The sequence below is a fragment of the Rhinoraja longicauda genome, chromosome 16 (genome assembly GCF_053455715.1).
Source record: "Rhinoraja longicauda isolate Sanriku21f chromosome 16, sRhiLon1.1, whole genome shotgun sequence".
Lineage (NCBI taxonomy): Eukaryota > Metazoa > Chordata > Chondrichthyes > Rajiformes > Arhynchobatidae > Rhinoraja > Rhinoraja longicauda.
Genome location: NC_135968.1, coordinates 45,421,538 through 45,565,716, shown reverse-complemented (window position 1 = coordinate 45,565,716; position 144,179 = coordinate 45,421,538). Strand labels below are relative to the sequence as shown.

The 144,179-nt window shown below is 46.8% G+C and overlaps 4 protein-coding genes across 4 annotated transcripts; all 4 read right to left on the bottom strand.

The window, feature by feature from the left end:
- Positions 1-38,843: 38,843 nt before the first annotated feature.
- Positions 38,844-43,258, bottom strand: LOC144600842 (solute carrier family 35 member G1-like). Its single transcript, XM_078412730.1, has 2 exons — positions 43,233-43,258; positions 38,844-40,283 (listed from the first exon to the last, which is right to left on the bottom strand). Exons 1-2 carry the CDS (start codon positions 43,256-43,258, stop codon positions 39,524-39,526), a joined length of 786 nt encoding a protein of 261 aa, XP_078268856.1. The 3' UTR covers positions 38,844-39,523.
- Positions 43,259-49,379: 6,121 nt separating this feature from the next.
- Positions 49,380-50,289, bottom strand: LOC144600841 (solute carrier family 35 member G1-like). The gene has a single exon (XM_078412729.1). It carries the CDS (start codon positions 50,287-50,289, stop codon positions 49,513-49,515), a length of 777 nt encoding a protein of 258 aa, XP_078268855.1. The 3' UTR covers positions 49,380-49,512.
- A 7,459-nt stretch (positions 50,290-57,748) lies between these two features.
- LOC144601512 (solute carrier family 35 member G1-like) lies at positions 57,749-92,107 on the bottom strand. Its single transcript, XM_078413730.1, has 3 exons — positions 91,816-92,107; positions 69,240-69,420; positions 57,749-61,601 (listed from the first exon to the last, which is right to left on the bottom strand). Exons 1-3 carry the CDS (start codon positions 92,081-92,083, stop codon positions 60,842-60,844), a joined length of 1,209 nt encoding a protein of 402 aa, XP_078269856.1. The 5' UTR covers positions 92,084-92,107; the 3' UTR covers positions 57,749-60,841.
- Positions 92,108-97,036: 4,929 nt separating this feature from the next.
- On the bottom strand, positions 97,037-132,848 carry lgi1b (leucine-rich, glioma inactivated 1b). Its single transcript, XM_078413728.1, has 8 exons — positions 132,414-132,848; positions 131,964-132,035; positions 115,136-115,207; positions 114,961-115,032; positions 111,016-111,087; positions 101,741-101,910; positions 99,244-99,408; positions 97,037-99,155 (listed from the first exon to the last, which is right to left on the bottom strand). The coding sequence occupies exons 1-8, from the start codon at positions 132,605-132,607 to the stop codon at positions 98,335-98,337; spliced, it is 1,638 nt and encodes a 545-aa protein (XP_078269854.1). The 5' UTR covers positions 132,608-132,848; the 3' UTR covers positions 97,037-98,334.
- Between the last annotated feature and the right edge of the window lie 11,331 nt (positions 132,849-144,179).

Here is a 144,179-nt window from a genome sequence, read left to right as displayed (position 1 = left end):
TAGTTTTCTCATAAAAGAGATCTCGTCTGTTCGTCCTTTCCCGACGTGTGAATCCTCTTATTTCTGCTTTAGTTGGACTAGTTCTTCTGAGAACCCATTCCTGCTCTTTGCATTTTGCCAAAGGTGTATGACATTGCCTCTTGTTGGCAAGGTTACCCTGTACACAAAGTTTAACTGATGGCACCAGAACCTCAGCAGAGGTGTTTAGTTTAGTTTAGAGATACAGCGCAGAAACAGGCCATTCGGCCCACTGTGTCCACACCGACCAGCGATCCCCGCACACTAGCGCTATCCTACACCCACTAGGGACAATGCACATTTATACCAAGCCAATTAACCTACAAACCTGTACATCTTTGGAGTGTGGGAGGAAACCGAAGATCCCGGAGAAAACCCACGCAGGTCATGGTGAGAACGTACAAATTCCGTACAGACAAGCACCCATAGTCAGGATGGAACCCGGGTCTCCGACGCTGTAGGGCAGTAGCTTACAGAACTGAAATGAGGAAAAACTTTTTCAGTCAGAGAGTTGTGAGTCTGTGGAATTCTCTGCCTCAGAAGGCAGTGGAGGCCAATTCTCTGAATGCATTCAAGAGAGAGCTTGATAGTGCTCTTAAGGATAGCGGAGTCAGGGGGTATGGGGAGAAGGCAGGAACGAGGTACTGATTGAGAATGATCAGCCATGATCACATTGAATGGCGGTGCTGGCTCAAAGGGCCGAATGGCCTCCTCCTGCACCTATTGTCTATTGTCTATAGTAGCTCTAACACTGCGCCACCATGCCACCCTCCTGGTGAGCGTTAAAGAGCCAACGGCTACATGGGTCAGTGTGGCCACCTCCTTTACAGTTTAGCACTGACCCAACATTCCAGTGGTCGTTAGTTTGACTAATCAGTGTGACCAAGCTGAGGCCAGTCGTGCGGGTATCGTAAAATGATCAAACCTGAGTCACAATGGTTTGATATAGGAAGCACCTGGAAAACATGTTTTGTTAAGCTTTCTGCTATACATCGGAGTAAACTTGGCTCACATTTCAGAAACTATAACCCAGACTTTCCATTCCAGATACTGAAATGTCTTCAAGTGCTGCTCTGTCAGTCCCTATTTTCCCTTGCTACCCCTGGCATCTTCCATTAGAAATGATGCCAACCATTAAATTTTGCCTAGGTATGTGTGGGTTTATTATAACTGCATGTAAGCGATGGAAATTTGGCATCTGACATATTTCTTGCTTTATTGAATCTGGGTGCAAGGCACACCCAAGTTGGAAAGGCAAATTTAAAACATCATGTGATATTTAGAAAATCAGGGTACAATATAGTCTTTTTTTCTACACGTTGAAATTTATAAGCAGAGATCCAGTAGTTGCAAGGAAACACCGTGGAATGAAGCCTGAAGTATTTTACAAATCAAAATGTAAGTCCTAAACCAGGGAACTATACATGGATTGGCACAGGTCAGGTTTATTAGCTGCAAATTACAGGAACTATCATGGTGGTCAATTGTTTTTTGGATTGGTACCACTATTTCCTGTTACATTACTGGTAGAAACAATATCCCATTGGTCTCTGCAAGCAGGTTAAGACTTATTAGATAGAAACATAGAAACATAGAAACAAAGAAACATAGAAACATAGAAACAAAGAAACATAGAAACATAGAAACAAAGAAACATAGAAACATAGAAACAAAGAAAATAGGTGCAGGAGGAGGCCATTTGGCCCTTCGAGCCAGCACCTCCATTCATTGTGATCATGGTTGATCATCCACAATCAGTAACCCGTGCCTGCCTTCTCCCCATACCCCTTGATTCCACTAGTCCCTAGAGCTCTATCTAACTCTCTTTTAAATTTATCCAGTGAATTGGCCTCTACTGTCTTCTGTGGCAGAGAATTCCACAAATTCGCAACTCTCTGGGTGAAAAAGTTTTTTTCTCACCTCAGTTTTAAATGGCCTCCCCTTTATTCTTAGACTTTGTGGCCCTTGGTTCTGGACTCCCCCAACATTAGGAACATTTTTCCTGCATCTAGCTTGTCCAGTCCTTTCATAATTTTATACGTCTCTATAAGATTCCCCTCTCATCCTTCTAAACTCCAGTGAATACGAGGCAGGTCTTTCCAATCTTTCCTCATATGACACATTCACAGATAAATTGAGGTCATCTTAAAGTAGTTCATTAGTATAAAAAACGTCCTTCCACATTTTATTGGCACACAACGAACTGCAGATGCTGAAATCTTGAGCAAGGCACAATGTGCTGGATGAACTCAGTGGACCAGGCAGCATCTGTGGAGGAAATGGACGGACGACATTTTGGGCCAGGACCTTACTTCAAACCTTTCTCCGGTCTGAAGAAAAGTCCGAATCTAAAACGTTGTCTACACATTCCCCTCCACAGGTGTTGCCTGACCCAGTGAGTTCCTCCAGCACCTTGTGTTTTGTTCCACATTTTGTTATTTGATGAGACTGTTTGAAGAACGTGACTATAGACAATAGACAATAGACAATAGACAATAGACAATAGGTGCAGGAGTAGGCCATTCAGCCCTTCGAGCCAGCACCGCCATTCAATGCGATCATGGCTGATCACTCTCAATCAGTACCCCGTTCCTGCCTTCTCCCCATACCCCCTCACTCCGCTATCCTTAAGAGCTCTATCCAGCTCTCTCTTGAAAGCATCCAACGAACTGGCCTCCACTGCCTTCTGAGGCAGATAATTCCACACCTTCACCACTCTCTGACTGAAAAAGTTCTTCCTCATCTCCGTTCTAATCTGACTGAAAAAGTTCTTTCTGACTGAAAAAGTTCTTCAAGTTTCATTCAAGTTTCTTGTTAAAATCCTTCTTCATTCTCTAAGGTTGATGTAAACCTACCCACACCATCGTGGTATCACATTGCCTTGTACCCTTCTGCTATTTCCTCCTAAACTACAGGTCTCACCTTGTTCCAGCCCCTTGCCTCCTTCAAATTCCCTCACTCAGGTATAATAGGGCTAAACACTAAGATGTTTGTCCATCCTTTACTTTCCCACCAAGCAGCTAGTTGTTCTTAATGATTTCATCTTCTCAATTTAACCTGCTGTGTCCATCCTCTGAGATCACTGCTTCACATCTTCCTTGATTTGTCCATTCAAGTTAACTCCCAATCCATATCCATGGTCACATTCCAGGATATATTGACCTTAGATTTAGTGGGTATTTATTCACAAAATGCTGGAGTAACTTAGCAGGCCAGGCAGCATCTTGGGAGAGAAGGAATGGGTGATGTTTCGGGTCCGAAACGTCACCCATTCCTTCTCTCCCGAGATGCTGCCTGACCTGCTGAGTTACTCCAGCATTTTGTGAATAAATACCTTCGATTTGTACCAGCATCTGCAGTTATTTTCTTACATTAGGTTTAGTGGGAAAGCTTTCCCTATAGCAGTGATGTCTAAAACCAGGGGGTATAGATATATGGTAAGCAGCATACGGTTTAGAGGAGATATAAGGAAGATTTTATCTCATTTAGTTTCGTTATTGTCATGTGTAATGAGGTACAGTGAAAAGGTTTTGTTGCGTGCTACCCAGTCAGCGAAAAGACAATATATGATTACAATCGAGCCGTTCACAGTGTACAGACACATGAGAAGGGAATAATGTTTAGTGCGAGGTAAAGCCAGCAAAGTCCGAATAAGGACAGTCCAATCATCACCAACAAGGTAGATAGTAGTTCAGCACTGCTCTCTGGTTGTGGTAGGATGATTCGGTTGCCTGATAACAGCTGGGAAGAAACTGTCCCTGAATCTGGAGGTGTGCGTTTTCACACTTCTATACCTTTTGCCCGAAGAGAGAGGGGAGAAGAGGGAGTGGCCAGGGTGAGACTGGTCCTTGATTATGCTGCTGGCCTTGCCGAGACAGCGTGAGGTGTAGATGGAGTCAATGGGAGGGAGGTTGGTTTGTGTGATGGTCTGGGCTGCGTCCACAATTGGCTGCGATTTCTTGCGGTCTTGGATGGAGCTGTTCCCAAACTGTGCCGGTGTTGGAATCTGGAACGCACTGCTTGTCGGGATGGTGAAGGCAGGTACTCAGATTACAGTCACGTGGAGAACGTACAGGCAGCACCCGTAGTCAGGGTCTAGCCCAGGTCTGTAGTGAGGTAAGGCAGCAACTCTGCCGCTGCACCACAGTGCCACCCGCCCCTTACAGGTGAAGTCATTCCCTCAGCATTCAAAGGTTGGTAGATTTCAAGATTTTCACGTTGTGAGATGAAGGAATGGTGAAATATTTCTGTTTGAGTATTGTGTGTGACTTGGAGGGAAACTTGAAAGCAGCTTAAGGGCCTGACCCAGTTACACGATATTTAAAGCGACTGTCAAAGTCGTAGCAGATCGCCAAAATGTTCTTTTACCCTACGCCAATGACCATGACAATGACCACGACAGTAACCACAATGACCACGACAGTGACCACAATGACCACGACAGTCAAGTCAAGTCAAGTCAATTTTAGTTGTATAGCACATTTAAAAACAACCCACGTTGACCAAAGTGCTGTACATTTGATTAGGTTCCAATAGAAAAAAAATGAAAACATACAGTAGCACGCAAACAGTTCACAGCGCCTCCTCAATGAGCCTCAAACGCTAGGGAGTAGAAATATGTTTTGAGCCTGGACTTAAAGGAGTCGATGGAGGGGGCAGTTCTGATCGGGAGAGGGATGCTGTTCCACAGTCTAGGAGCTGCAACCGCAAAAGCGCGGTCACCCCCGAGTTTAAGCCTAGACCGCGGGATAGTGAATAGCCCCAAGTCGGCCGATCTGAGGGACCTGGAGTTAGAGAGGGGGGTTAGAAGATTTTTGATGTAGGGGGGGGAGTGTCCATTTAGGGCTTTATACGTGAATAGGAGGAGCTTGAAGTTGATTCTGTACCGTACAGGGAGCCAGTGGAGAGAGGCCAGAATCGGGGTGATGTGGTCCCTTTTACGGGTACCCGTCAGGAGTCTCGCTGCGGCGTTTTGGACCAGTTGCAGGCGGGACAGGGAAGATTGGCTGATCCCAGTGTATAGGGAGTTGCAGTAGTCTAGGCGGGAGGAAATGAAAGCGTGAATGATTTTTTCTGTGTCGTCGAATTTGAGGAAAGGTTTGATTTTAGCTATGGTTCGAAGTTGGAAGAAGCTGGCTTTTACCACAGCGTTGACTTGCTTATCAAATTTTAATGCAGAGTCAAATATCATGCCGAGGTTTTTGACATGCGGTTTGACTAGGCAGGATAGGCTTCCAAGACTGCCTGTTATCAATTTGATGGAGTCGGGGGGGCCGAATAGGATGACCTCAGACTTGCTCTCATTTAATTGGAGGAAGTTCTGTGCCATCCAACATTTTATGTCCTCAAGGCAGTGTGAGAGGCTGTTTAAATTTGACTGGTTGTTGGGTTTCAGGGGGAGGTAAAGCTGAGTGTCATCGGCATAGCAGTGGAAAGAAATGCCGTGCCTTTGAATGATTTGGCCAAGGGGGAGCATGTATAGAGAGAAGAGAATGGGGCCTAGGATGGAGCCTTGTGGAACTCCGCAGGAGAGGCTAGCTGGAGCAGAGGAATAACTGCCTATGTTGATGGCGAAACTCCTATCTTTGAGGTACGAAGCGAACCAGCTCAGGGCAGTGCCATCAATGCCAACCGCGTACCGGAGACGGTCAATAAGGATGGCGTTGGTCATGGTCGTACCGGAGATGGTCAATAAGGACAGTGACCACAATGACCACGACAGTGACCACAATGACCACGACAATGACCATGACAATGACCACGACAGTGACCACAATGACCACGACAATGACCACGACAATGACCATGACAATGACCACAACAATGACCACGACAGTGACAATGACCACGACAATGACCACGACAATGACCATGACAGTGACCACAATGACCACGACAATGACCAGAATGACCATGACAGTGACCACAATGACCACGACAATGACCACGACAATGACCACGACAATGACCACGACAATGACCACGACAATGACCACGACAATGACCACGACAATGACCATGATAGTGACCACAATGACCACAACAGTGACCACAATGACCACGACAGTGACCACAATGACCACGACAGTGACCACAATGACCACGACAGTGACCACAATGACCACGACAATGACCACGACAATGACCATGACAATGACCACGACAATGACCACGACAATGACCACGACAATGACCATGACAATGACCACGACAATGACCACGACAATGACCACGACAATGCCGAGTCAGGTCGACACAAGTTACTTTTTTTGGTGAAACCAGCACCTGGCTGAGAGATTACACCGTCTTCGAAAACATCACCAAATTCCCACGCTCACCTGACCGTCAAACTGTCACCTCCAATCTACCCGTCAAATGTCCTGACGGTAAATAAATTGGTTAAACAAAACTATCTTCTGGTATCTTCAAATGCCTTTTCTTAATTTAATATTACGTGCTTCTAAATGCATCTGCGACAACCTAGCAAACCTGGGGACAGCGTGCGACAGACAGCGCCCGCAATAAGCTACGATACCTGGCCACAAGCCAGCTGGCGCACAGACATTTCTAGCAGGTAAATGTTTCCGCGACGCGCCGAGATCCGCTACGATTCATTGAAGACTCCTCACGGTCACGCCCGCGACACCCCGACAAACGTTCAGCGACAGCCTAGTCACCGACAGTCACCTTAAAATCACCTCAGTGGGACAGGCCCTTTATGCATTTAACTGCAGTGCTTGCCCCTTGTGATGGTTGAGTTTGCCAGTCTGGGAAATGCTTGCAAAGAAAGATAAACCCAAAAAGCTGGAGTAACTCAGCGGGTAAGGCACTACCTCTAGAGAAAAGAAATAGGTGGCATTTCAGGTCGAGACCCTTCCTTAGACTCTGAAGTCACCTATCCCTTTTCTCCATAGATGCTGCCCGCCCTGCTGAGTTACTCCAGTGTTTTGTGTCTATCTTCGGTGGAAACCAGCATCTGCAGTTCCTTCTTACACGTGCTTTCAAAGAAATCATGCTGAGCCCCCAGCAATGCATCTTGACGATGGTAATTACCCCAGCCGTAGTGCAGCAGTAGTGGAGGGTGTGAGTGTCATGTGCTGGAAGGAATGCCAGTCGAGCAGAATCGTTTGGTGCTGGGTTTTTGAACGTTGTTGTCAATGTACAAATCCAGGCAAATGGACAATGCAGCCCCCTGGGTGGGGGCCGACATCGGGAGGTCCGGCAGCGGCAGCGTCTTCGCCCGCTCCGAATCGCAGGGCTTGGGTCGGCCCACCGCGGACTTTTCACCATCCGGCGCGGCCTGGAATAGGCCGCGGGATTTTATCTGCCCGGCGGGGGCTTCAATGTCGGAAGCCCCGACTGCCCCGACGTGCAGCGGCAGCGTCTTCGCCCGCCCTTGGGATGGCCCGCTGCGGGGCTTGGGATGGCCCGCTGCAGACCTTTCACCGTCCGGCACGGCCTGGAATGTGGCAACTACAACAGCTTGACCGCGGGAGAAGACGGCACGCAAGAGAAAAGACATTCTGGCCTTCCATCACAGTGAGGAGGTGACTGGAGGAGACTCACTGTGATGGATGTTTCTTTTTGTTTGGTGTTGGTTTATGATTGTGTGTGTTATGCTTATTTTTATTGCTCTTTTGTCCCTTTTATTGTTCTTGTTGTTGGACTGTGGGTAATATTTCATTTCACTGCACATTTATGTGTGTGTGACAAATAAACTTGACTTGACTTGTTTCATCGTTGTAGATAAGGCATAGACAGACAGGAGGTGAATCACTTGCCCCAGATTAACAGGCCTGATCACGGGTTATTTATACAACTAGTCCAGTTACATCTCTGGTTGCTAGCTGATGACACGTAGGAAGTTGTTGGTATTAGATTGAGGAGGAAGGGAAGTACTCCAGGGTAAGATTAGTAAGTTTGCAGATGATACAAAAGTGGGTGGTTTTGCAGAAAGCGAAGATGGTCGTGAACGATTGCAGCAGGATCTGGATCGATTGGCAAGGGGGGCGGAGGAATGGTTGATGGAATTTAATAGGGAGAAATGTGAGGTGTTTCATTGTGGGATGTCTAACATGGGCAGGACCTACACAGTGGATGGAAGGTATCTGGGGAGTGTTGTGGAGCAGAGGGATCTAGGAGTGCAGGTGCATGGTTCCTTGAAGGTCGAGTCGCAGGTAGATAAGGTGGTCAAAAAGGCTTTTGGCACATTGGCCTTCATCAGTCAGAGTATTGAGTATAGAAGTTGGGAGGTCATGTTGCAGTTGTATAAGATATTGGTGAGGCCGCATTTAGTGTATTGTGTTCAGTTCTGGGCACCATATTACAGGAAAGATGTTATCAAGCTGGAAAGGGTACAGAAAAGAATTACAAGGATGTTGCCAGGACTAGAGGGTGTGAGCTACAGGGAGAGGTTGAGTAGGCTGGGTCTCTATTCCTTGGAGCGCAGGAGGATGAGGGTAGATCTTATAGAGGTGTACAAAATCATGAGAGGAATAGATCGGGTAGATGCTCAGATTCTCTTGGCCAGAGTAGGGGAATCGAGGACCAGAGGACATATGTTTAAGGTGAAGGGGAAAAGATTTAATAGGAATCTGAGGGGTAACTTTTTCACACAAAGGGGGGCGGGTGTATGGAACAAGCTGCCAGAGGAGGTAGTTGAGGCTGGTACTATCCCAACATTTAAGAAATAGTCAGACAAATACATGGATGGGACAGTTTTGAAGGGATATGAAGCAAATGCGGGCAGGTGGGTGGAGTGTAGCTGGGCCGGTGTTGGCCGGTGTGGGCAAGTTGGGCCGAAGGGCCTGTTTCCACACTGTATCACTGTGACTCTACTCCCATTGCTGCATGCAGGGCAAAGACTGCGTGTCTGAGGGGTTGTAAACGGATAGACACAAAAGCTTGGCCAACGTGATCTCCCGGTTGCCCCTTCCCATTCCTACACCGACCTTCGTGTCCTGCACCACCTCCATTGTCAGTGAGGACAAATGCAAATTGGAGGAACATATTTTGCTTGGGCAGCTTACAATGTGATTATTGATTTCCCTACTTCATAACCTTTGCATCCCCTTACTCTCCGTCCCTCCACCTCCCTAGTCATCGTACTAGTTTCACTGTCGTCGTGGTGAGTCTCATTGTCTGTAACTCGTTTTCACCTCGCCCACAGCTATCGATGGACCTTTTCCTTGAAAAATGGCGGCGCTCACCTGCAGTCCGTTTGTCTTTTGTGTTTTTTGTTGTTTTTTGTCTTAATTGTAGTGTGTAGATGTGATGTAGTGTTTTTTGTGGTTGTGTGTTATATGTGGGGGGGGGGGAGACTGTAAAATTGTCTCTTCCGTACGGAGACCGACCTTTGTTTCTGGGTGGTGTCTCCGTTCCCGCTGCGGCCTACCATCGGCCAAACACCTGGAGCTGGCGGCCTCCAGCTGGGACCACCTGGGGCTCTGGTTCGCAGAGCCCGCGGACCGGACTCACCACCTGCGGAGCTGGCTGCCTTCGGAGGCTGTGGTGGCGCCGCGGTAGCGGCTGCGACTCGCCAGAGGCTTCTTCGGCCACGGGCCGAGTGGATATCGGAAGCTCGCAGCCCCGGCCCTGGGTGGGGGCCGACTTCAGGAGCTCCGGCAGCGGCAGCGTCTTTGCCCGCCCCGAATCGCGGGGCTTGGGTCGGCCCACTGCGGACCTTTCACTGTCCGGCATGGCCTGGAACGTGGCAACTTCAACAGCCTGACTGCGGGAGAAGACGGCAGGGGAAGAGAAAAGACATTCTGGCCTTCCATCACAGTGAGGAGGAGACTGGAGGAGACTCACTGTGATGGATGGTTCTTTTTTTTGTTTTGTGTTGGTTTGTGATTGTGGGTGTTATTGCTTATTTTTATTGCTCTTATTGTTGGACTGGGTAACGAAATCTCATCCAAAAGACTTGTTTTTTTGGAAGACAATAAAGGTTATTCTGATTCTGATTCTGATTCTGATCATCATTACTTTTTTTGCATATCTTTCATTAATTTGTTCCATATCTCTCTATATTATTGTCTATATCTCTCGTTTCCCTTTCCCCTGTCTCTCAGTCTGAAGAAGGGTCTCCATCCGAAACGTCGCCTACTCTTTTTCTCCAGAGATGTTGTTTGACCCGTTGAGGTACTCCAGCACTTTGTGTCTATTGTGATATCATGAGAGGTAGAGTCATAGAGGGGAGATACATTTCCTCCCGGTGGATGCAACAAGGACTACAAACCATCATGGCTGCCAGCAAAAGACTACAAAACCCATAGTCAGCAGGGCTGCCTGCCCTGCTGACACTGATTGCTGCTGACACTGATTGCTGCTGACACTGATTGCTGCTTACACTGATTGCTGCTGACACTGATTGCTGCTGACACTGATTGCTGCTGACACTGATTGCTGCTGACACTGATTGCTGCTGACACTGATTGCTGCTGACACTGATTGCTGCCCAGCTGAACCAGATGAGCTGATTGCCTCGGTGAGGGAGCTAAAAGGGAAGGGAAGCAGTATATTTAAAGAGAGAGACAACGACTGGAGCAGACAGACAGGGAGAGAAGCAGTGTTTGAGTTATATTTTGTAAGAAGGCAACAAGCTACAGTTTTGATTTAACTACCTGTTTTGGTTTTGTGTACCTGTCTGCAAACAATTAAGTTTACCTGTTTTTGGAAAAGACTAAATATATGGAATTTAAGTTTGAAAACAAGAACGTTTCTGTCTTCATTTCCGGCACCCACACCTCCCAACCTTCAAGAGAAAAGCTCCCGACCTCTCAGGACATCACACTATCTTTGGTTTTTAAACCAGCATCTGCTTGTTATAAATGGAGTTGAACACTGGAAGATTATCATCAGTGAACAGATCCCACTTTTAGACTTGCGTTGAACCATAGGTGAATAGGTTAAATATTGGAGTCATAGCGCTACACAGCATGTAGACAGGCCCTTTGGTCAACTCATCTATGCCAACAAAGTTACCTCATCAAGCTAATCCACTTTGCCTGACCTCTATCCCTCCAAATCTTTCCTATCTGTGTACTTGTCAAATTGATCAATTGTCACCACCATTCTGAAGTGGGTGGGAAATGCTGCCACTGATCTCATCTTCTACTTTAAGATTACTTCACTGAACCTAAACTACTGAAGCAAATTGCAATGGTGCAGGTGGTTGCCCAGTTATGAGTTGCTAAGCATATTGAGTCGTTCCTTTTTAACTTCAGGGTGGTGTGGTGGCGCAGCGGTAGAGCTACTGCCTTACAGCGCCAGATACCCGGGTTCGATCCTGACTGCAGGTGTTGTCTGTACGGAGTTTGTACGTTCTCCCCGTGACCTGCATGGGTTTTCTCTGAGATCTTCTGTTTCCTCCCACACTCCAAAGACGTAAAGGTTTGTAGATTAATTGGCTTGGTGTAGGAGTAAAATTGTCCCTAGTGTGTGTAGAATAGTGTTAATGTGCGGGCAATACTGGTCGGTACAGACTCGGTGGGCTGAAGGGCCTGTTTCCGTGCTGCATCTCTAAACTAAACTAAACTAAACTAAACTATGTATCTGCAATATTAGGATGCGTAGATGGAACTTCATCTCCACACAGATGGTACCGTAGTCATTCCTACTGCCACTGACATGGACAGATGCATCTGCAATAGCTAGTTAGTGAAGACATTGTCAAATAGATCTTGTATTGGTGTTGGGGTGCCAACTTTCTCACTCCCAAATAAGGGACAAGGTGACGTCACCACCCCGAGCCCCACATGACCTCCCCCAGCCAGTGGCCACGTGCTCCCGCTCCACCAATGGTGGCCGCCCGGGCCGGGAGGCGGGTTGCTACACAACCTCGGTTAGGAGGCGCCCAGGCCTCCAGACCTAGACTGTCCAGACCTACAGCGGCCCCCGGCCTACAGCGGCCCCTGGGCCTACACTGTCCGGACCTACACTGTCCGGACCTACAGCGTCCGGACCTACAGTGTCCGGACCTACAGTGTCCGGGCCTACAGCGCCCGGGCCTACAGCGTCCGGGCCTAGAGCGTTCGGGCCTACAGCACCCCCAGCCCTAATACGGGACAAGGGCGGTCCCATATGGGACAAACCAATTTAGCCCAATATACGGGATGTCCTGGCTAATACGGGACAGTTGGCAACCCTAGCTACAGCCCACAATTTGTGTGCTGAACGTGATGCCAAGTTAGACTAGTCTCCTCTGCCTGCACACAGTCCATATCCCCCATTCCCTGCATCTCCTTGTGTTTATCTAAAAGACTATTAAATGCCAGCCTCCACCACCACTGGTCCCAGACACCCGGATTTTCATTTTATTTAAGCTTGCCCCACATGTCTTATAAACTTTGTCACCTTAAAGCTGTGCCTTCTTGTCTTTTATATTTCCACCCTTGGATAAAGGTTCTGACTGCCTACCCTATCTACGCCTCGCGTAATATTGTATACTTCCTTCTGTTCTCCCTTCAAACACTGGCCTTCACTGCCTTCCGTGGCAATGAATTCCACAGATTCACCACCCTCTGACCAGGGCAATGTGTGAAAAGTCTCAATGATGGAATCAACATATCAGCCTTTTGCTTGATATTGGGTACAGCCCTCCCAACTCATTGCAGTTCCCAGGGCATGCACAGGAGATTCCTTTTATTGTAGCTGCAGTTTAGTACCAGGAAACTGGCAGTTTCTGGGGGTAGTTAAAAGTTACCTACATTATTTTCAACATTATAGACAATAGACAATAGGTGCAGGAGAAGGCCATTCGGCCCTTCGCGCCAGCACCGCCATTCACTGTGATCATGGCTGATCATCCACAATCAGTACCCCGTTCCTGCCTTCTCCCCATACCCCCTGACTCCGCTATCCTTAAGAGCTCTATCTAACTCTCACTTGAAAGCATCCAGAGAATTGGCCTCCACTGCCTTCTGAGGCAGCGAATTCCACAGACTCACAACTCTCTGGGTGAAAAAGTTCCTCCTCATCTCCGTTCTAAACGGCCTAGGCCTTATTCTTAAACCGTGGCCCCTGGTTCTGCAGTAACTGAAAGATCAGAAATGCTAGGTTCAGCAGGTTTCTTTCACGAAAGGAGTTACAATCTGTCCCATATGTCCACACATTTTCACTCCTCATTCCTAACTATGAGAAAACAGGAAATTACATTTGAGGGGAAGTAACATGCAAGTAAAGCCAAGGTCGCCCGTAGACAGGAAATAAACAGATTATGTGAAGTGCTTTGCTGTGTGGAAAGGGATTTTCTGAGTAGGAAGGTACTGCTGGTTCCTTCGAAGATAGAGGCAAAAAGCTGGAGTAACTCAGCGGGACAGGCAGCATCTCTGGAGAGAAGGAATAGGTGACGTTTCCGGTTGAGACCCTTCTTCAGACTGAGAGTCAGGGGAAGAGGGAACGAGAAATGTAGACGGTGATACAGAGAGATATAGAACAAATGAATGAAAGATATGCAAAAAAGTAACGGTGATAAAGGAAACGGTCCATTGTTCGCTGTGTGTTAGGTGAGAATGAGTTACAGACAATGAGACCCATCAAGACAATAGACAATAGACAATAGGTGCAGGAGGAGGCCATTCGGCCCTTCGAGCCAGCACCGCCATTCAATGTGATCATGGCTGATCATTCTCAATCAGTACCCCGTTCCTGCCTTCTCCCCATACCCCCTGACTCCGCTATCCTTAAGAGCTCTATCTAACTCTCTTGAATTCATTCAGAGAATTGGCCTCCACTGCCTTCTGAGGCAGTGAATTCCACAGATTTACAACTCTCTGGGTGAATTTTTTTTTCCTCATCTCCGTTTTAAATGGCCTACCATCTTAGACTGTGGCCCCTGGTTCTGGACTTCCCCAACATTGGGAACATGTTTCCTGCCTCTAACGTGTCCAGCCCCTTAATAATCTTATACGTTTCGATAAGACGACTTTGGAACAGGTACGACTTGGGTGGGGAAGGATGGAGTGAGGGGATGCAAGGGTTATTTGAAGTTAGAGATCTTCTATTTCTTATACTTGGCATTGTTGTGGTATTCAACTGACAGACTGACAATGACACACAGCAAAAGATCTCATACAGTGGGTGTCAGGGTTCGAGCTGCTGAAGTCATTTGTAAAATCTGGTTTTGCCTTGGCCACATTAAATCATGTAAAATAAAGGCTGACATTTACATAGTGTGATTTAAAGGTCCTAGACATTGGACGTTATTGTCTAGGGAGGAAGTGACCATCTTATGCTGTGGCACTATGCTGAGTATTCCATGAATTTCATTGAATTGAATATCTATTGTTGAGTCGTACAATGAGCCCTATTTAACAAATCTATAAACAGCAGCTGCATAAACTCATTAATTTTTTTCCTACTTAGAAGGTGGAAGGAAGTTGTTGTAGATTATTGAAATTGTGGAAGTGGCACTGAGAGTGCTGTTGTGTGTTATGTTCTGTCAATGGCCACTTCTATGTCATTATTGCATGGTTCTTACCCACCAGCCAAACACTCAGGGTTTATTGGCTAAGAGATCCCTTTTTTTTAAAACTAGCATGTTATCTGTGTTTCCAGGGCCAATATCTTTGGATAACAACAGTATGATCATATCCGTAATGCTAAAACATCATCACTTACTGTAAGTACATGGTGAATCTCTGTGCAATAGAAAAAAAACAACGTTTATTCGAGAGCGTGGGAGATAGATGGGCATATTTACGTGTTTCATAATATTGATTTCACTTTTCTGCGATTTTGTAAATGTTATTGTGAAAATCTAAATCCACTGTAACGGCAATTTTCCGACTTTTCCAATGGATTATTTTCCAATTGCCATTACTACACAAGGGAGTAGGAGTGATCTTACGCAGACCCAACAGAACAGATCTTCCAGGCGTTATTTCCAGTTTAATTGGTTGTTTATTGAAGTAGTTGTACAAACAAGGAGATGAACATACCAGGCTTTACATATTCCGCATGCAAGTTGTAGCTGGCTGCTCAGTCCCAGGTCTGGTCCCAGGTCTCAGGTCTGTCCAGTCGTTGGTCTGTCCAGGTCTGGTGAGAAATGTATACTCTCCCTCTCTGTGTTGGGCACTCTCAGTCCCTTATGCCCATATATATACACCACCCTGTACATCTAATGACCGCCCCCTAGTGTCCAAAATAATACGGCAAGATATATCTAGACAAAATAATGTAATATGCCAACAGTAACTAGCCTAAACATAAATGGTTCCAATCAATTTTGTTCATTCCACAATGGATCCTTACTTTCTAATTACCACATTTTTATTTGTTAGCTCACAACAAGATATATCATGTGCCACGCAAGAGAACATGGAACCTTCTCCTGGCAATCCATTGTCAGTACTGCGAAATATGCATCTCGTGACTTATAATTCTGTTGATATTTTTGAGCCTTTGTCGGCACTGGGCCTGTACTCGCTGGTGTTTAGAAGGATGAGGGGGGAAATCTCATTGAAACTTACCAAATAGTGAAAGGCTTGGATAGAGTGGATGTGGAGAGGATGTTTCCACTAGTGGGAGAGTCTAGGACCAGAGGTCACAGCCACAGAATTAAAGGACGTTCTTTTTGGAAGATGAGGGGGAATTTCTTTAGACAGTGGGTAGTGAATCTGTGGAAATCATTGCCACAGAAGGCTGTGGATGTCGTCGATGGATATGTTTAAGGCAGAGCTAGAAAGATTCTCGATTAGTATGGGTGTCAGGTAGCTGGGTTTGGTCTGTTTGGTCCTTCTGGCCTGAAGAGTGCTTCAGTATGATGTGAGGTGGACATCCACTTCAGGACTCTGTCCTTACCCCTTTCCCTACCCCTTGACCCTCCATGACCCTTGACAAGTTTATCAATCTATTTATCACAAAGATGATACAACGTATATTGTCCATTTTGTCATGTACAATCAGTGGCAGTATTACATAGATACATAGATACATACAAAATAGGTGCAGGAGGAGGCCATTTGGCCCTTCGAGCCAGCACCACCATTCCTTGTGATCATGGCTGATCATCCACAATCAGTAACCCGTGCCTGCCTTCTCCCCATATCCGTTGATTCCACTAGCCCCTAGAGCTCTATCTAACTCTCTTTTAAATTCATCCAGTGAATTGGCCTCCACTGCCTGCTGTGGCAGAGAATTCCACAAATTCACAACTCTATTGGTGAAAAAGTTTTTTCTCACCTCAGTTTTCAATGGCCTCCCCTTTATTCTAAGACTGTGGCCCCTGGTTCTGGACTCCCCCAACATTGGGAACATTTTTCCTCCATTTAGCGTGTCCAGTCCTTTTATAAATTTTATACGTTTCTATAAGTTTCCCTCTCATCCTTCTAAATTCCAGTGAATTACCAGCTATTGTGATCCAAAGCATCACAGCTATTGTCCCACAAAGTAGGGATAATGTGAAGGACGGACTGTATAAAAGCCATGCAATAATGCCACCGATCAGCCAAAACATTATGACCACTGACAGGTGAAGTGAATAACATTGATTATCTTGTTACAATGGCACCTGTCAAGGGGTGGGATATATTAGGCAGCAAGTGAACAGTCAGTTTTTGAAGTTGATGTGTTGGATGCAGGAGAAATGGGCAGGAGTAAAGACCTGAGCGACTTTGACAAGGGCCAAATTGTTATGGCCAGACAACTGGATCAGAGCATCTCTGAAACGGCAAGCCTTGTGGGGTGCTCCCGGTCAGCAGTGGTGAGTACCTACCGACAGTGGTCCGAGGAGGGACAAACCACAAACCGGCGACAGGGTGTTGGGCGCCCAAGGCTCATCGATGCGCGAGGGCAACGAAGGCTATCCCGTCTGGTCTGAACCGACAGAAGGTCGACTGTGGCACAAGTCACAGAAAATGTTAATGGTGGTCACGGGAGGAATGTGTCACAATACACAGTGCATCGCACCCTGCTGTGTATGGGGCTGCACACGGAGGACCAACAGCATATTAGGCAGGTGGTCATAATATTTTGGCTCGTCAGGTCATCATGTTTAGACTGATTGGTGTAAGTAACCATTGACAGAATATAATACATAACTGCAAGAGCAACTCATTCTAAGCTCCACCTCCAGAATTTTAATAATCTACAACGACTTCCTTCCACCTACTAATTAGGATAATTCATGATCAGCTGCAACAAGAGAGAATCTAATAGGTTATCCATGACATTCAAATGCATTACCATTGCCGAGCCCACCACATTCATATTGTGGGGGTCACCGTTGTCCTGAAACTAAATGGAGCAGCTACGTAAAGATATAACAACATACAAAACACTCAGCACCACTCAGGACAAAGCAATCCATTTGTTTGGTTCCCTGACCAGCACTCTAAACATTTATTTACTCCACCGCCAGGCGATAGCAGCAGTGCACCATCTGTGTGCAGGAAGGAACTGCAGACGCTGGTTTAAACCAAAGGTAGACACAAAATGCTGGAGTAACTCAGCGGGACAGGGAGCATCTCTGGAGAGAAGGAATGGGTGACGTTTCGGGTCGTGACTCTTCTTCAGATTTAGGGTCTCGATTCGAAACAAAGATAATAGAGCAGAGCAAGATAGACCACTCGACCCTAAAAACCGTAGTACGTCATGGCGCCATTTTAGTAGGCATAAACTTGCAGAAACATTTAAAAAGAAAAGTAACAAAAATCTGTGAGTTGATAGATGAGATATATTCTGCATTTTAATGGTATCATCACACATACTGTTCCCCCACAACACTGATTACACTGCGAGAGGCATAGCGAATGGCGGGTTTTGCCTACTAAATTGGCGGACGTTACGCTCCTTTGCGTACTACACTTCAGTATCCACGATTTCGACGGAGTGGTTCATCTTGCTCCTCTAGTATCTTTGATCTGAAACGTCACCCATTCCTTCTCCTCAGAGATGCTGCTGAGTTACTCCAGCATTGTGCGTACCATCAACTCCAGGTCACTCTGACGGCACCTTCAAATCCTGTAACCTCCACCATCAAGAAAGACAGGTGCCTCAGATGCACAGGAACATCACGGTCAGCTCTCCTGCAATGTCACACAGGTGTCATGTCCTTGCTTCATTGTCACCAGGTTCCAACCTTGCAACACCCGACCCACTCAGGATGTAGGGATACCTTCCTGGTTCTGCTGCCTTTTTACAATCGTTTACATTCAGGATCCTGTCAAATTGAGCATTCACTGTGCTATTTAACGAGCCCAATATGCATCCTATGGAGTTGTAACCTGGTGTCACAACAAGGCTGCAGTAGGTAAAGACGGCAGAATCTTCTTGCTGGAAAGCTCTGCTGTTTTTAAAGTAAGCTTCTGCTTTAATGCCACGAGTCTCCTTGCTTTTCATACACCTGATAACACAATACATTTCATAACCAGTATATTTGCCAAAGTTTAGGATTCCTCACCTCTTTAGGCCGGCACGGTGATGCAGCGGTAGAGTACAGCACCAGAGACCCGGTTCGATCCCGACTACGGGTGCTGTCTGCAGGGAGTTTGTACGTTCTCCTCGTGACCTGCGTGGGTTTTCTCCGAGATCTTCGCTTTCCTCCCACACTGCAGGTTTGTAGGTTAATTGGCTTGGTGTAAATGTAAACCATGTCTCTAGTGTGTGTGTAGGATAGTGTTAATGTGTGGCGATCGCTGGTCGGTCTGGAGGTGGTGGGCCAAAGGGCCTGTTTCCGCGCTGCATCTCTAAAACTAAACCAAAATAATAACCTCCTGCCGCTACTGTAAACCCGTATCCAGCAATCTGTCCAACTTCTCTCTGCACCCAGGTTAATTTGCATTGATTTTTTGAGACGTGTATATATTTAGTTTATAAACCACACTGAGCAAAGGGGTTGGGGAACCATGGGTTGATCTTAATCTTAGTTTAAATTCCCTTTATTAATCTCAAACTCCTTCATTTCCGTCACAAATAGAGGAACATCAGGTGCTCAGGAAACTAACTAATTCTGAATGCAAAATCACAATCAAAATCAAAATCACAATCACAATCACAATCACAATCACAATCACAATCACAATCACAATCACAATCACAATCACAATCAAAATCAAAATCAAAATCAAAATCAAAATCAAAATCAAAATCAAAATCAAAATCAAAATCAAAATCAAAATCAAAATCAAAATCAAAATCATACTTTATTAGCCAAGTATGTTTTGCAACATACGAGGAACTTCATTTGCCGTACAGTCATAACAATAAAAAGCAACAGGACACACAAAATACACTTTAACATGAACATCCACCACAGTGACTCTTCCACATTCCTCACTGTGATGGAAGGCGAAAAAAAGTTCAATCTCTCCCTTCTTTGTCCTCCCGCGGTCGGGGGCCTCTAACCTTCCGTTGACGGGACGATCTTGACTCCCGTAGCTGGCAGAGGGCCTTCCTCGTCGGGGCGATCAAGCTCCTGCATCGGGGGGGGGATCTCAGCTCCCCCATGCCGGGCAATCCACCCCGGGTCAGGGCTAGTGGAACCTCGTGTGGCTTGGAGCTCCCGATTGGCCTCAACCCGACTTTATCAGAATTTAGGTAGACACAAGTTGCTGGAGTAACTCAGCGGGTCAGGCAACATCTCTGGAGAAAAGGAATGGGTGATGTTTCGGGTCGAGACCCTTCTTCAGACTGAATTTATCTGCATTAACTGCAATACGCTTTATCCTGGATCTGTACACAATGGACCGCTTGATTTCTTTGACTGGATAGCATGCAACGCAAAGCTTTTCACTGTACCTCAGTAAACTTGACAATAATAATAAACTCAACTAATCCAGCAGGTCTTAACAAACCGCAAACAAGTTCTAGGCATAGATTAGGTGAACATTTTGATGAACACCTATTACCTAACCCGAAACGTCACATATCCATGCTCTCCAGAGATACTGCCTGACCTGCTGAGTTACACCTGCACTTTATGTCTTTCTTCGTAAAGCAGCATCTGCAGTTCCTCGTATCTAATTCTGAATACATTTAGGCATCGATATATTCCTCATCTATTAGGATGGTTAGTACTGGTGTTGTGAGTCTTTTTATCAGAGAAAGAACAAATGAATTTTCAAAAAATTGTAATCATATTTCAGAAACTACCCAAGGTAAATTCAAATTAGAATCAAATTGAAATTCATTTTTTAAATTCACTTGGACAGAAATTTTGAATTTCTCATTGGCGCAGCGGTAGAGTTGCTGCCTTCCAGCACCAGGGACCCAGGTTTGATCCCGACCATGGGTGCTGTCTGTACGGAGTTTGAACGTTCTCCTCGTGTGGGACCTGTGTGGGTTTTCTCCAGGTGCTCCAGTTTCCTCCCTCACTCCAAAGTCGTACAGGTTTGTATGTTAATTGGCTTCAGTAAAGATTGTGAATTGTCCCCGGTGTGCATAGGATAGTGCTAGTGTGCGGGGTTCGCTGTTCGCTGTTCGCTGTGGACCCGGTCTGTATCTTTAAACCAAACTAAACTAAACTAAACTAAACTAAACTGAAACACTCAAATATTTTTGCAAAGTTGGGATGTCCCAAAGTGTTTCATCAATAATTTAGAACTTAGTGAAGTGTGACCGTGTAAACACCTGGGATAAAGAATGTGGTTCTGTGGAAGGAACAGTGGCACAACTTGTAGAGCTGCTGTCTCACGGCACCAGAGACCCTGGTTCAATCCTGACCTTCGGTGCGATCTGAGTGGAGTTTGCTGTCTGTACTTTCTGCGCCCACGAGGGTTTCCTCCGGGTGCTCTGGTTCCACCCACATCTCAAAGATGTGCGTGTTGTTTTAGGTTAAGTGGCCTCTGTAAATTGCCGCGAATGTGGAGGGAGTGGATGAGAAAGTGGGATAGCGTAGAATTAGTGTGAACAAGAACCGGTGGTCAGTGTGGACTCAGGGCCTGTTTCCATGATGTATCTCCAAACTAAACTAAACTGCCTTAGTAACGTGACCAGTGCGCCACCTAGAGACATGTTGAGGCATAGGTGGAGAAAAACTGCTGATATTCCCATTAAATATTTCATACATTCAGCACTGTCCTTTTTGCAAGCAAACACAAATGAAGATTCATGCACGCTTGAACTTTGCCCGCTTGATCTTTGCTGCCGCCTACCTTTCTGCTTGCTCTTTAAGTGTTTAAATTTACCTTTTTGATTTTCCTAACACTACTACATCTTCACTTTGCCACCCCAATTCCCTTTTCACCTTTATTTTTGCCATCCCTATACTTCAGTCTGTTGATCTCTTGATGTCTGATATAACGATTTGACACAATGCCACAGCAGTTTTTTTTAATCGAGGGCGGGCACGGTGGCGCAGCGGTAGAGTTGCTGCCTTACAGCGAATACAGCGCCGGAGACTCAGGTTCGATCCTGACTACGGGTGCTGTCTGTACAGAGTTTGTACGTTCTCCCCATGACCTGCGTGGGTTTTCTCCGAGATCTTCGGTTTCCTCCCACACTCCAAAGACGTACAGGTTTGTAGCTTAATTGGCTGGGCAAATGTAAAAAAATTATCCCTAGTGGGTGTAGGATAGTGTTAATGTGCGGGGATCGCTGGTCGGCACGGACCCAGTGGGCCGAAGGGCCTGTTTCTGCGCTGTATCTCTAAAATCCTAGAGGGAAATTGTTCCACCACCAGTCAAAAGATACAGTCACAAGGCATTGGAAGTTTCAAGATTCAAGATTCAAGATTCAATTTATTGCCACATGTACCAATTAAGGTGCAGTGAAATTTGAGTTACCATACAGCCATACTAAGTGAAAAGCAACAAGACACACAGCCACATAAAGTAAAATTTAACATAAACATCCACCACAGCGGATTCCACATTCCTCACTGTGATGGAAGGTAATAAAGTTCCATCAACTTCCTCTTTGTTCACCCGCGGTCGGGGCTGTTGAACCGTCCACAGTCGCCGCTGCCGACTGTCCGAGGCCCTCGCGTCGGGATGATCGAAACTCCGGCGTCGGGACGGTTGAAACTCTCTCCGCGGCATGGAGCTCCCGAGTCGGCCTCTTCTTACCAGAGACCGCGGGCTTCACGGTGTTAAAGTCCACAGGCCCCGCGGTTGGAGCTCTCCACACTCGATCCTCGGCAAAGGATCGCAAGCACCACGATGCTAAAGTCCACGCCGCGCCCGCGACATGAAGTGCCGGGCCGGTCTCCAGGAAAGGCCGCACCACTCCACGATGTTAGGCCGCAGAGGGGAAGGAGATACGACACGGAGAAAAATCACATCTCCGTCGAGGTCATGTGCATTATAGACAATAGACAATAGAAAATAGGTGCAGGAAAAGGCCATTCGGCCCTTTGAGCCAGCACCGCCATTCATGTGATCATGGCTGATCATTCTCAATCAGTACCCCGTTCCTGCCTTCTCCCCATACCCCCTGACTCCGCTATCCTTAAGACTCTATCTAGCTCTCTCTTGAATGTATTCAGAGAATTGGCCTCCACTGCCCTCTGAGGCAGAGAATTCCACAGATTCACAACTCTCTGACTAAAAAAGTTTTTCCTCATCTCTGTTCTAAATGGCCTACCCCTTATTCTTAAACTGTGGCCCCTGGTTCTGGACTCCCCCAACATTGGGAACATGTTTCCTGCCTCTAACGTGTCCAACCCCTTAATAATTTTATACGTTTCGATAAGATCCCCTCTCATCCTTCTAAATTCCAGTGTATACAAACCTAGTCGCTCCAGTCTTTCAACATATGACAGTCCCGCCATTCCGGGAATTAACCTAGTAAACCTACGCTGCACGCCCTCAATAGCAAGAATATCCTTCCTCAAATTTGGGGACCAAAACTGCACACAGAACTCCAGGTGCGGTCTCACTAGGGCCCTGTACAACTGCAGAAGGACCTCTTTGCTCCTATACTCAACTCCTCTTGTTATGAAGGCCAACATTCCATTGGCTTTCTTCACTGCCTGCTGCACCTGCATGCTTCCTTTCAGTGACTGATGCACTAAGACACTATATAATACATTATATGACATTATAATAATAACATTTAAGTGACCAGTTATTACACAGCACATATGTAATACTGCACATGAAATTAACTTATCAAGTGGAAAAGTACAGGATGAAGGATGTGCAAAGATGGGGGGGGGGTGAATCTACCCCATGACAGCAGGGGGAGGAGTTGTGCTGTTTGATAGCCACAGGGAAGAAGGATCTCCTGTGGCGTTCTGTGCTGCATCTTGGTGGGACCAGTCTGTTACTGAAGGTGCTCCTCAGGTTGACCAGTGTGTCATGGAGGGGGTGAGCTGGATTGTCCAGGATGCTCCACAGTTTGAGGAGCATCCTCCCCTCCAAGACCACCTCCCATGAATCCAACTCCGCCCCTCCAGCCTTCCTGATGAGCTTGCTGATCCTGTTGGCATCCACGACCTTCGCCCTGCTGCCCCAGCACAGGGCAGCATAGCATAAGGTTCACCTTTTGCCATAAGTGATCTTATATGTTTCTTGACATCCACATGATTTTTATACTCAGGAGTTTTATGTGAAAATGTTTGATCAGTCCTATCTTTACACCCTCAGATAGTGAAAGCCTACCACTATCTTGCCGCTGATTTACTGCCAACAGTGTCAGAGGTTATGGGGAGAAGGCAGGAGAATGGGGTTAGGAGGGAGAGGTGGCTCAGCCATGATTGAATGGCGGAGTAGACTTGATGGGCCGAATGGCCTAATTCTGCTCCTATCACTAATGACCTTATAACCTTATGACCAATAGCTTTTAACTATTCACTCTTGCTAAATGTCATATGACAATTGAGAAATATTATTCTTTCTTGAGAAGAAAACTTTAACTCCAGGTCTATCTATATATTTCCCTGTTATTATATTAAATCTAACTTTAAAATAATCACTACCATAAAATTGAACTGCCAGGTTTCAGTCTGCAATGCTTCCAGCCAGGACATTATTTTGTATGGTTTAACATAGAAAATAGGTGCAGGAGGAGGCCATTTGGCCCTTTGAGCCAGCACTGCCATTCATTGTGATCATGGCTGATCATCCACAATCAGTAACCTGTGCCTGCCTTCTCCCCATATCCCTTGATTCCGCTAGCCCCTAGAGCTCTATCTCTCTCTTTTAAATTCATCCAGTGAATTGGCCTCCACTGCCTTCTGAGGCAGAAAATTCCACAAATTGCACTCTTTTAAATTCATCCAGTTTGCTATAAATTAGTGGAAAAAATAATTTTCATGAAAGCATTTAAAGAGTTCTGTGCCCTGTAATTTCTTTTCTATTCTAATTAATATGAAGATATTGAAATCCCCACTGTTACTGTCCTAAGCATTCTTGTTTCCCCCCCCCCTCCCCGCCTCAATGTTATTATGTCTTATGTTGTGTGTAAGATTGTGTGTACATTGAAAAGTAAACTTCAAATATAAATCTAACCATCGTGTGAAATCAAAGTTACCAAATTTTTAAAAAGGTTTAAATACTGCTGGAGAAACCGTAAAATAACTGCAGTATGTGGATAGTATAAATAGGAAACTACGCAGCCAATATTCTCGTGACCTTTGCCAGAGATGTAACGTTTTGACTCCTGCATAAATAAGAACATCCTCAAATCTGCTCAACTCCACTCATACTTTCCAAACTCTGCCCTGTTACAGGAGTTTTATGGGGGAATTACACGGTGCAACACGAACTTGCAAGAGTTCCCCGACAATTACACTGAGGAGAGGCACAATACGCTGGAGTAACTCCATGGGTCACACAGCATTTCAGGAGAAAAGGAATAGGTGAAGTTTCGGCCCGAGACTCTTGGTGTGCTATTTCAAGAAATGGTGCTTCAAATCCTGAGACTGAGTTTCAGGGGAGAGGGAAACGAGAGATCTCGACGGTGATGCAGAGAGATATAGAGCAAATGAATGTAAGGTATGCAAACAAAGTAACGATGATAAAGGAAACAGGCCATTGTTAGCTGTGTGCTGGGTGAGAACGAATACTGAAGAAGGTTCTCGACCCGAAACGTCTCCTATTCCTTTCCTCCCGAGAAGCTGCCTAACCCGCTGAGTTACTCCAGCTTTTTGTGTCTATCCTCGGTTTAGACCAGCATCTGCAGTTCCTTCCTACATAATCACTCTGAGGTATCAGTTTAGTTTAGTTTAGATTAAAGATACAGCGCGGAAACAGGCCCTTTCGGCCCTCCGGGTCCGCGCCGCCCAGCGATCCCCGCACACTAACACTATCCCACACCCACTAGGGACAATTTTTACATTTACCAAGCCAATTAACCTACAAACCTGTACGTCTTTGGAGTGTAGGAGGAAACTGAAGATCTCGGAGAAAACCCACGCAGGTCACGGGGAGAACGTACAAACTCCGTACAGACAGCACCCGTAGTTGGGATGGAACCCGGGTCTCCGGCGCTGTATTCGCTGTCAGGCAGCAACTCTACCGCTGCACCACCGTGACTGCCCTGGTTCTTGAATCCATGCAAAACACAAAGTGCTGGAGGAACCCAATGGGTCAGGCAATGGACAGGCAACAAGGAGGGAATGGTACAGGTAACAGCAGGTGGGGCCTGACACTAGATTTACATGAGCACAGGTGTTTCATTGTTCTGAGGAAGAATAGTTAGAGTAAAGCATATTATATGTTAAATTGGTTGCATGTGCCATAAATTTAAAGATGCTTTTCACATTTTCTGATGATCATTTCTCTAAATTTCTTTTTCAAAATCAGTAAATTGACTTTAAATTGGTGATTTAATTTATAAATCTTTGAAGGAATAAGAAGAAATACTTTGGCAATGTGCAGGAATACGACAAGAAATTGCATGACATCAGTTAGTTTTCTTCATTGTAATGAGCTGTGTTGAAGAGCTTTGCTGTGGCTCCATTATGTTTTGCCTTCTCGTGGAAGGGGCTTATTCTGACTTGCCCCATGCTCTCTCTTTCACATTGCACGAGGGCCTGACAATGCTCATAGCAGGGTATTCTTCACCAGTGAGCTCCGCTCCAGAAAGGATCAGTCTAGTTTAGTTTAATTCAGTTGAGTTTATTGTCACGTGTACCGAGGTACAGTGAAAAGCTTTTGTTGCGTGCTATCCAGACAGTGGAATGACAACACATGAATACAATCGAGCCATTCACAGTGTACAGATACACGATAAGGGAATTACGTTCAGTGCAAGGTAAAGCCATCAAAGTACGATCAAAGATAGTCCAAGGGTCACCGATGAGGTAGATAGTAATTCAGCACTGCTCTCTGGTTGTGGTAGGATGGTTCAGTTGCCTGATAACAGCTGGGAAGAAACTGTCCCTGAATCTGGAGGTGTGCGTTTTCACACTTCTATACCTTTTGCCCGATGGGGGAGGGGAGATGAGGGAGTGGCCAGGGTGCGACTCGTCCTTGATTATGCTGCTGGCCTTGCCGAGGCAGCGTGAGGTATAAATGGAGTCAATGGAAGGGAGGTTGGTTTGTGTGATGGTCTGGGCTGCGTCCACAATTGGCTGCAATTTCTTACGGTCTTGGATGGAGCTGTTCCCAAACCAAGCTGTGATGGATCCCGGTAAAATCGGTTCTATGGCGCATCTGCAGATGTTGGTGAGAGTTGTAGGGGACATGCCGAACTTCCTAAGCCTTCTAAGGTGTGGTTCCTCAACAATTGCGTTGATGTGGGTGGTCCAGGAGAAGTTGTTGGTGATATTGACTCCTGGGAATTTGAAGTTTTCAACCATCTCTACTCGGCACCATCAATGCAGACTGGGGCATGTCCGCTTCACCTCCTGTAGTCCATCACTATCTCCTTTGTCTTGCTGACATTGAGGGAAAGAGTGTTGTGTGGACACCAGGACACGAGGTTCTCCATCTCCTTCCTGTATTCCGTCTCATCATTATTTGATATCCGGCCCACAGTGGTGGTGTCGTCTGCGAATTTGTAAATGGAATTAGATTTGTACATGTCTGCACAGTCGTGGGTGTACAAGGAGTATAGAAGGAAGAGAGAATATTATCTGAATGGTGTCAGATTCAGAAAAAATGGAAGGTGCAACAAGACATGGGGGTGCTTGTACATCGGTGACTGAAAGTAAGCATGCAGGTACAGCAGGCAGTGAAGAAAGAAAATGGCATGTTGGCCTTCTTAGCGAGAGGATTTGAGTATAGGAGCAAGGAGGTCCTACTGCAGTTGTACAGGGCCCTGGGTGAGACCGCACCTGGAGTATTGTGTGCAGTTTTGGTCTCCTGGTTTGAGGAAGGACATTCTTGCTATTGAGGGACATTCTTGCTATTGAGGGAGTGCAGTATAGGTTAACTAGGTTAATTTCCGGGATGGTGGGACTGACATATCCACTGGGCTTATATTCACTAGAATTGAGAAGGATGAGAGGGAATCTTATAGAAACATATAACATTATTAAGGGATTGGACAGGCTAGATGCAGGAATGTTCCCGATGTTGGGGGAGTTCAGAACCAGGGGTCTCTGTTTAAGAATAAGGGGTAGGCCATTTAGGACTGAGATGAGGAAAAAGTTTTCACCCAGAGAGTTGTGAATCTGTGGAATTCTCTGCCACAGAAGGCAGTGGAGGCCAATTCACTGAGTGTATTCAAGAGAGAGTTAGATAGAGCTCTTAGGGCTAACAGAATCAAGGGATGTGGGGAGAAAGCAGGAATGGGGTACTGATTGTGGATGATCAGTCATGATTATATTGAATGGTGGGGCTGGCTCGAAGGGCCGAATGGCGACTTTTGCACCTACGTTCTATGTTATTATGTTTCTTTGTTTTTCCCAGCATCTATACTCAACACTGATCGATGAAGGCCAATGTGCCAAAAGCCTTCTTGACCACCTTACCTACCTGTGACGCCACTTTCAAAGAACTATACCTGCACTCCTGGGTCCCTCTGCTCTACAACACCCCCCAGGGCCCTGCCATTCACTGTGTAGGTCCTGTCCATGTCACACTTCCCAAAATGCAACACCTCGCTCTTCTCTGCATTAAATTCCATTAACCATTCCCCAGCCCACCTGCCCGACCGATCAAGATCCTGCTGCAATTTAGGTCAGCCGTCCTCACTATCTACAATACCACCTACTTTATTATCACTTACTGTGCACTTTGAAATATGAGCTAAGGTGTGCTAATGTTATGGAGAAATATAATACTCAGCAACAGGCAAGTGAGGTGAATCCCTCTCCAATAACATCTGGGCCATGGCTTTATCTGCAAGAGTACCTCTCACAGTACCTGTGAGATGTTAAACAGCTTTGTGTCATTGAAAGATAATTTCACTCAGTCACATGATGAGTATAGGCACAAATGAATCACATCAATACAATAGGAGATCTTATCGAAACGTATAAGATTATTAAGGGGTTGGACACGTTGGAGGCAGGAAACATGTTCCCAATGTTGGGGGAAGTCCAGAACAAGGGGCCACAGTTTACGAATAAGGGGTAGGCCATTTAAAACTGAGATGAGGAAAAACGTTTTCAGTCAGAGAGTTGTGAATCTGTGGAATTCTCTGCCTCAGAGGGCAGTGGAGGCCAATTCTCTGAATGCAATCAAGAGAGAGCTGGATAGAGCTCTTAAGGATAGCGGAGTCAGGGGGTATGGGGAGAAGGCAGGAACGGGGTACTGATTGAGAATGATCAGCCATGATCACATTGAATGGCGGTGCGTACAGGCTCGAAGGGCCGAATGGCCTCCTCCTGCACCTATTGTCTATTGTCTATTGTCTAATACAATACAATACAATATATCTTTATTGTCATTGTACAGGGGTACAACGAGATTGAGAATGTGCCTCCCATACGATGCAATAAATGCATATGATGCAACAAAAAGATCTTTTATTGTCACGTGTACCGATTAAGGTACAGTCATATTCGTATTACCATACAGCCATACTAAAAAAAAAGCAACAAAACACACAACTATATAAAAGTTAACATAAACATCCACCACAGTGGATTCCCCACATTCCTCACTGTGATGGAAGGCAAAAAAGTCTAGTCTTCTTCCCTCATTTCATCCCGCAGTCGGGGGAGTTGAACCACCCGCAGTCAGGATGATCGCAGCCGGCGGTCGAAGCGTCCGCAATCGGGGCGGTCGAAAGTCCCCTGTCGAAGCTCCTGCGGCTTGGAGCTCCCAAAGTCGGTCCCGAACCAGGGCCCACGAGCTCCACGATGTTAAACTCCCGCAAGCTCCCGCGGTTGGAGCCCCCGAAGGCGGTCTCCAGCTGAGGCCACCAGCTCCACAATGTTAGGCTGCAGTGCGGACGGAGATACGATACAGAAAAAAAATACATCCTTCAACCCCCCCTTACAAAAAGCACACCAAGCTGATATCTTGTTTCTTGATCCTCCCATGTTCTGCTCAGTCGCCCGGTCCTGATCTCAAACACCTTGGATGAATGCTGACTGTCGCCCTGGTTGATGTTCCCACTACACTACCACCACATGTTATGGTGCAACACAACCAACACAGACAGCAAATGCATTTACATCACGAGGACTGGAATACAAAAACAGGGATGTAATGCTGAGGCTCTATAATGCGCTGGTAAGGTCGCAGATGGAGTATTGTCAGCAATTCTGGACACCATATCTGAGGAAGGATGTGCTGGCTCTGGAGGTTTACAAGAATGTTCCCAGGAATGATTGAGTTAAAAAAAATTAGCGTTTGATGGCACTGGGCCTGTGGATGTGGAGAGGATGTTTCCACTAGTGGGAGAGTCCAGGACTAGAGGTCATAGTCTCAGAATTAAAGGACGTCCTTTTAGGAAGATAAGGAGGAATTTCCTTAGTCAGAGTGTGGTGAATCTGTGGAATTCTTTGCCACAGAAGGCTGTGGAGACCAAGTCAGTGGATATATTAAAGGCACAGAGAGATAGATTTCTGATTAGTACGGGTGTCAGAGGTGATGGGGAGAAGGCAGGAGAATGTGGTTAGGAGGGAGAGAGAGATCAGCCATGATTAAATGACGAAGTAGACTTGATGGGCCGAATGGCTTAATTCTGCTCCTATCACCTACGACCTTATGAACAAGTTCTCTTCCTGGAACTCTCTGTACACTTTGTACAGACAATGCCGAGATGACCTCTTAAGAATACTGTAAATATTGCATCAGACTTACACGCCAAGCATTGCTGTGTTGCAACAAGAGCTTCACACATCCAGGGGAACAGTTCCAGGAGTGCCGCGGTACATGGAGAGTTCTTACACTAGTTGTTCAATCTATGAGCACTGAGCTATAAAAGCTTAAGTGTGATAGATACTGTCAATGTGTGCATTACGTTATCAAACATTATAATATCAAAGGTAGACACAAAATGCTGGAGTAACTCAACGGGTCAGGCAGCATCTCTGGAGAGAAGGAATGGGTGACGTTTCGGGTCGAGACCATTCTTAAGACAGGCACTTCGGCCCATCGAGTCTATGCTGACCAGCGATCCCCGCACATTAACACCATCCCACACACACATTAGGGACAATTTATCTTTATACCAAGACAATTAACCTACAAACCTGTATGTCTTAGGGACTATGTCTCTTAAGACTGAAGAAGGGTCTTGACCCTAAATTTCACCCATTCCTTCTCTCCAGAGATGCTGTCTGACAACGCTGAGTTATTCCAGCACTTTGTGTCTACCTTCAGTGTAAACCAGCATCTGCAGTTCCTTCCTACACAATATAATGAACACGCCGGCCACAGTTTTCAACAGGTGCGCACCATACACACTTGAGTGCATTCATAGTTTCCTCCCCAACCACACTGAAGCTCCCTCATCATATCCACAAAAATGGAACACTTATATTAGGAAGTTATCCAGAGAAATATCCAGCCCTTTATTGTCACAAATTAACATTTTTTTGTTTATACACCATTTTACTCATTTTACAACAAATAGGACTTGGCGGTGCACAGATTGCTAAACGAGGTTAATCCCCGGGATGGCGGGACTGTCGTATGAGGAAAGATTGGAAAGACTGGGCTTGTATTCACTGGAGTTTAGAAGGATGAGAGGGGGTCTTATAGAGACGTATAAAATTATAAAAGGACTGGATGCAGGAAAAATGTTCCCAGTGTTGGGGGAGTCCAGAACCAGGGGCCACAGTCTAAGAATAAAAGGAGAGGCCATTTGAAACTGAGGTGAAAAAAAACTTTTTCACCCAGAGAGTTGTGAATTTGTGGAATTCTCTGCCGCAGAAGGCAGTGGAGGGCAAATCACTGGATGAATTTAAAAGAGAGTTAGATAGAGCTCTAGGGGCTAGTGGAATCAAGGGATATGGGGAGAAGGCAGGCATGGGTTACTGATTGTGGATGATCTGCCATGATCAATTGAATGGCGGTGCTGGCTCGAAGGGCTAAATGGCCTCCTCCTGCACCTATTTTCTGTGTTCCATGTTCTATGTTCTAAATGGTAATGAGAAATTCATTACATCAGAGCAATTTGCCTCTTTTTCCCAGATAGAGCATCCCTTATATTTGGCAACGTTGGGACTGCCATTCCCATTTACAATCTATTGAGTTAATGAAAAAAACGTTATTCTCTATAAACACGTTAGCATATGGACTGAAAAAAACACTATTTATTCATGGGAAGACATCAAATATTTAAGAAATAAACATTGTGAAAAAATGTTGGTAAATATGTCTATCAGAAGATGCTTCACTAAGCAGTTGTACAGTCGCTGTACATGAGAGTTGGGCTCATCAGATGTACTGTACTTCATATTCATAATTATTATTCATAACTGGTAGGAGCAGAATTAGGCCATTTGGCCATCAAGTCTACTCTGCCATTCAATCATGGGAAATCTATCTATATATAATATAACAACTACAGCATGGAAACAGGCCTGTCCGGCCCTACCAGTCCACGCCGACCATTCTCCCTGACCTAGTCTCATCTACCTGCACTCAGACCATAACCCTCTAATCCCCTCTCATCCATATACCTATCCAATTTACTCTTAAATAATAAAATAATAAAATCGAGCCAGCCTCCACCACTTCCGCCCATTCCATACAGCCACAACCCTCTGAGTAAAGAAGTTCCCCCTCATGTTACCCCTAAACCTTTGTCCCTCAATTCTGAAGCTATGTCCCCTTGTTGGAATCTTCCCCACTCTCAAAGGGAAAAGCCTACCCACGTCAACTCTGTCCGTCCCTCTCAGAATTTTAAAAACCTCTATCAAGTCCCCCCTCAACCTTCTACGCTCCAAAGAATAAAGACCCAACCTGTTCAACCTCTCTCTGTAGCCTAAGTGCTGAAACCCAGGCAACATTCTAGTAAATCTCCTCTGTACCCTCTCCATTTTGTCGACATCCTTCCTATAATTTGGCGACCAGAACTGCACACCATACTCCAGATTCGGCCTCTAACCCCATTCGGTATCTAACCCCATTCTCCTGCCTTCTCCCCATAACCCCGACACATTATTTTACCCAGGGTGGTTTAGTTTAGTTTAGTTTAGTTTAGAGATACAGTGCGGAAACAGGCACTTCGGCCCACCGAGTCTACGCCGACCAGCGATCCCCGCACATTAACACCATCCCACACACACATTAGGGACAATTTATCTTTATACCAAGACAATTAACCCACAAACCTGTACGTCTTAGGGACTATGTCACCCCTCGCAAGGGACTGAATTTCATCCCTCACCTCCTCTGCTCACCTGCCTCTCCTTTCTACTGAAAGGGACGTAGAACCCTAAATATTCAGTTCCCAGTCCCGATCCTCCTGCAGCCATGTCTCTGTAATTCCCACAATGTCATATCTACCAATCTGTAACTGAGCCTCAAGCTCATCCACTTTACTTCTTATACTTCGTGCATTCATATATAATACTTTTAATCTATTTAATCCATCACTTCACCTTTCACATCAATTCCTATTTCACTTAGCCATACTCTCCTATCCCTTCATGAGCTTTCTGTCCTATTAATTCTGGGGTCTTTCTTAACTTTTCTAAAACTCTCTTGCCCTTTAACTCCATCCTTGTCTTTCCAATTTGTCTTCCCCCCCCCACCCACTATTCAGTTTAAACCCACCTGTGTAGCATAGCCTGCCAGAATGCTTGTCCCCCACCTGTTAAGGTGCAAACCGTCCCTTTTGTACAATCCACCGTTAGCCCAAAACAGATCCCAGTGGTCTAAGAAACTAAATCCCTGCCCCCTGCACCAGCCCATCAACCACACATTCAGATCCCGTATCTCCCTGTTCCTGCTCTCACCAGCACGAGGAACTGGAAGCAAACCGGAGATAACCACCCTGGAGGTCTTGCTTTTCAGCCTTCTTCCGAGCTCTCTAAAGTCACGTTGCAGAATCTCTTGCCTCTTTTTCCCAACATTGTTTGTGCCGACAATCACTACCACTTCTGGCTGCTCACCTTCACCCTTGAGGATGCTCTGCACTCGGTCCGTGACATCCTGGATCCTGGAGATGCAGAATCAGTATGGATAGAAATGAGGAATTGTAAGGGTAAAAAGAACCTAATGGGAGCTTGTATCTCCGGTCGCCTGCGGCCTAACATCGTGGAGCTGGCGGCCTTGCTTGAGAATGACTTTGAGCCCCACCGTGGGCCGTGGACTTACCATTGGAACCTGCGATCCCTTGCCTGGGATCGACGCTCCAACCGTGACCTGCGGATTTCACCACCGAGGAGCTCGCTGTCTCGGGTAGAGACCGATGTCGGGAAGCTCAAGTCACAGGAGGTTCGACCAGCGATGACCCGGGGTCGGCTCGCCCGGCGTGTGGGAGCTGAGATCCCCACAATGTGGGAGCTTGATCGCCCCGACGTGGAGGACTCGACCGCCAGCTACGGGAGCCAAGATCGTCCCGTCAACGGAAGGTTCGATGCCCACGACAGTGGGAGGACAAAGAAGGGAAGAGAATGAACTGTTTTTCACCTTCCATCACAGTGAGGAATGTGGAGGAGTCACTGTGGTGGATGTTCATGTTAAAATATATTTTGTGTGTCCAGTTGCTTTTTATTGGTATGACTGTACGGCAAATGAAATTCCTCGTATGTTGCAAAACATAGTTGGCTAATAAAGTATGATTATGAGTATGAGTGGGTAGAAGAAGTAGAATGATCGTTTAAACGGGGGGGAAGGGCATCAGGACCCAGTGGTGTCAGTGTTGAGGTCTCCTGTGGGAAGGGGGCAGCAGTAGGAGCCAGGAGAGTCAGTCCACGTGAACCATTGGGAGTGTGAAGGCCCCAAGCCTGGATCTCAGTTGAGTCGACAGCCGCCACCTGCTGGTGGGAGGGGTGAGGATCAGCGGAGTCAGAGGTCCAGCCAGCGGTCAGCCAGGTTAGGCAAGGACCTGCAGTCAGTGGCTCTGGTCTGAGGAAACTCTGAAGGTAGGCAGTGGCTAGAGTAGCCAGTGGCTATAGTAGCCAGTTATCCACATAGTGCCCTCCCCCAGGATGCCAATATCCATTTTCATAATACATAAGTGATAGGAGCAGAATTAGGCCATTCGGCCCATTAAGTCTACTCCGCCATTCAATCATGGCTGATCTATCTCTCCCTCCTAACCCCATTCTCCTGCCTTCTCCCCATAACCCCTGACACCCGTAATAATCAAGAATCTATCTACCTCTGCCTTAAAAATATCCATTGACTTGGCCTCCACAGCCTTCAGTGGCAATGAATTCCATCCTGCAATGATTCTAAAAGTACTGCTTTGGAACAGTTATCATCCTTGGTGCTAAATTTATGTCAGTTGCCTGACTGTGCAATGGTAGAGTCGCTGCCTTACAGCGCCGGAGACCCGGGTTCCATCCCGACTACGGGTGCTGTCTGTACGGAGTTTGTACGTTCTCCCTATGACCTGCGTGGGTTTTCTCCGAGACCTTCGGTTTCCTCCCAAACTCCAAAGACGTACAGGTTTGTGGGTGAATTGGCTTGGTATGAATGTAAAATTGTCCCTAGTGTGTGTAGGATAGTGTTAATGTGCGGGGATCGCTGGTCAGCAGGAACTCGGTGGGCCGAAGGGCCTGTTTCCGAGCTGTATCTCTAAACTAACTCACAGCAGGAAGTGCTGATGCTGCATCTCAACCCAATTAGTTCAAGTAGCTTATTTTATTTGCTCTGGTTTCCAACCTCTAAAGTGTTATTTGTCTCTACACCAGGAAGGGCATGGTCAACTATTTGATTACCTATAACTTGAAGCAAATGGGAATTAATTTTAAGTTCAGGTTTATTGTCACATGTATCGAGGTCGAGTAAAAATCTTTGTTTTGCTTCGTATCCAATCAAATCAGATTCTATATATAAATACAATCGAGTCAAACTCAAGTACAATAAAGTGTAAGATACAGAGTGCAGAGTAAAGTTCTCCATATTGTAGCGCATCAGTTTAGTTTAGTTTAGAGCTCCAGCGCGAAAATAGCCCCTTCGGCCCACCGGGTCCGCGCCAATCAGCGATCCCCGCACATTAACACTACCCTACACCCACTAGGGACAATTTTTACATTTTTACATTTGCCAAGCCAATTAACCTACAAACCTGTACGTCTTTGGAGGAAACCGAAGATCTCGGAGAAAACCCACGCAGGTCACGGGGAGAACGTATAAACTCCGTACAGACAGCACCCATAGTCGGGATTGAACCCGGGTCTCCGGCGCTGCATTCACTGTAAGGCAGCAACTCTACCACTGCGCCACCGTGCCGCACAACTCTGCAACTTCTTGCAGTCATTGTCAGAGCCGTTTCCTAACCAAGCTGTGATGCAACCCAACAGTATGCTTGCCAGTGTTTCACAGGATAGAGTTTCACAGAGCCAGGACACTGTGGGCCCGGTCAGTGGGGGCCCAGACAGTGCGGGCACGGGCAGTGTGGGCCAGGGCGGTGTGGGCCCGGACAGTGTGGGCCCGGACATTGTAGGTGTGGGGCGGACAGTGTGGGCCCGGGCAGTGTGGGCCCGGACAGTGTAGGCCCAGACAGTGTAGGCCCAGACAGTGTAGGCCCAGACAGTGTAGGCCCAGAGGCCCTGGCGCCGCCTAACGGAGGTTGCGTAGAAACCCACCTCACGACCTGGGCGGCTGCCATTGGTGGAGCGGGGATACGTGGCCGTTGGCTGGGTGAGGTCACGTGGGGCGCGGAGCGGTGACATCACCTTGTCCCTTATTTGGGAGTGAGATAGTTGGCAACCCCTAGGCATCATTGTAAGCAATGTTGTCACACAACGACTTAGCTAATAGACATCAGTTCCACTCAGTGCTTATTCAATCGAGACACTATTTGTTTATTTTGGAAGGACTATAACACAAACAAAAACAGTGGCAGAAGTAATTTAATGCAACATATACAGTTAGCGTGACAACAACTTTCTCACAACAAATTGGAAAAAGGCAAAAAAGACCACACAATACCAGTGTCTATAAACACTTTGAAACTTTGTACAGTTGCACTGAACAAAGAATTATCCTGTTCCGTACCATTTAAACTGCAGTTATTTTGCTATGGAGGGATTAAAGTAACCAGCAACATTACAATTTATTACAAAAAACCTTCCAGGATAGGCCAAACACTCTTTTACAATGTTAATCATACTTTAATAGGCAGGCCACAGCCCCTCTCTGATATTGCCCTTTCACCTCCTATTTGATAACAGATGATGAGTGTTTCTCGGCACTGGGCCTGTACTCGCTGGAGATTAGAATGAGGGGAGACCTCATTGAAACGTACAGAATAGTGAAAGGCTTGGATAGAGTGGATGTGGAGAGGATGTTTCCACTAGTGGGAGAGTCTAGGACTAGTGGTGAAAGCCTCAGAATTAAAGGACATTCTTTCAGGAAGGTGATGAGAAGGAATTTCTTCAGTCAGAGGGTGGTGAATCTGTGGAATTCTTTGCCACAGAAGGCTGTGGAGGCAAAGTCAGTGGATTTTTTTAAGGCGTAAATAGATTCTTGATTAGTACGGGTGACGGTGGTTTAGTTTAGAGATATAGCGCGGAAACAGGCTCTTCGGCCCACCGGGTCCGCCCCGATCAGTGAACCCCGCACACCAACATTATCCTACACCCACTAGGGACTATTTTTTTTTACATTTACCAAGTCAATTAACCTACAAACCTGTACGTCTTTGGAGTGTGGGAGGAAACCGAAGATCTCAGTGAAAACCCACGCAGGTCATGGGGAGAACGTACAAACTCCGTACAGACAGCACCCGTAGTTGGGATTGAACCCGGGTCTCCGGCGCTGCATTCGCTGTAAGGCAGCAACTCTACCGCCGTGCCACCTATGACTGCTCTGTGGTTACGGGGAGAAGGCAGGAGAATGGGGTTAGGAGGGAGAGATAGATCAATCAAGATTGAAGCGGACTTGATGGGCTGAATGGCCTAATTCTATTCCTATCACTTATGATCTATCTGATCTACCACAATGCCTGATGAAGTTTAGTACGCCATTCCTCGTAATCAATCATACACCCATTCTGGGCACTGATTGGAAACAGTGTGGAAGATCTCTGCATCTACACCATTGGTCATTGCTTTGGCAATTAGAATGTTGCCGGGTGATTATGCTTAACGAACAAGAAGGCCTCTATTGTGCCAACTAAATGTACATCAAATATATAACCATATTTTATCCTCAAGAAATCCAAAATCAAAATGTTACTTTCAAACGTTGAAATGAGAACATTCAAACATTTATCAAATATATTTTAATAAATACAATATAATTCATTGTTATTGCATAAATCACATACACGTCCCCTCTTGGTTGGGAGCACCAAGGTATGAACGACCTGCAACACACCAGTGTGCGTTTGGGAGAGGGCCGGGCTGGGTTTGCTGGTGGGCGTGGAGGTACTTCTGCTGGGTGAGAAGGGGGCGCGCCTGGGAGCGTCGACTGGACTCACCAAATTCTGTCAAAGAAGGAACTGCAGATGCTGGTTTGAACCGAAGATGGACACAAAAAAACTGGAATAACTCAGCGGGACAGACAGCATCTCTGGAGAGAAGGAATGGGTGACGTTTCGGGTCGAGCATTAGGATTAGGGTTAGGGTTGAAGAAGGGTCTCGACCTGAAACGTCACCCATTCCTTCTCTCCAGAGATGCTGCCTGGCCCACTGGGTTACTCCAGCTTTTAGTGACTGTCCTAAGTCATTGAGGTCAACTGGCGGCCCTCTCTCCAACGTCTCCTCCCACAACTGTCTCCGTGATCCTCTCTCCCACCCACTGCTTTTATTCATTTCCAACTTGCAAACCGTTCGAGTTGTGGACAGCTGACAGAATGTAACAGTGACGCAACCTGGGCAGGATCTGCTTCTGAACAGAAAAAGGCTCAAGTGCAGTTTGAGAAACCAAGTAAAGAGTCAGTCGTAAAGCTATCATGCGCAGTAAGCATGTGAGTGGCCATTTTCAGCAGGCCTCAACTGGATACAAGGCATGCCACCGCACATAAATGGAGCACTGTCATAACCTTGGGATACTCCAAAGTGCTTCATAGTAATTGTGTTACTTAAAGTCTAGTCTCTTACAGCAGAACGCCAAAAGGTCTGCAGTGCAGAAGTGAAAGGTAATTAATAAGGTCATTAATTTTTGATTTGTTGAGGAAAGGGTTGCCAACTGTCCTGTATTAGCCGGAAAATCCCGTATTTTGGGCTAAATTGGTTTGGACCTTATCCCATAATAGGCCCGGACGGCGCTGTAGGCCCGGACACTGTAGGCCCGGACACTGTATGCCTGAACACTGTAGGCCCGGACACTGTATGCCTGGACACTGTAGGCCAGGACACTGTAGGCCTGGACGCTGTAGGCCCGGACACAGTAGGCCCGGAAACTGTATGCCCGGACACTGTAGGCCCGGACACTGTATGCCTGGACACTGTAGGCCCGGACACTGTAGGCCCAGACATTGTAGGCCCGGACACTGTAGGCCCGGACACCGTTTGCCTGGACAATGTTGGCCCAGACACTGTACCCCGGGGGCCCCTGTAGTTCCGGACAGTGTAGGCCCGGGCACCGCCTAACGGAGGTTGCGTAGCAACCCGCATCCCAGCCCGGGAATTCGCCATTGGTGGAGCGGGAGCACGTGGCCGCCGGCTGGGTGACGTCACCTTGTCCCTTATTTGGGAGTAAGGAAGTTGGCAACCCGAGATGAAGAACAAATGTTGACCTGCACACAATGAGAATTTAACTGGATATCTTTGGAGTCCTATAAAACCTTTTGGGGTATTTTTATGTACCTGAGAGGTCAGTCAGGGTTCAGTTCATCGTCTCATTCACAAGGCACTCTCTCAATGCAAATAATTTTCTAAACATAGTATGTAGTGCAAAAATCTCACACACACTTATACAACTTTATGGCAAATAGATTTCACATGTAAGAAGTCCAAATTATAACAACATTCAAATATGCACTATTTAGATGATTGTTTTAATTGGTGCATTCTCCTGAGAAAATCTTGGTTTATCATTTTGAGTATTTAGTCAGTGTTCTGAAAAAAAAGGCCACTGAATAATAACTTGTTTCAAATTTTAGCCACGTTCCTGAGAAGATGCCTCTCATTTCCAAACAGAAAGGCCTTTGGTTAATTGGGATTTGTCTTTGGCTTTCTGGTGCTGGTGTACCACTTCTGAATAGCAACTCCACTGGTGCCAGAGACCACACATAGTGCCCCTCCTAAGCTCCACCAGGACGGAGTGATATTTAGGAACATGTATTGAAGTATAAAGGCCAGGACCACCTCTATTGTCTTCACCAGTACCACAGGCGCGGCCTTCTCGATCTGCAAGGCTTTGATGATAAAGGCCTGCCCTCCTATCCCCAGCAAGCTGATCAGGATCAGAAATGCTCGATCCATCCCGCAGAAGGGCAGGTTCCACTCGTGGATGACTGACACCGCGCCCACGCTGAGGATCGTGCCCACGATGGAGTAGTACCAAATGGAGAGGAAATAGTGGACGGACATCCCCATTTTGCGGATCACGACCAGGGTCATGGCTGAACAGATTGCAGTTCCAAAAGCAGCAGCCGTCCCCTTAATGTGATTCTTGTAGTCGCCTTCAAGTCCAGTGACCGGTGCGCCAAACAGAAACTGCGGCCTGGCGATGAGAACGACCCCGACCATAGTAAAAACGAAGAGGATGGGATCCAGCAGGGTGCATTTCTCCTTCAGAAAGATACATGCAAAGATGGAGACAAAGACCGTGTTAGTAGACATGATGACCGTGGCATCGGCCAAATGCATCTGTTGAATGGCGTAGAAGAGCAACATCATGGCTGTGGAACCCAGGGACCCTTGTAAGAAAATCAACACTCTCAGGCCCTTGGGTCCAAGAATGTCCACTCTGGGAACAAAACACATTGTTAAAGTATTAAAAACCTGATGCAGGCACGTGGGTCCCCCTGAGTGCATTTTCATATCCGTTTTCACACTCTTAAGTTACATAGTTTCTGCGATACTCAGGGCCAATTGTTTCCCGTTCATCTTCAGATGAAATCATAAAAGGTTTGGATGCACCCAAGAAAAAGATGAACTAATTTTTCAGCTTCAATGCCTGTGTACTAGACCAAAGATTGACACAAAAACCTGGAGTAACTCAGCGGGTCAGACAGCATCTCTGAAGAAAAGGAATAGGTGACATTTCAGGGTGGATACTGGCTCCATGGAAGGAAGCAGAGGGTGATGGTGGAAGGTTGCTTCTCGGACTGGAGGCCTGTGACTAGTGGTGTGCCTCAGGGTTCGGTGCTGGGCCCATTACTGTTTGTCATCTGCATCAATGATTTGGACGAGAACACACAGGGCAAGATTAGCAAGTTTGCTGATGATACAAAAGTGAGTTGTTTGGCAGACAGTGAGGATGGTTGTGAAAGATTGCAGCAGGATCTGGATCGATTGGCCAGGTGGGCTGAGGAATGGTTGATGGAATTTAATACAGAGAAGTTTGAGGTGTTGCATTCTGGGATGTCTAACAAGGGCAGGACCAACACAGTAAATGGTAGGCCTCTGGGTAGTGTAGAGCAGAGGGATCTAGGAATACAGGTGCATGGTTCCTTGAAGGACAAGTCACAGGTAAATAAGATGGTCATAAAGGCTTTGGGCACATTGGCCTTCATCAGAGTATTGAGTATAGAAGATGGAAGGCCATGTTGCAATTGTATAAGATGTTGGTGAGACTGCATTTAGAATATCGTGTTCAGTTCTGGGCACCATGTTACAGGAGAGATATTGTCAAGCTTGAAAAGGTTCAGAGAAGATTTACGAGGATGTTGCCAGGACTAGAGGGTGTGAGCTATAGGGAGAGGTTGAGTAGGCTGGGTCTCTATTCCTTGGAGTGCAGGAGGATGAAGGGAGATCTTATAGAGGTGTATAAAGTCATGAGAGGAATAGATTGGTTAGATGCACAGAGTCTCTTGACCAGAGTAGGGGAATCGAGGACCAGAGGACATAGGCTCTAGTTGAAGGGTAAAAGATTTAATAGGAATCAGAGGGGCACCTTTTATCACACAAAGGGTGGTGGGTGTATGGAACAAGCTGTCAGAGGAGGTAGTTGAGGCTGGGACTATCTGAATGTTTAAGAAACAGTTAGACAGGTACATGGGTAGACAGGTTTGGAGGGATATGGACCAAGCGCAGGCAAGTGGGACTAGTGTAGCTGGGACATTTTGGCCGGTATGGGCAAGTTGGGCCAAAGGGCCTGTTGCCACACTGTATCACTCTATGACTCTACCTATGGCTCTATGCTGTCTGACCTGCTAAGTTACTCCAGCTTTTTGTGTCATTCATACATTTTTGCAGACACATGAACAAATGTTCTCATATCCCAACTCGACACGTTTCAGAATTATTCAAAGTGGTTTGGCCATCTCAGTTCAAAGTTCTTTTCCCCTATTTCCCTGGGACAATACCCATTTCATAAACGTGAGAGGGGCAAAGTTTAAAGTGGATGTGTGAGGCAAGTGTTTGTACACAGAGGGTGGTGGGAGGCCGGATGCTGGGGGTGGTGGTAGAGACACGTATGATAGTGCTATTTCAAAGGCTTTTGGAAAGGCACATTGACATGCAAGGAATGGGGGGGGATATGGATAAAGGAAACAAAGAGTTTGTCTTGGAGAAAGCACCTCATATTTCGCTTGGACAGCTTACATGTAGCCCAGCGGTATGAACATTGACCTCCAACTTTAGATCGTTCCTCTGTCCCTCTCTTCCCCTTCCCAGTTCTCCCACTGTCTTCCTGTCTCCACTTATATCCAATCTTTGTCCCGCCCCCTCCCCTAACATCAGTCTGAAGAAGGGTCTCGACCCGAAACGTCACCCATTCCTTCTCTCCTGAGATGCTGCCTGACCTGCTGAGTTACTCCAGCATTTTGTGATACCTTCTCCTTGGAATTACGTTCAGTACAGACATTGTGTGCTGAAGGACACAATGTTCCTATGATGTACAATTCTATTCACAAAATGCTGGAGTAACTCTGTACAATTCTATGGTCGATAAATGATAAGTTAAAAAGTGTAACAGGAGTAGGTTATTTCACACGTATATACACACACAAACACACAGACACACCAAACTTCTTTTTTCTCCCTGGTTTATCATATTATTTACAGTGCACTATGTTTACATGTTCTGTTGTGCTGCACCAAGTAAGAATGTCATTGTTCTATCTGGGTCACATGACAATAAAACACTCTTGACTTTTTTATTGCCATTGAATGGTAGTTTATTCTCCCAATCACCTTCAGCGACCTTTGGTCCCACATCATTTTATAATCTCAACCAATGAAATTATTAATTGAACGATTGATCCCTGATTTCTGTAGCTATAATTGCAGTACTTCTTAGAAACAATAAAACATAGACAATAGGTGCAGGAGGAGGCCATTTGGCCCTTCGAGCCAACACTGCCATTCATTGTGATCATGGCTGATTATCCACAATCAGTAACCCGTGCCTGCCTTCTCCCCATATCCCTTGATTCCACTAGCCCCTAGAGCTCTATCTAACTCTCGTTTTAATTGATCCAGTGAATTGGCCTCCACTGCCTTCTGGGGCAGAGAATTCCACAAATTCACAACTCTCTGGGTGAAAAAGTTTCTTCTCACCTCAGTTTTAAATGGCCTCCCCTTTATTCTTAGACTGTGGCCCCTGGTTCTGAACTCCCCCAAACACTCAAATTGCATGTGTGCTCCATTTCATCCACATCCTCTCCAATACATCCACATCTTTCCTAGTGTGGTGACCAAACTACACCAAATACTCTCGACATGGCTTACGCAAACTCTTATAAAGTTGTACCTGACTTCCACGCTCTCATATTCCATGCCCCTGCGCGAGATTGTAAGGGTAAAAAGACCCTAATGGGAGTTTGTATCTCCGGTCGCCTGCGGCCTAACATCGTGGAGCTGGCGGCCTTGCTTGAGAATGACTTTGAGCCCCACCGTGGGCCGTGGACTTACCATTGGAACCTGCGATCCCTTGCCTGGGATCGACGCTCCAACCGTGACCTGCGGATTTCACCACCGAGGAGCTCGCAGTCTCGGGTAGAGACCGATGTCGGGAAGCTCAAGTCACAGGAGGTTCGATCAGCCCTGACCCGGGGTCGGCTCGCCCGGCGTTTGGGAGCTGAGATCCCCACAATGTGGGAGCTTGATCGCCCCGACGTGGAGGACTCGACCGCCAGCTACGGGAGCCAAGATCATTCCGTCAACGGAAAGTTCGATGCCCACGACAGCGGGAGGACAAAGAAGGGAAGAGAATGAACTGTTTTTCACCTTCCATCACAGTGAGGAATGTGGAGGAGTCACTGTGGTGGATGTTCATGTTAAAATGTATTTTGTGTGTCCAGTTGCTTTTTATTGGTATGACTGTACGGCAAATGAAATTCCTCGTATGTTGCAAAACATAGTTGGCTAATAAAGTATGATTATGAGTATGAGTGGGTAGAAGAAGTAGAATGATCGTTTAAACGGGGGGGAAGGGCATCAGGACCCAGTGGTGTCAGTGTTGAGGTCTCCTGTGGGAAGGGGGCAGCAGTAGGAGCCAGGAGAGTCAGTCCACGTGAACCATTGGGAGTGTGAAGGCCCCTAGCCTGGATCTCAGTTGAGTCAACAGCCGCCACCTGCTGGTGGGAGGGGTGATGATCAGCGGAGTCAGAGGTCCAGCCAGCGGTCAGCCAGGTTAGGCAAGGACATGCAGTCAGTGGCTCTGGTCTGAGGAAACTCTGAAGGAAGGCAGTGGCTAGAGTAGACAGTGGCTATAGTAGCCAGTTATCCACATAGTGCCCTCTCCCTGGATGCCAATATCCATTTTCATAATTCATAAGTGATAGGAGCAGAATTAGGCCATTAGGCCCATCAAGTCTACTCTGCCATTCAATCATGGCTGATCTATCTCTCCCTCCTAACCCCATTCTCCTGCCTTCTCCCCATAACCCCTGACACCCGTAATAATCAAGAATCTATCTACCTGTGCCTTAAAAATATACGTTGACTTAGCCTCCACAGCCTTATGTGGCAATGAATTCCTCCTGCAATGATTCTAAAAGTTGCCTGACTGTGCAATGGTAGAGTCGCTGCCTTACAGCGCCGGAGACCCGGGTTCCATCCCGACTACGGGTGCTGTCTGTACGGAGTTTGTACGTTCTCCCTATGACTTGCGTGGGTTTTCTCCGAGACCTTCGGTTTCCTCCCAAACTCCAAAGACGTACAGGTTTGTGGGTGAATAGGCTTGGTATGAAAGTAAAATTGTCCCTAGTGTGTGTAGGATAGTGTTAATGCGCGGGGATCGCTGGTCAGCAGGAACTCGGTGGGCCGAAGGGCCTGTTTCCGTGCTGTATCTCTAAACTAACTCACAGCAGGAAGTGCTGATGCTGCATCTCAACCCAATTAGATCAAGTAGCTTATTTTATTTGCTCTGGTTTCCAACCTCTAAAGTGTTATTTGTCTCTACACCAGGAAGGGCATGGTCAACTATTTGATTACCTAAAACTTGAAGCAAATGGGAATTAATTTTAAGTTCAGGTTTATTGTCACATATATCGAGGTAGAGTGAAAATCTTTGTTTTGCTTCGTATCCAATCAAATCAGATTCTATATATAAATACAATCGAGTCAAACTCAAGTACAATAGATAAAGTGCAAGATACAGAGTGCAGAATATAGTTCTCCATATTGTAGCGCATTAGTTTAGTTTAGTTTAGAGCTACAGAGCGAAAACAGGCCCTTCGGCCCACCGGGTCCGCGCCATTCAGCGATCCCCGCACATTAACACTATCCCACACCCACTAGGGACAATTTTTACATTTACCAAGCCAATTAACCTACAAACCTGTACGTCTTTGGAGTTTGGGAGGAAACCGAAGATCTCGGAGAAAACCCACGCAGGTCACGAGGAAAACGTACAAACTCCGTACAGACAGCACCCGTAGTCGGGATTGAACCCGGGTCTCCGGCGCTGCATTCACTGTAAGGTAGCAACTCTACCGCTGTGCCACCGTGCCGACAAACTCTGCAACTTCATGCAGTCATTGGCAGAGCCTTTTCCTAACCAAACTGTGATGCAACCCAACAGTATGCTTTCCAGTGTTTCCCAGAAGGATAGAGTTTCTGCTGCATGACACATTTGGTATACAGAACTTTGCTCCCCTTAATATTCACCATGAAGCATCCTCTCTTAAGTAGGCCACTATTCTTTAGGCTATGTTGCATTTGAAATGGATGTGGCAGTAAAACACGAGAGAAGCAGAGAATGTGAATCATAGGCATCACTAGGGTTGCCAACTGTCCCGTATTAGCCGGGACATCCCGTATTTTGAGCTAAATTGGTTTGTCCCATATTAGCCCCGGGGGGCGCTGTGGGGCCAGACCTCGTGGAGCAGGACAGCGTGGGCCGGGGCGCTGTAGGCCCGGACAGTGTAGGCCCGGAGAGTGTTAGGCCCGGACAGTGTGGGCCCGGACAGCGTAGGCCCGGACAGCGTGGGCCCGGACAGCATAGGCCCGGACAGTGTGGGCCTGGACAGTGTAGGCCCCGACAGCGTAGCCCCGGACAGTGTGGGCCCGGACAGTGTGGGCCCGGACAGCGTAGGCCCGGACAGCATGGCCCCGGACAGCATAGGCCCGGACAGTGTGGGCCTGGACAGTGTAGGCCAGGACAGTGTAGGCCCGGACAGTGTGGGCCTGGACAGTGTAGGCACGGAGGCCCATGCACCGCCTAACGGAGGTTGCGTAGCAACCCGTCTCCCGGCCCGGGCGGCTGCCATTGGTGGAGCGGGAGTACGTGGCCGCTGGCTGGGTGAGGTCACGTGGGGCATGGGGCGCGGGGCGGTGACGTCACCTTGTCCCTTATTTGGGAGTGAGATAGTTGGCAACCCCTAGGCATCATTGTAAGCAATGTTGTCACACAACGACTTAGCTAATAGACATCAGTTCCACTCAGTGCTTCTTCAATCGAGACACTATTTGGTTATTTTGGAAGGACTATAACTCAAACAAAAACAGTGGCAGAAGTAATTTAATGCAACATATGCAGTTAGCTTGACAACAACTTTCTCACAACAAATTGGAAAAAGGCAAAAAGACCACACAATACCAGTGTCTGTAAACACTTTGAAACCTTGAACAGTTGCACTGAACAAAGAATTATCCTGTTCCGTACCATTTAAACTGTAGTTATTTTGCTCTGGAGGGATTAAAGTAACCAGCAACATTACAATTTATTACAAAAAACTTCTTCCAGGATAGGTCAAACACTCTTTTACAATGTTAATCATACTTTAATAGGCAGGCCACAGCCCCTCTCTGATATTGCCCTTTCAGCTCCTATTTGATAACAGATGATGAGTGTTTCTCGGCACTGGGCCTGTACTCGCTGGAGATTAGAATGAGGGGAGACCTCATTGAAACATACAGAATACTGAAAGGCTTGGATAGAGTGGATGTGGAGAGGATGTTTCCACTAGTGAGAGAGTCTAGGACTAGCCTCAGAATTAAAGGACGTTCTTTCAGGAAGGAGATGACGAGGAATTTCTTCAGTCAGAGGGTGGTGAATCTGTGGAATTCTTTGCCACAGAAGGCTTTGGAGGCAAAGTCAGTGGATTTTTTTAAGGCGCAGATAGATTCTTGATTAGTACGGGTGATGGTGGTTTAGTTGGAGTGTGGGAGAAAACCGAAGATCTCAGTGAAAACCCACGCAGGTCATGGGGAGAACGTACAAACTCCGTACAGACAGCACCCGTAGTCGGGATGGAACCCGGGTCTCCGGCGCTGCATTCGCTGTAAGGCAGCAACTCTACCGCTACACCACCCATGACTGCTCTGCGGTTACGGGGAGAAGGCAGGAGTTAGGAGGGAGAGATAGACCAATCAAGATTGAAGCGGACTTGATGGGCTGAATGGCCTAATTCTATTCCTATCACTTATGATCTATCTGATGGACCACAATGCCTGATGAAGTTTAGTACGCCATTCCTCGTAATCAATCATACACCCATTCTGGGCACTGATTGGAAACAGTGTGGAAGATCTCTGCATCTACACCATTGGTCATTGCTTTGGCAATTAGAATGTTGCCGGGTGATTATCCTTAACGAACAAGAAGGCCTCTATTGTGCCAACTAAATGTACATCAAAAATATTACCATATTTTATCCTCAAGAAATCCAAAATCAAAATGTTACTTTCAAACGTTGAAATGAGAACATTCAAACATTTATCAAATATATTTTAATAAATACAATATAATTCATTGTTATTGCATAAATCACATACACGTCCTCTCTTGGTTGGGAGCACCAAGGTATGAACGACCTGCAACACACCAGTGTGCGTTTGGGAGAGGGCCGGGCTGGGTTTGCTGGTGGGCGTGGAGGTACTTCTGCTGGGTGAGAAGGGGGCGCGCCTGGGAGCGTCGACTGGACTCACCAAATTCTGTCAAAGAAGGAACTGCAGATGCTGGTTTGAACCGAAGATGGACACAAAAAAAATGGAATAACTCAGCGGGACAGACAGCATCTCTGGAGAGAAGGAATGGGTGACGTTTCGGGTCGAGCATTCGGATTAGGGTTAGGGTTGAAGAAGGGTCTCGAACCGAAACGTCACCCATTCCTTCTCTCCAGAGATGCTGCCTGGCCCACTGGGTTACTCCAGCTTTTAGTGACTGTCCCAAGTCATTGAGGTCAACTGGCGGCCCTCTCTCCAACGTCTCCTCCCACAACTGTCTCCGTGATCCTCTCTCCCACCCACTGCTTTTATTCATTTCCAACTTGCAAACCGTTGGGGTTGTGGACAGCTGACAGAATGGAACAGTGACGCAACCTGGGCAAGATCTGCTTCTGAACAGAAAAAGGCTCAAGTGCAGTTTGAGAAACCAAGTAAAGAGTCAGTCGTAAAGCTATCATGCGCAGTAAGCATGTGAGTGGCCATTTTCAGCAGGCCTCAACTGGATACAAGGCATGCCACCGCACATAAATGGAGCACTGTCATAACCTTGGGATACTCCAAAGTGCTTCATAGTAATTGAGTTACTTAAAGTCTAGTCTCTTACAGCAGAACGCCAAAAGGTCTGCAGTGCAGAAGTGAAAGGTAATTAATAAGGTCATTAATTTTTGATTTGTTGAGGAAAGGGTTGCCAACTGTCCTGTATTAGCCGGAACATCCCGTATTTTGTGCTAAATTGGTTTGGACCTTATCCCATAATAGGCCCGGACAGCGCTGTAGGCCCGGACACTGTAGGCCCGGACACTGTATGCCTGAACACTGTAGGCCCGGACACTGTATGCCTGGACACTGTAGGCCCGGACGCTGTAGGCCTGGACGCTGTAGGCCCGGACACAGTAGGCCCGGACACTGTATGCCCGGACACTGTAGGCCCGGACACTGTATGTCTGGACACTGTAGGCCCAGACACTAGGCCCAGACATTGTAGGCCCGGACACTGTAGGCCCGGACACCGTATGCCTGGACAATGTTGGCCCAGACACTGTACCCCGGGGGCCCCTGTAGTTCCGGACAGTGTAGGCCCGGGCACCGCCTAACGGAGGTTGCGTAGCAACCCGCATCCCAGCCCGGGCATTCGCCATTGGTGGAGCGGGAGCACGTGGCCGCCGGCTGGGTGACGTCACCTTGTCCCTTATTTGGGAGTAAGGAAGTTGGCAACCCGAGATGAAGAACAAATGTTGACCTGCACACAATGAGAATTTAACTGGATATCTTTGGAGTCCTATAAAACCTTTTGGGGTATTTTTATGTACCTAAGAGGTCAGTCAGGGTTCAGTTCATCGTCTCATTCACAAGGCACTCTCTCAATGCAAATAATTTTCTAAACATAGTATGTAGTGCAAAAATCTCACACACACTTACACAACTTTATGGCAAATAGATTTCACATGTAAGAAGTCCAAATCATAACAAAATTCAAATGATTGTTTTAATTGGTGCATTCTCCTGAGAAAATCTTGGTTTATCATTTTGAGTATTTAGTCAGTGTTCTGAAAAAAAAGGCCACTGAACAATAACTCGTTTCAAATTTTAGCCACGTTCCTGAGAAGATGCCTCTCATTTCCAAACAGAAAGGCCTTTGGTTAATTGGGATTTGTCTTTGGCTTTCTGGTGCTGGTGTACCACTTCTGAATAGCAACTCCACTGGTGCCAGAGACCACACATAGTGCCCCTCCTAAGCTCCACCAGGACGGAGTGATATTTAGGAACAAGTATTGAAGTACAAAGGCCAGGACCACCCCCGTTGTCTTCACCAGTGCCACAGGTGCGGCCTTCTCGATCTGCAAGGCTTTGGTGAGGAAGACCTGCCCTCCTATCCCCAGCAAGCTGATCAGGATCAGAAACGCTCGATCCATCCCGCAGAAGGGCAGGTTCCACTCGTGGATGACTGACACCGCGCCCACGCTGAGGATCGTGCCCACGATGGAGTAGTACCAAATGGAGAGGAAATAGTGGACGGACATCCCCATTTTGCGGATCACGACCAGGGTCATGGCTGAACAGATTGCACTTCCAAAAGCAGCAGCCGTCCCCTTAATGTTACTCTTGTAGTCGCCTTCAAGTCCAGTGACCGGTGCGCCAAACAGAAACCGCGGCCTGGCGATGAGAACGACCCCGACCATAGTAAAAACCAAGAGGATGGGATCCAGCAGGGTGCATTTCTCCTTCAGAAAGATCCATGCAAAGATGGAGACAAAGACCGGGTTAGTAAACCTGATGACCGTGGCATCAGCCAAATGCATCTGTTGAATGGCATAGAAGAGCAACATCATGGCTGTGGAACCCAGGAACCCTCGTAAGAAAATCAACACTCTCAGGCCCTTGGGTCCAAGAATGTCCACTCTGGGAACAAAACACATTGTTAAAGAATTAAAAACCTGATGCAGGCACATGGGTCCCCCTGAGTGCATTTTCATATCCGTTTTCACTCTCTTAAGTTACATAGTTTCTGCGATACTCAGGACCAATTGTTTCCCGTTCATCTTCAGATGAAATCATAAAAAGCTTGGATGCACCCAAGGAAAAGATGAACTAATTTTTCAGCTTCAATGCCTGTGTACTAGACCAAAGATTGACACAAAAACCTGGAGTAACTCAGCGGGTCAGACAGCATCTCTGAAGAAAAGGAATAGGTGACATTTCAGGGTGGATACTGGCTCCATGGAAGGAAGCAGAGGGTGATGGTGGAAGGTTGCTTCTCGGACTGGAGGCCTGTGACTAGTGGTGTGCCTCAGGGTTCGGTGCTGGGCCCGTTACTGTTTGTCATCTGCATCAATGATTTGGACGAGAACACACAGGGCAAGATTAGCAAGTTTGCTGATGATACAAAAGTGAGTTGTTTGGCAGACAGTGAGGATGGTTGTGAAAGATTGCAGCAGGATCTGGATCGATTGGCCAGGTGGGCTGAGGAATGGTTGATGGAATTTAATACAGAGAAGTGTGAGGTGTTGCATTCTGGGATGTCTAACAAGGGCAGGACCAACACAGTAAATGGTGGGCCTCTGGGTAGTGTAGAGCAGAGGGATCTAGGAATACAGGTGCATGGTTCCTTGAAGGACAAGTCACAGGCAAATAAGGTGGTCATAAAGGCTTTGGGCACATTGGCCTTCATCAGAGTATTGAGTATAGAAGTTGGAAGGGCATGTTGCAATTGTATAAGACGTTGGTGAGACTGCATTTAGAATATCGTGTTCTGTTCTGGGCACCATGTTATAGGAAAGATATTGTCAAGCTTGAAAAGGTTCAGAGAAGATTTACGAGGATGTTGCCAGGACTAGAGGGTGTGAGCTATAGGGAGAGGTTGAGTAGGCTGGGTCTCTATTCCTTGGAGTGCCGGAGGATGAGGGGAGATCTAATAGAGGTCTATAAAATCATGAGAGGAATAGATCGGGTAGATGTACAGAGTCTCTTGCCCAGAGTAGGGGAATTGAGGACCAGAGGACATAGATCCTAGTTGAAGGGGAAAAGATTTAATAGGAATCAGAGGGGTATCTTTTTTCACACAAAGGGTGGTGGGGGTATGGAGCAAGCTGCCAGAGGAGGTAGTTGAGGCTGGGACTATCTGAATGTTTAAGAAACAGTTAGACAGTGTGATATCATGAGAGGTAGAGTCATAGAGGGGAGATACATTTCCTCCCGGTGGATGCAACAAGGACTACAAACCATCATGGATGCCTGCCCTGCTGACACTGATTGCTGCTGACACTGATTGCTACTGATTGTTGCTGATACTGATTGCTGCTGATTGCTGCTGACACTGATTGCTGCCCAGCTGAACCAGATGAGCTGATTGCCTCAGTGAGAGAGCTGGAAGGGAAGCAGTATATTTAAAGAGAGAGACAACAACTGGAGCGGAGAGGGAGAGGGAGAGGGAGAGGGAGAGGGAGAGGGAGAGGGAGAGGGAGAGGGAGAGGGAGAGGGAGAGGGAGAGGGAGAGGGAGAGGGAGAGGGAGAGGGAGAGGGAGAGGGAGAGGGAGAGGGAGAGGGAGAGGGAGAGGGAGAGGGAGAGGGAGAGGGAGAGGGAGAGGGAGAGGGAGAGGGAGAGGGAGAGGGAGAGGGAGAGGGAGAGGGAGAGGGAGAGAAGCAGTGTTTGAGTTATATTTTGTAAGAAGGCAACAAGCTACAGTTTTGATTTAACTACCTGTTTTGGTTTTGTGTACCTGTCTGCAAACAATTAAGTTTACCTGTTTTTGGAAAAGACTAAATATATGGAATTTAAGTTTGAAAACAAGAACGTTTCTGTCTTCATTTCCGGCACCCACACCTCCCACCCTTCAAGAGAAAAGCTCCCGACCTCTCAAGACATCACAATGGTGGAGATTGCCAGATAAGGAGGGGTGGGTGAGTACGAATGTCCATCAGTGATTTGACTATCCGCTTGGCACAATTGAGAACCAGTGAGAACAACATGGAGGAAATGTTGAAGATGCTGGCTCAGAATAACCAGCTCCAAATAGAGACGAGCTGGGCTCTTTTGGAGGAACAAAGAAAAGGCAATATGTTGAAAGAAGCGGAACTCAGGTTACAGAGGATCCAGTCATCAACCACCAACCCGAGGGTCCGTGCCAGTGGTTTTATTCCTAAAATGGGACCCACTGATGATCCAGAGGCCTATCTCCATGCATTCGAGATTACTGCAACCAAAGAAAAGTGGCCTAAAGACCAGTGGGTTGGTATCCTAGCCCCGTTCCTAGTCGGGGAATCACAGAAAGCTTTTCAAGACTTGGACAGTACAATAGCGAATAACTATGACATCTTGAAGCAGGAAATATTGAGCAGAATAGGACTTACAAAGTTATATTTTGTGAGAAGGCAGCAAGCTACAGTTTTGATTTAACTACCTGTTTTGGTTTTGTGTACCTGTCTGCAAACAATTAAGTTTACCTGTTTTTGGAAAAGACTAAATATATGGAATTTAAGTTTGAAAACAAGAACTTTTCTGTCTTCATTTCCAGCCCCCACACCTCCCAACCTTCAAGACAAAAGCTCCCGACCTCTCAAGACATCACAACAGGTACATGGGTAGACAGGTTTGAAGGGATATGGACCAAGCGCAAGCAAGTGGGACTAGTGTAGCTGGGACATTTTGGTCGGTATGGGCAAGTTGGGCCAAAGGGCCTGTTTCCACACTGTATCACTCGATGACTCTACCTATGGCTCTATGCTGTCTGACCTGCCAAGTTACTCCAGCTTTTTGTGTCATTCATACATTTTTGCAGACACATGAACAAATGTTCTCGTATCCCAACTCGACACGTTTCAGAATTATTCAACGTGGTTTGAACATCTCAGTTCATAGTTCTTTTCCCCTATATCCCTGGGCTTTTCGAAAGGCACATTGACATGTAAGGAATGGGGAGGGATATGGATATAGGAAGCGAAGAGTTTGTCTTGGTGAAAGCACCTCATATTTCGCTTGGGCAGCTTACAGCCCAGCGACATGAACATTGACTTCTCCAACTTTAGATCGTTCATCTGTCCCTCTCTTCCCCTCCCCCTTCCCAGTTCTCCCACTGTCTTCCTGTCTCCACTTATATCCAATCTTTCTCCCGCCCCCTCCCCTAACATCAGTCTGAAGAAGGGTCTCGACCCGAAACGTCACCCATTCCTTCTCTCCTAGATGCTGCCTGACCTGCTGAGTTACCCAGCATTTTGTGATACCTTCTCCTTGGAATTACGTTCAGTACAGACATTGTGTGCTGAAGGACACAATGTTCCTATGATGTACAATTCTATTCACAAAATGCTGGAGTAACTCTGTACAATTCTATGGTCGATAAATAAGAAGTTAAAAATTGTAACAGGAGTAGGTTATTTCACACATATATACACACACAAACACACAGACACACCAAACTTTTTTTTTCTCTCTGGTTTATCATATTATTTACAGTGCACTATGTTTACATATTCTGTTGTGCTGCACCAAGTAAGAATTTCATTGTTCTATCTGGGTCACATGACAATAAAACACTCTTGACTTTTTTATTGCCATTGAATGATAGTTTATTCTCCCAATCACCTTCAGCGACCTTTGGTCACACATCATTTTATAATCTCACCCAATGAAATTAATAATTGAACGATTGTTCCCTGATTTCTGTAGTAATAATTGCAGTACTTCTTAGAAACAATAAAACATAGACAATAGGTGCAGGAGGAGGCCATTTGGCCCTTCGAGCCACATTCATTGTGATCATGGCTGACCATCCACAATCAGTAACCCGTGCCTGCCTTCTCCCCATATCCCTTGATTCCACTAGCCCCTAGAGCTCTATCTAACTCTAGTTTTAATTGATCCAGTGAATTGGCCTCCACTGCCTTCTGGGGCAGAGAATTCCACAAATTCACAACTCTCTGGATGAAAAAGTTTCTTCTCACCTCAGTTTTAAACGGCCTCCCCTTTATTCTTAGACTGTGGCCCCTGGTTCTGAACTCCCACAAACACTCGTATTGCATGGGTGCTCCGGTTCATCCACATCCTCTCCAGTACATCCACATCTTTCCTAGTGTGGTGACCAAACTACACCAAATACTCTCGCCATGGCTTACACAAACTCTTATAAAGTTGTACCCGACTTCCACGCTCTCATATTCCATGCCCCTGCGCGAGATTGTAAGGGTAAAAAGACCCTAATGGGAGTTTGTATCTCCGGTCGCCTGCGGCCTAACATCGTGGAGCTGGCGGCCATGCTTGAGAATGACTTTGAGCCCCACCGTGGGCCGTGGACTTACCATTGGAACCTGCGATCCCTTGCCTGGGATCGACGCTCCAACCGTGACCTGTGGATTTCACCACCGAGGAGCTCGCAGTCTCGGGTAGAGACCGATGTCGGGAAGCTCAAGTCACAGGAGGTTCGACCAGCCCTGACAAGGGGTCGGCTCGCCCGGCGTGTGGGAGCTGAGATCCCCACAATGTGGGAGCTTGATCGCCCCGACGTGGAGGACTCGACCGACAGCTACGGGAGCCAAGATCGTCCCGTCAACGGAAGGTTCGATGCCCACGACAGCGGGAGGACAAAGAAGGGAAGAGAATGAACTGTTTTTCACCTTCCATCACAGTGAGGAATGTGGAGGAGTCACTGTGGTGGATGTTCATGTTAAAATGTATTTTGTGTGTCCTGTTGCTTTTTATTGGTATGACTGTACGGCAAATGAAATTCCTCGCATGTTGCAAAAATTACTTGGCTAATAAAGTATGATTATGAGTATGAGTGGGTAGAAGAAGTAGAATGATCGTTTAAACGGGGGGGAAGGGCATCAGGACCCAGTGGTGTCAGTGTTGAGGTCTCCTGTGGGAAGGGGGCAGCAGTAGGAGCCAGGAGAGTCAGTCCACGTGAACCATTGGGAGTGTGAAGGCCCCAAGCCTGGATCTCAGTTGAGTCGACAGCCGCCACCTGCTGGTGGGAGGGGTGATGATCAGCGGAGTCAGTGACCCAGCCAGCGGTCAGCCAGGTTAGGCAAGGACCTGCAGTCAGTGGCTCTGGTCTGAGGAAACTCTGAAGGTAGGCAGTGGCTAGAGTAGACAGTGGCTATAGTAGCCAGTTATCCACATAGTGCCCTCCCCCAGGATGCCAATATCCATTTTCATAATACATAAGTGATAGGAGCAGAATTAGGCCATTCGGCCCATCAAGTCTACTCTGCCATTCAATCATGGCTGATCTATCTCTCCCTCCTAACCCCATTCTCCTGCCTTCTCCCCATAACCCCTGACACCCGTAATAATCAAGAATCTATCTACCTGTGCCTTAAAAATATCCGTTGACTTGGACTCCACAGCCTTATGTGGCAATGAATTCCTCCTGCAATGATTCTAAAAGTTGCCTGACTGTGCAATGGTTGAGTCGCTGCATTACAGCGCCGGAGACCCGGGTTCCATCCCGACTACGGGTGCTGTCTGTGCGGAGTTTGTACGTTCTCCCTATGATTTGCGTGGGTTTTCTCCGAGACCTTCGGTTTCCTCCCAAACTCCAAAGACGTACAGGTTTGTGGGTGAATTGGCTTGGTATGAATGTAAAATTGTCCCTAGTGTGTGTAGGATAGTGTTAATGCGCGGGGATCGCTGGTCAGCAGGAACTCGGTGGGCCGAAGGGCCTGTTTCCGTGCTGTATCTCTAAACTAACTCACAGCAGGAAGTGCTGATGCTGCATCTCAACCCAATTAGTTCAAGTAGCTTTTTTATTTGCTCTGGCTTCCAACCTCTAAAGTGTTATTTGTCACTACACCAGGAAGGGCATGGTCAACTATTTGATTACCTAAAACTTGAAGCAAATGGGAATTAATTTCAAGTTCAGGTTTATTGTCACATATATCGAGGTAGAGTAAAAATCTTTGTTTTGCTTCGTATCCAATCAAATCAGATTCTATATGTAAATACAATCGAGTCAAACTCAAGTACAATAAAGTGCAAGATACAGAGTGCAGAATATAGTTCTCCATATTGCAGCGCATCAGTTTAGTTTAGTTTAGAGCTACAGAGCGAAAACAGGCCCTTCGCCCACCGGGTCCGCGCCATTCAGCGATCCCCGCACATTAACACTATCCCACACCCACTAGGGACAATTTTTACATTTACCAAGCCAATTAACCTACAAACCTGTACGTCTTTGGAGTGTGGGAGGAAACCGAAGATCTCAGAGAAAACCCACGCAGGTCACGAGGAAAACGTACAAACTCCGTACAGACGGCACCCGTAGTCGGGATTGAACCCGGGTCTCCGGCGCTGCATTCACTGTAAGGTAGCAACTCTACCGCTGCGCCACCGTGCCGACAAACTCTGCAACTTCATGCAGTCATTGGCAGAGCCTTTTCCTAACCAAACTGTGATGCAACCCAACAGTATGCTTTCCAGTGTTTCACAGAAGGATAGTTTCTGCTGCATGACACCTTTGGTATACAGAACTTTGCTCCCCTTAATATTCACCATGAAGCATCCTCTCTTAAGTAGGCCACTATTCTTTAGGCTATGTTGCATTTGAAATGGATGTGGCAGTAAAACACGAGAGAAGCAGAGAATGTGAATCATAGGCATCACTAGGGTTGCCAACTGTCCCGTATTAGCTGGGACATCCCGTATTTTGAGCTAAATTTGTTTGTCCCATATTAGCCCCGGGGGGCGCTGTGGGGCCAGACCTCGTGGAGCCGGACAGCGTGGGCTGGGGCGCTGTAGGCCCGGACAGTGTAGGCCCGGAGAGTGTTAGGCCCGGACAGTGTGGGCCCGGACAGCGTAGGCCTGGACAGTGTGGGCCCGGACAGTGTGGGCCCGGACAGTGTAGGCCCCGACAGCGTAGCCCCGGACAGTGTGGGCCCGGACAGTGTGGGCCCGGACAGCGTAGGCCCGGACAGCTTAGGCCCGGGCAGTGTGGGCCCGGACAGTGTAGGCCCGGACAGTGTGGGCCTGGACAGTGTAGGCCCGGACAGCATGGCGCCAGACAGCGTAGGACCGGACAGCGTGGGCCCGGACAGTGTAGGCCCGGAGGCCCATGCGCCGCCTAACGGAGGTTGCGTAGCAACCCGTCTCCCGGCCCGGGCGGCTGCCATTGGTGGAGCGGGAGTACGTGGCTGCTGGCTGGGTGAGGTCACGTGGGGCATGGGGCGTGGGGCAGTGACGTCACCTTGTCCCTTATTTGGGAGTGAGATAGTTGGCAACCCCTAGGCATCATTGTAAGCAATGTTGTCACACAACGACTTAGCTAATAGACATCAGTTCCACTCAGTGCTTCTTCAATCGAGACACTATTTGGTTATTTTGGAAGGACTATAACTCAAACAAAAACAGTGGCAGAAGTAATTTAATGCAACATATGCAGTTAGCTTGACAACTTTCTCACAACAAATTGGAAAAAGGCAAAAAGACCACACAATACCAGTGTCTATAAACACTTTGAAACTTTGTACAGTTGCACTGAACAAAGAATTATTCTGTTCCGTACCATTTAAACTGCAGTTATTTTGCTATGGAGGGATTAAAGTAACCAGCAACATTTTATAATCATATTTGCTTTTGTCACAATTCTAACCCTCCATTTACAATTTATTACAAAAAACTTCTTCCAGGATAGGTCAAACACTCTTTTACAATGTTAATCATACTTTAATAGGCAGGCCACAGCCCCTCTCTGATATTGCCCTTTCACCTCCTATTTGATAACAGATGATGAGTGTTTCTCGGCACTGGGCCTGTACTCGCTGGAGATTAGAATGAGGGGAGACCTCATTGAATCATACAGAATAGTGAAAGGCTTGGATAGAGTGGATGTGGAGAGGATGTTTCCACTAGTGAGAGAGTCTAGGACTAGCCTCAGAATTAAAGGACGTTCTTTCAGGAAGGAGATGACGAGGAATTTCTTCAGTCAGAGGGTGGTGAATCTGTGGAATTCTTTGCCACAGAAGGCTTTGGAGGCAAAGTCAGTGGATTTTTTTAAGGCGCAGATAGATTCTTGATTAGTACGGGTGATGGTGGTTTAGTTAGAGTGTGGGAGAAAACCGAAGATCTCAGTGAAAACCCACGCAGGTCATGGGGAGAACGTACAAACTCCGTACAGACAGCACCCGTAGTCGGGATGGAACCCGGGTCTCCGGCGCTGCATTCGCTGTAAGGCAGCAACTCTACCGCTGCACCACCCATGACTGCTCTGCGGTTACGGGGAGAAGGCAGGAGTTAGGAGGGAGAGATAGACCAATCAAGATTGAAGCGGACTTGATGGGCTGAATGGCCTAATTCTATTCCTATCACTTATGATCTATCTGATCTACCACAATGCCTGATGAAGTTTAGTACGCCATTCCTCGTAATCAATCATACACCCATTCTGGGCACTGATTGGAAACAGTGTGGAAGATCTCTGCATCTACACCATTGGTCATTGCTTTGGCAATTAGAATGTTGCCGGGTGATTATCCTTAACGAACAAGAAGACCTCTATTGTGCCAACTAAATGTACATCAAAAATATTACCATATTTTATCCTCAAGAAATCCAAAATCAAAATGTTACTTTCAAACGTTGAAATGAGAACATTCAAACATTTATCAAATATATTTGAATAAATACAATATAATTCATTGTTATTGCATAAATCACATACACGTCCTCTCTTGGTTGGGAGCACCAAGGTATGAACGACCTGCAACACACCAGTGTGCGTTTGGGAGAGGGCCGGGCTGGGTTTGCTGGTGGGCGTGGAGGTACTTCTGCTGGGTGAGAAGGGGGCGCGCCTGGGAGCGTCGACTGGACTCACCAAATTCTGTCAAAGAAGGAACTGCAGATGCTGGTTTGAACCGAAGATGGACACAAAAGAACTGGAATAACTCAGCGGGACAGACAGCATCTCTGGAGAGAAGGAATGGGTGACGTTTCGGGTCGAGCATTCGGATTAGGGTTAGGGTTGAAGAAGGGTCTCGACCTGAAACGTCACCCATTCCTTCTCTCCAGAGATGCTGCCTGGCCCACAGGGTTACTCCAGCTTTTAGTGACTGTCCCAAGTCATTGAGGTCAACCGGCGGCCCTCTCTCCAACGTCTCCTCCCACAACTGTCTCCGTGATCCACCCACTGCTTTTATTCATTTCCAACTTGCAAACCGTTGGGGTTGTGGACAGCTGACAGAATGGAACAGTGACGCAACCTGGGCAGGATCTGCATCTGAACAGAAAAAGGCTCAAGTGCAGTTTGAGAAACCAAGTAAAGAGTCGGTCGTAAAGCTATCATGCGCAGTAAGCATGTGAGTGGCCATTTTCAGCAGGCCTCAACTGGATACAAGGCATGCCACCGCACATAAATGGAGCACTGTCATAACCTTGGGATACTCCATAGTGCTTCATAGTAATTGAGTTACTTAAAGTCTAGTCTCTTACAGCAGAACGCCAAAAGGTCTGCAGTGCAGAAGTGAAAGGTAATTAATAAAGTAATTAATTTTTGATTTGTTGAGGAAAGGGTTGCCAACTGTCCTGTATTAGCCAGAACATCCCGTATTTTGTGCTAAATTGGTTTGGACCTTATCCCATTATAGGCCCGGACAGCGCTGTAGGCCCGGACACTGTAGGCCCGGACACCGTATGCCTGGACACTGTAGGCCCGGACACTGTACGCCCGGACACTGTATGACCGGACACCGTATGCCCGGACACCGTATGCCCGGACACCGCTGGCCCAGACACTGTAGCCCGGGGGCCCCTGTACTCCCGGACAGTGTAGGCCCGGGCCCGTCTAACGGAGGTTGCGTAGCAACCCGCATCCCAGCCCAGGCAGTCGCCATTGGTGGAGCGGGAGCACGTGGCCGCCGGCTGGGTGACGTCACCTTGTCCCTTATTTGGGAGTAAGGAAGTTGGCAACCCGAGATGAAGAACAAATGTTGACCTGCACACTATGAGAATTTAACTGGATATCTTTGGCGTCCTATAAAACCTTTTTGGGGTTTTTTATGTACCTGAGAGGTCAGTCAGGGTTCAGTTCATCGTCTCATTCACAAGGCACTCTCTCAATGCAGACTGTGTGCACAAGTCTCTGCAGAAAGGCTTGAGCCCATGGCTCGCTGATTCACAGAGAACCGAATCAAAAGCAAACCATGACTGGACTAACCAGAGATGCAGGACAGATCGGGCCTGAACTCTGAAGGCAAATGCAAATCATTTTCGAAACATAGTATGTAGTGCAAAAATCTCACACACACTTACACAACTTTATTGCAACTGGATTTCACATGTAAGAAGTCCAAATCATAACAAAATTCAAATATGCACCATTTAGATGATTGTTTTAATTGGTGCATTCTCCTGAGAAAATCTTGGTTTATCATTTTGAGTATTTAGTCAGTGTTCTGAAAAAAAAGGCCATTGAATAATAACTCGTTTCAAATTTTAGCCACGTTCCTGAGAAGATGCCTCTCATTTCCAAACAGAAAGGCCTTTGGTTAATTGGGATTTGTCTTTGGCTTTCTGGTGCTGGCGTACCACTTCTGAATAGCAACTCCACTGGTGCCAGAGACCACACATAGTGCCCCTCCTAAGCTCCACCAGGACGGAGTGAGATTTAGGAACAAGTATTGAAGTATAAAGGCCAGGACCACCTCTATTGTCTTCACCAGTGCCACAGGCGCGGCCTTCTCGATCTGCAAAGCTTTGGTGAGAAAGACCTGCCCTCCTATCCCCAGCAAGCTGATCAGGATCAGAAACGCTCGATCCATCCCACAGAAGGGCAGGTTCCACTCGTGGATGACCGACACCGCGCCCACGCTGAGGATCGTGCCCACGATGGAGTAGTACCAAATGGAGAGGAAATAGTGGACGGACTTCCCCATTTTGCGGATCACGACCAGGGTCATGGCTACGCAGATTGCACTTCCAAAAGCAGCAGCCGTCCCCTTAATGTGATTCTTGTAGTCGCCTTCAAGTCCAGTGACCGGTGCGCCAAACAGAAACCGCGGCCTGGCGATGAGAACGACCCCGACCATAGTAAAAACGAAGAGGATGGGATCCAGCAGGGTGCATTTCTCCTTCAGAAAGATCCATGCAAAGATGGAGACAAAGACCGGGTTAGTAAACATGATGACCGTGGCATCGGCCAAATGCATCTGTTGAATGGCGTAGAAGAGCAACATCATGCCCGTGGAACCCAGGAACCCTCGTAAGAAAATCAACACTCTCAGGCCCTTGGGTCCAAGAATGTCCACTCTGGGAACAAAACACATTGTTAAAGAATTAAAAACCTGATGCAGGCACGTGGGTCCCCGAGTGCATTTTCATATCCGTTTTCACTTTCTTAAGTTACATAGTTTCTGCGTTACTCAGGGCTAATTGTTTCCCGTTCATCTTCAGATGAAATCATAAAAAGCTTGGACGCACCCAAGGAAAAGATGAACTAATTTTTCAGCTTTAATGCCTGTGCTCCTGGTAGTGCCACCTCCAGCTGCGTTTGGTTTCAGACAAGATGTTCTCATCCAAATAAGCAGCCATTAAGTCCAAGCGTAATGTGAGCATACCATTCATACATGCAGAGGGGGTGAAACCACATTGAGCTCCAGTCTCATTCCCAAAATCCATTCATTCATACACGGTGTGTAGGAAGAAACTGTAGGCGCTGGTTTAAACCAAAGATTGACACAAAAACCTGGAGTAACTCAGCGGGTCAGACAGTATCTCTGAAGAAAAGGAATAGGTGACATTTCAGGGTGGATACTGGTTTCATGGAAGGAAGCAGAAGGTGATGGTGGAAGGTTGCTTCTCGGACTGGAGGCCTGTGACTAGTGGTGTGCCTCAGGGTTCGGTGCTGGGCCCGTTACTGTTTGTCATCTGCATCAATGATTTGGACGAGAACACACAGGGCAAGATTAGCAAGTTTGCTGATGATACAAAAGTGAGTTGTTTGGCAGACAGTGAGGATGGTTGTGAAAGATTGCAGCAGGATCTGGATCGATTGGCCAGGTGGGCTGAGGAATGGTTGATGGAATTTAATACAGAGAAGTGTGAGGTGTTGCATTCTGGGATGTCTAACAAGGGCAGGACCAACACAGTAAATGGTAGGCCTCTGGGTAGTGTAGAGCAGAGGGATCTAGGAGTACAGGTGCATGGTTCCTTGAAGGACGAGTCACAGGTAAATAAGGTGGTCATAAAGGCTTTTGGCACATTGGCCTTCATCAGAGTATTGAGTATAGAAGTTGGAAGGTCATGTTGCAATTGTATAAGACGTTGGTGAGACTGCATTTAGAATATCGTGTTCAGTTCTGGGCACCATGTTACAAGAAAGATATTGTCAAGCTTGAAAAGGTTCAGAGAAGATTTGCCAGGACTAGAGGGTGTGAGCTATAGGGAGAGGTTGAGTAGGCTGGGTCTCTATTCCTTGGAGTGCAGGAGGATGAAGGGAGATCTTATAAAGGTGTATAAAGTCATGAGACGAATAGATCGGGTAGATGCACAGAGTCTCTTGCCCAGAGTAGGGGAATCAAGGACCAGAGGACATAGGTTCTAGTTGAAGGGTAAAAGATTTAATAGGAATCAGAGGGGTACCTTTTTTCACAAAAGGGTGGTGGGTGTATGGAACAAGCTACCAGAGGAGGTAGTTGAGGCTGGGACTATCTGAATGTTTAAGAAACAGTTAGACAGGTACATGGGTAGACAGGTTTGGAGGGATATGGACCAAGCGCAGGCAAGTGGGACTAGTGTAGCTGGGACATTGTGGCCGATATGGGCAAGTTGGGTCAAAGGGCCTGTTTCCACACTGTATGGCTCTATGCTGTCTGACCTGCTAAGTTACTCCAGCTTTTTGTGTCATTCATACATTTTTGCAGACACATGAACAAATGTTCTCATATCCCAACTCGACACGTTTCAGAATTATTCAAAGTGGTTTGGCCATCTCAGTTCAAAGTTCTTTTCCCCTATTTCCCTGGGACAATACCCATTTCATAAACGTGCGAGGGGCAAAGTTTAAAGTGGATGTGTGAGGCAAGGGTTTGTACACAGAGGGTGGTGGGAGGCCGGATGCTGGGGGTGGTGGTAGAGACACGTATGATAGTGCTATTTCAAAGGCTTTTGGAAAGGCACATTGACATGCAAGGAATGGGGGGGGATATGGATATAGGAAACGAAGAGTTTGTCTTGGTGAAAGCACCTCATATTTCGCTTGGACAGCTTACAGCCCAGCGGTATGAACATTGACCTCCAACTTTAGATCGTTCCTCTGTCCCTCTCTTCCCCTTCCCAGTTCTCCCACTGTCTTCCTGTCTCCACTTATATCCAATCTTTGTCCCGCCCCCTCCCCTAACATCAGTCTGAAGAAGGGTCTCGACCCGAAACGTCACCCATTCCTTCTCTCCTGAGATGCTGCCTGACCTGCTGAGTTACTCCAGCATTTTGTGATACCTTCTCCTTGGAATTACGTTCATTACAGACATTGTGTGCTGAAGGACACAATGTTCCTATGATGTACAATTCTATTCACAAAATGCTGGAGTAACTCTGTACAATTCTATGGTCGATAAATAAGAAGTTAAAAATTGTAACAGGAGTAGGTTATTTCACACGTATATACACACACATACAAACACACACACAGACACACTAAACTTATTTTTTCTCTCTGGTTTATCATATTATTTACAGCACATGTGTCAAACTCATAGTGCTATTTAAAAGGCTTTTGGAAAGGCGCATTGACATGCAAGGAATGGAGGGGGGATATGGATATAGGAATATATCCGGCCCGACAACTCATTTTATGTGGCCCGCGGGAGCTTAATTGTCATTGGTCGAATATCTTTTAAGTTACAGACATTTTAAACTTTCAAACGTTCATTTCTAAACACATTTTCCAAGCGCTGTGTGTCTGACGGCCTCGTCACACGGCCTCTCCTCACTCGCACACACAAGATGGACGCCGTTAGTGGAGCCGCCCGCCCGCAATCACCGCCTCCCCTCCCCCCCCTCACTCCCCCCCCCCCCCCCCCCCACACCCGGGGGACACTGTCTCCCGAGCAGGAGGGCGATGGTCGGACTAATGGTCCTCATCCTTCCCTTCAACCCACGGGCCCGGCGTCCTCGAGTCTCCCCTCCCGCCCGGGCCCAGCACCGTTACCGCACACAGGCCGCAGCGCAGCGCAGCGCAGCGGGCAGCTTCTCCTCCTCCTCCTCCTCCTTCAGCGGCCGCTTCCACCGATGGCGGCGTCGACGAGGGCCGCTGCCCCCGATGGCGGCCTCCTCACGCTCCGCCATCTTGTGCGGCGCCTCCCGCCGCGCCCCTCTCCTCTCCCCCCCCTCCCCACTCACCCAGACCCGCGGCCGCCCGCCTCGAGTAGTCCCACCTCCGCCGCCCGACTCCAGTAGTCCGGGGCTCCCTCCTCCTCCTCCCTGCACGCTCGGTAAGTGCCTTTCACCGCCAACGGCTCCACGGAGGGGAGTGGACGAGGGGGCCGAGTGGGTGGAGGGAAGGGTGGGAGGGGGGAGGGGGACAGCAGGGGTGGTGGTTGGGGGAAGAGAGTGGGGGTCAGGGAAGAGTGGGGGGAAGGAAAGGGAGGGAAATGGTAGGGGGGAGAAGGGTGGGGGAAGTGGGAGAAGGTGGGTGGGGGGAGAAGGGTGGGGGGAGAAGGGTGGGGAAGTGGGAGAAGGGTGGGGAAGTGGGAGAAGGTGGGTGGGGGAAGGGGGAGAAGGTGGGTGGGGGAAGGGGGAGAAGGTGGGTGGGGGAAGGGGGAGAAGGTGGGTGGGGGAAGGGGGAGAAGGTGGGTGGGGGAAGGGGGAGAAGGTGGGTGGGGGGAGAAGGGTGGGGAAGGGGGAGAAGGTGGGTGGGGGAAGGGGGAGAAGGTGGGTGGGGAGAAGGTGGGTGGGGGGAAGGGGGAGAAGGTGGGTGGGGGGAAGGGGGAGAAGGTGGGTGGGGGGAGAAGGTGGGTGGGGGGAAGGGGGAGAAGGTGGGTGGGGGGAAGGGGGAGAAGGTGGGTGGGGGGAAGGGGGAGAAGGTGGGTGGGGGGAGAAGGTGGGTGGGGAAGGGGGGGAGTGAGAGTGAAAGGGGAGGAGGGGGTGGGGAGAAGGAAGGGGGAGAAGGTGGGTGGGGGAGGGGAGGGAGTGAAAGGGGGTGGGGAGGGTGTGAGGGAGGAGGGGGAGGAGAGAGGGGGTGGTGGTGGGGGGAAGAAAGTAGGAGTGGGGGGGAAGGGGGACAGGGGGTGGGGAAGAGGGGACAGTGGGGGTGGGGGCAGTGAGAATGGGGGTGGGGTGAGTGTGGAGGGGAGGGTGGGGGGAGGAGGAGTGGGGGAGAGAGAGACGGGCTGGGGGAGGAGAGAGTGGTGGAAAGGGGGGGAATGGGGGGTGGAGGAGAGTGCGGGTGGGAGGGAGAGTGGGACTGGGGAAGAGGGCAGTGTGGGGTGGAGGGAACAGGGGGTGGGGAGGAGGAGGAGGACGGTGGTGGGAAGGGGACAGCAGGGGTGGGGGGAGGAGGGGTTGTGGGGGGGTTGAAAGAGTGGGGGTGGGGGAGAAGGACAGTGGGGGTCAGGGAAGATGGGAGAGTGGGGGGTAGGGAGGGGAGGGATAAGGGGGATTGAGTAGGGGGTTGAGGGTGCTACACCAATACAGGAGAGGCTTTGGGTTCAGGGCTCCTCGGTCACACCCTCTCCCCTTCCCTGTACCGCCTTTAATTGCGCTCCCCCTCCCCTGGAGGAGCACGGCACCACAGTGAAGGAGAAAGAAGATGGTCACTGGCAGGAGGTGTCAGAGGCTCCCTCTCCCCTTTCCCCTCCTCACCCTCCCCTCCTCTCTCCCCCCCCCCCCCCCCCCCCATTGAGATTCATTTAATTTTTTTAATGGACAATTTATTTTAAAGAAAAATCGCGATTTCCCCAGGTCGCAATGGAAACCCTACGAGGAACGGGCCCAATTTGTCAATGTGCTTACATATATTTTTACATTTATGTTAATGCATGTACAATATTTGTACATTCCAATAAATAATAATCAAATGCAGAGACGGTTATTTAACAATATGTTAAGGATTAGTTACATTTATACAGTCTTACAGTTACAACCGGCACTTTGAGGGCAACCATAATGCCCGGGGTGAAAATGAGTTTGACACCCCTGATTTACAGTGCACTATGTTTACATGTTCTGTTGTGCTGCACCAAGTAAGAATGTCATTGTTCTATCTGGGTCACATGACAATAAAACACTCTTGACTTTTTTATTGCCATTGAATGGTAGTTTATTCTCCCAATCATCTTCAGCAACCTTTGGTCCCACATCATTTTATAATCTCAACCAATGAAATTATTAATTGAACGATTGTTCCCTGATTTCTGTAGTTATGATTGCACTACTTCTTAGAAACAATAAAACATAGACAATAGGTGCAGGAGGAGGCCATTTGACCCTTCGAGCCAACACTGCCATTCATTATGATCATGGCTGATCATCCACAATCAGTAACCCGTGCCTGCCTTCTCCCCATATCCCTTGATTCCACTAGCCCCGAGAGCTCTATCTAACTCTAGTTTTAATTGATCCCGTAAATTGGCTTCCACTGCCTTCTGGGGCAGAGAATTCCACAAATTCACAACTCTCTGGGTGAAAAAGTTTCTTCTCACCTCAGTTTTAAATGGCCTCCCCTTTATTCTTAGACTGTGGCCCCTGGTTCTGAACTCCCCCAAACACTCAAATTGCATGGGTGCTCCGGTTCATCCACATCCTCTCCAGTACATCCACATCTTTCCTAGTGTGGTGACCAAACTACACCAAATACTCTCGCCATGGCTTACGCAAACTCTTATAAAGTTGTGCCTGACTTCCACGCTCTCATATTCCATGCCCCTGCGCAAGATAACCACTGTTTGCGCAGTAATCAACCAGAACCAGAATTAAGGTAAGCATTGAAAATGTCCAGGATACCCACAAAATGCTGGAGTAAATCAGCGGGTCAGGCAGCATCTCAGGAGAGAAGGAATGGGTGACGTTTCGGGTGTTCCTCCAATTTCCGGTGGGCCTCACTATGGCACTGGAGGAGGCCCATGACAGAAAGGTCAGACTGGGAACGTGAGGGGGAGTTGAAGTGCTCGGCCACCGGGAGATCAGTTTGGCCAATGCAGACCGAGCGCAGGTGTTGAGCGAAGCAATCGCCGAGCCTGCGCTTGGTTTCGCCGATGTAAATAAGTTGACATCTGGAGCAGCGGATGCAATAGATGAGGTTGGAGGAGGTGCAGGTGAACCTCTGTCTCATCTGGAAAGACTGTTTGGGTCCTTGGATGGAGTTGAGGGGGGAGGTAAAGGGACAGGTGTTGCATCTCCTGCGGTTGCAGGGGAAAGTGCCCGGGGATGGGGTTGTTTGGGTAGGAAGGGACAAGTGGACCAGGGAGTTACGGAGGGAACGGTCTCTGCGGAACGCAGAAAGGGGAGGGGATGGGAAGATGTGGCCAGTGGTGGGGTCCCGTTGTAGGTGACGGAAATGTTGGCGGATGATATGTTGGATCCGCTGGCTGGTGGGGTGGAAGGTGAGAACGAGGGGGATTCTGTCCTTGTTACGAGTGGGGGGAGGGGGAGCAAGAGCGGAGCTGCGGGATGTAGAAGAGACCCTAGTGAGAGCCTCATCTATAATGGAAGAGGGGAAGCACCGTTTCCTGAAGAACGAGGACATCTCTGACGCCCTAGTGTGAAACACCTCATCCCGGGCGCAGATCCGGCGTAGACGGAGGAATTGGGAATAGGGGATAGACTTTTTGCAGGAGACCGGGTGGGAAGAAGTGTAGTCCAGATAGCTGTGCGAGTCAGTGGGTTTATAGTAGATGTCAGTCACTAGTCTGTGTCCTGTGATGGAAATGGTGAGGTCCAGAAACGGGAGGGAGATGTCGGAGATAGTCCAGGTATATTTAAGGGAAGGATGGAAATTGGAAGTGAAGTGTATGAAGTCAGTGAGTTCTGCATGGGTGCAAGCCGATCAATAGTTCCCTAGCCCAAGATTAACCTTCTCCCTATCAACAACATAAATCTTGTCTTCCTCATACACTGTTGTTTTTGTATCCCTGTAATATTCCTACACATTTACAAATTAAAGGTGGCGCAGCGGTAGAGCTACTGCCTTACAGCACTAGAGACCCGGGTTCCATCCTGACTACGGGTGCTGTCTGTACAGAGTTTGTACGTTCTCCCCGTGACCTGCGTGGGTTTTCTCCGGGATCTTCGGTTTCCTCCCACACTCCAAAGACGTACATGTTTGTAGGTTAATTGGCTTGGTGTAATTGTAAAATAATTGTCCCAAGTGGGTGTAGGATAGTGCTAATGTGCGGGGATCGCTGGTCGATGTGAACACGTTGTGCCGAAGGGCCTGTTTCCGTGCTGTATCTCTAAACTAAACTAAAAAAAGTAAATATCACCTGATGGGCTACAGAATACACTCAGAAATATAGTGGAATCCCCATCATGTCTTAACTCTGGGTACATGAGTGCTGTTTAGTTTAGTTATTTTAGTTTAGTTATTTTAGTTTAGTTTAGAGATACAGTGTGGAAACAGACCCTTCGGCCCACCGGGTCCGCGCTGACCAGCGATCCCTGCACATTAACACTATCCTACACCCACTAGGGACAATTTTTACATTTACCAAGCCAATTAACCTACACACCTCGATGTCTTTGGAGTGTGGGAGGAAACCGAAGATCTCGGAGAAAACCCACGCGGGTCAAGGGGAGAACGTACAAACTCCGTACAGACAGCACCCGTATTCGGGATGGAACCCGGGTTATCCGACGCTGCATTCGCTGTAAGGCAGCAACTCTACCGCTGCACCACCGTGCGGCAATTTCAAGCACAGTGCAGGCACTACAATATACATATTTCATACTTACTCTTTGTAGATAATAATCGGGAATGTAAATAACCACTGAAATAAACATCGAATCCCACTGATTTCCAGGGAATGGATTCCTTCAATTTTCTTCACCAAAAGGGAAAGGACGGCAAAGAATAAACAGGAGAGCAAAGCGTAACATAATCCAAGGCCTACCCATTTAGGCTTCTTCTCCGCCACTGCAAAACAAGAAAACTGCAGTTACCAAAACAATTTAGCAATGCAGGAACAAAGAATTAACAGTGCAGGAAAATTAATTGCAACTGATTTATATTTACTTCATCATACAACTCAACTTCAGCAGCATAATCATTGGGCAGAATAAAAAGTAATACTTTGGAGAGGGTCCAGAGGAGGTCTCCAAGAATGATCCCAGGAATGAGTTGACATATGATGAGCATATGATGACAGCACTGGGCCTGTACTCGTTGGAGTTTAGCAGAATGAGGGGGGACCTCATTGAAACATACAGAATAGTGAAAGGACTGGATAGAGTGGATGTGGAGAGGGTGTTTCCTCTAGTGGGAGAGTCTAGGACTAAAGATCATAACCTCAGAATTAAAGGATGTTCCTTTAGGAAGGAGATGAGAAGGAATTTCTTTCGTCAGAGGGTGGTGAATCTGAGGAATTCTTTGCCACAGAAGGCTGTGGAGGCCAAGCAAATGGATATTTTTAAGGGAGAGATGGACAGATTCTTGATTAGTACCGGTCTCAGGGGTTATGGGGAGAAGGCAGGAGAATGGGGTTAAGAGGGAGAGATATATCAGCCATGATTGAATCGCAGAGTAGACTTGATGGGCCGAATGGCCTAATTATGTTCCAAGGCAAAATTAAGCCAAAATGAATATACTCGGGGGTTGCACTGATATGTAAACATGAAGAAGGGTCTCAAACCGAAACGTCACCCATTCCTTCTCTTCAGAGATGCTGCCTGCCCCGCTGAGTTACTCCAGCTTTTTGTGTCTATCTTTTGAGTAAACATTCTGACCCGAGTATGGTTGGCGGTGGCACTGAACAGGTTAAGATTATGAAGCCACATGTTTTATAGCCACGTATGAAATCATAATAAGTCAAGTGCATTTTGCTGCTACTTTATTTAATTGCTTTAAATTTCAAAGGCACTTGGTTTATCATAGCCCTTAAGATCAACCCAATAACAATGCCCGCTGAACAGTAGATTTTTTAAATAGATTGACTTGAAGTACAAAAGGGAGTGCTAAAAGTTAGCTTTCAAACGCACAAATTTAATGAAATTAGAAATCCTTTCAATAGTGTGTCTATTGAACTTGTTGACAGCGTGCAGTTGGATTTTGGCTGCACAATACAGTGGGCAGCTTTGTCCGACTATTGTTTCCAGCACAGAGCATGCAAAGTGGTAAATGTGGCAAACAGGATCATGGATTGTTAGGAGCATGGAATAGAACATTCGTGCGGCACAGCGGTAGAGTTGCTGCCTTACAGCTGCTGCCTTACAGCGCCGGAGACCCCGGTTCCATCCCGACTACGGGCATTATCTGTGCGGAGTTTGTACGTTCTCCCCGTGACCTGCCTAGGTTTTCTCCGAGATCTTCGGTTTCCTCCTACACTCCAAAGATGTACAGGTTTGTAGGTTAAGTGGCTTGGTATAAGTGTAAATTGTCCCTAGTGTGTGTGCGGGATAGTGTTAATGTGCAGGGATCGCTGGTCGGTGCGGACTCGATGGGCCGAAGGGCCTGTTTCCACGCTGCACCGCTAAACTAAACTAAGAACAAGCTCAATGATGTAACTTCAGTTACTTTTAGGAACTGTTAAAAGGCAAAGCAAGGGAGAGAAGGAAATTTGGAAGCGCATTTCTCAATTTGATATTGCAAAGCACTTTAGTGAGCTTTTGAACAGTATAGTTTAGAAATCCTACAGGCCTTTTTTATATAGGGCGATCCAAAGCACTAAAAGGAATTTTGGATACTTGCTTTCAACTAGTTGATTGAATGAATACTTGGCGCATAGAGTCATGGAGTCATAGAGTGATACAGTGTGGAAACAGGCCCTTCTGCCCAACTTGCCCACACTGGTCAACATGTCCCAGCCACACTTGGTCCATATCCCTCCAAACCTGTCCTATCAATGTCCCTGCCTAACTGTTTTTTAAACATTGGGATAATCCCTGTCTCAAATACCTCCTCTGGCAGCTTGTTCCATAGACCTACCACCCTTTGTGTGGAAAAAGTTACCCCTCAGATTCCTGTTCATTCTTTTCCCCTTCACCTTAAAGCTATGTCCTCTGGTCCTCGATTCACCTAATCTGGGCAAGGGACTGACACAAAGTTATTCAATTCCTCTGCCATTTCTTTATATCCCATTATCACTTCTCCTGCATCATTCTCCAGTGGTCCAACGTCCACTCTTGCCTCTTTCTTGCTCTTTATCTAACTGAAGAAACTCTTGCTATCCTCTTTTATATTATTGGCTCGCTTACCTTCGTATTTCATCTTTTCTCCCCATATTGTCTTTTTAGCTACCCTCTGTTGTTCTTTAAAAGCTTCCCAATCCTCTGGCTTCCCACTAAACTTTGCTTTGTTAAACACTTTCTCTTTTAGTTTTACACTGTCCTCAACTTTTCTTGTCAGCCACGGAAATCAAGATGCAATGTCCTTTCTCCCACAGGGAGGGGAAATCAAGAACTAGAGGGCAGAGGTTTAAGGAGAGAGAGGAAAGATTTAACAGGAGCCCAAGGGAAACCCTTTTCACACAGAGGATGGTGTTTACATGGAACGAGCTGCCACAGGAAGTAGTTGAGCCAGGTACAATAATTATATCAAAAATATTTATTTCCACAAAACTAAAACTTTATTCAGCATTAAAATATATACAAAACAATAACAGCAACACCTCTTCTTACATTCTCAGTGTCTATAAATTAAATTGTATCATACTCAATATCATATCATATCATCATATATATACAGCCGGAAACAGGCCTTTTCGGCCCACCAAGTCCGTGCCGCCCAGCGATCCCCGTACATTAACACTATCCTACACCCACTAGGGACAATTTTTACATTTACCCAGCCAATTAACCTACATACCTGTACGTCTTTGGAGTGTGGGAGGAAACCGAAGATCTCGGAGAAAACCCACGCAGGTCACGGGGAGAACGTACAAACTCCTTACAGTGCAGCACCCGTAGTCAGGATCGAACCTGAGTCTCCGGCGCTGCATTCGCTGTAAAGCAGCAACTCTACCACTGCGCTACCGTGCCGCAGTGTTTGCACATAGTCGATAGTCGCTGGTGCAAGGACTGGATAAGCTAGATTCAGGAAAAATGTTCCCAATGTTGGGGGAGTCCAGGACATGGGGCCACAGTCTAAGAATAAAGGGGAGGCCATTTAAAACTGAGGTGAGAAGAAACCTTTTCACCCAGAGAGTTGTGAATGTGTGGAATTCTCTGCCACAGAAGTCAGTGGAGGCCAAATCACTGGATAAATTTCAAAGAGAGTTAGATAGAGCTCTAGGGTCTAGCGGAATCAAGGGATATGGGGAGAAGGCAGGCACGGGTTACTGATTGTGGAAGATCAGCCATGATCATATTGAATGGTGGTGCCGGCTCAAAGGGCCAAATGGCCTCCTCCTGCATCTATTGTCTATGTTTCTATGATGCTTCCCACTTTCGGGGCACCACAGGAAAGTCAAGAGAGTTGAATTGTCATATGAAGAGACGGTAGAAGGGTCTCGACCCAAACCGTCACCCATTCCTTCTCTCCAGAGATGCTGCCTGTCCCACTGAGTTACCCCAGGATTTTGTGTCATATGGTCATAAGTGACAGGAATAGAATTAGGCCATTCGGCCCATCAAGTCTACTCCGCCATTCAATCATGGCTGATCAAACTCTCCCTCCTAACCCCATTCTCCTGCCTTCTCCCCGTAACCCCTGACACCCATACTAATCAAGAATATATCAATCCCTGGCTTATGTCCATCTTTGAATTGTCATGTGAACCACTTAGAGAGCAATGAAAGTTTTATTTGCTGCAGTTTTACAAGCACAAGCCTTTACAGGCCCGGGCGGTCACAGTGGCGCAGCGGTAGAGTTGCTGCCTCACAGCGGTAGAGTTGCTGCCTTACAGCGAATGCAGCGCCGGAGACCCAGGTTCCATCCCGACTGCGGGTGCTGTCTATTCGGAGTTTGTACGTTCTCCCCGTGACCTGCGTGGGTTTTCTCCGAGATCTTCGGTTTCCTCCCACACTCCAAAGTCGTACAGGTTTGTAGGTTCATTGGCTTGGTGTATGTGTAAATTGTCCCTAGTGGGTGTAGGATAATGTTATTGTGCGGGGATCGCTGGTCGGCACGGACCCGGTGGGCCGAAAGGGCCTGTTTCCGCACTGTATCTCTAAAAACTAAACACAAGGAAGAATGTCTGTTCATCAGGTGTTGGAGCTGGGGTAACAGTTGTCCTCACTGCACCGCAGACAATCCAAAAGGCCAATTGCGGAGACTTGCTCATTTTGGGAGATCCAGAACACCAGGATGGAAAATGGCTGATCGCCAGACAGGCAGCAGTTAGTTCCGGAGAGCTCTACTCACTCCTACCCACCCCACCAAATCAGCATCTTGCTCTTTAAACAGTACAGGTGCTCCTCAACTTACAATGGGGTTACGTTCCGATAAAACCATCGCAAACTGAAAATATTGTGCGTTGAAATGCATTTAAATACACCTGATCACGTGGCCGAAAGCGAACTGCGGGTCCCGGCCTTTGCCCAGCGTTTGCACCATTGTAAAGCCGTAGTGTCGTACATTGAAGCATCGTTAGACGGGGAACATCTGTACCTACCTATAGACAATAGACATATAGACAAAGACTGGAGCGACCAGGCTTGTATACACTGGAATTTAGAAGGATGAGAGGGGATCTTATCGAAACATATAAGATTATTAAGGGGTTGGACACGTTAGAGGCAGGAAACATGTTCCCAATGTTGGAGAAGTCCAGAACCAAGGGCCACAGTTTAAGAATAAGGGGTAGGCCATTTAAAACGGAGATGAGGAAAAACCTTTTCAGTCAGAGTTGTAAATCTGTGGAATTCTCTGCCTCAGAAGGCAATGGAGGCCAATTCTCTGAATGCATTCAAAAGAGAGCTAGATAGAGCTCTTAAGGATAGCGGAGTCAGGGGGTATGGGGAGAAGGCAGGAACGGGTTACTGATTGTGAATGATCAGCCATGATCACATTGAATGGTGGTGCTGGCTCGAAGGGCCGAATGGTCTACTCCTGCACCTATTGTCCATTGTCTAATAGACAATAGGTGCAGGAGTAGGCCATTCAGCCCTTCGAGCCAGCACCGCCATTCAATGTGATCATGGCTGATCCTTCTTGTGACACTTACGGTGGAGCGGTTTCCCTGGGGAATGCAAACGCAGCCAATCCCAAAGCACTGCGGGTACCTCCGCTTTTCAGGGAAGGAGGAGAAGGAGCAAGGCATCAAGCCATAGGGATTTATGTCAGGCGAGCAATCAGAGATTACTATTGCAAATGTTATTCCAGGATTTGTGGAAGGCCATCCTTGCTATTGAGGGAGTGCAGCGTAGGTTCATAAGGTTAATCCCCGGGATGGCGGGACTGACATAGGATGAAAGAAAGGGTCGACTGGGCTTATATTCACTGGAATTTAGAAGGATGAGAGGGAATCTTATAGAAACATATAAAATTCTTAAGGGATTGGTCAGGCTAGATGCAGGAAAAATGTTCCCAAAGTTGGGAGAGTCCAGAACCAAGGGTTACAGTGTAAGAATAAGGGGGAGGCCATTCAGGACTGAGATGAGGAAAAACATTTTCACCTAGAGAGTTGTGAATTTGTGGAATTCTCTGCAATCGAGGCCGATTCACTGGATGTTTTCAAGAGAGAGCTAGATAGAGCTCTTAGGGCTAAAGGAATCAAGGGATATGGGGAGAAAGCAGGAACGGGGTCCTGATTTTGGATGATCAGCCATGATCATATTGAAATATAGAAACATAGAAAATAGGAGCAGGAGGAGGCCATTTGGCCCTTCAAGCCATTCATTGTGATCATGGCTGATCATCCACCATCAGTAACCCATGCCTGCCTTCTCCCCATATCCCTTGATTCCATTAGCCCCTAGAGCTTTATCTAACTCTCTTTTAAATTCATCCAGTGAATTGGCCTCCACTGCCTTCTGGGACAGAGAATTCCACAAATTCACAACTCTGGGTGAAAAGGTTTCTTCAGTTTTAAATGGCCTCCACCTTATTCTTGGACTTTGGCCCCTGGTTCTGAACATTTTTCCTGCATCTAGCTTGTCCAGCCCTTTTATAATTTTATGCGTCTCTATAAGATCTCTATAAGATCCCCTCTCATCCTTCTAAACTCTAGTGAATACAAGCCCAGTCTTTCCAATCTTTCCTCATATGACAGTCCCTCCATCCCAGGGATTAACCTGGTGAGCCTACGCTGCACTGCCTCAAGGACGTCCTTCCTCAAGGTGGCACAGCGGTAGAGTTGCTGCCTTACAGCGCCGGAGACTCAGGTTCGATCCTGACTACGGGTGCTGTACTGTACGGAGTTTGTACGTTCTCCCCGTGACCTGCATGGGTTTTCTCCGAGATCTTCGGTTTCCTCCCACACTCCAAAGACGTACAGGTTTGTAGGTTAATTGGCTGGGAAAATGTTAAACAAATTGTCCCTAGTGTGTGTAGGATAGTGTTAATGTGCAGGGATCGCTGGGCGGCACGGACCCAGTGGGCCGAACGGCCTGTTTCTGCGCTGTATCTCTAAATAAAATAAATTAAAAAAATTAGGAGACCTAAACTGCACACAACACTCCAGATATTGAAGGGCCAAATGCCTACTCTTGCAACTATTTTCGATGTTTCTAGGATGGTTTATTGCCTCCCTAGAACCAGGGTCGAGGATATCATTGAGCAGCCACAGCGATTAAAATGAGGGCAGCTGTTGTGGTCTATATCAATACTAATGACATTGATATATTAAAAAGAAAGCCTTGCATGGATTGGCTGTCCCCAGCTCAGTCTGCCAGTCGCTTCTCCTGGCCAGAGTCACCATGCAGTTTACACCCAGTAATTTGGACACTATTTTAGTCACACGACAACTCCAAGAAAAGTGCAGAGAAAAAAAACATCACCACATTTAGAACATTGTGTTCCGTTCTGGGCACCATGTTATGGGAAAGATTATTGTCAAGCTTGAAAGGGTTCAGAAAAGAATTACGGCGATGTTGCCAGGACTAGAGGGTGTGAGCTACAGGGAGAGGTTGAGTAGGCTGGGTCTCTATTCCATGGAGCGCAGAGGTGTACAAAATCATGAGAGGAATAGATCGGGTAGACGCACAGAGTCTTTTACCCAGAGTAGGGGAATCGAGGACCAGAGGACATAGGTTCAAGGTGAAGGGGAAAAGATTTAATAGGAAACCGAGGGGTACGTTTTTCTACACAGAGGGTGGTGGGTGTATGGAACAAGCTGCCAGAGGAGGTAGTTGAGGCTGGGACTATCCCATCGTTTAAGAAATAGTTGGACAGGATAGGACATGTTTGGAGGGATATGGGCCAAACGCGGGCAGGTGGGGCTAGTGTAGCTGGAACATGTTGGCCGGTGTGGGCAAGTTGGGTGGAAAGGCCTGTTTCCACACTGTATGACTCTATGAAGGGCCTGTTTCCACACTGTATCACTCTATGACTCTATGAAGGGCCTGTTTCCACACTGTATCACTCTATGACTCTATGAAGGGCCTGTTTCCACACTGTATCACTCTATGACTCTATGAAGGGCCTGTTTCCACACTGTATCACTCTATGACTCTATGAAGGGCCTGTTTCCACACTGTATCACTCTATGACGGGCCTGTTTCCACACTGTATCACTCTATGACTCTATGAAGGGCCTGTTTCCACACTGTATCACTCTATGACTCTATGAAGGGCCTGTTTCCACACTGTATCACTCTATGACTCTATGAAGGGCCTGTTTCCACACTGTATCACTCTGTGACTCTATGAAGGGCCTGTTTCCACACCGTATCACTCTATGACTCTGTGACTCTATGACCTTGCATCGTCTTCCTTGAATTTCCAAAAGCCTCCGCCATCTTCTTGTGAGCCAGGGAGGTCTGTGGAGAGTTTGTTCAAGTGTGGCTCTGTGTGCTGCACAATAATAGACAACCTGTGATTTTACCCAGAAGGTCCACGGACCCAATCCCAATGCACAACAGTGTCAAGGAAGGCTGCATTAATCACCCCCAACACTTCTGTCTAATGTGCAGGAAAGAACCGCAGATGCTGGTTTAAATCAAAGGTACACGCAAAATGCTGGAGTAACTCAGCGGGTCAGGCAGCATCTCGGGAGAGAAGGAATGGGTGACGTTTCGGGTCGAGACCCTTCTTCAGACTGATGTCGGGGGAGGGGGGCGGGACAAAGATAATTTGTAGTCGGAGACAGAAAGACTAGTGGGAGAACTGGGAAGGGGGAGGGGATAGAGAGGAGAAGCAGGGACTATCTGAAGTTAGAGAAATCAATGTTCATACCGCTGGGGTGTAAACTACCCAAGCAAAATATGAGGTGCTGTTCCTCCAATTTGCGCTGGACCTCACTCTGACAATGGAGGAGGCCCAGAACAGAAAGGTCAGATTGAGAATGGGAGGGGGAGTTGAAGTGCTGAGCCACCGGGAGATCAGGTTGGTTAAGACAGACTGAGCGGAGGTGTTGAATGAAACGATCGCTGAGCTTGCATTTGGTCTCGCCGATGTAGAGAAGTTGACACCTGGAACAGCGGATACAATAGATGAGGTTGGAGGAGGTGCAGGTGAACCTCTGTCTCACCTGGAGAGACTGATTGGGTCCTTGGATGGAATCGAGGGGGGAGGTTAAGGGACAGGTGTTGCATCTCCAGCGGTTGCAGGGGAAAGTTCCTGGAGAGGGGGTGGTTTGGATGGGAAGGGATGAGTGGACCAGAGAGTTTCAGAGGGAATGGTCGTTGCGGAAAGCAGAAAGAGGTGGAGATGGGGAGATGTGGCCAGTAGTGGGATCACGTTGGATGTGGCAGAAATGTTGGAGGATTATATTCTGTCTAATATTGCACCCAACTCCAACAAGCCCCTAATGGAGAGGAACTAATGTACAAGTGAATTTCAACTTCCAGCACTCTCACTCCACAACCATTCCAGGTTGGGTCAGCCCAACCTCAGTCAGGAGTTTACTCATGTGTAAACTCACAGGCCGACGTCCAAGTCATTATTAACACATTCACTGACGCATTTGAGAGAATGGGCCTTAAACAAAACATCCACTGGACAAAAACGTCTGCTCCCAACATCTTCCCAGTGTGCAAGACCATTCCTCAATACAAAAATTCACCACGAGTTTGTGAATCACTTTCCACATCATCTCAAGAGCCAGCTGTCTCTCACCAAAGGAAAGAATTAGTCATCGGGATTGTCCCCAGAACTTAAGGAAATGAAATGTTGGTAGAACAGGGAAGTGTCTGTGAAAACTGGAAGATGTAAAGTAGAATCATAACATGCTTGGTCAGAATATATTTAAAAAGAATGTTCCATCGGGACACAGCGGTAGAGTTGCTGCCTTACAGTGCTTGCAGCGCCCGGAGACCCGGGTTCCATCCCAACTACGGGTGCTGTCTGTACGGAGTTTGTACGTTCTCCCCGTGACCTGCGTGGGTTTTCTCCAAGATCTTCAGTTTCCTCCCACACTCCAAAGGCGTACAGGTTTTTAGGTTGATTGGCTTGGTCTAAAAATGTAAAATTGTCCCTAGTGTGTGTAGGATAGTGTTAATGTGCGGGATCGCTGGTCGGCGCGGGCCGAAGCGCTTGCTTCCGTGCTGTAGCTCGAAGCTAAACTAAATGATCAATGACAAGGAAGTTGTTGATTAAGTTGGAAATCCAGCCTTACTGCATATGTCTTTCAATATTTTTCTATTAGATGCACAGAATCCTTTACCCAGAGTAGGGGAATCGAGGACCAGAGGACATAGGTTTAAGGTGAAGGGGAAAAGATTTAATAGGAATCTGAGGGTAACTTTTTCACATAAAGGGTGGTGGGTGTATGGAACAAGCTGCCAGAGGAGGTAGTTGAGGCGGGGACTATCCTAACATTTAAGAAACAGTAAGACAGGTACATGGATAGGATAGGACAGGTTTGGAGGGATATGGACCATGCTCAGGCAGGTGGGACTTGTGTAGCTGGGATATGTTAGCCAGTGTGGACAAGTTGGGTCGAAGGGCCTGTTTCTACCCTGTGTCACTCTATTAATCACAACAATGGCATTCTGAGCCCAAGATCCTTGACATGCTTGTTGTTAGGTTAACCAGCATCCACTGTAAATTGCCCTTAGCATAGGTAACTGGTGGGAGAACCAAGGGAAAGTGTAATTGGGCTTGCAGAAGAATAAGTTACAAATGCAATAAGTGGGTGAATGGGATTGTTCCGAGAGGCAGGCAGCATAAACTCAATTGCCTCCTTTGCCTTCAGGTAGTATGAAACAAATAGGAAAAGCAGAAACTTGCATATATTTGGTAAATTTTAACACAATAAGGTGTCACAAGGCATTTGACATTGCCAGTGGCAAGCAAAGTAAGACACTAAATAGGAGGCTCTTAATACGTGTAGAAAGACGGAGGAGGTTTACAGAAATTAAGTCAAGTCAAGTCAATTTTATTTGTATAGCACATTTAAAAACAACCCACGTTGACCAAAGTGCTGTACATCAGTTCAGGTACTAAGAACGAACATACAATGGCACACAAACATAACAGCACAGTCAGTAGCCCCAAGTCGGCCGACCTGAGGGACCTGGAGATAGAGTGGTGGGTTAGAAGATTTTTGAAATGGGGGGGGGGAAAGCCCGTTTAGGGCATTAAGAAATGGCAAGCTGAAACCTGACTCAACAGTGGCAGAACAACCAAAATTGAGCGTAGGAAAATAACTGCAGATGCTGGTACAAATCAAAGGTATTTATTCACAAAATGTTGGAGTAACTCAGCGGGTCAGGCAGCATCTCAGGAGAGAAGGAATGGGTGACGTTTCGGGTCGAGACCCTTCTTCAACCAAAATTGAGCAACCACCTGTCACAATCAGAGCTGTGGGCAACATTCACTACCAGACAACGTCTTCCATTTTGTTAAAATTGTGATCCTTGATTTCCAGTTTGACCACAATTTCCTTCCTTATCCATGTAGTTATTACATAAATAAGGAAGGACGGAAGGAAATTATGGTCAAACTGGAAAACAAGGAACTCAATTTTTAAAAATTGAAGACATTGCCTGGTTGACTGGTAGTGAATGGAGGTCAGCATAGGGAAAAGGAAGAACTGGACTTATGTTAGCTTGCTGCCATGGGCAACCAAATGTTATATTTGCATGTTATATTTCAAAACTTATACTGAAATAACGCGTACCTGCAGGCTGGTAACATACGGGCACAGATTATGGAAAATACCTGCACGGTAGCATTTTCTTTCAGGTTCAATGAACAACACCAATGAATTGGATCTTATCAAGGTGGGCCATTGTTTCAAGATCTCTAAAGCCGTAACAGTCAGCAGGCAATTGTCGGGTGTGAAGTGTGAAGAAGGGTCTCGACCAGAAACGTCACCCATTCCCTCTCTCCAGAGATGCTGCCTGTCCCGCTGAGTTACTCCAGTATTTTGTGTCTATCTTCGGTTTAAACCAGCATTTGCAGGTTCCTTCGTACACCTTTTAGGACAGTCACGGTGGCACAGCTTTACAGCGAATGCAGCGCCGGAGACCCGGGTTCGATCCCGACTACGGGTGCTGTCTGTACGGAGTTTGTACGTTCTCCCCGTGACCTGCGTGGGTTTTCTCCGAGATCTTCGGTTTCCTCCCACACTCCAAAGACGTACAGGTCTGTAGGTTAATTGGCTTAGTAAATGTAAAAATTGTCCCCAGCGGGTGTAGGATAGTGTTAATTTGCGGGGATCACTGGTCGGCGCAGACCCGGTGGGCCGAAAAAATTGCTAGCATGGATACGATATCAGTTGAAATATGTCAGGTGTGGTTCGACATGACACAACAGGCCCCTTCGAACAACAACCCAGGGTCTCAGCAGATGAGTCAGCCAGCATGGTAGGAACAGTGAAAACTAAAGCTGGAGCTCAAATCAGCAAAACGCAAGAGATGTGATCTGACCATGGCACCAGGGACACAGTTTGGGGACGTCTGCTGTGTCCGTTTAGTTTTGTTTAGAGACACAGCGTGGAAACAGGCCCTTCGGCCCACCGGGTCCGCGCCGACCAGCGATCATTAACACTATCCTACACTCACTAGGGACAATTTGTACATATACCAAGCCAATTAACCTACGAACCTGTACGTCTTTGGAATGTGGGAGGAAACCGAAGATCTCAGAGGAAACCCATGCAGGGAGAACGAACAAACTCCGAATGCAGGCAAGCGGGACGAGTGTAACTGGGACATTGTTCGCCGGTGTGGGCGAGTTGGGCCGAAGGGCCTGCTTCCACACTCTTTGACTCTATGACCCCATGACCCCATGACGAGGGGACCACAGCAGCAAGTTTATAAAGGCCTTTGCAAATAAGAACCCATGCGGCAATCAGTGAAAATTACTAGGGTTCTGTCTATCACTAGGGTTCTGTCTATCACTTGATTGTTTCCAGAGAGGGGATGTGAGACTTAGTGAAAGATGGGAGGCAGTGACAGAGGCTCAGTGTAGAACAATAGACAATAGGTGCAGGAGGAGGCCATTCGGCCCTTCGAGCCAGCACCGCCATTCAATGTGATCATGGCTGATCATTCTCAATCAGTACCCAGTTCCTGCCTTCTCCCCATACCCCCTGACTCCGCTATCCTTAAGAGCTCTATCCAGCTCTCTCTTGAAAGCATTCAGAGAATTGGCCTCCACTGTCTTCTGAGGCAGTGAATTCCACAGATTTACGACTCTCTGACTGAAAAAGTTTTTCCTCATCTCCGTTCTAAATGGCCTACCCCTTATTCTTAAACTGTGGCCCCTGGTTCTGGATTCCCCCAACATTGGGAACATGTTTCCTGCCTCGAACGTGTCCAACCCCTTAATAATCTTATATGTTTCAATAAGATCTCCTCTCATCCTTCTAAATTCCAGTGTATACAAGCCCAGTTGCTCCAGTCTTTCAACATACAACAGTCCCGCCTTTCCGGGAATTAACCTAGTAAACCTACGCTGCACGCCCTCAATAGCAAGAATATCCTTCCTCAAACAAGTGGCAAAAAGCTGCACACAACAGACAGCTCTTCAACAGGGTTTATTTTAAGTGGACCCATGATCTTTCTGAGGCAAGAAAGTAGGAGCACATATTCCACTGCGGAGGACATGGAGGCTGGTGTTGCTATTTGTGGAATTCAGTCATCTGATCACCAGCAAGCAAAGCCAGCGAGATAGCTCTCCAAGGAAACTGTAGTCATCTATGTGAACTTTACCATGCTCCTTAAATGCAAGGCAATGATCCGAGATTGATGCCAGGTCTGTGGACTGAACATTCCATTCCATTTTCTTCCCCACAGGTCACCAACAGCTCGCGCTTTGCAGACAAGCTATCAATGCCGTTAAGGATGTGTAGGAAGGAACTGCAGATGCTGGCTGACACCAAAGATAGACAAGAAAAGCTGGAGTAACTCAGCGGGTCAGACAGCATCTCTGGAAGGAAGGAATAGGTGACGTTTCGGGACGAGAAGCTTCATCAGATTCAGTCAGGGGTAAGGGAAACGAGCGATATAAACGGTGATACAGAGCGATAGAGAACAAATGAATGAAAGATATGCAAAAAAAAGTAACGATTGATCAAGGAAACAGGCCATTGTTAGCTGTGTGCTCGGTGAAAACGAGTTACAGGCAATGAGACTCAACAAGACAGAGGCTCAGTGTAGAACAAGTGGCAGACGACTTTAAAGCTGGGTCAACAACTAGGGGGTAAAGCTGGTACTTCACCTACCCAGGGGGTAAATTTGAACAAAATAATAATGTTAAAAACAGTATTTTAAAATTTCCCCTTTGTCGGTTGCTTTATTATGGTAGAAGTGTAAACTCAAATTACTGAACAAAACAGGGTCAGGGTAAACTTACTTTCGAAAAGTTGTCTGGGGTAAATGGGATGAAAAATGTTGGGAACTCCTTGCTCTGGAGGAGGCAGCATGGGAATGTGGAATGGCAATTAAAGTGTTTGGCAACTGGGAGATCAGGTCGGTTCCAGGCGGGCTGAGCGAAGGTGTTCAGCAAAAACGATCGCCCAGTCTGCGTTTGGTCTTGCCGATGTATAAGGGTCCACATCTTGAACAATGGATACAGTAGCTGAGGTTGGAGAAGGTGCGAGTGAACCTCTGCCTTACATGAAAGGACTGTTGGGGTCCCTGGACAGAGTCGAGGGAGGAGCTAGAAGGACTATTCCTTCTCTCTAGAGATGCTGTCTGACCCGCTGAGTTATTCCAGCTTTTTGTGTTTATCAATAGGGTGGTCACGGTGGCACAGCGGTAGAGTTGCTGCCTTACAGCTAATGCAGCGCCGGAGACCCGGGTTCCATCCCGACTACGGGTGCTGTCTGTACGGAGTTTGCACGTTCTCCCCGTGATCTGCGTGGGTTTTCTCCGAGATCTTCGGTTTCCCCCCACACTCCAAAGACGGGCAGGTTTGTAGATTAATTGCGTTGTTAGAAGTGTAAATTGTCCCCTACTGTGTGTAGGATGGATGGTCGGCACGGACCCGGTGGGCCGAAGGGCCTGATTCCAGCCCTGGATGATCAGCTATGATCACAACGAACGGCGGTGCTGGCTCGAATGGCCTCCTCCTGCACCTATTTTCGATGTTTCTATGTTTCTATTCCACGCTGCATCTCGAAACTAAACAATGCAGTTCACACGGCCTTTGAGGATTCGTTCATGTTTCTGTCTTTTCAGGAAGGGACAAGGTGATTGGCGGGGAATGGGAGAACCTTCTTGGGTTGTTTTTCCTTAGTACCTAATCAGATGTACAGCACTTTGGTCAACGTGGGTTGTTTTTAAATGTGCTATACAAATAAAATTGACTTGACTTGACTTGACTTGTTGAGTATGCGTCCTGGTGTGGTGCTTTAGAATCTGGTAGAATATGGCACCTGTCGGCTGGCACTTGGCCAAGTGACATTGTAACCTTCACTGTACTCCGTGTACCAAGGGAGAACAGGTTGTGAACATTCCATGCAAATCACCTGCAGCTGGGGGGTAGGGGGCATATTTGATAACAGCCAATATTTGTCTAATCATTACACAAAATGTCCCTTCATCAGTTCTCTTTTGACTGTAAACTGGAATCGTCACATGCACAGAAAGTAATACGTTTGGTGTACTGCCCATGGCAAGTCACACCATCCATTGGGAGACATAGAAAATAGGTGCAGGAGGAGGCCATTCGGCCCTTCGAGCCAGCACCGCCATTCATTGTTATCATGGCTGATCATCCACAATCAGTAACCCGTGCCTGCCTTCTCCCCATATCCCTTGATTCCGCTAGCCCCTAGAGCTCTATCTAACTCTCTCCTAAATTCATCCAGTGAATTGACTTCCACTGCCTTCTGTGGCAGAGAATTCCACAAATTCACAACTCTCTGGGTGAAAAAGTTGTTTTCTCACCTCAGTTTTAAATGGCCTCCCCTTTATTCTTAGACTGTGGCCCCTGGTTCTGGACTCCCCCAACATTAGGAACATTTTTTCCTGCATCTAGCCTGTCCAGTCCCTTTTATAATTTTATACGTCTCTATAAAATCCCCTCTCATCCTTCTAAACTCCAGTGAATACAAGCCCAGTCCTTCCAATCTTTCCTCATATGACAGTCATACGCCATCCCGGGGATTAACCTCGTGAACCGACGCTGCACTGCCTCAATAGCAAGAACGTCCTTCCTCAAATTAGGAGACCAGAACTGCGCACAATATTCCAAATGTGATCTCACCAGGGCCCTGTGCAACTGCAGAAGGACCTCTTTACTCCTATACTTAAATCCTCTCGTTATGAAGGACAAATCATGCAATACAGGAGTGTAACAGGTACTGCTAAAGAGAAAATAAGTAGAGTGCAGAATTATAGTGGTACAGTTACAGCGCTTAGAATTGAGGTTTAACGGGTAGAATAATTGTAATTGATACTGGGCTGGCAAACAAGGAGTCGCCATCTTTATTATTACACCCCAGACCATGTTTGGTCAAAAGGAAATGTATCAACGTAACAATTGGGCTCATGCTCATTAATTGTTTTCCACCATCTATTATTTATTCCTCTCGCCTAGTCATTCCCCCTTCATGTGCTCGGCCCCTTCAAATCTTAAACTTAACCCATCACTGCTACTCGACTCTAATACACTTCAAACATCAGTTCGGGCAGTTAGTAAAGCCACTGACTCAGCGCACCAGAGGCACAAGTTCAATCCTGACCTTGGGCGCTGTCAGCGTGGAGTTTGCCACATTCTCTATGACCCGTGAGCATTTCCTTCAGATGCTCGTGTTTCATCTCGCATCCCAAATACCTGCTGTAAATTGCCCCGAGTGTGTAGATGAGCGACAGACAGTGGAAGAAATTGAAGAAAGGATTAGTGGAAAGGGGTAGTTTAGTTTAGAGATACAGCGCGGAAACAGGCCCTTCGGCCCATCGGGTCCGCGCCGACCAGCGATCCCCACACATTAACACTATCCTACATCCACTAGGGACGATTTTTACATTCACCAAGCCAATTAACCTACAAAACCTGCACGTCTTTGGAATGTGGGAGGAAACCGAAGATCTTGGAGAAAACCCATGCAGGTCACGGGGAGAACGTACAAACTCCGTACAGACGCCGCCCGTAGTCAGGATCGAACTCGGGTCTCCGGCGCTGCATTCGCTGTAAGGCAGCAACTCTACCGCTGCGCCACCGTGACCGCCCAATTAGTTGATGGTCAGGGTGGATTTGTAGATGGAAGGGTGCACTTCCACACTGCCTTTTTCCTTGATTCATGGATAAACCAGCCATTCCCATCCGGTTTCCCCACAATCCTCCAAATGGCCTTTTAAGGCACCACCATCACAAGCGTATTTATCCTCAGCCCGGTTTCCTAATGTTCTATCTGCATCTGCCATTCTGCACACCTCTCCTGTTGACTCTGCCATGAAGCCAACAATCACCCCTCTGCCATGTCTTCTCTACTCTTGTTCGAAGAAGGATCCTCACCAGGAACATCGTCTGTTCATTCCCTCCACGGATGCTGACTGATCCGCTGAGTTGTTCTGAAAGAGCTAATTCACTTTGCATGATGGGCCACTTGACCATTGTCTGAAAACCTGCTTGTGTGTTTTTGCCCCTTCTATAGTATTGAAAGTGGAGAAATACTAATGGCTCATATGCATGTGACTGATAACTGCAACTGAAACTTCAACTCTTGGAAAAACCACACAACATAACAATTATTGGAATAAGTGAAGGACTGGCAAGAGGATGACGTTAAACGACAAGGGAAAGCACGGAGATCAGAGGACAGGGAACTTTCATCAAGTAACACCCCAAAGACAAGTTCACACAAGGTCATGTTAAAGCTGAGTAACCATGACTTTGCAGAACCTGTAAGGCTCTTTGTGTTGTATAAAAATGCAGACAGGATGCAGTATCTCTGAGTGGATCCACAAGGGACTGTTAGTAGGCAAGCTTACTCCCACACTTACTGTGACACTCCCACTCCCGTCTGAAGAAAAATTAAAGCTGGGCTTGGTTTACCTTTAACCCTTTGTGTTGTTGTCTAAGTAGCGAACTTTAACAGTTCTTGCAATGAGGTAGCACAGTGGCAGAGTTGCTGCCTTACAGCGCTGGGGACTTGGGTTCGATCCTGACTACGGGTGTAGTCTGTTTGCAGTTTTGTACCTTCTCCCTGTGAGCTGGGATCTTCGGTTTCCTCCCACACTCCAAAGACGTACAGGTTTGTAGGTGAATTGGCTTGGTATAATCGTAAATTGTCCCCAGAATGCGTAGGATATTGTTAGTCCACGGAGAAAGCTGGGGCGGTGCGGACTCGGTGGGCCGAAGGGTCTATTTCCACACAGCATCTCTCAACTAAACTTTGCGTTTTGCTCTGTAAACTTGTTCCCTAATATCTTCAACGTCAATCTGGATGCATCTCCTCTAAGTGCCAGTGGTATTCATTTCCTTCTGCCAAAACTAATCATTAATCCTAGATCATCCTGGCTAATAAATGTTTAATCCACAAACAGCTCACAATCAATCACAATCATACTTTACTAGCCAAGAATGTTTTGCAACATGCGAGGAATTTCATTTGCCGTACAGTCATAACAACAAAAAGCAACAGGACACACAAAATACATTTTAACATGAACATCCACCACAGTGACTCCTCCACATTCCTCACTGTGATGGAAGGTGAAAAACAGTTCAATCTCTCCCTTCTTTGTCCTCCAGCGGTCGGGGGCCTCTAACCTTCCGTTGTCGGGGCGTTCGAGCTCCTGCATCGGGGGGGAATCTCAGCTCCCCAGTGCCGGGCAATCTACCCCGGGTCGGGACTAGTTGAACCTCGTGCGGGTTTTGGAGCTCCCGACCTCGATGTCAACCTGAGACGGCGAGCTCCTCGACGGTAAAGTCCGCAGGCCACAGTTGCAGCATCTCTGGAGAAAAGGAATAGGTGATGTTTTGGGTCAAGACCCTTCTTTGGACTGAGAGCCAGAGGAGAGGAAAACAAGAGATATAGATGGTACTCTCAGTCTGAAGAAGGGTCTCGACCCAAAAAGTCACCTATTCCTTCTCTCCAGAGATGCTGCCTGACCCACTGAGTTACTCCAGCTTTTTGTGTCTATCTTCGGTTTAAACCAGCATCGGCAGTTCCTTCCAACACATTTTGCCCGCTCCACTGTGAAATCTCCTCATGGTATACTTACTCTGAAGTTCTCCTGCTCTCTCCGCCGAGTGTTCTGCAACAGCTCTCTTGCTGCTCCCCCTCCGTGATTCCTCCTGCTCTCTCCACCTCGTCGTTACTGCTTGCGTATCTTTCAGTCATTTGTTCTATATATCTCTCTCTCTCTCTACTTCACCGTCGACATCTCTCGTCTCCCTTGACTCGCAGTCTGAAGAAGGGTGTCGAGCCGAGACGTCACCCATTCCTTTTCTCCAGAGATGCTGCCTGACCGGCTGAGTTGGTGTGTATTTTTGGTTTAAACAAGCATCTGCAGCCTCTTCCCACACATTACAAACTATTTACCAGCCGACTATCCACTCTACCCTCCCTCCCTCGCAACACAAAACTCAAACACTTCTCTTGATCATTCCTGGCCACTTAGCAAAAACTGCAACTTTATATAAATGCCTTAACAAAGAAGCCTTTGTTCACATTAATGTGCATCACCTTGTCACATATATAATTCTTGTCCTTGCATTTAAAACTCTTTACTGTCTCATCCTTATTAATGTCCCTGTAATCCTCCCCACTCCCACTCTCAATCCTGAAACTCCACCGCCTCAAAGATAGAATTCCTTAATCAATGGCCTCTCCTATTCCACCACTGGCTACAATCCTTCAACCATCTCCATCTCACGCTCCAGAATTCCCACTTGTTTGTTCATCATTTCTGTTCGTCATTTGCAGTAATTCTACGTAAAGCACATTGATCACACTTATGAGAGACACAAAATGTTGGCGTAACTCAGCAGGACAGGCAACATCTCTGGAGAGAAGGAATGGGTGGGGTGACGTTTCAGGTTGAGACCCTTCTTCAGACTGAGAGTCAGGGGAGAGGGAGGCATGGAATATATGTACGGGCAAGGTGTGAAAATGACAGATCAAAGCAGACAATGCTCGGGGAAATGTTTCATTCAACGTTAGCTGAGGGGAATGTGACAAGGAGGCATACAATCAGTAAGATTAGGTCGACACAAAATGCTGGAGTAACTCGGCGGGTCAGGCAGCATCTCGGGAGGGAAGGAATGGGTGATGTTTCGGGTCGAATCAGTAAAATTAATCAGGAGAGTGAATGTAGTCGGAGAACTAGGATGGGGAGGGATGGAGGGAGAGAGAGGGAAAGCAAGCGTTACTTGATGTTTTTTACAAATCATTATTCATATCGCTGGGTTGTAAACTGCCCAAGCAAAATGTGAGATGCTGTTCCTCTAATTTGTCACACTTTCGTTAGCTTGGCCAATCATTTCACTTGCCATCCAATTGTTCTCTCAAGACTTTTTGTGTCATTAAAACTTACCATACCCATACATGGACATTGCTTGTTTTTTCTATATATAACGATAATATTTTCCATTTGTCACGATCTTTAAAGTTTGGGGAAATTCCTCAGGAAGTGAGTTTGTAGATGACACTGAGGTGAGTGGTATTGTGGATGGCAAAGATGGTTATCAAAAACGACAGTGACATTGAATGCTGGAGTAACCCAGCGGGACAGGCAGCAGCTCGGAATAGAAGGAACGGGTGACGTTTCTTCCCCAGATCCAGAGATGCTGCCTGTCCCACTGATTTACTCCAGCATGTTGTGTCTGTCTCCAGTGTAAACCAGATCTGCAGTTCCTCCCTACGCAGCAAGACATGGATCAGTTGGGCAAGTGAGCTGAGCCATGCTTAATGGAGTTTAATGCAGATACGAAGTGTTGCATTTTGTAAAGTCGAACCCAGGCAAGACCTACACAGTGAATGGCAGGGCCCTGGGGAGTGTCGTAGAGCAGAGGAACCTAGGAATGCAGATACACAGTACCTTGAAAGTTGTGTCACAGGTGGTCAAGAAGGCTTTCGGTACATTGGCCTTCATCATTAGGGCATTGACTATAGAAATCAGGGTGTTATGTTACAGTTGTACAGGCTGTTGACAAGGCCACATGTGCAGTATTGCGTTCAGTTTTGGTCACCCTGCTATGGGAATAATTGTTAAATTGGAAAGGCTGCAGAGAAGATTTACGAGGATGTTACCAGAACTTGAGGGGCTGACTGACCTATGGGAAGAGGTTGGGCAGGCTCGGACTGTATTCTTGTATTCCTTGAGCGCAGGGGGGTGTGGATTAGAGTTGCCAACTGTCCCGTATTAGTCGGGACATCCCATATTTGGGCTAAATTGGTTTGTCCCGTACGGGACCGTATTAGGCCCTGGGAGGGGGAGGGGTGCTGTAGGCCCCGACGCTGTAGATTTAGGTCCCGGCAGTTTAGGTCCCGACACTCTAGGTTTCTGACATTTTAGCTCCAGTCAGTGAGTGTAGGCCCGGAGGCACGGGCGCCGCCTGACGGAGGTTGTATAACAACCCGCCTCCCGGCCCAGGTGGCCGCCATTGGTGGAGCGGGAGCACGTGGCCGCTGGCCGGGTGGGGTCACATGGGGCACGGGACAGTGACGTCACCTTGTCCCTTATTTGGGAGTGAGAAAGTTGGCAACCCTAGTGAGAGGTGACCTTACAGAGGTACATAAGGTCTTGAGAGGAATAGATGGAATGAATGCACAGTCTTTTACTCAGAGTAGGGGAATCAAGAACCAGAGGACATAGGTCATAAGGTAAGAGGGGGAAAAGATAACAGGAAAGTGAGGGGCAACTATTTCACACAGATGGTGGCGGGTATGTGGAGAAAGCTGCCAGTAGTATACCAGTAGTACTATAACAACATCTGTATAAACCAGCATCTGCTGTTCCTTATTTCTGTCTTTAATCGGCTTTTGTGCAGGTACATGGATAGGAATGGATGAGAGTGATATGGGTCAAACATGGGCAGGTAGGACAAGGGAAGATGGGGCATGATCAAATTGGGCCGAAGGGCCTGTTTCCATACAGTACGACTCTACTTTAAGAGTCCCTACATACAATAAATTTTAAAGATTGAATTCATTATTTTGTGTCCCCCAACGCCAGTATAAATCACCCTCAAAGTAACTGCCAAGAGGAAACATATGACAGACTCCATTTGAATCCAACTCCTGACATACAAAGAACTTGTTGATGAAAGGAATACACACACACACACACTTTGGGAAGTAACTTAATCCCCCAAACCTCATGACTCAGCAATGTTTGCTGTTTGCTTAGTCATGGTAAAATCTAAAGCTTCTCTTCCACGAGCAGTCTGACTGTTTAACACAGGAGTAGTTTCACTGTTTAACACAGGAGCAGTCTCACTCTCTAACACAGAAACAGTCTGACTCTCTAACACAGGAGCAGTTTCACTCTCTAACACAGAAACAGTCTCACTCTCTAACACAGGAGCAGTCTGACTCTCTAACACAGGAGTAGTTTCACTCTCTAACACAGAAACAGTCTCACTCTCTAACACAGGAGCAGTTTCACTCTCTAACACAGAAACAGTCTGACTCTCTAACACAGAAACAGTCTCACTCTCTAACACAAGTGCAGTCTGACTCTCCAACACAAGTGCAGTCTGACTCTCTAACACAGGAGCAGTCTGACTCTCTAACACAAGTGCAGTCTGACTCTCTAACACAAGTGCAGTCTGACTTAAAGCACATTGGAGGGCGAGTTTGCCAGGTGTTTGTGAGAGCCCGACGTTGAGCACAGACAGTATAGACAGTGTAGACAGTGAGAGGGCGGGTACCTGGCAGGTCGCTCGGGGTGCCGCGGTCAGGCGAGGTCGCTCCTGTCCCGGGGGGGCAGCAGCAGATGGAGGAGGGTGGGGGGCAACAGGTGGGTGCCGGGCCGGGGGGTGGGTCGGACACTCCCCGCTGCCGCCGCCGCTGCTGCTGCTCCGTCTCCGGGGTCCCATTGCAGCCTCGACCCGCCGCAGCCTCAGCCTCAGCATCGTCAGCCCGCAGCGTCAGGGCAACTCCAGCTCCAGCTCCAGCTCCGTCAGCGTCAGCGCTCATGGTGAGTGAACCAAGTCAGACCAGACCAGACCCGACCCGACCCACTCACTCACTCACTCACACACATCTCCCTGGCCGGGCAAGGCAATGCAAGGGGCGGCGCCCTGTCACACACACACACAGTGACTGCTCATTGCTGCACCTCCACCTCACCCACCCACTCACTCACTCACTCACCACACACTCACTCACCACACACTCACTCACCACACACTCACCCACTCACTCACCACACACTCACTCACCACACACTCACTCACCACACACTCACTCACTCACCCACTCACTCACTCACTCACTCACCCACTCACTCACTCACTCACTCACTCACTCACTCACTCACTCACTCACTCACTCACTCACTCACACTCCCCACACACACTCACTCACTCACTCACTCACTCACCCACTCACTCACCCACTCACTCACCCACTCACTCACCCACTCACCCACCCACTCACTCACCCACTCACTCACTCACTCACTCACTCACTCACTCACCCACCCACTCACTCACCCACTCACCCACCCACTCACTCACCCACTCACTCACCCACTCACTCACTCACTCACTCACTCACCCACTCACTCACCCACTCACTCACCCACTCACTCACTCACCCACTCACTCACTCACTCACTCACCCACCCACTCACTCACCCACTCACTCACCCACTCACCCACCCACTCACTCACCCACTCACTCACTCACCCACCCACTCACTCACCCACTCACCCACCCACTCACTCACTCACCCACCCACTCACTCACCCACTCACTCACCCACTCACTCACTCACTCACCCACCCACTCACTCACCCACTCACTCACTCACTCACTCACTCACTCACTCACTGACTCACCCACCCACTCACTCACTCCCCCACTCACTCACTCCCCCACTCACTCACTCACTCACTCACTCACCCACCCACTCACCCACTCACTCACTCCCCACACACACTCACTCACTCACCCACTCACTCACTCACTCACTCACTCACTCCCCCACCCACTCACTCCCCCACCCACTCACTCACCCACTCACTCACCCACTCACTCACTCACTCACTCACTCACTGACTCACTCACTCACTCACTCACTCACTCACTCACTCACCCACCCACTCACTCCCCCACCCACTCACTCCTCACTCACTCACTCACTCACTCACTCACTCCCCACACACTCATCTCACTCACTCACTCACTCACTCCCCACACACTCATCTCACTCACTCACCTCACTCACTCACCTCACTCACTCACTCACTCCCCACACACTCACTCCACACTCCCCACACACACTCACTCACCCACCCACTCACTCACCCACTCACTCACTCACTCACTCACTCCCTCACTCCCTCACTCACACTCCCCACCCACTCACTCACTCACCTCACTCACTCACACTCCCCACCCACTCACTCACTCACCTCACTCACTCACACTCCCCACCCACTCACTCACTCACCTCACTCACTCCCCACACACTCACTCCCCACACACTCACTCCACTCACTCACTCACCTCACTCACACTCCCCACCCACTCACTCACCTCACTCACTCACTCACTCACTCCCCACTCACTCACTCCACTCACTCACTCACCTCACTCACTCACTCCCCACTCACTCACCTCACTCACTCACACTCCCCACCCACTCACTCACCTCACTCACTCACTCACTCACTCACTCACTCCCCACTCACTCACTCACTCACTCACACTCCCCACTCACTCACTCACTCCCCCACTCACTCACTCACTCCCCCACTCACTCACTCCCCACACACTCACTCACTCACTCACCCACCCACTCACTCACTCACTCACTCCCTCACTCACCCACTCACCCACCCACTCACCCACCCACTCACCCACTCACTCACCCACTCACCCACTCACCCACCCACTCACTCCCCACACACTCACTCCACTCACTCACTCACCTCACTCACTCACTCACTCCACTCACTCACTCACCTCACTCACTCACCTCACTCACTCACTCCACTCACTCCACTCACTCACTCACTCCCCCACTCACTCACTCACTCCCCCACTCACTCACTCCCCCCTCACTCACTCCACTCACTCACTCCCCACTCACTCACTCACTCACTCACTCCCCCCTCACTCACCCACTCACTCACTCCCCACACACTCACTCCACTCACTCCACTCACTCACTCACTCACTCCCCACACACTCACTCACTCCCCACACACTCACTCACTCCCCACACACTCACTCCACTCACTCACTTCACTCACTCACTCACTCACACTCCCCACCCACTCACTCCCCACACACTCACTCACCTCACTCACCTCACTCACTCACTCCCCACACACTCACTCCACTCACTCACTCCCCCCTCACTCACTCACTCACACTCCCCACCCACTCACTCCCCACACACTCACTCACCTCACTCACTCACTCCCCACACACTCACTCACCTCACTCACTCACTCCCCACTCACTCACCTCACTCACTCACTCACTCCCCACCCACTCACTCACCTCACTCACCCACTCACTCACTCACTCACCTCACTCACTCACTCCCCACTCACTCACTCACTCCCCCACTCACTCACTCACTCACTCCCCCCTCACTCCCCCACTCACTCACTCACTCCCCCCTCACTCACCCACTCACTCACTCCCCACACACTCACTCCACTCACTCACTCACTCACTCACTCCCCACTCACTCACTCACACTCCCCACTCACTCACTCACTCCCCCACTCACTCACTCACTCACTCCCCCCTCACTCCCCCACTCACTCACTCCCCCACTCACTCACTTCCTCACTCACTCACTCACTCACTCACTCACTCCCCACTCACTCACTCCCCACTCACTCACTCCCCACTCACTCACTCCCCACTCACTCCCTCACTCACTCCCCACTCACTCACTCCCCACCCACTCCCCCACTCACCCACTCACTCACTCACTCACTCACTCACTCCCCACTCACTCACTCCCCCACTCACTCACTCCCCACTCCCTCACTCATGTGGCCCATCTCCTCTATTTGGAGGGGCGTCTCTCTCCACCATACCCTGCCCCTGTGATGGACTGACCTGATTGACACTGTCACTATTGCAGATGTAGCTGGGTGATCTCTGAAACCTGATACAGCAAGTTTGAAGCCGAGCCCTGAAACATTGTCTGTTCCTTCATTCCTGTGCCTGACTTGCTGAGTTCTTCCAGTGTTTTGGTACTGGTGTTCCATCTTCTATACACTAAGACTCTCGTTTGTTTGTTTGTTTGTTCCTGAACTACAGCCAAAACGGTACACGATAGCGCGACAATTCTAGGCCCACCTTACTCACCGTCGTCCCTTTGGTGCTAATGGAAGAAGTTTCATTGAAATTGGTGTTATATTTTTTAAGTTATTCATATTTTAAAGATGAAAAGGGGGGTGGAGGGAGGATAAGGGGGGGGTGAGGGATAAGGGGGGGTTGAGGGGGACAGAGTGGAAGGGGGAGGGGAGATGGAGATGGAGCGGGGGGAGGGGATGGGGAGGGGGTGGGGGGGGGGTGGGGGGGGGGGGGGAGGGGAGATGGAGCGGGGGGAGGGGATGGGGAGGGGATGGGGAGGGGTGGGGGGGGGGGGGGGAGGGGAGAGGAGAGGGTGCTGCACCAATGCAGGAGAGATTTGGGCCCAACGGGTCCACTTGCTGCAGTAAGTCATTAAGGAGCAGGATTGTTGGACTGTGGGTGATGAAATCTCGTCCAAAAGACTTGTTTTTTTGGATGACAATAAAGGTAATTCTGATTCTGATTCTGATTGGGCCATTCAGCCCATCAAGTCAATTGTGGGCTGATCTATCGTTCCTCTCAACCCCATTCTCCTGTCTTCTCCCCATAACCCAACAGCTGTGCACTAATCAAGAATCTTTGTTAAACTGTGGTCGACATGTTAGATTTTTGGACTTGACATTAAAGAAAATCTGGTCTAAAAGAAAGTGGTAGCCGATGCCTCTGCCCTGCTGTACGGTGCTGTGCCACCTCCCTCTACCCTCGGCCTAATCCCATTCATGTCATGGGACTGTTGACTACAACCTGCAGGGTAAGTGGAGGTAATAATGTGGCCTAATGGAGGTTGCGTAGCATCCCGCCTCCCGGCCCGGGCGGCCGCCATTGTTGGAGCGGGAACACGTGGCCGCTGGCTGGGTGAGGTCATGTGGAGTGCGGGGCGGTAACGTCACCTTGTCCTGTATTTGGGATTGAGAAAGTTGGCACCCCTAGATATGGACCAAGCGCAGGCAGGTGGGACTAGTGTAGCTGGGACATTGTTGGCCGGTGTGGGCGAGTTGGGCCGAAGGGCCTGTTTCCACGCTGTATCACTCTATGACTCTATTAGATTCACCTTGTCACCTAAGAATCCGCATCCATTCTATTCATGGCTCTGTTTGAAACCACCTTGTGTTGTTCATTTTGCAGGTGGTTTTATTTGTGCAAAGGGAATGATTAAATGTACTGCCTTTTAAATGTGGGCAGGTACCACCTGAAGTTACACAGGCAGCACAAAACGCATAGGTGCCCCTGGTTCTATTGTGGTACAATCAAGTGCAAGAACATTGGGACGTTGATTTTACCATCAGCGCCACTAAGAGGTAATTAAACTCAATGGGGAACAGCAAATCAAGAGTCAAGAGCCAAGAGTGCTTTATTGTCACATGTCCCAGTTAGAGCAATGAAATTCTTACTTGCACCAGAATACGTAAACATGTGCAGGGAGGAACTGCAGATGCTGGTTTAAATCGAAGGTAGACACAAAGTGCTGGAGTAACTCAGCGGGTCAGGCAACATCTCGGGAGAGATGGAATGGGTGACGTTTCGGGTTGAGACCCTTCTTCGGACTGCTGACGTTTCGGGTCGACAACCTTCTTCAGACTGAAGAAGGGTCTCGACCCGAAACATCACCCATTCCTTCTCTCCAGAGATGCTGCCTGACCTGCTGAGTTACTCCAGAATATGGAAACATAGCACACTGTCAACAATATAATAAACCAGAGAGAAAAAATCGTTCAGTGAGTGTATATATTTGCGTACTCCTATATATATGGATGATATATGTATGCACACATACGTAGGCACAAAACAACAAGCAAACAACAAACAATAATAGTGCAAAAACAAAGGACTGGGGTCTCTGCAGTTCAGCAGCATCAGGGGAGGGAATGGACCGCCAACATTTTGGGTGGGGACCCTTCTGCGGACTGACAGAGCAGGGGGTAGAAGGCTGGAAAGGAGAGGGAGGGGATCTGATTAAAAATTGAGTAAAGCAAATGTCAAAAGCTGGAGATGAAAATGAGACACAGGGTGTCAGATATGACCAGGAGGAGTGGAACAGTACACAGCCAGAGAAAGATGGGTGTGGTCGGCCTGCGGCCTGCAGTTATCAAGAGGGGTAGATTTAGTTCTGAGGGCTAAGGGAATCAAGGGATATGGGGTTTTTAGATATTTTTTTTAGAGATACAGCGCGGAAACAGGCCCTTCGGCCCACCGAGTCCGCGCCGCCCAGCGATCCCCGCACATTAACACTATCCTACACACACTAGGGACATTTTTTACATTTACCCAGTCAATTAACCTACATCTTGGAGTGTGGGAGGAAACCGAAGATCTCGGAGAAAACCCCATGTGACTGCAGGCTCAGGGTACAGGTTAAACACAAAAATTCGCTCCCACAACACTCTCAGCAGATCTCCCAGCATTGTGCAGATCCGCTTTTGATTAAGTGACCCACACTGAACACCGGAAAGGCATAAATGATGCAGAATCTCATGAAATTATATTCAGCAGCCTGCCTGTTCGATGTCTACGTGCATGACTGAGCTCTTTTATGCAATAGTATTTCAGACTTATGGATGCAGTCTTCGTCTGTGGACTTAGACTTAGTCTTAATCATGTCTTCGCAGAACAATCCAGTCGGTTACCTTAGCAATTTCCAACCAATGGTGATTTTGCATTAAAGTACCAATTCCATATGTGCAGGTTAATGGCAATGTTCTGAAGAGTTAAAAATGTTACTTAAATGCAAGGTTACTGAAAAGTAACAGAAATTATTGATTTCTTTGCAGTGTTGACTACAACAGACTTTATGTTGACATAGAGCAATACAAGATCACAGAAGGATTTCATTAAGATAAGCATTTGTCTATGTGGTTCCACAAATCTCCCGTTAAACGTAAGCAGATCTGGGTCAGCCTTTTTTAGGTCCCACTTGTGTCGATCATAATGTGTTCATATATTTGCGTGGGTCCTTTGAAGCTCGATGCAAACAAAAACTCACGGTTGTCTGCCAATACAGAGGTGAATGCCCTTGGAGCCTGGATAAAGACTTCATTGAATTTCACAAATTTCTTCTTGTCTCTGTCCCATTGGAAAATCTGGGTGAATGAATAGTCATTTCCCAGAAAGGCGTATTGCCATTCATCGATATGAAGGGGCTGCAATACCATGGATCCTCTTGATGGAAATGTCTGTACTTCCACAAACATTGAGCCTTCCCATTTCATTACTTTGGAGTCACCAAGAAATCTTGTTAAGCAAATGTACAGGTTATCTTTCGTCTTGAAATGTTTGACCGCGTGTACATCTTCTGAATCGGGGATATCAATGCGCCAAGTGAATTCCTTCTTCCCTTTGTTCCACTGATAGACCACTGGCCGTTGTGAGCTGCTCAACAAGATCAAGTGTGGGTTGTTGGCTATTTCCATGTATTCCACATCTATGTCCCTGTACCAACGATGCAATAACTGATGAGAATAAAATCCATTTCCATTCCATTTGTAGAGGGTGGTAATTCCACCCTTTGAACTGTCTGCAATAATGAAGAACCATTCTCCCTCGATTTCAAAAGATTCAATGTCATTCGGTTTTCTTATTTTTAAGATATCGATGTCCTGTATTTTAATAAACTTGTTGGCAGAAGTGTCTCTTTTATATATGTAAGAGCCGCCAAAGAGCTGGGCAACAATCAGAAAGAGCTGGGTGCCAACGATCAACGGCTTGCAGAAAACTGTTGAAGTGCCTGTGCGGAAATCCAAAAGGAAAATCAGAAACGATTAACAGAGGCCAATAATGTTGTTTCCCCAATGTAAATGGAAAAGCATCCATACCAGTAATGTTGTCAAAATTCCTAAAGACCATTTCTACGTGATCCCACTCCAAGATGGTACAGTTCCCAGCCATAGGTTGTGCAATTACCACGTAAATATCCGTCATGTAATTGAAGCTTTCAACTGACATGGATTGAAATTTCAGAGTTTGGTAAGGAGCAAAATCTATGAAAAGAAAAAAAACCACCATACATTAACTGTGACTGTCATTCATGCATTACTGAAAATAGGAATTCTCACCACAACTAGGAATTAGATAACCATCTTTTTTTAAAAAACTACAAGTGAAATTAAGTTTACTTTTTGATTATGTTGCATTCACCAGAATGTACAGCAGATATCAATCTGGGAACAAGCATAGGACGTGGAATGCACAAGGGAAGACCACTGGGAATGAGGAGAAGCACCAGTGTGCATCAGATAGGTTTGGCAACTTTCTCACTCCCAAATACGGGACAAGGTGATGTCCCCGCCCTGCGCCCCACGTGACCTCACCCAGCCAGCGGCCATGTGTTCCCGCTCCACCAATGGCGGCCGCCCGGGCCGGGAGTTGGGTTGTTACACAACCTCCGTTCGGCGAACACACTCGGCCCTGCTCCCCGAACACACTCCGTTAGCCTACACTGTCCCGGCCAACAGCAGCCCGCGGGCCTAATATTGGATAAGGGCGGTCCCGTACGGGACAAACCAGTTTAGCCCAAAATACGGGATGTCCCGGCTAACACGGGACAGTTGACAACCCTAGCATCAGTTAAAGCAACTGTGGGCACCATACCCAACTTCATTCTCCACAGATGTAGTCGCACAACTGATAATCTACAATTCAGTCCCATGGTAACAAAAAGGTAGGAAAGAATTCTGGAAAAAATTAATAAAATCAAACTGAATTTTTAAAGGCCTATTTATTCCAAAGGTGTTGGGCTCTACTGTGCAAGCATGTTCAAATGGATACATCCCCACATCCCACACTGGTGCTCAACAGTGGTCCATTTTCACCCCCATCATTGTAGAGGGTTTAGAGCGTTAAGGAAAAGAAAAGCAAAGACAATGCAATGACAAATTTAACTTTAAATCACCTCAACTCTCCTCCCTCATAAATGACTTACACCGATCAGCCAAAACATTATGACCTGATGAGCCAAAACATGACCACCTGCCTAATATGCTGTTGGTCCTCCGTGTGCAGCCCCATACGCAGCAGGGTGCGATGCACTGTGTATTGTGACACGTTCCTCCCGTGACCACCATTAACATTTTCTGTGACTTGTGCCACAGTAGACCTTCTGTCAGTTTGGACCAGACGGGATAGCCTTCGTTGCCCTCGTGCATCGATGAGCCTTGGGCGCCCAACACCCTGTCACCGGTTTGTGGTTTGTCCCTCCTCGGACCACTGTGGGTAGGTACTCACCACAAGCCTCGCCGTTTCAGAGATGCTCTGACCCAATCATCTGGCCATAACAATTTGGCCCTTGTCAAAGTCGCTCAGGTCTTTACTCCTGCCCATTTCTCCTGCATCCAACACATCAACTTCAAGAACTGACTTGTTCACTTGCTGCCTAATATATCCCACCCCTTGACAGGTGCCATTGTAACAAGATAATCAATGTTATTCACTGCCTGTCAGTGGTCATAATGTTTTGGCTGATCGGTGTAAGAATCTCATGTAGCAGAAAACACTTCAGACAAACCAGCACATTAGAAAGAGATTGGCGAATATGCATGTTGATGAGACTATTTTGTTTTCTAAAGTAACCAGTCTAAATGTAGGACTAGAGATGTCTAGTTCTCCAGGGATACTTCAAGTGGAGAATCTCCAGGAAATATTTCTGGTTTGGTTTTGTCTACTGATAGCAATGCTTAAAGAAATATAATCAAGTGGAATCAAATCAATAAAATGAGAAAAGTATTTTTCCAAAATGTAAGTACCCAGATGATACCTTCATCTGTGCTGTTGGATGGGGCAGGAACTATTGGGAATCAAATCAACTACAGTGTACATCTGTTGATCAATCTGATGGAAGCATTGATCATTGCTTTGGTAGCATCCACTACCCAGATCAGCCTGTTTCCCCTCAGAATAAACGCTCGAGATGTTGCCATCTACATGTAAATAACAAAGGTCTGTTTACACTGAAATTTGCAATTTTCTGGTTGCGTGATACCACCAATTTGGAAATTCAAACTACAACTCCTAAATTCTAACTACAACTACAAAGGGTGCTGTTGGTACGGAGTTTGTACATTCTCCCCGTGACCACCTGGGTTTTCTCCGACACCTCCCGTTTCCTCCCACACTCCAAAGGCCTACAGATTTGTAGGTTAATTGGCTTGGTGTATGTGTAAATTGTCTGTAGTGTGTGTAGGATGGTGTTAATGTGCGGGGATCGCTGGTCGGTGTGGACTCGGTGGGCCGATGGGCCTGTTTCCGCACTGTATCTCTAGACTAAACTAAACTCAACTCCATGCACAAATATATGTGACAGTCTGATTGAGTCACCTGCAATCATGCAGTCAAATTCTGTGAGCGGGAGGCTGCTTATCTTCCTTCCCTGATACTGCACTGGGCTTGCACAATAGATCTGATCAACTGTTGCATTGGTGTTAGCCAGCCATCCCACCAGCCATTTCAATTTGCAATCACAGTGGAATGAATTGCCGCCAAGTTCTCTGTGAAGAAAAGCAGTTTTAGTTGATGACATGAGGCAAATCCTATAGTCACATTTAAAAAGCATGATATTTGTTATCAAAATCAATAAGATCACTTATTTTATTAAAGGCCCATACTTAACAGTTACAGATCAGTAGTAGCATTCTTTCCTTCCATTATAGACTCCGACAAATTTTGACAAAGAGGAACGGAATCTCTCCAATAACTGCTCAATATTTATCCCATCGAGCAAACAGATATTTTAACGTCTTATTGCTGCTTGTAGTCAGATTGGATTCCAAACTTCCCAAGTCACAAAAGTAGAATATATATGTAGAATACACTACATAATTGTCTATAAAACATTTCAAACATCTCAAGGTCATAAAAGCATATATTTCTTTCCACTCTCCTTAAAGAAAATTTGTTTTAGCATGAAGGAAATACAAGTAATGTCTTATTATAATGGACCATAAGGGGGGGGGAGGATGGTGTCCGCCCTAACTGAGTACGGTATTATCATTGTATGCAGTAGAAACAAAGAATTGCAGATGCTCGTTAATACGCTCACAAATTGCTGGAGTAACTCCGCAGGTCAGGCAGCATCTTTGCAGAATGTGGGTGGTCACGGTGGCGCGGCGGTAGAGTTGCTGCCTTACAGCGAATGCAGCGCCGGAGACCCGGGTTCCATCCCGACTACGGGTGTTGTCTGTACGGTGTTTGTACGTTCTCCCCGTGACCTGCGTGGGTTTTCTCCGAGATCTTCGGTTTCCTCCCACACTCCAAAGACGTACAGGTTTGTAGGTTAATTGGCTTGGTGAATGTAAAAATTGTCCCTAGTGGGTGTTGGATAGTGTTAATGTGCGAGGATCGCTGGTCAGCGCGGACCCGGTGGGCCGAAGAGCCTGTTTCCGCCCTGTAGCTCTAAATTAAACTAAACTAAACTAAACATAGATAGGTGCTGTTTTGGGTCGGGGCCCTTTTTCTGACTGATTCAGTCTGCTGAGTTACTGCAGCACTTGTGTCATTTCACCTTAAGTCTAAGCATCGATGCCGTTGGTCTGCACCAGCGAGTCCTTCTTCACCAGCTGCAGCAACGTCCGGTTGATGCGGCCGTTCTTGCGGCTCACGTTGTAGCCCCTGGCTGGCAGAGATTTCCTTGGGCCGCCACCACCAACAGGATGCCCTCGGTCACCGTGGGGCTCCCTCCCATCTCACCAGCTGCCGCTTCTTCCTGTCAGCCATCGCTTTGTCCACTCCCACCTCCTCCTCCACCTCCTCCTCCTCCTCCACCTCCTCCTCCTCCACCTCCTCCTCCTCCTCCACCTCCTTCTCCTCCTCCTCCTCCTCCTCCTCCTCCTCCTCCTCCTCCTCCTCCACCACCACCTCCTCCACCTCCTCCTCCACCACCACCTCCTCCTCCTCCTCCTCCTCCACCTCCACCATCTCCTCCTCCTCCTCCTCCTCCCCCTCCTCCTCCTGCTGTTTTGTCCACTGCGCTGCTCCCTCCACCACCGCCTCCTCCTCCCCCCCCTGTAGTTGTTGACATTTGTCAAGGTGGAGTATGTCAGCGGCTCTGGGCGTGAAGGAGGAGGTGGTGGAGTGGACAAGAGACCGAATGGACAAAGCAACGATCAACAGGAAGAAGTGGCAGCTTTAGTTTAGTTTAGAGACACAGCACGGAAGCAGGCTCTTCGGCCCACTGGGTCCGTGCTGACCAGCGATCCCCGCACATTGACACTATCCTACACACACTAGGGACAATTTTTACATTTCCCAAGCCAATTAACCAACAATGGTCACACTGTGAATCCAGCACACACTGTAATCTGACCTCAATTCAAAGCACTCATAATGGAGGTATTGTGGACATATTACAGTATCTTCATCCAGATGAGACAGTTAATCAAGATCTTATTTCTTAGTTAGGTTAATATTAAAGATCCAATGTTAGTATTTTAGGAAATGTGTGTTATTCTCACCATTTTGTATCTTTCGGTTGTATTTCCAAAGCAGACTAACTAGTTGATCATCTTATTGCAGTTTGTCGTAACCTGCATCGCGCAAATATAACATTGACCTCAGTTCTCAAAATCCCTTCAGGGTTACACTTGATCCCACCTGCCTGTACCTGCACCATGCCTTCTTTCTTATTCTTCATCAGAGCTTTCATTTCTCTCATTATCCAAGCTTCCTTATATCCTTACTGCCGTACCATTCACTCTAACAGGAACATGCATGCCCTGAACTCGACACTACACTTTTAAAAGCATTCCACTTTATGGACGGTAGACACAAAATGCTAGAGTAACTCAGCGGGTCAGGCAGCATCTCAGATCTCAGACTCTGAGAAGGGTCTCGACCCGAAACGTCACCCATTCCTTCTCTCCTGAGATGCTGCCTGACCCGCTGAGTTACTCCAGCATTTTGTGTTTACTTTTGATTTAAACCAGCATCTGCAGTTATTTTCCTACAACACTTTCTGGATGTTCTTTTTCCTGCCAACAACCTTCTCCAAAGAAATTGACTGAGTTCTGTTGAATACCTTCAAAGTTGGCCTTGCCCCAATTTAGAATTTTAGCTCGTGGGCCCACCTGTCTTTATCCATAACTATCTTAAATCTAATAGAATTGTGGTCACTGGTCCCAAAAGAGCTCATCCACAAACACTTCATCCACTTGCACCACCCAATTTCCTAAGACTGGATCAAACGTTGCCTTCTCCCGTGTAGGACCCTCTTCATATTGCCTGAGGAAATTTTCCTGAACACATTTGACAAATTTAGCCCCGTCTAAACCTTTAGCACTATGACCGTCACAGACCGTATACAAAAAAGTTGGATTTTCCTTAATAGTATCTACCAGAGCTATCTCCTGGCCCCTTTTTGCCCTGCTGATTTCCTTCTTTAACATGCTCCTTAGTTCTCAAAACTCCTCCTGGGATACACTTGATCCCAAACTCCCCTACCGTGACAACTTTATGAGTCTTGCAGTTGGCTGTAATCCCCTGGCACATTTGGTCTTCTAATTCCCTTTGACTATTTGGAGTCCTGTAGTACATTCCCAACAAATTGATCATCCCCTTTTTTAAATTTCTCAGCTCCACCCATATAGCCTCACTGGACAAGCATCAGTAATGTCATTTTGGATTACTGCCGTGACATTCTCCTTGATCAATAAAGCAACAACCCCTCTTCTTTTATCCCCACCTCCATCTCTCCTGTAGCATCTGTGTCCTGGAACATTAAGCTGCCAGCCCTGCCCCTCTTGTAACCGGGTTTCTGTAATGGCTACAACATCCCAGTTGCACATAGGGTTGCCAACTGTCCCATATTAGCAGGGACATCCCGTATATTGGGCTAGATTGGTTTGTCCCGTACGGGACCGCCCTTGTTCCGTATTAGGCCCGGGGGGGGGGGGGGCGCTGTAGGCCCGGACACTGTAGGCTTGGACACTGCAGGGCCGGACACTGTAGGCCCGGTCACTGTAGGCCTGGACACTGTAGGCCTGGCCACTGTAGGCCCGGACAGTGTAGCCCGGGGGCCGCTGTAGTCCCGGACAGTGTAGGCCCGGGCGCCACCTAATGGACAGTGTAGGCTCAGGCGGCTGCCATTGATGGAGCGGGAGCATGTGGCCGCTGGCTGGGTGAGGTCACGTGGGGCGCGGGGCGGTGATGTCACCTTTTGGCCCTTATTTGGGAGTGAGAAAGTTGGCAACCCTAGTTGCACGCACCTATCCACAACCTGAGTTCACCCGCCTTACCTGACACGCTTTGCATACTAAAATACGTGCAACTCCTTACAGCAGTCCTTCCTCGCTCCCTGCTAAGCTCCTGCCTATTCTGTCCACTGAAGTTTCTTTCATCAGGTCCTGTAAATAACAATGAAGCAGGCTTCTTCCCTCCATTTGATAAGTATTCCTTTTGGTAGCCTCAGCTGAGCAGCACAATATTGGGCAATGAATATGAAAGCAAACTTTATATGCCACTTGGTTCCTCGATGCATTGCCCTTGCATGTGTGTGTTATACTAAGGGAAAGTACAGTACGTTGTTCATTTGTGGAAGGAGGTACTGGCCCAGGAATTGCCCAAACATCCTTTTAATCACTTATATTATGTTTTGGCACAAAAATGCTGAGCTATGCTAGAATTTCAGTCAATAACTCGTGGTCCTTGTGAAGAATTGTATTGTCACACATGCCCTGTAATTGTCATTTGGAAGCTGGGGGTTTTTGTGTGTGGGTTGTGGGGAGGAGGGAGTGGTTTCCTGCCGTGCAAGACTTGGAGGAGTTCCTAATTAGCATTTACAAGTTTGACTCAGAAGCTCATTGCAAGCAGGTTTCAATTCCCCAATTTGGAAAAGCTTTTGTTTAGTTTAGTTTAGTTTAGAAATGCAGCGTGGAAACAGGCCCTTCGGCCCACCGAGTCCACGCCAGCCAGCGATCAATCCGTACACTAGCACTATCCTACACACTAGGGATAACTTACGATTTTACCGAAGCCAATTAACCTGCAAACCTGTACGACTTTGGAGAGTGGGATGAAACCGGAGCACCCGGACACAATAGACAATAGACAATAGGTGCAGGAGGAGGCCATTCAGCCCCTGTACTCCAGTTACTCCAGTTGATCCTAGCGGACGAAGCAGCTGAGAACACCTGCTGGCATTCGCTCATCCTCCGCAGGTCAACAGGATCAGTAAACGTAAGAAGAACGTCATCGGCATAGGCCGAGAGAACCACCTCCATCCCCGGTCCTGGTAGAACCAGGCCTGCCAACCGCCTCCGAAGAAGACACAGGAATGTCTCCACACAGACCGAGTACAACTGATCATATTCATTACAAGTTTGACTCAGAAGCTCATTGCAAACAGGTTTCAATTCCCCAATTTGGAAAAGCTTTTCATTTTGCAAATATGCCAATCAGCAAAAACAAGTTTGATAAAACGTCAATGTGGATGAAATACTTTGAAGAAAATTTAACATGGCAATGTGTGAAATTTGCATGTGTTGAGCAACATCACATTTGGATCATTGAGTCTGAAGAAGGGTCTCGACCCGAAACGTCACCCATGAGTCTGAAGAAGGGTCTCGACCCAAAACGTCACCCATGGGTCTGAAGAAGGGTCTTGACCTGAAACGTCACCTGTGGGTCTGAAGAAGGGTCTTGACCCGAAACGTCACCCGTGGGTCTGAAGAAGGGTCTCGACCCGAAACCACCCATTCCTTCTGTCCCGAGATGCTGCCTGACCCGCTGAGTTACTCCAGCATTTTGTGTCTACCTTTGAATCATGGAGTCTTTACTTTAGACTTTAGAATCTGATTTTTGTTTAGTGGGTAAACTGGCATGAGGAGCTGACAGTTGAATCTTGTATTCAACATTGTTGCCAATAATGTGTCCTCCTGACCTATTCGACACTTAAAGCAGAGTTTTTTGTAAATTCGCTTTGTACTATGTGGTACCAGGCCCTTCGGCCCAGCAAGTCTGCACCAACCAGTCGGGATCGAACCCGGGTGTCCGGCATTGCATTCGCTGTAAGGCAGCAACTCTACCGCTGCGCCACTGTGACTGCCTTTTGTCTACACTAATCTCTACACTAATTCCATTTGTCTGTATTAGATGAGACCACAGATGTTTGAGACAAAACAAAGCATGTTGTGATTACTCAGTAATATGTCATGACATCATCTCCTCTGCACTGGGCAGAGTTGGCACAGTGCTGCCGTACAGAGCCAGAGAGATCCTGACCTCGATTGCTGTCTGTGTGGAGTTTGCACGTTCTCCCTCTGACCGTGTGGGTTTCCTCCGGGTGCTTCGGTTTCTTCCCACATTCCAATGACATGCAGGTTTGAAGGTTAATTGGATTCTGTAGATTGCCCCTAGAGTATATACAGATGCTCCTCGACTTATGATGGGGTTACCTTCCGATAAACCCATCGTAAATCGAAAATATCGTAAGTCGAAGATGCATTTAATACACTTGATCACGTGGCCGGAAGCAAGCTGCGGCTTCAGGCTGGATATATATACACACGGAACTTTTTTCTCTCTCTCGTTTATTATATTTGTTTAGGTGAAACTTAAATAAGCTCAAGGATTCATCTCATCTTATAAATGAGGCATATTGCAAGCAGCCAGGCTCAAGGTTGAATCACAACTTCAGATCATGATTCAATTCATCCTGTTACACTTCCTCTATTTTTTACACCTTTCTTTTATCTCTTTGGTTACCTCTTTTGCCGTGCTCCATGATCCTTTTAATAATTGATCCTTCCCAATCAATCACAGTTCTTTCCGCTTATCAAGTGCATAACTTGTATCATACTTCAGGCACTAAATTACAGGCCTCTAAAATTTCTTTTGGGTGAATGATTTATTGTGCAGAATTGTTGGGTCCTGGAACTTCCCTGCTACCATTGGCTGAGAGAGTGCCTCTTTCCATGAGGCACAGAAAATGTTCAACCAGGTTTAGGGTTGCAACTATCCCATATTAGCCGGGACATCCCGTATTTTGGGCTAAATTTGTTTGTCCCGTACGGGACCGCCCTTGTCCCGCATTAGGCCAGGGGGCGCTGTCGACCCGGACACTGTAGGCCCGGACACTGTAGGCCCGGACACTGTAGGCCCTGACACTGTAGGCCCAGGGGCCGCTGTAGGCCCGGACACTGTAGGCTAACGGAGTGTGTTCGGGGAGCGGGGCCGAGTGTGTGTTCGCCTAACGGAGGTTGCGTAGCAACCCGCCTCCTGGCCCGGGCGACCGCCATTGGTAGAGCGGGAGCACGTGGCCGCTGGCTGGGTGAGGTCACGTGGGGCACGGGGCGGTGACGTCACCTTGTCCCGTATTTAAGAGTTAGAAAGTAGGCAGGAACCTGGGATGTCTTAACTGGAGTTTATAATGACTCCCCTCCAAAAAAATCAAAGGACCAGAACTTTTGTTTCAATGTTTTTGCCAACAATGTTCTGTCAGCTTTCTGCAGGTTTCAATGCTGCTTCTGCCAAAGGCGTCAGGGCTTTGTTGGGGCCATTTATGGCTTAAATTATGAGGAGCTATGGGCAGGAAACAATGTGTCTGGCACCTACTTGATGTAAACCTAAACCAAAGGCCACAGATTTGTCAGGCATCTCCAAGCCTTTAAATGGTTCACTGCATAAAATTTCAATTAATGATGACACTTGCTTATTTCACCATTTGCGGGACATTAGAGAAATTAGATCAGAATGTTTTGATCATACATACATATATATGTGTAGCAAGGAACTGCAGATGCTGGTTTAAAACGAAGTTAGACACAAAACGCTGGAGTAACTCAGCGGGACGGGCAGCATCTCTGGAGAGGAGGAATGGGTGACTACGCTTGGTCTCGCCGATGTACAGGAGTTGACACCTGGAACAGCGGATACATTGGAGGAGGTGCAAGTGAACCTCTGCCTCACCTGGAAAGACTGTCGGGATCCTTGGATGGAGTTGAGGGGGGAGGTAAAGGGACAGGTGTTGCATCTCCTGCGGTTGCAGGGGAAAGTACCTGGGGAGGGGGTGGTTTGGGTAGGAAGGGATGAGTGGACCAGGGAGTTACGGAGGGAACGGTCTCTGCGAAAAGCAGAAAGGGGTGGAGATGGGAAGACGTGGCCAGTAGTGGGATCCCGTTGGAGGTGGCGAAAATGTTGGAGGATTATGAGTTACTCCAGCATTTTGTGTCTACATTCGATTTAAGCCAGCATCTGCAGTTTTTTTTCCTACACATATTTACATGTTCTGTTGTGCTGCGGCAAGTAAGAATTTCATTGTTCTATCTGCGACACGTGGCAATAAAACACTCTTGACTCTTGACATTTTGATACGCAACTGTTGTCAATCTCTTCTGGATTAACCTGTGCAATTGTACACTTGGACTTTGGTAAAGATAAGTCCTATTACTCAACGTCTAACCTTCACATACACCCACACCAACCCAGCTGCGACTTCCTCATCGTATTGACTTCCCCAGCTTCTCCCACCCAATGGTCTGATCACATGCCTCACTGCCCCACTCACCCTTCTACTGCCCCATCATCGACAAACCCTGACTCCAACTCTCTCTGACTTCCCTGAACATCATTCCTGATCCCTGACTCATACAGGTGGACTTCCACATCTGAAATTCACAAATAGTAGTTAAAATAATCCAATTTTAAAAAGCTGGAATAATGTAAAGACATGAGTTCCACAGTACATCAAAAGTCCACAGAAACATTCATTCATTTAAGTTGACACAATCAATTTTTCAAAAGTAATTGCAATTTGCAAACATGACAGAGAAATCTCCCGATCCACCACTGGAAACATTTCACAGAAAGTTCCTGTTCCACCACAGGAACCTACGTCGGAAGACTTGCCAGTTTAACCAACCTGATCTTCCGGTGGCTCAGCACTTCAACACACCCTCCCATTCCCAATCTGACCTTTCTGTCCTGGGCCTCCTCCATTGTCAGAGTGAGGCCCAGGGCAAATTGGAGGAACAGCACCTCATATTTCATTTGGGCAGTTTACACCCCAGCGGTATGAACATTGACTTCTCTAACTTCAGATAGTCCCTGCTTTCCCTCTCTATCCCCTCCCCCTTCCCAGTTCTTTCACTAGTCTTCCTGTCTCTGACTACATTCAATCTTTGTCCCGCCCCCTCCCCTCACCTGACATCAGTCTGAAGAAAGGTCTCGACCCGAAACGTCACCCACTCCTTCTCTCTTGAGATGCTGCCTGACCCGCTGAGTTACTCCAGCATTTTGTGTCTACCTTTGATTTTAACCAGCATCTGCAGTTTTTGTTCCCATACATACTTGCCAGTTTGATCAGTTGTATTGGGACTTCAGGATTTCTGCATTCACAAACACGCCTGCACAGGAGTCCTGACCTTCCCATATACCCACACCAACAAGAAGGGTCCTGACCAATTGCGTCAATTATCCCTGTTCTCCAGAGATGCTGCTTGACCCACTGAGTTACTCCAGAACTTTGAGTCCTGAATTTCCTTTTTGGTTACAAAGCTGTGATATATAACCATGAAACTGCTGGCCCTTTCTGCAAAGTATTGTTCTAATCATACAGCACTAAAACAATGCACAAAGTGTTAGGAGGCACCAATAGTTCTTACACATTGGTTAATGCATCCAGGTCTTTAAATAAGTCTTTCGGAAGTGTTTGAAGGTTATTATTCGCCAAACTTCTGTTGAAAGCAAAAAAAAGTAAAAGACAAATATTAGTAAGATATAATTCTTGAACTATTACCTTATTCATTTTACTTCTAGATCTATAAAAATAACTGAAGACAGTTATAGGAAAGTGTGCATAGACTACGTGAAGATAAATTTCATATTCTGAATTGAGTGAGTTCAATTATAATGACCATCTGCATGTTCCTGAGATTAAGTCGTATATCAGTTCCAGTGAAGGCTTATCTCAGGATGGCTGGAGAAATACATTTACACAAGATATGATTACCCACTCCATGTCATAAGGGGGCACTATGGTCACACCTTAGAGTAATAACAGGCAGAGGAACGTGAGGTATAACTCATAAAAGTAAGATTGCTGATTTATGAGAGAGTACTGAATTCTGAAGAAGGGTCTCGACCCATAAACGTCATCAGTCTGAAGAAGGGTCTCGACCCGAAACGTCATCAGTCTGAAGAAGGGTCTCGACCCAAAGTGGGAGAAGAAATTGCCGGTGCCCTGGCTGGGATTTATAGTCATCGTCAGATACATGTGAGGTGCTATAAGTCTGGAGGGTGGCAAATGCTGTGTCTTGATTTAAGAAGGGCTGCAAGGATAAGTCTGGGAACTATAGGCCAGTGAGTCTAACATCTGTGATCAGAAAGTTACTAGAGTGTATTCTGAGGGATAAGGTACACATGAATTTAGATAGTCAAGGGCTGATTTAGGGATAGTCAGCATGGTTATGTATATGGGAGATCATGTCTCATGAATTTGATGGAGCTTTTTGAAGGTGTGATCAATGAAGTTTGAGGGCGGAGCTGTAGACATTGTATAAATGGATTTCAGGAAGGCATTTGACAAGGTTCCGCATGGTGGGCTGCTCTGGAAGGTTAGATTGCATGGGATCCAAAGAGAGCTGGCCGACTGGATAAAAAATTGGCTTCGTGGAAGAATGCAGATGGTGATGATGGAAGGTTGTCTTTCAGACTGGAGGCCTGTAATTCGTGGTGTGCTTTCAAGATCGATTGTGGGCCTATTGCTGTTTGTGCTTTATATCGACAATTTGGATGGGAACATACAAGGCACGATTGCAAGTTTGCAGATGACACTAAAGTGGGTGATACTGTAGATCACGAAGATGGTTATTCAAGGTTACAGCAGGATCTTGATCAGTTGGGCAAGTGGGCTGAGGAATGGTTAATGGGGTTTAATGCAGATAAATGTGAGGTGTTACATTTTGTGGGGAGGCAGGACCTTCACTGTAAATGGCAGGGCACTGAGGAGTGCTGTAGAACAGAGAGCGTGCTGGTGCTGGTATATAGTTCCTTGAGTGCTGGTACATAGTTCCTTGAAAGTGGTAAAGTGATCAAGAAGGCGTTCGGCACATTGACATTCATCAGTCAGGGTTTTGACTTTAATAATTATAATCATAATCATACTTTATTAGCCAAGTATGTTTTGCAACATACAAGGAATTTGATTTGCCGTACAGTCACAAAACACACAAAATACATTTTAACATGAACATCCACCACAGTCACTCCTCCACATTCCTCACTGTGATGGAAGGCGAAGAAAAAGTTCAATCTTCTTTCCTTCTTTGTCCTCCCGCGGTCAGGGGCCCCGAGCCTTCCGGGACGATCTTAGCCAGCGGTCGGACCCTCCGTGTCGGGTCGATCAAGCTCTCGCATCGGGGGTATCTCAGCTCCCCGCGCTGGGCGATCGGACCCCAGGTCAGGGCTAGAACCTCCTGTGACTTTGGAGCTTTCCGACATCAGTCTCTATCCGAGACTGCGAGCTCCTCGATGGTGAAATCCGCAGGCCACAATTGGAGCGTCGATCCCAGGCAAGGCCCCGCGGTGGGGCTCAAAGTCAGTCTCGGGCAAGGCCGCCAGCTCCACGATGTTAGGCCGCAGAGCGACCGGAGATAAGATCCGGAAAACAATTGCATCTCCCGCAAGGTATGAGATTGAAAAAAATGTTTCCCCTGACCCCCTCCCCCCCCCTCCCCCCACATAAAATAAATCAGAGAACATTAATACAAACGTTTAAAACACACTAAAAATAACAGAAAAGACGAAAAGACAGACAGACCGTCGGCGAGGCTGCCATCGCTGACGGCGCCACCCGGTGGAATACTTGTTGAAGTTGGGATGTTATGTTACAGCTGTATTTAAGTCACTGGTGAGGCCACGGTTGGAGTATTGTGTTCAGTTTTGGTCACCGTGGAAGGGGTGCAGAGAAGACTTATGAGGATGTTGCCAGCAATTGAGGGCCTGAGCTATTGGGACAGGTTGGGCAGGCTAGGACTGTATTTCTTGGAGCGTAGGGGGGATGAGAAGTGATCTTATAGAGATGCAGAAGATCATGAAGTGGATATGGTAGATGCACAGTCTTTCACTCAGAATAGGGGAATCAAATACCAGAGGACATATGTTAAAAATGAGAGGGAAAAAATGTAATGGAAATCTAAGGGGCAGCATTTTCACATAGAGGGTGGTGGAACGGTAGAGAGTGGTGGAACAGAATGGGCTGCCAGAGGAGGTAGATGAGGCAGAAACTGTAATAGGATAGGAAAGGTTTAGAGGGATATGAGCCAAACATGGGCAGGTGGAATTGGTGAAGATGCAGCACCTTGGTCAGCATGGGCAAGCTGGGACGAAGGGCCTATTTCCCGGGCTGTTCACTCGATGACTCTTAAGAGTGTTTTCAGCATTTTTGTTTTTATGTTAGCATGATGTGCACTACTCTTTTATGTTATCTTAATTTAATATTGGACTGAAAGAGGATTCTCTTCAACGTCTACAGGTGTACAGTAGAGAGCATGTTGACTGGTTGCATCACGGCCTGGTTCAGCAATTTGAACGTCCCGGAGCGGAAAAGACTGCAAAACATTGTGAACACTGCCCAGTCCATCACCAGCTCTGACCTCCCCACCATCGAAGGGATTTATCGGAGTCACTGCTTCAAAAAGGCAGCCAGCATCATCAGAGACCCACACCACCCTGGCCACACTCTCATGTCACCCCTGCCATCGGGAAGAAGGTACAGGAGCCTGAAAACTGCAACGTCCAGGTTCAGGAACAGCTTCTTCCCTACAGCTATCAGGATATTAAACACCACAACCTCAAATAAACTCTGAACTACAATAGACTATTATTATTATTATTATTATTATTATTATTATTATTGTTGTTGTTGTTGTTGTTGTTGTTGTTGTTGTTGTTATTATTATCTATGTTTACATGTTCTGTTGTGCTGTAGCAAGTAGTAATGTCATTGTTCTATCTGGGACACACGACAATAAAACACTCTTGACTCTCGCCTCTTGACTTGAAAGAAGATGATTTTAACAATGCAGAACTCCCTCAGCAATCCATGGAAATATTAGTTTAGAACAGGAATAGGGCAACTTCATCAGGAAGTGAACGCTGATGTACAAATGTAGGAAATAAACGGGAGAATGGAGTTGATGGCATACAGCATACAGCACAAAACAGGCTGAATGGCTTCCTTCCGAAAATTTAAAAAATATTCAGTTCATTTTAGTTAAGTTTACTATTGTCACGTGTACCGAGGTACAGTGACAAGCTATGTTCTGCATGCTAACCAGTCAGCAAAAAGACCATACATGATTCCAATCAAGCCGTCCACAGTGTACAGAAACAGGATGTTAAGTATGTCTTGATTCCAGAAGACTATAGATAATGCATTACATGGGCAGTGATTAGAAGATATACCAAAATATGGGATGACAGGTGCTCCTCAACTTATGATGGAGTTACGTTCCGAGAAACCCATTGGAAACCAAAAACTTCTTTGAACAATTCTACAATGAAACTTACCTCGCTGTTAACTGATTAATTCGCAGTAAAATACTTACAAATGAGTGAGAGCCCTGAGACCTCGAAGAGCAGAGCTTGAAATGGACTGTATTTCATTATTCTCTATAAAACTAGAAAAATAATCATTGTTACAGTACGTGGATGATTACAAATAATCACATAATCTGGAGTGTCCAAATTTCTTTTTAATAGAAAGATTTGGCATTTACTTACAGATATTCGAGATGATCAAGACCCTTGAACGCATCATTGGCAATCAAATAAAATGAGTTTGAAGTGAACAAACTGTCAAAATAAACAATTTATTAAAGTTTATAAACCTTTATAGTTCAATATAATTCATAACATATTATTACTACCTTAATGCTATATCAACCAATTTACTATTGATGACAAGGTCCACCTTCGGAAATAGGGCTGTACATTTTTAAAAAAGGGAAGTGTAATATTTTCATATTAAAGGAATGACGAAGCAGTTAAGTGTGGTTTACGCTTTCCTTGACATTAATAATTTGGGTATTTTTCCCACTGTTGTGAATCGTCATTCCTTTTCTTTGATTCCCAATACCTCTGCAATTTGAAAATGTTAATGTCTTGTTTCTTGATTTGTGCAACCAATCACAGGATGATTCCAGAGTGCAGTCATATACTTTGGCACTAATAAGGTTCATTTAATATTTAAGATTATTAGTACAAGAAGGAATTGAAATAAAATGGCCGAAGCGAGGATATGTAATGAGGACAATGGTGATTAATAGTAAAGATCGACACAAAAGCTGGAGTAACTAAGCGGGTCAGGCAGCATCTCTGGAGAGAAGGAATAGGTGATGTTTCCGGTCGAGACCCTTTATTAGACTGGGAGTCAAGGAGGGGGACACTAGAGATATGGGAAGGTACAGAACAAAGCAGAGTCTGAATTGATGACTCTGGGGAGGTGGAGTCCACAATGGTCCATAACGAAGGAACACAAAGGGTGAAATTACCAAGAGGGCGGTCACGGTGGTACGGCGGTAAAGTTGCTGCCTTACAGCGAATGCAGCTCCAGAGACCCGGGTTCCATCCTGACTACGGGTGCTGTCTGTACGGAGTTTGTACATTCCCCCCCCTAACCTGCGTGGGTTTTCTCCGAGATCTTCAGTTTCCTCCCACACTCCAAAGACGTACAGGTTTGTAGGTTAATTGGCTTGGTAAATGTAAAAAATTGTCCCTAGTGGGTGTAGGATAATGTTAATGTGCGGGGATCGCTGGTCATCGCAGACCCGGTGGGCCGAAAGGGCCTGTTTCCGCGCTGAATCCCTAAACGAAACTAAAAAAAAGAACTCTAATAAACGATCGACAATAAACAATAGGTGCAGGAGTAGGCCATTCGGCCCTTCGAGCCAGCACCACCATTCAATGTGATCATGGTTGATCATTCTCAATCAGTACCCCGTTCCTGCCTTCTCCCCATACCCCCTGACTCCACTATCATTAAGAGCTCCATCTAGCTCTCTCTTGAAAGCATCCAGAATTGGCCTCCACTGCCTTCTGAGGCAGAGAATTCCACAGATTCACAACTCTCTGAGTGAAAATGTTTTTCCTCATCTCCGTTCTAAATGGCCTACCCCTTATTCTTAAACTGCCTAGGCCTGGGGATGGGCAGAGAGAGAGGGAAAGCAAGCGTTACTTGAAAATTCATGTCGCTGGGTTACAAAGTGCCCAAGCAAAATATGGGGTGCTGTTCCTCCAATGTGTGTGTGGCCTCACTCTGACAGTGCAGGAGGCCGAGGACAGAATGGTCATTATGGGATTGGGAAGGGAAGTTAAACTGTTTGGCAACTGCCAGATCGCGTAAGCCAAGGCGGACTGAGCGTAGGTGTTCAGTGAACAGGTCGCCCAGTCTCTGCTTGGTCTTGCCGATATAATATAACTTGGTCATATGGATTTGGTACATGCTTACTGATAGAAGGCAACGGGTTGTGGTGAAAGGACAATATTCCGGCTGAAAGTCTGTGACCAGTGTTTTATACAGAGGGTGGTGAGGGCCTGGAACTCACTGCCAGGGTTGGTGGTTGAAGCAGATACATTCGTTGCATTTAAAAGACTTTTGGATAGGCAATAGTCCAAAGTGAAATTTACAGAAAACTAAGCTTTAAGTGTCGAATAGGTCAGGAGGGCACATTGTTGGCAATAATGCTGAATATAAGATTCAACTGTCAGCTCCTTATGCCAGTTTACCCACAAAACAAAAATCAGATTCATTTCTGGTTTCTGGAGGGAGAGACAGATTGCGTTTTGCAATGATTTAATGATCTTTCTGCTAGAGTGTTTCTCAATCGGGGATCCCCAGAACCCTAAGGTTCCACAAGAGGTCGCTAGGGGTTCCAATAGAACTAGTGATAAATAGGCTAATCATACGTAAATGCATTTTGAGTCATTTTTGTGTTTAATTTCATATTTGTAATTTTATTATACACGTACGGCATATTCTTGGAAAATTCTTGGGTATTATAATAAAGTCTTCAGCCTGTTATCTACTTGCCATCAGCCGCGTTCGACGTCAGAATGGGACCCTGCCCGAGTGACGGGAGTGGCGGCCAATGGGGGGGGGGGGGTTGCCGAGCCGTCCAGCTGAAACTTTAATAAATGCGCCCCCCCCCCCCCATCAGGTGGACCGGTCGGCTGGCTCTGGCTGCCCGGGGCCGAGGTGAGTGACTCCCTCTCCTCTTTCCTGTCGCCCCTCGCCCGCCCACGGCCCTGGGGGACACTCCCCAGCCGCCAACGGGTCCACGGATCGTCAGTCGGGGGAGGGATGTTGGGCCCGCCGGAGAGGCTTGCACCCAACAGCGGTTGCCGCGCCCGCGGGAGAGGTTTGCACGGAGGTCTCAGTTGTATTTGTTTAAGTGTTATTTATCAAGATATATAAAGATATATCATAATTTTTATGTAGCCAATCTGATCTCCCGGTGGCCGAGCACTTCAACTCCCCCTCCCATTCCCAGTCTGACCTTTCTGTCATGGGCCTCCTCCAGTGCCATAGTGAGGCCCACCGGAAATTGGAGGAACAGCACCTCATATTTCACCTGGGCAGCTTGCAGCCCAGTGGTATGAACATCGACTTCTCCAACTTTAGATAGTTCCTCTGTCCCTCCCTTCCCCTCCCCCTTCCCAGATCTCCCTCTATCTTCCTGTGTCTACCTATATCCTTCCTTTATCCCGCCCCCGACATCAGTCTGAAGAAGGGTCTCGACCCGAAACGTCGCCCATTCCTTCTCTCCCGAGATGCTGCCTGACCTGCTGAGTTACTCCAGCATTTTGTGAATAAATACCTTTGATTTGTACCAGCATCTGCAGTTATTTTCTTATAATTTTTATGTAGAGGTTCCCTGAGACATGAAAATTATTTCAAGGGTTCCGCAAGGGTAAAAAGGTTGAGAAACACTGTACTCGAGCATCACCCCTACATCGAAAGAATCAGTCTCCAAGTCTGTGGTCTATGGATATGCAAGTATTGGAGGGATATGCGTTTTGTGCAGGTAGATGTGATAGTCTTGGCATCATGTTCAGCATGGACATTGTGGGTCTGTTCCGGTGCTGTACTGTTCTGTATTCTATGACAACAGGCAATATTCAACTGAATCCCAAAGTATTCATAGCCACAATGCTTCCAATATTAATGTTGGAGGTTGGAATTGGGAAATATTGGATTGAAGAAAGACCCAAAGAGGTAGAGGACCTGATTAATGTATTAAATTAAAATTTGTGAATCAGGAAGGAGCAAGGATAAAGATGGCAAGGTAAGGGAACCTTAGACAACCAAAGTGATAGTAGAAAAAGGAAGTGTATGTAGGGTTTAGAAAGCAGAAATGAGACGGAGGCTCAAGACATTAAAAGCAAGCAGGAAATAATAATAATAGTAATAATATATTCCTTTATTCGTCCCACACCGGGGAAATTTACAGTGTTACAGCAGCAAAGTGGATAGCAAGAGAGCAAGAGATCATTCATTATAAATAAAAGATACATGAATTGTCATCAGTTTTCTGTGTGTTCTTAGCTGTTATTGTTGACTCGTCTGCTCAAATAACTCAACTGGGCAATTAGAAGGGCCAAATGGAGCCATGAAATGTCATTGATGAGTTGGATTAAGGAAATCCCAAGGATTTTTAGAGGTACATTAAAAACAAGAGGATAACCAAGGAGCACATAGGACTATGTGTAAGAAGGAACTGCCGATGCTGGTTTAAACCGAAGATAGACACAAAAAGCTGGAGTAACTCAGCGGGACAGGCAGCTTCTCTGGAGAGAAGGAATGAGTGACGTTTCGGATCGAGACCCTTCTTCAGACTGGTTAGGGATTAGGGAACCGAGAGATATAGACGGTGATGTGGAGAGATAAAGAACAATGAATGAAAGATATGCAAAAAACTAACGATGATAAGGGAAACAGGCCATTGTAAGCTGTTTGTAGGGTGAAAATGAGAAGCTAGTGCGACTTGGGTGGGGGAGGGATAGAGAGAGAGGGAATGGCGGGGCTACCTGAAGTGAGAGAAATTTGTTCCACTGGGCTGTAAGCTGCCAAGTGAAATATGAGATGCTGTTCCTCCAATTTGCGTTTAGCCTCACTCTGACAATGGAGGAGACCAAGAACAAAAAGGTCAGTGTGGGAATGGGAAGGAGAATTAAAGTGTCCAGCAACCTGGAGAGCAAGTTGGTTCACGCGGGCTGAGCTTAGGTGTTCCGCGAAAAGATCGCCCAGTCTGCATTTGGTCTTGCCGATGTCCACATCTTGAACAACCGATACAGTAGATGAGGTTGGAGGAGATGCAAGTGAACCTCTGCCTAACCTGAAAGGACTGTCAGGGTCCCTGGACTGAGTCGAGGGAGGAGGTACAGCGACAGGTGTTGCATCTTCTGCAGTTGCAGGGGAAGGTACCTGGGGAGGGGGTGGTTTGGGTGGGAAGGGATGAGTTAACCAGGGAGTTGCGGGGGGACGGGACGCGGAAAGGGGTGGAGATGGGAAAATGTGGCTCGTGGTGGGAACCCGTTGGAGGTGGCGGAAATTTTGGAGGATTATGTGTTGTAAGCGATGGCTGATGGGGTGGAAGGTGAGGACTAGGGGGACTCTGTCTCTGTTGCGACTACGGGGAGGGGGAGCAGCGGGGTACCGAGGAGATACGAGTGAGGGCCTCATCTATGATGGGAGAGGGGAACCCCCGTTCCCTAAAGATTGAGGACATCTTGGATGTCCTGGTGTGGAACACCTCATCCTGGGCGCAGATGTGGAATAGATGGAGGAATTGGGAGTAGGGGATAGAGTCTTTGCAGGAAGCAGGGTGGGAAGACGTGTAGTCGAGATAGTTGTGGGAGTCAGTGGGTTTGTAATAGACGTCAGTCAATAATCTATTTCTTGTGATGGAGACTGCGAGATCAAGAAAGGGGAGGGAGGTGTCGGAGATGGTCCAAGCAAATTTGAGTGCAGGATAAAAATTGGTGGTGAAGTTGATGAAGTCCATGAGTTCTGCATTGGTGCAGCAGGTAGCAGCGATGCAGTCATTAATGTAACGGAGATAGAGTTTGGGGACAGGGCCAGTGTACACCTGGAACAGGGATTGTTCAACGTACCCTACAAAGAGGCAGGCATAGCTGGGGCCCATGCGGGTGCCCATAGCCACACCTTGGAGGAAGTGGGAGGAGTCAAAGGAGAAGTTGTTGAGGGTGAGGACCAGCTCCACTAGGCGGAGTAGAGTGTCAGTAGAGGGAAATTGGATGGTTCTGCGGTTGAGGAAACGGAGGGCTTTAAGGCCTTCCTGGTGGGGGATGGAGGTGTAGTGACTGAACGTCCACAGTAAAGATGAGGGAGCGGGGGCCTGAAAAACGGAAGTCATTAAAGTGACGAAGGGCATGTGGGGTATAAGAAAATAACTGGAGATGCTGGTACAAATCGAAGGTATTTATTCACAAAATGCTGGAGTAACTCAGCAGGTCAGGCAGCATCTCGGGAGAGAAGGAATGGGTGACGTTTCGGGTCGAGACCCTTCTTCTAGAGAAATCAGTAATGGTGTTAGAGATTAAGGTCTGGTGCTCGTCGATAGGGTCATGGTCCAAGGATAAGTAGGAGGAGGTGTCTGAGAGTTGTCGCCTGGCCTCATGTGAGGTGTCTTGGACGTAGGTCGGGCGAGATTGGACATGGGGGGATAGGATGGAGTCGAGGTGCGTGGAAATCATTTCCGTGGGACAGGAGCAGGCAGAAACAATGGGTCTGCCAGGGCAGTTGTGTTTGTGGATTTTGGGGAGAAGGTAAAAACGGGCCGTGCGGGGCTGGGAAATGATGAGGTTGGAGGCTGTGGAAGGCAGAGAGCCAGAAGTGATGAAATCAGTAATGGTGTTAGAGATTAAGGCCTGGTGCTCGTCGGTGGGGCCATGGTCCAAGGATAAGTAGGAGGAGGTGTCTGAGAGTTGTCGCCTGGCCTTGGCCTGGTAGAGGTCAGTGCGCCAGACTACCACGGCACCTCCCTTGTCAGCGGGTTTGATTATAATGTCAGGGTTGCTGCAGAGTGACTGGAGGGCTGTAGGTTCAGAGGGGTCTAGGTTGGAGTAGGTAAGGGGAGTGGAAACGTTGAGACGGTTGATGTCACGCCGGCAGTTATAAATAAAGAGGTCTAGAGAGGGTAGAAGGCCGCTCTGTGAAGTCAGAGAAGGGGTCATCACTGGGTGGTGAGGACGCCTTCCCATAGAAAAAGGCAAGGAAGCGGAGGTGACGGAAGAAAGGCTCCACTTCATGGCCTAACCCCCAGGCATTCCCTCCCTCTCTATCCTTCACCCACCCAAGTCGCACCAGCTTCTCAGTTCCACCCTACAAACAGCCTGTGTCCTTTATCATCGTCACTGTTTTGCATATCTTTCATTCATTGTTCTTGATCTCTCCACATCACCGTCTATATCTCTCATTTCCCTTTCCCCTGACTCTCAGTTTGAAGAAGGGTCTCGACCCGAAAACTTCAGCCATTCCTTCTCTCCAGAGATGCTGCCTGTCCCGCTGAGTTACTCCAGCTTTTGGTGTCTATCTTCGAGCACGTAAAACTGGTCAAAGATAAAAGAGGGGATTTATGCTTGGGGTCAGAGGATGTAGGCGAGGTACTAAAGAAGTACATTACATCTGGTTTCACCAAGGAGAAGGACATGGGGGACAGTGTATCAATGTGGGGAATACTAATATGCTAGGACAGCTTGAGCTCAAGAAGGAGGTGGATTTAGTTTAGTTTAGTTTAGATACAGCGCGGAAACAGGCCCTTTCAGCCCACCGGGTCCGCGCCAACCAGCGATCCCCGCACATTAACACTATCCTATACCCACCAGGGACAATTTTTACATTTACCAAGCCAATTAACCTACATACCTGTACGTCTTTGGAGCGTGGGAGGAAACCGGAGATCTGGGAGAAAACCCACGCAGGTCACGGGGAGAACGTACAAACTCTGTACAGACGGCACCCGTAGTCGGGATGGAACCCGGGTCTCCGGCGCTGCATTTGCTGTAAGGCAGCAACTCTACCGCTGCGCCACCGTGACCACCTTGGTGATGGGGTTCTTGAAGTGCATCAAGGTGGATCAATCCTCACGGCCGATGGGATGTATCCCATGTTTTTAAGAGAGGAAAGTGAGGAGATTGCAGGGATCTTTGTACCTTTTGTAGCTGTAGTCGAGGACCTGGAGAACTACAGAGCAGCCAATGTTGTTCCTTTGTTAAAGAAGGGAAGTAAGGATAAATCCAGGAAATTGTAGGCCAATGAGTCTCTTGTCAGTGGTAGGGAAACTAATGGACAGGATTCTTCAGGATAGGATTTACTCTCACTTGGAAGAGAATGGGTTAACTAGGGACAGTCAGCACAGCTTTGTCCAAGGCAGGTCATGTTTTACCAGCTTGATTGTTTATTGAGAAGGTGACAAAGGTGAGAGTAGGGTAGGGTAGGGCAGTGGATGTTGTCTGCTGGATGATATAGGTAATGCATTTGATGAAGTTTCTCATGGTAGGCTGAGAAGTGAATTGGTTGTTTGGATTCCACAGTGATTTGGCTATTTGGACAGAGGTGGCAGACTCATAAAATACAGAGGACATAGAAACATAGAAAATAGGTGCAGGAAGAGGCTATTTGGCCCTTTGAGCCAGCACCGCCATTCATTGTGATCATGGCTGATCATCCACAATCAGTTACCTGTGCCTGCCTTCTCCCCATATCCCTTGATTCCGCTGGCCCCTAGAGCTCTATCTAATAATCTGAGATGGAAGGGTGCTATTCTGGTTGGAGGTCAATCACCAGTGAAGTTCTGTAGGAAACTGCACTGACACCTCTGTTGTTGTATAATGTGAAGAGCATTGTGAAAGACTTCACCATTAAATGCACAGAAATTGCAGCAAGAGGAAAAGCAAGGCATACAAGGTTCAACAAAATGTAATCATAATCATAATAATCATACTTTATTAGCCAAGTATGTTTTGCGACATACGAGGAATTTCATTTGCCATACAGTCATACCAATAAAAAGCAACAGAACACACAAAATACATTTTAACATGAACATCCACCACAGTGACTCCTCCACATTCCTCACTGTGATGGAAGGCGAAAAAAAGAAAAGAAAACAAAAAAACAAAAAGAAAAGGGGTGGAACCAAATTAAAATTGTGCAGAAAATGGATACAAGGGTCACGGTGGCGCAGCGGTAGAGTTGCTGCCTTACAGCGAATGTAGCGCCGGAGACCCGGGTTCGATACCGGCTACAGGTGCCGTCTGTACGGAGTTTGTACGTTCTCCCCGTGACCTGCGTGGGTTTTCTCCGAGATCTTCGGTTTCCTCCCACACTCCAAGGACGTACAGGTTTGTAGGTTAATTGGCTTGGTAAATGTAAAAATTGTCCCTAGTGGGTGTAGGATAGTGTTAATGTGCGGGGATCTGTGGTCGGCGTGGACCCGGTGGGCCTGTTTCCGCGCTGTGTCTCTAAACTAAAGGGTCACACTCTATGTTTACTCCATGTTTCATTTATTGCTCGCTGTTTGGAAAATTCACGCTGCCTGCTCGTTGTCATTATTTCATCACCCAAAATGATTCCACTAGCTGCTAGAGCTCCATCTAACTCTCTTTTAAATTCATCCAGTGAATTGGCCTCCACTGCCTTCTACGGCAGAGAATTCCATGAATTCACAACTCTCTGGGTGAAAAAGTTTTTTTCTCATTTCAGTTTTAAATGGCCTCCCCTTTATTCTTAAACTGTGGCCCCTGGTTCTGGACTCCCCCAACATTGGGAACATGTTTCCTGCATCTAGCTTGTAATAGTTTTTGATATCTTTGATCTTCACTTAAGCCTTACCTTTAAGCATAGGGAAATGGCTCTGTGTGACAGGATAATGACTAGTTTGGCAGTTAAATGAAGTCAAATGAAGTTTTCCTTTTCTCGTCTAAGTGTGTTGAAAGCGATGAAAGGTCTTTTATTGTCACGTGTACCAATTAATGTACAGTGATAGGCGAATTACCATACAGCCATACTAAAAAAAAGCAACAAGACACACAACTACATAAAAGTTAACATAAACATCCACCACAACGGATTCAGCAGATGGCCTAATCTTGTGATTGACTGGCAGCAGTTCAGAATAACTTGGACAGCTTAAAGCTACGCTGCATTTATTAAAGAGGAGTTGCACCATATTGTGGAAATCATTCCGGAAATTACAGTAATTTGGTGGAATAGTCTTTCAAGCATGATCAAAAGGACAGTGGGGGGAGACAATTATGTCGATGCATGTCAGGGGTCAAGCTGCAAGCAAGTCAATGCAGAATGGATATACGACGAATTCACATGTATGGTCAAATCCAACTCCAAATACCATGACCACTGACCACTACACATCTACTCCATACACCACAACGCATACCCACATCAGTCACCTTCTAATAATCATTCTCAGATATTCATATGCTCCGTCATATCCTCCTGCATATTTCATATTTATACTTCAGAGCTTACTTCTATTTTTTTCCTTGGCCTGCCACTTTTGCTGTGGTGAAACTCGTAAAGACAGGTAGACACAAAATGCTGGAGTAACTCAGCGGGACAGGCAGCATCTCTGGAGAGAAAGAATGGGTGACGTTTTGGGTTGAGACCCTTCTTCAGTCTGAAGAAGGATCTCGACCCGAAACGTCATCAGTCCGAAGAAGGGTCTCGACCCGAAACGTCACCCATTCCTTCTCTCCAGAGATGCTGCCTGACCCGCTGAGTTACTCCAGCATTTTGTGTCTACCTGCGATTTAAACCAGCATCTGCAGTTTTCTTTCCTATACTAAAGACAATCAGGTAGAATCACATGTGACAGGAAGGTACCAAACAAAATTCAGCCCATCACTGATCTGAAGGACAAAAACGATAGTGAAGGCTGCAAGGGTCACCTTTGCCACCAGGTACACACACCTTCTATGCCAAATCTTGTGTTGTCATTGGTGTGAACAGCCCAAACCAAACTACTCACGAGCAGGTTTCTTTCAGAGGATTGATTTGACAATAACAGAGGGGAAGAAGATTGGACTCCATCCATTGCATTCCATCACAGTGAAGAACGTGGGGAATCCGTTGTGGTGGATGTTTATGTTAACTTTTATGTAATTGTGTGTCTTGTTGCTTTTGTTTAGCATGGCTGTATGGTAATTCGCCTATCACTGTACCTTAATTGGTACACGTGACAATAAAAGACCTTTGACAGCTTTCAACACTCTTAGACGAGAAAAGGAAAACTTCATTTAACTTCATTTAACTGGCAAACAAGTCATTAGCCTGTCACACAGAGCCATTTCCCTATGCTTAAAGGTAAGGCTTAAGTGAAGATCAAAGATATCAAAAACTATTACAAGCTACGTGCAGGAAAAATGTTCCCAATGTTGGGGGAGTCCAGAACCAGGGGCCACAGTCTAAGAATAAAGGGGAGGCCATTTAAAACTGAAATGAGAAAAAACCTTTTTCACCCAGAGAGTTGTGAATTCGTGGAATTCTCTGCCACAGAGGGCAGTGGAGGCCAATTCACTGGATAAATTTAAAAGAGAGTTAGATAGAGCTCTAGCAGCTAGTGGAATCAAGGGATATGGGGAGAAGGCAGGAATGGGTTACTGATTGTGGATGATCAGCCATGATCATGTTGAAAGGCAGTGCTGGCTCGAAGGGCCAAATGGTGCCTGACCCACTGTGTTATTCCAGCACTTTCTGTTCTATGCAAGATTGCAGCATCTGTAGTTCCTTGTGTCTCCAATGTATTGACCTTAATGAGGTGTACAAGATCACGAGGGACGTAGATAAAGTGGATGTTAACAGTCTTTTTCCTAGAGTAAGGGATTCAAAAATTAGAGGGCATAGTCTTAAGCTGAGAGGGGAAAGATTTAAAAGCGACCTTGGGGGCAATTATTTCACACAGAGTGTCGTCCGTAGCAGGAATGAGCCGCCAGAGGAAGTTATAGAAGCAAATAGAATTATGACTTTTAAAAGGCATTTGGACAGAGATAGAGATAAGAAGGGTTTAGAGGGATATGGACCAAATTCTGGCAAATGGGACTAGCCAGAAACATGCCAATTTAATTGGCATGGACAGGTTGAGTCAAGTGCCTGTTCCCATGATACAACTATATGACTCTAACTGTGACTGATAATACCATCTACCATATCCTTCATAACAAGTCTACCCGTCATTAACCTCACAGCACACGAGGAGGCCTGAAAGGCAATGATGCAAATGAAGAACAATAATAGTCTTAATGACATACCGGATGAAACCTTGAAAACATCATGCTGACAAACTTCATTACTGTTTTTAAAAATGAGTATAGAGATAATGATGTCAGCTGTTCAGACTAGCCCTCCTCTCTGTGGCGAGGAAGATTCTTGTTGGAATCTTACTAAATTGCCTGCTCCCTCATTCAGAGGAAGTACTTCACTGAGAGAACACAATCTGCCACAGGCAATGATGGTCCAATTTTATACTGCCATCGTAGAGTCTGTCCGCACCTTCTCCATCATGGTCTGGGTTGGCTCAGCCACCAAGCACGACATCCGGAGGCTGCAGTGCTTTGTTCGATCAGCCGAGAAGGTTGTTGGCTGCAACCTTCCCCCCCATCGACGAACTGTACACTGCAAGGGCCAGGAAGCGAGCGGGCAAGATCATCTCTGACCCCTCTCACCCTGGCCACAAACTCTTTAAAAAACTTCCCTCTGGAAGTCGACTCCGGACTGTCAAAGCAGCCACAGCCAGACATAAACACAGCTTTTTTTCACGAGCAGTAGCTCTACTCAACAACCAAAAGTCTGTAGCCGCCTTTTCCTCTGGTATTTTATTTCATTCACATGTTTAAACTATAATGTTTTATTCTTAATGTTTTATGTTTTATTTTTAATTGTTTACTGTATGTTGTGTTGTTACTTACGAGCAAAGCACCAAGGCAAATTCCTTGTATGTGTACATACTTGGCTAATAAAATTTATTCAATTCAATTCAATTCAATACTTCCAGAATCCTGGTGCAGAAGACCATCCCAAATGTTGAGAATGAGAACAGAATTGCTTGCAACAACTTGCCTTTAGCAGATACCGTTGTTGGATATTCAATAGCAATGACATCAGAAGACATAACAAATTTGTGGTTTAAAGCTGGCAATTGCATCTCCTTTGAACACCCAACAGAAAATATCCAAAAAAACTGGTTTGCCACACCAACACCATCTTTGGAAGCTCGTCAACATAAGATGAGAGGATTGCTGCACTGAAATAAGCACTTACATGAAGGCCAGCAGCTGAGGCACTGATTACCCAGCAACATCTGAGATGGACATGGGGTTTATGATGCTTGCCTACCAGCATGATTGTTGTATGCCCAACTCACTAACAAAAGAAGGATACAGGGAGGCCAAAAGCAAAGCTATCAGCTTTGGACTGAGACTTCAGACTGAGATGAGGAAACACATTTTCATTTAGCGTTGAGATGACGAAAAACTTTTTCACCCAGAGAGTTGTGAATCTGTGGAATTCTCTGTCATAGAAGGCAGTGGAAGCAAATTCACTGGATGTTTTCAAGAGAGTGTTAGATACAGCTGTGTAGGAAAGAACTGCAGATGCTGGTTTAAATCGAAGGTAGACACAAAATGCTGGAGTAACTCAGCGGGGACAGGCAGCATCTCTGGAGAGAAGGAATGGGTGACATTTCGGGTCGAGACCCTTCTTCAGATATAGACATAGATACAGATTTACATATAGCTCTTGGGGCTAGTGGAATCAAGGGATAGGGAGAGAAAGCAGTAACGGGGTACTGATTTTGGATGATCAGCCATGATCATATTGAATGGCGGTGCTGGCTCGAAGGGCTAAATGGCCTCCTCCTGCACCTATTTTCATTGGTTCTATATTTCTAACAAGAGACCCCTCAAGATAAACATTAAGAGATGCAGCTGAAATCACAAACTTGGGGGTAGTAGCCATGAGCAAGGCTTCAGTAAATGGGTGATACTTTTGAGGAAAATTGTCGACTTTTGAGGAAAATTGAGGAAAATTGTTGTAACAGACCACAAAACAACACAGTCAAGGGTATCATAGAACCTGCAAGACAATTCTGCATTTTAGCTCTATCTGGTTTCCCTAAAATAATTAATGCTTCTCCGAAATGTTTTTACTGGAAGCCTTGTTCAGGGCAACTGTCCACCAGCATGTGAAGTCAGGCTGAATCTATTAACATTTCTCTGGAAGGCATCCCAGTAGCAATCATTTTGATCTCTGTTTCCTTTCCCACTTGGTGTGTTCAGCATATACCAACCCTCCAGGGTGGCATGGATTTCACGACCTTGGGTTGCTCAGGGAGATTAACAGTTACCTCGTAAGCAGATCACTGTTGAACCTGTGAATTTTGACCCGAAGGCTAAAATACAACTTGGCACAGCATAAAGGCATCAATACTGCTGCCAGAATGAATTAACCCGTGTGACGCACTGTATGTATAGCTGTAAAGGGACTGGAAAGGACATTTAAAACTGAGTTGAGAAAAAGCTTTTTCACCCAGAGAGTTGTGAATTTGTGGAATTCTCTGCCACCGAAGACAGTGGAGGCCGATTCACTGGATGAATTTAAAAGAGTTAGATAGAGCTCTAGGGGCTAGCGGAATCAAGGGATATGGGGAGAAGGCAGGTACGGGTTACTGATTGTGGATGATCAGCCATGATCACAATGAATGGCAGTGCTGGCTTGAATGGCCAAATGGCCTCCTCCTGCACCTATTTTCTATGTTTCTATGTTGATCCCTTCCAATAACGACACATACATTCAATAGGTGCACTTTTCATCACAGCGATGTTCATATCATTATGAATCTCACTCTGTCTGCAGCTCGCTGGCAAGGAAGCACGAGTTTCTAACTCTCTAGAAATAGAATCTCGTTTTAGAATAGTATATGATGAATCGTGATATGTTGCGGGTATCTCCTGCTGCAGGAAGGTAACAGGATGTGGGCATCCTAGCATTAAACTGCTACTGACAAAGTGGTCCACAGATAGCTGAGGTTGGACTTATGGCTGGAACTCCTGGAGTATAGTGGTGGGGAAGATGCTGGAGTCAATTATTAAAGAGGTAATAACGGTGCATTTGGATCGCAGTAAAAAGATAAGTCCAAGTCAGCATGGATTTATGAAAGCGAAATCATGCTTGACTAATCTTCTGGTATTTTTTGAGGATGTGACAAGTAAAATGGATGAAGGGGAGCCAATAGATGTAGTGTATCTTGACTTTCAGAAAGCCTTTGATAAGGTCCCACACGGGAGATTGGTGAGCAAAATTAGAGCATATGATATTTGGGGTAGAGTGTTGACATGGATAGAGAATTGGTTGGCAGACAGGAAGCAAAGGGTAGGGGTAAACGGGTCCTTTTCAGAATGGCAGGCAGTGGCGAGTGGAGTGCTGCAAGGCTCGGTGTTGGGGCCGCAACTATTCACCATATATATTAATGATTTGGATGAAGGAATTAGAAGTAACACTAGCAAATTTGCAGATGACACAAAGCTGGGTGGCAGTGTGAACTGCGAAGAGGATGTTAGGAGGTTGCAGGATGACCTGGACAGGTTGAGTGAGGGGGCTGATGCATGGCAGATGCAGTATAATAATGTAGATAAATGTGAGGTTATCCACTTTGGCGGCAAAAACAAGGAGGCAGATTATTATCTCAATGGTGTCAGATTAGGTAAAGGGGAAGTGCAACGAGACCTGGGTGTCCTTGTACACCAGTCACTGAAAGTTGGCGTGCAGGTACAGCAGGCAGTGAAGAAAGCTAATGGAATGATGGCCTTCATAATGAAAGGATTTCAATATAGGAGTAAAGAGGTTCTTCTGCAGTTGCATAGTGCCCTGGTAAGACAACATCTGGAGTATTGTGTGCAGCTTTGGTCTCCTAATTTGAGGAAGGATATCCTTGTAATTGAGGCTGTGCAGCGCAGTTTCACGAGATTGATCCCTGGGATGGCGGGACTGTCATATGAGGAAAGATTGAAAAGACTAGGCTTGTATTCACTGGAGTTTAGAAGGATGAGAGGGGATCTTATAGAGATATATAAAATTATAAAAGGATTGGACTAGCTAGATGCAGGAGAAATGTTCCCAATGTTGGGGGAGTCCAGAGCGAGGGGCCACAGTCTTAGAATAAAGAGGAGGCCACTTAAAACTGAGGTGAGAAGGAACTTTTTCACCCAGAGAGTTGTGAATTTGTGGAATTCTCTGCCACAGAGGGCAGTGGAGGCCAAATCACTGGATGGATTTAAGAGAGAGTTAGATAGAGCTCTAGGGGCTAGTGGAATCAGGGGATATGGGAAGAAGGCAGGCACGGGTTACTGATTGTGGATGATCAGCCATGATCGCAATGAATGGCGGTGCTGGCTCGAAGGGCTGAATGGCCTCCTCCTGCACCTATTTTCTATGTTTCTATGTTTCTATATCCGGGAAGACATCCTTACAGCAAGGTGTTCAATGGAGAGGCTCAGACAGAACAAGTGCTTACTGAATTCTCTGGTGCATATGGCCCCCTGCTGAAAGCCCTAATCGTCCTCCTTCACCTTCTCCTCGGAAGGATAACTCTGATCTAATTCTAAATATCAAAGTTCAGTAGCCAGGGTATAATTATTTTTTTTAATTTGTTTTGTTTTGCATCATAAGTAACAAAACGGAATTACGTATCTAATTAAGCTGCAAAATTAAAAATTGGCTGATTCAACGTTACTATTTGACATTGTAGAATTTTGATAGATCTGAGATTATTTCCAAACGTTGTGATCATTTCCATTTAAAAATGTTTTAAAAAACCAAATAAATATTTTATCAACAACAGAAATGATTAAACAATTTCATTTTAATCGATGAATTTGAGAGGTTCATACATATTATTTTAATTTCAACTATTGCAATATATTAAAACGTCCTTTTGATGATGAAGGTAAATTAAATTTAATGACTATTATAAAGTCTGCATTTCAAACAACCTGTCTTTATGTAGCACCTTTACTATAACAAGTTGTTCCAAGAGGTTTTACAAAGAAATAATATGGGATAAATGGATACTGAGTCAAAGAGGGCAATATTATGACAGTCAAGAAATGGTTAGACAAAGAAAAAGCTTTATGATTACTCTGCTTCTTAGCCTCTGTACACCTCAGACAGCGGGCAATTTTTGTGCCACCTTGTTGAGAGGATATGGGGAACCAAAGACTATTCTACAATTGCAAAGTATGTATTTTTGATTTTGCACCTTTTTTTCATCATTAAATCACTAGTTTGCAAACTGGCATTGACTTTCATTACAATCTAGGCATGATATCTTAATTTAGAAGCCATACTTTCACCTGCTCTTAACAGATAGAAAGAAAACGTAGCCTTCATTTGAAACATTTCTACCTGTTGGTGCCGCAAAACTGGACAGTCACACGGTCATTCATTTTCATTCTCAAAGAAATGAGAAACATTTTTGAATTACGCTAAAAATTATGAAATAAGAACCAATCTCACAGAAGCTGGAGCGACTTTATATTCACAAAGCTTCTTTGTGGAATTTCACTGAAAGCAGAATTCATGAAAGACCTAAAAACAAAATGAGCTCAAATCAACTTGAGATGTATTATAACCAATACATTTCTACTTTCTCATCATTTATATATATTTTTTAAATTTGCGCACAAGTTCAAATAAAACATGATATGACAATTATAATAATGCATGTTCTATTATTCCACATTGTTTTAAAATAAATGTTAATTATTTTGATTTAGAATGTATTCTAGATTACATCAACTGAAAAAAAAGCGAGGTTTATTCCAAAACACATACAAACTCTAGTGCCAGGGATTATCATTTTCTAGATATCATTTAAAAGTTGAATAAGTCTGTAGATCGAGCACAGTTATTTACATTTTCAGATTACAGTCAAACCTTTGCTTGATCTGGTGAAATAATACTTACAAATTAACTATTTCTGGAGGAAAACTCGGAGGAACCGATTTTCTGCGGTCACACTGGGCTGTTTCTTCTATACATATACAACTTACAGGACATTTCACTGCTCTAGGTCTTCCTGCACCTATTTTTGAAAAAAACAAACTCAGCATCCAGACTAACAAAGCAAATCGTCCTGCAAATTTACTAGCATCTCCCATTATGAATCTATTCACAGCACAATGACCGTGGTGAAAACTCCTGAACAATTTAAACAATTCTTGGTGCTTTTGTGCCTTGCTTTCTTCCTCAGTATTTATAATCAAGCAGCAATGGTTGCACAATCTACTGAGCACATATTGAACTCAAGAAAATTCGCTCGTTGCTTGTTTGGTACAATGTATTCCATTCAAATGTCCTCTTTCCTCATAGCTTATAGGACTTTCCTTTTACAACTCCTTTCATATAAAAACCAGTTCTGTACTCATGCAAAAAAATAGCTATATCTCAGCCAATGTATTTGTCCAGAACCACTCCCAGATCCCGTGTTAGTCCAAAACTCTGGCATGGATTACAGCAATAATAATTAAGCACTTAAAGTCAATTTCAAATCTTAAAGAAACCAAGACAAAATTATTGAAAAGCAAAATGTGTTAGGGTTTTAAATCTTCTCAAACATAAAAGTGTTTTTATTATTTATTTAAAACAATTATTAACTGTATATTTACTTTGCCAAAGTACATTGAACAGACAAATCAGGTGCAAAGAAGGATGAGCAATAGCCATCTCACCAAAATGTAAAATTTCTCCTTTCTCTTGACTGTTTGCTATTTTCCACTACCAGTAAATAGCTCAACAGCCAATGCTTGAAAGACATTGTGATCTGCTTTAAAAATTATTCCATCATATCTGACAATGAGAGGGATGTTCATCTTGATCACACTTATGGCCTGAATTTAGCCTACAAACAGATTCAGTAAAGTGTGGTAAATTGCTAGCATTTAAAAGAATAGATTTTACTGCTGGTCAAAACTGCAGCTCTGTCTTAAACAGAAGACCATAGGGCCTTTCGATAGGAACCTTGCTCTGAAAGCCAAGATCAATAAAAGAAGGTAGGTAGGAGAGAGAATCGAAGTAGGGCTGAAAATGTGGTAAGAGTCCACATCATCATGGCAACATGTAAGGAGTCTGGATCAATGGCGTGAATGAGACATCAATTATGAGTGATGTTCTGACTTTCCTTCACAAGCAGCCATTTTTCATGTGCCACATTTCTTAATTGGCAAACTCAATTCTTGTGGATAAATATAAGCAAGATTTCTATGTCCATACAAAATTCCTTTTATTTCTCAGCATGTTTCAATACTTTTAGATATATGTGTAAGTCTTGACCTTAGTAGCCAATCTCCACCATCAATTGCCCAACTGTTATCTGTTGCTGCATGCCCCATGAGTGCAAAACATTAAAAAAATTCTCCATCATTTTCGAGTCATAAGGTGTGGGGAAAAAGCAATTCAACCCAACTTGCCCCATCTGCACTAGTTCCACCTGCCTGTGTTTGGCCCATATCCGTCTAAACCTATCCAATTCATGTACTGGTTCACGTATTTTTTTAAACATTGTGATAATATCTGTTTTAATAACCGCCTGTGGCAGTTCGTTCCATTTACCTACCACCCTTTGTTTAAAAAAGTTGCCCCTCAGGCTCCTATTAAATCTTTCCCCCCTCTCGTCTTAAACCTATGTCGTCTGGTTCTTCATTCCCCCATTCTGGGTAAAAGACTATTTACTCAATCTATTCCTCTCGTACACCTTTATAAGATCACCCCTCCTCCACCTGCGCTCCAAGGAATAAGATCCTAGCATGCTCAACCTCTTCCTATAGTACTGGCCCTCAGGTTCGGGCAAAATTATCTCTGCACCCTTTCCAGCTTAACAACATCTTTCCCATAATAGGGTGATCAAAACTGAACACAATACTCTGAATGTGGCCTCACCAATGTCTTGTACAATTGTAATATGACCTCCCAACATACTCAATACTCTGACTGATGAAGGCCAATGTGCCAAAAGCCTTCTAACCACACTATATACCCGTGATGCCACTTTCAAGGAACTATGCACCTGCATTCCTACACTCCCCAGAGCCCTGCCATTCAGGGTGAAGTGTAGGTCCTGCCCTGGGTAGACTTCCCAAAAGGCAGCACCTCCCTTTATTAACACTTCCCTGTATTAAAATCCAACAAACTTTCCTCGCCCCATCTGCCCAATCGATGAAGATCCTGCTGTAATTTGTGACAACCATTTTCACGATCTACAATACCACCACTTTAGCCCCAATTTTCTCCATTAATTATATGCATTTTGTTTAAATCTTTTAATCATTTAATTGTGTATTTACACTTTTAATATATTTTGTTTATAAAGTATTTTACGTTTATTTTTTAAGTTTTTAACTGTTTGAAAAAAAACTTTGGCAGCATTAACAGATGACAAATCAGGGTGCGTGTCTTTGCCTTCTATCAAATGCTTCCAGAATAGTTTCATGGTTTGCACTTCACCCGATTGCATTATTTAAATATAGAAAAGGTAAGGTTGAGAAAGCAGGGACACTCAGGCAAGTCTCGGCAGTGGTTCCAACTCTGGGAAAAGTTGGGCCAACAAACCTTGCCATGTTATTGTTTTAACAACAATAATGTGGAAAGTTCAGCTGCTGGAATGAGGGTATGACTGTCCTGAAGAGAGTAATTATGAATTATGTTGTCCAACATTCCCACATGGGAATTGCATGACTGGATTACACCCAAAACAGAGAAAACTCCCTTTCACAGATGTTATTCACTTACGCAAAATTCTCTGCAAATATAATTGCATTTAATCCACTTAGCAGTTTTATAAAATTCAATCCACAAATAGTTATCGTCTTCTTTTTGCCTTTTAGGTATAAATTATTTTGTTAGTGATACGCTTGATATATGCTGCTAAGGGTGTTTAATAGCATAATGTACCGCTCCTCGGAGAACAGCACATCTTAGAGCATGCACCTCAGAAGATCCACTAATATGTTCAAATCCATATAACCAAATCAGTACAATCCTGAAGACTTATTTTTTAAAGTTAATATAACTATATTTAGTTTGCTTATTTAAATATCACTTTGTAGACATTTTACACTGCAGCAATGAGAAGCAATTCAGAACACTTAAAAATTAAATGTAAAATACCTTATAAACAAAATATATTTAGGGCACGGTGGCGCAGCGGTAGAGTTGCTGCCTTACAGCTCTTTCGGCGCCAGAGACCCGGGTTCGATCCCGACTACGGGTGCTGTCTGCACGGAGTTTTACGTTCTCCCCGTGGGTTTTCTCCGAGATCTTCGGTTTCCTCCCACACTCCAAAGACAGACAGGTTTGTAGGTTAATTGGCTTGGTGTATGTGTAAATTCTCCCTAGTGTGTGTAGGATAGTGTGCGGGGATCGCTGGTCGGCGCAGACTCTCTGGGCTGAAGGGCCTGTTTCCGCGCTGTATCGCTGAACTGAAGTGAACTGAACACTGATTTGTACTGCATTATTGTCATTTAACTGAGGCAAAACAATTTTAAAATGAATCCGGCTGTATATATATGATATGATATGACATGAAAAGAAAATAATGTGGATGAAACACACAGTTGCAAATGTGCCCATTGTAGTGAGTCCACAACGAGCGTCTTTGTTCAATGTCTTTATTCGAAGGTATTTGCAAACAGACTGCAGCTTTTGGACACACACTACTTAACTAAGTATTATAATCTAATCTCATCTTTCCAGCTGGTCGCCAGACACAACTATATCCCGTGCTCCCGCATCTCGTGACTCGTTAGCCCAACCGAGGGTTCGAGACCCCCCCGCTAATCCGTATGTCCCTACATGACCCCCCCCCCAGAACCCTCGAAACCGTACCTCACGGGTGCCCGGACCTCCCTCCCGTAACGCGTACGGAGGGGGGAACCCGATACCGCCAATGTGACGGGAGGCGGGGAGACCGCCGCCGCCGGAGGCGATGGAGGGGCCATGGATGTGGAGGGCGTAGGCGACGGAGAGCGCTTGATCGGGAACGGGGGCCCGAGCCCAACCATAGGCGGCGGGGGGCTGAGGGGTGCCAAACAAGGCGCCGCTGGCGGCACCAGGGGGACGGCCATAGGCCGGCCCCTGCGCGGCGGCTGGGCCACCGACACAGGGAGGTCCTGGTCCAAATGGGCCGGCTTGAGCCGGGATACGGAAACGAGTTCCTGGCGATTACCCACCTGTAAGGTAAAAGTGAAACGGGCCCTGATAAACCGGCTGAAGAGGGGGGCGGTGGGAATCTTTCCGCAGGAACACGAAATCACAGTCCCGCAAGTCCGACGGGACGTGGACCGCCGCGCTCCCGTGCCAGGAGGTCGGGACTGGAGCCAGAGAACCTACCCGTGCCCGGAGGGAACCCAACACCGACGTAACGGGCGGCGGCAGAGCGGGGGCGGAAGGGAGGATGTCACCTGGTACCCGCAGGGGCGAACCGTAGACGAGTTCGGCCGAGGATGTGCCTAGCTCAGCCTTCGGGGCCGTACGAATGCCGAGGAGGACCCAAGGCAGCTGGTCAGCCCAATCGTGGCCGGTCAGTCGGGCACAGAGGGAAGCCTTAAGCTGCCGATGGAAGCACTCAACCATCCCGTTGGATTGGGGATGGTAGGCGGTGGTCTGCTGTAAGCGAGACCCATACAACTGTGCCAGCGCGGCCCAGAGGGAGGAGGTGAACTGGGCTCCCCGATCTGTGGTGATGATAGCCGGTACGCCGAAACGGGCCACCCAATGCAACACCAGGGCCCGTGCACAGGAGGCCGCCGAGGTGTCCGACAACAGGAGCGCCTCCGGCCAACGTGTAAACTGATCCACCACCGTCAGGAGATGAGTATAACCCCGGGAATAAGGCAATGGACCCACCAAATCCACGTGGATGTGGAAAAAACGGACTGGGGGAACCTCGAAACTCTGGTATGGGGGCTGGACATGGCGATGAACTTTGGAGGTTTGGCACGGAATACAGGCCCGTGCCCAGGCTGCCACCTGCTTCCGCAGGCCGTGCCAGACAAACCGGGCGGCCACCATGGCCGAAGTCGCCCTGATGGACGGATGTGCCAGGCCGTGAATGGCCTCAAAAACATTACGCCGCAGGGCGGCAGACACCACCGGGCGAGGGCGTGAAAGGGAAACGTCACACCACAACTTGGTACCTGTGGGGCCATAAGCCACCTGCTCCAAACGCAGTCCCGAGGCTGTGGAGCCGTACACCTCGGCCGTTTTTTCCAGGCGCTGAGCCTCCGCTAGCTCCTGGAAATCCACCTGTCCGCCTACCACGGCAACGGAGGAAATGGCCGGCCGGGACAGGGCATCAGCAACAGTATTAAGCCTACCCGCAATATGACGGACATCGGTGGTAAACTCCGAAATTAGGGTGAAGTGCCGCTGCTGGCGAGCCGACCACGGATCAGAAACCTTAGCAAAAGCGAATGTCAGAGGTTTGTGATCCGTGTAGGCCACGAAAGAACGGCCTTCCAAAAAATAGCGGAAGTAGCGGACTGCTAAATAGAGGGCCATGAGCTCCCTATCAAACGCACTATATTTGAGCTCGGCTCGCGAGAGCTGCCGGCTGAAAAACGCCAGGGGCTGCCATTGACCTTCGACCTGCTGCTCCAAAACCCCACCCACCGCCACGTCTGAGGCGTCCACCGTCAGAGCCGTGGGGGCGGAGGAGCGCGGGTGCACCAGCATGGTGGCGTTGGCGAGGGCCTGTTTGACCGCGACAAAAGCCGTCTCTGCAGATGCGGACCATACCAACTCTGCGGGGTTACCCACGAGGCATAGAAAAAGGGGGCGCATGACCCAAGCTGCTGCAGGCACGAACCGGTGATAAAAGTTCACCATGCCTACGAATTTCTGCAATCCCTTGATGGTAGTAGGGCGTGGGAAAGAGCGGACCGCCTCCACCTTAGCTGGCAAAGGGGTGGCTCCGGCCGATGTAACCCGGTGACCCAAAAAATCTACCACCGACAGGCCGAATTGGCATTTGTCCGGGTGCAGAATCAGGCCGTGGTCCTGCAGCCTCTGGAATATAGTGCGGAGGTGGACTAAGTGCTCCTGGACCGAACGGCTGGCAATCAAAATGTCATCAAGATAAATAAACACGAACGGCAAACCTCGACCCACACGGTCCATGAGACGCTGAAATGCCTGAGCTGCGTTTTTAAGGCCGAAAGGCATGCGCAACCACTCAAACAATCCGAACGGAGTAATGGTAGCCGTCTTTGGGATGTCCGGCGGATGGACCGGGATCTGATGATACCCCCGCACCAGATCGATCTTTGAAAAAATTGTAGCCCCCTCCAGGCTAGCAGAGAAGTCCTGTATGTGCGGAATCGGGTAGCGGTCCGGCCGTGTTGCCGCGTTAAGTCGTCGGAAATCCCCACATGGCCTCCACCCCCCAGATGCTTTGGAAACCATGTGCAAGGGTGAGGCCCACGGACTACTTGAAGGCCGCACAATTCCCAGCCTCTCCAAGTTCAGGAACTCCTCTCGAGCGTTTTTGTTCAAAGTCTTTATTCGAAGGTATTTGCAAACAGACTGCAGCTTTTGGACACACACTACTTAACTAAGTATTATAATCTAATCTCATCTTTCCAGCTGGTCGCCAGACACAACTATATCCCGTGCTCCCGCATCTCGTGACTCGTTAGCCCAACCGAGGGTTCGAGACCCCCCCGCTAATCCGTATGTCCCTACACCATTAAGATTAAATAAGCTGAGATGAGGTTTTATTCGAAACACAACAGCAGGAGTAGACTTTTTAAAAATCTCTTTCAGGCTGCTTCAAGATCTACCCTGGCCACTCTCTTTTCTTTCTTCTACGTTCTGGGAGATGTTAGGAGTTTGAATGCCCGGATAGTTGCTTTCCATGTGCTATCAGACTGCTGAACCAATCACCTCTTTCACGCCCTTTCCTGCTGCAGATTGCACAACAATATTCTGCTCTCACCGTTGTATCGATTGTTGTATTTATCATTACCGCATATACGGTCTACTGTATGTGAACAAGGAATTTCATTGCACTCTGGTATATATGACAATCAGTTCATCTGAACAAGATCAAGAATTATGTGTAACCAAAACGATGTATAACTTAGGAGGAAAGAAAACTGTAGATGCTGGTTTAAATCGAAGGTAGACACAAAATGCTGGAGTAACTCAGCGGGTCAGGCAGCATCTCTGGAGAGAAGAAATGGGTGACGTTTCGGGTCTGAAGAAGGGTCTCGACCCGAAACGTCTCCCATTCCTTCTCTCCAGAGATGCTGACTGATCCGCTGAGTTACTCCAGCATATTGTGTCTACCTACGACGTATAACTTATTTTGCCCCTGACCCCTTAATAACTCAGGTTAATAAAAATCTACCAAATCTCAGTATTTTTGGCCAGTTAGAGGAATGATAAAATCATCTGTTGCATGTGCTTCCTAACATTAACTCAGAAAGGTCTACCTCTAAATTTAAAAAAGTTTATTTTCTACCTACTCTATCAATCCCCCTTAATTTTCTATCAATTCCAAAACGTTTGATGAAATCACAACTTAATCACTTAAATTCCATAGAATTTCAGACTCTGAAGAAGGGTCTCGACCCGAAACGTCACCCATTCCTTCTCTCCTGAGATGCTGCCTGACCTGCTGAGTTACTCCAGCATTTTGTGAATAAATACCTCCGATTTATATCAGCATCTGCAGTTATTTTCTTACACTTAAATTCCACAGAAAGTAATTTCCTACAAAACTCAGAATTTTATGTTTAGTTTGGATTAACAGTGCATCAGAGGGTTGGCCCCTGGAACATTTAGCCTCTGTAGCCTGTTCCACTGTCCAGTGTAACTTCTATCTTCTGGCACCCTCTTTCCTGGAGAATATAGATCTCAGAATTAGTAGTTTTGATAATTTCCTATTTTATTAACATTAACATGAGTTAGGAGCAGGAGTATTGTGAGCAGTTCTGGGCCCCATATCTAAGGAGGGGTGTGCTGGCGTTGGAGTGGGTGCAGAGGAGGTCTATGAGAATGATCCTGGGCACAAAAGGATTAATGTAAGATGAGTGTTTGAAGGCACTGGGCCTGTACTCGCTAAAGTTTAGAAAGATGAGGGGGGGGGACCACATTAAAACTTACCTAATGATGCAAGGCCTGGTTAGAGTGGATATGGAGAGGACGTTTCCACTAGTGGGAGAGTCTAGGACCAGCGGGCTTAGCTTTAGAATAAAAGGACATACCTTTTTAAAGCAGATGAGGAGCCATTTATTTAGTCAGGGGGTGGTGAATCTGTGGAATTCATTGCCACAGGTGGCTGTAGAGACCGTCAATGGGTATTTTTAAAGTGAAATTGACATAATTGATGAGTTCGGGTGTCAAAGGTTATTGGGAGAAGGCAAGAGAATGGGGTTGAGGGAAAGATAAATCAGCAATGTAAACTCGATGGGCCAAAAGGCCTATTCTTGCTCCTATGATTTATGAATGGGCCCCTCAGCTCCTTGTCCCTTCTCTGTCATTTAATCAGGTAATGACAAATTTCATTTCAGCCTCAACTCTGCATTCACAAATACACACAGTAACCTTTCATCCTCTTGCATTTCTGTAGGTAATTGGTAAAAACTGAGGGCATCTGATAGGAAGAATAAAATGAGATTATGTAGGATTAGGCTGTCAATTCTTAATTTCATCCTTCTGCACCTTTTGGTTGTGAGAGTCATGATATCTTTCTTCATGTCAGAGAAAGTAGGTTTAGGTTACGATTTAGGTTTATTATTGTTGGGTATACTGAGGTACAGTGAAATGCTTTGTTTCCCATGCCATCCAAACAGATCAGATAATAAATATACATAAATACAATCAAGTCAATCTCAAGTACAGTAGAGTGAGCAAAGGAGAAGATACAGTGCATCGTATAATTCTCAGCATTGAAGCACACCAGATCCATAGACAAAATCCAATGTCCTCAATAGCAAAGAGGTGAATCAGACAGCACCCAGGTTTATGGAAGGACAGTTCATAAGCATGATAACAGAGGTGAAGAAGCTGTACCTGAGCCTGGTAGTACACATTTTCAAGCTTCTGTACCTTCTGCAGGATGGAAGCAGGGAGAAGAGGAATGACTGGGGTGGGCCAGGGTGATCTTTGACTATGTTGGCTGCTTTTTTCAAGGCAGGGTGAAATGTAGATCGAGTCAATGGTGGCAAATCTGTCTATGTGATGGACTGGGCTACATCTACAACTCTCTGCAATTTCTTGCGGTGTTGGACACAGCTGTTCCCAGGCCAAGCTGTGATGCAACCCGACCATGTGCTTTCTACGGTGCATCTGTAGACGTTTCTAAGAGTCATTGGAGACATGCCGAATTTCCTTAAGTCTCCTCAGGAAGTTGAGACATTGGTGTGTCTTCTTGGCTGCCACATCAATGTGGTTGGTCTACGACAGATGATTTGTACTATTAATGCCAAAGAACTTGAAGCTCTCAATCATTTCCACTTCCGCACCATTGATGTTGATTGAGGCATTTACTTTCGGAAGTTGATAACTAGCTCCTCTATCTTGCTGATATTGTGAGAGGTTATTGCCCTGACAACACATTATTAAGTTCTCCATCCCCTTCCTGTACTCTGTACTCTAAAAGACATTTGGACAAGTACGTGGATAGGAAAGGTTTAGAAGCATATATATGGAACAAATCGAAGGTATCACAAAATGCTGGAGTAACTCAGCAGGTCAGGCAGCATCTCAGGAGAGAAGGAATGGGTGACGTTTTGGGTCAAGACCCTTCCTCAGACTGATGTCAGGGGGGGCGGGACAAATAAAGGATATAAGTGGAGACAGGAAGACAGTGGGAGAACTGGGAAGGGGGAGGGGAAGAGAGGGACAGAGGAACTATCTAAAGTTGGAGAGGTCAACGTTCATACCACTGGGCTGCAAGCTGTCCAGGCGAAATATGAGGTGCTGTTCCTCCAATTTTCGGTGGGCCTCAGTATGGCACTGGAGGAGGCCCATGACAGAAAGGTCAGACTGGGAGTGGGAGGGGGGGGTTGAAGTGCTCAGCCACCGGGAGATCAGGTTGGTTAAGGCGGACTGAGCGAAGGTGTTGAGCGAAACGATAGCGAAGGTGTTGAGCGAAACAACAAACATAGGCAAATGGAACTAGCTTAGTGGGGCGTCTTGGTCGGTATGGACAAGTTGGGTGAAAGGGTCTATTTCCATTCTGTCAGACTCAATGGCACTATGTACTGGATGCCACTTGTGAGAAAATTTGTAACTCCGTATATTTCCATAGATCAAGGACCATCCATTCCCACGGAACTGTGGAATTCCACTGGCAACCCATTGCGGTACTTTGCATACAGGACTGTACGGACTTTATCAATTCATGCAAAGTCAGCAGCTGATCTGCACTCTAACATTTCCCTCTGAACTACGGGATAAAGGACAGCAATGACAGATATTTTGTGTTATTTATATGATTTGCATCACACAGCCAAGTAAATTGCTCTGCAAAAGTATTACTGGGCTGTCTTTCTCTTTGAGCCTGTGGATCATAATGCTCCCACATTCCGCTTTTGAAAGAAGCATGCATGATTTTTGCCCTGATCCCTAAAGAGTGCTCTGGATTGAATAATGAAAACAGAAAAATGCTGGAAACACTCTGCAGATCAGGGATCAACTGTAGAAAAAGGTAACAAAGTCAATGATTCAGATGAAGATCGTTTTGTCAGTACTGGGAAAGAGAGAAAATACAAGTTAGCGTAAGTTGCAGACAAGTTGGTTAAGGGCATGTCGATCTATCCCTCTCTCATCTTCTCTATAACTTACATCAAAATTGTACTGAAGAGGGACCTTTGACATGACACCTTACCTGTTTCTCTTTTCACAGATGCTGCCTCACCTGCTGAGTGATGACAGAACTTTTGATGAAATCAATGAAACCAGCATCGGCAGCTTTTTAATTAAACAGGCTGCGAAGCTCGTTTAAACCCTCTGCTTCGTCTCTATGAGCATACTGATTCTGTTCCTTCTGAATCTTCAGTTTCTGCAAATCAATAAGAAGCTGCTTAATGCCCAAGTCTTCTGCAGGATTGGAACATTCTGCTGAATGTCATGGCCATGTGTATTCCTGGTGAACAAACCGGATAGAAGACCTTAATGTGATTTTCTTCCCGAGGAACGTCAGCATATCTATTCTGATAATATGTAGTCTGTTCCTTCTCTCCTCCTGAAAAGGAACGCTATCAATCATAGAGATGTCATTTAGTGGAAAGGAGTGGATTCAATTAAGCAGTTCCTTGACCAGCGATGGTCATTTGGCAGAACACCTGGATGCCATTAATAACAGGTAAATATTTGGATGTAGGCCTGGATAGAGTCATAGAGTGATACAGTGCAGAAACAGGCCCTTCGGCCAAACTTGCCCATACCGGCCAACATGTCCCAACTATACTCGTCCTACCTGCCCGTGTTTGGTCCATATCCCATCCAAACCTGTCCTAACCATGTATCTATTTGTCTGTTTCTCAAATGTTGCGATAGTCCCTGCCTCAACTACCTCCATGTTTGGTCCATGCACCCACCACCCTTTGTGTGAAAAAGTTACCACTGAATTTTTAAAAATCTTTTCCCCTTCACCTTAAGCCTATGTCCTCTGGACCTCGATTTACCTACTCTGGGCAAGAGAATCTGTGCATCTATCCGATCTATTCC

Excerpts from the sequence above, each read along its gene's own strand:
- lgi1b (XM_078413728.1), bottom strand. The coding sequence starts at position 132,607 with ATGGGAGATGCTAGTAAATTTGCAGGACGATTTGCTTTGTTAGTCTGG. Across the intron at positions 115,208-131,963 it reads ATAAAGTCGCTCCAGCTTCT|TTTGTTCACTTCAAACTCAT; the intron begins GTGAGATTGGTT and ends TTATTTTGACAG. Across the intron at positions 111,088-114,960 it reads CTCAGGGCTCTCACTCATTT|AAGTTTGGCGAATAATAACC; the intron begins GTAAGTATTTTA and ends TGCTTTCAACAG.
- LOC144600841 (XM_078412729.1), bottom strand. The coding sequence starts at position 50,289 with ATGTGTTTTGTTCCCAGAGTGGACATTCTTGGACCCAAGGGCCTGAGA.
- LOC144601512 (XM_078413730.1), bottom strand. The coding sequence starts at position 92,083 with ATGAGCGCTGACGCTGACGGAGCTGGAGCTGGAGCTGGAGTTGCCCTG. Across the intron at positions 69,421-91,815 it reads CACCCCGAGCGACCTGCCAG|TGGCGGAGAAGAAGCCTAAA; the intron begins GTACCCGCCCTC and ends CTTGTTTTGCAG. Across the intron at positions 61,602-69,239 it reads CCGATTATTATCTACAAAGA|AGTGGACATTCTTGGACCCA; the intron begins GTAAGTATGAAA and ends TTTTGTTCCCAG.
- LOC144600842 (XM_078412730.1), bottom strand. The coding sequence starts at position 43,258 with ATGGAATATGAGAGCGTGGAAGTCAG. Across the intron at positions 40,284-43,232 it reads TATGAGAGCGTGGAAGTCAG|AGTGGACATTCTTGGACCCA; the intron begins GTACAACTTTAT and ends TTTTGTTCCCAG.